A 143,110-nucleotide genomic window follows, 5' to 3' on the forward strand; every position below is an offset into this window, starting at 1 on the left:
ATGTTGATCAAGAATCAAAAAAATGATGGAAACAAAACTTGTCTGTTAGTAAAACTTACACAGTATTTGGGAAGAAGAACCTCATACCAACAGTCAGATCTGGTGATTGTGTCATGGTTGTGTGTTGCTTTGCTGCTTCAGGACCCGGACGACTTGCTGTGAATAATGAAACCATGAATTCTGCTCTCTACCAGGAAATCCCGAAGGAGAATATCTGGGCTTCAGTTCATGCCCTGAAGCTTAAGAGCAAGACAATGATTCAAAATTCAATTAAAAAAATAAATAAATGGAAAAAACCCTCAACAACAAATAAAATAAGTCTCTTTCCAGCAATTATGCCACTGATATATAAACAAGCCTCATCCACAGAAAAAAACCCCACTTTTGTACAGAAATGCGATTGCAGATGGACATGCAAGTATATGTAGGAAGGTAAACTCAAAAAGTTACTGTGGAGAAGCTGAATCTGTTAAAGGTTGTTAACCAGTAACGTCAGCTACAAACCACAGCAGTGAGCTTCCTGTTCCTACTGCAAACTCAGTTATTCATGCAGCGCTGTCATCTATGCACATTATATGTCTCTAATCCATAAAGAACTATTTTTATTCACTAGATCAAACCATCCATCGACAGGACTCTGAAACATCTCTTTTCTTTGAACCGCTCCCTCCTTATCACAGTCACCATAGTGGAAAAAAAGTGGTAAGAGTGCACAATGGTGGCAGGAGTGGACCAGTGGGAGCTAAAAATGCTACAGACATAAATACATTTAACACATTTTGAGCTATGCTATTCAAAAGATAACCAAACAACATATTATTCCAAATTCAGTGTTGTGGATGCTGGCAGATCCCCCAGAGAGGAAGAGGAAGAGTTGTTTGAAAACCTTCAGGTATTGGCAAAATTGGGCCTCGAGGCCCGGTGTCCTGCTGGATCCATCACAGCTGATTCAAATGGCTAAATTACCTCCTCAACATGTCTTGAACTAATGAACTAATCATTTGATTCAGGTGTGTAGATCCAGAGTACTATTTAAAACCTGCAGGACACCGGCACTCGAGTCCTGGAGTTGGCCAAGCCTGATCTAGAGTAATGTTGTTTAAAGCAGCACTGGAAACATCCAGCAGGTGGTGCCAAAGCATTTAAGCCTTTTATAAGCTGTTAAATGGCTTCAGAGATCAAGAGCCCCATTGCCCTACATCTGTGTATCACGTACTGCTGCCCACTGTGCTTCACGAGCGCTGTTTTCCACTGTAGCTTGCTTAAGAGCTGGAATCACTGTCCCGAAGTGAGTGTTTAATAGCAGATTTGTATTTACTTTAATAACTTAATAAGTTCCCCGTGATAACATCTGGTATGTGTATTAATCCACCCATCATCTTCTATTCATCCAGTTCAGGGTTGGGGGGACAGGAGCCTACCCCAGCTGTCACAGGGCATGAGGCAAGGTTGACCTTGGGAAGTTGCTAGCCCGTTGCATGCATGTCTTTGAGAAGAAGATAGATGGACATAACCTGGTAGACATGGGGGAAACAGACAAACTCCACAGAGAAAAGCCCCAGCCTGGATTTGAACCCAGAACCGTCCTGCTGAGTGCTAACCACCACACCAACATGCCACCCCACTGAATAAATAAATCAAAAACTGTCTGAACTTCACAAACTACAGGGCATGTGTATAGCCACTTCAGTTTCTGCTCAAATACAACCAAATATAAATCAAATATGTTTAATATATATCTATTAAATAAAATATATATCAATATGTTTGTTGTTTCTCTAGGCAGACGGCTGCCCCTCCCTAAACCTGGTCATGCTGAAGGTTCTTATAAAGTGTTTACTCACAGGACATCATCAGATTGTTGTTGGGGTGCTTTCTGTTTTAATTCAGTGTTCTTATATAAATGTATAAAGCACATTGAGATGAATGGTGCTGTGAATTGGAGCTATATAAATAAAACCAAATTGAACTGTGTATCCCAGCTATGCTGATTATATATAAGTATCGTGTTTAATGTGAATCATAAGATTACATTTTGTTGGACAACGATCATGAATGCAAGAAAGTAGAGCAGATTTTGAAGTCAAGAAAAGAGAGGCTTGTTCTGCTCTGTCATTCAGTAAGTGTGAGGTCTGTTCCGGGGTTTGGGTACTGGACTGTGTGTGTGTGTGTGTGTGTGTGTGCTTATTCTGACCTGTAATTTACTCCCTTTATGTCCTGTTGTTTTTGTGGACCAACAGTGCTGTGTTTATGCCTGATTTGCTGCATGTTTACACCTCTGAGGGAGGTTAATTGTCTAATTAAGTGAGGGGGTGGAACCTTAGAGATGATTGATTGAACTAGTAATTACAAGATTGTGTTTTAAATTTATGTGCATGTGTGTGGTGAGAGGTGGGCTGTTTCATACTGCTAAACCCTCAGTAAGTTTTCATCCTCTCTAGTATTTAAAGCAGTATTTAGGCATTTAAAGGGAAAAACTACTAAAAAGACCAGGGAAGAACAATAGTACCCTAAATAATAATGCCAGTTTAAGGCAAGCCTAAAACAGCAGTTTGACATTTGGTGGAGGAGTATTGACCTTCTCGTCAGTGGGCTGTGGTTGGCCTGATCTGGAGACCTCAAGCCCTCAGCTGTAAGGCTATAACTCTATGGGCTGACATAGACACTAAGTCAACCGCACTGTCACCACACCCTGAAAAACCACCCGTCCTCTAGACAAGGCAGCTCAGCAAAGGGCAGAGGTAGTACTGTAAATTGGTTAATTTACTTTAAAAGAAAATTGCAAAATCCCTGTGAAGGAAGTATGATTCGAAATGACATCTATCTATCTATCTATCTATCTATCTATCTATCTATCTATCTATCTATCTATCTATCTATCTATCTATCTATCTATCTATCTATCTATCGAGACTGTGTGTGTGGTTGTGGGTGGGTGAGTGGCTGGGTACATTTAACCAAAACAGCAATTTTACTATTAGTTTTTTTCTGCTAAAACTGGTCTGTAGAGTTGTTGCAGCCCCCAGGTCTCCAAAATGGTTGGACCCCGTGTTCCTGGGAAGCCAGAAGCATTCGGCTGAGGTACAATACCGAGCAGTTCAGTTTGGCTCATTTATTTTTAATTGACATAACATTAGTTCATCAACAGTCATCTCAAGATCAGCTATAAAGTAAGATAAAGAAAATGCCAATAACTAGACAAACTCTTATGAGGATGAAGTTCCTTTAACAGGAAGAAGACCTGTAAAGGGCTTTTCCACAATTGGTTGGACTTTGTGGACAGATAAAAAAGAAATGACAAATATAGAGACAAACAACTAGCAAGCGTGGCAACACAAAAGCACAGGGGAGAGCAGATCAAGACTATTAACACCTAAATGCACATAAATTCCTAAAGGGACAAAAATGCACGGGTGGTGAAAAGAGGGGAGTGGAGTAGGAAAACTAATAGTATGGTTTGAATGAACGCTTCAGAAACTGGCCCACGTACACTGGCCTTAGTGTGCTGGAGTCAAAGCTTCAAAGCTTGAGGGTCTGCTGACTCACCTGGTTACTTGGGTATTGGCCAAAGCTATGTCCATCTGACTCGATACACACGTCCTCTTTCTTATCAGGGTTGCAGCCCATCCCATCTATGATAGGGCGAGGGATGGGGTACACCCTGCTAACACAGAGAGGCAGACAACCTATGGTTATTTAGAATCACCAGTTAACCTAACCTCACCAACTGCATGTCTTTGGACTGTGGGAGGAAACCAGAGAACCTGGATAGCCTACACAAACACGGGGAGAACGTGCAAACTCCACAGCAAGGTGGTGGAGTCGAACGCAAGACTTTTTTGCTGTGAGGCACCAGATTCTTCCCGTGGTCCTGGCTTATAATTTTAACACGTTTTGTCATGCTGACAGAGGAGACTCAGAGCAGAATGGGCAGGTGTGAGTTTCCAGCACAACAATCATAACAGAAAACTCACATACTACAAAACAATAGAATCAGAGCAAATTTAGGAGCAATTATATAGTTGTGAATTCCCAAATATTTAGGGTATTAACAATCTCAGTATTCGCAGTATTAGTATCCACTTTTTCTTAAGCTTCTCAGAGTCACGTATCATCTTTTCTTCTCACCTTGAGTTTTATAATTTGATTGTGGAATAACTCGAAAGTGTCTCTTCCTAACATAAGAAAGATTTGAAATGATAGGACATTAGAGAACTTCACGTTTCCATGAACCACTGAAGAAGTTAGATTTGAGGATCCCTGTACCAGCCCGTGCTGCTGTGGGGGTGTTGGATAAAAAGAGAGCGAGCGAGTGAGAGACAGAGAAAGGTCAGTGCATTTTTTCAAAATGAGCACTGAGTCACAGTGGACATCTCGACCTAAAGGGTTTTTGGCTCATTTTTGTTTTATTTGCACATTAGTGTTTTTTAAAGCAACGTGTGTATGTTTTTGTACATGTATGTGATTAGACAGCTGGCAACAAGCATCTGATGTATGTGTGTACCCGCATGTGTGTCTACTAGTTCTTAATCCGCCTCTTCAAAGTGACAGCCCACTCAGTGGAATAAAGAAAGGGGGTGGCTGGCTTGTCGGTTTGGTTGTTGGCTGCTGTTTTTCCTCCACTTTAAAATTGTCAGAAAGAATGGAGCTTGATTGAACTTTTTTGAATGGGACTCTCTGTAGAGATACTGCTGAACTTGGACAGGTGCTGAAAGGACCTGGAAAAACAATACAGGAATATATTCAGTACTTACAAATAACTAATGCCTATTTATTTTGATTTTCCAAAATGAAGAGACTGTCAGGAGCCACATGAGGGAATGATCAGGGGAAGCATAACTGACAAGAGAACAATATCACGTTGAGTTTTGTTTGGAGTTCAAAGTTTGAGGTTTCCCTCGAGGCTGTGGGGGACAGAACGTGACAGGTAAGCAGCTCGGCTTTTGTATGAAGAAAGAAATGCAAGAAGCTGACGACTGGAAATGGACCATGGTGGAGTGGGACTTTTGAAATTCTCTGCCTGATAGTTTTTGGATTTAGTGGGAGTCCAGTGGGACAGAGAGGAGAAACGGTGCTGGATCAGGGTTCCTATATAGTTCAAGGCTGTTTTTTTGTGCTTTTATAATGTAGGCTTTATTTAAAACTGCACTAAATATAACTAACTTTTTGTTTTTCGGAGGCTTGACTGATTTGTTGAGCAGGGAGAATATATCAAACACAAGCAATACAAAGTGTCGACACATGTCAGAGGATTCTTGAATATGTCAAATGTACATTAATCTTCGTTGCACTGGAAACCAAACATCGAAGCCCTTCTTTTTAGATACTGGACGGTTTGGGCATTAGTTTGCCACTTGCTTCTTGCTCTGTTCTTCTCAGGAACTTTGTATAAAGACCCAGAGCTGAACTACAACAGCACAGGACTGCATCCGAAAAAGGCTGAGAAATACAGACAAAAGCACGGGAAGCGCAGCTCATCCCTTATCATCGAGTCCTCTGTTTTCCTCAAAAGCCATGAACTGATGGTTTGATTGCTCCCTTTCTGTTGTCATGGCAATGTCATCTGCACCAGGAGGATGCGGTGAAGCAGACAGCTCGGTGAAGTGGCAGTTGTGTTATGATGTCAGTGCCAAGACATGGTGGATGGTGAGTACAATAATAATGAGCACTATGGTGCTAATCTGTTTTTATTTTATTTGTCAGATTTATGAGTTTGGTATTTTAATTTTAATATAAAATAAAGTTGGAGTTTTTTTTCCCACAGAAAAAGCAACAACACTAACAGCTTGCACAGGATTCATTCCTCCTTAAACAAACTTTGAATCTTAATTATGAATTATGAGGGATGAACGTACAGCAGACTGCTGTTTTCGGCTCTGCCCTTCAGTGAGTGTGAGGTCTGCGCTGGAGTTTGGGTGCTGAACTCTGTGTGTGTGTGTGTGTGTGTGTGTGTGTGTGTGTGTGTGTGTGTGTGTGTGTGAGAAAGAGAGCGAGAGACAGAGGGCTTGTTGTTCTCTAATCCCTTTTCTGTTTCCACATTGTTTATGAGATGAGTCAGAATAAGAGCTCATGTTTTATGATGAATCACGTTATAATCATATGGCATTAAATTTGCGTGTCATTCTGCCCTCTTGTTTATATTCAGTCAAATGTGCTGAACACACCATATGTTATAAAAAATGACTAAGATCATTTTTGTCCATTATCTTGGTACTTTAATGTAACTTAATGTCACTTATTTTGATATGTTTTTGTAGTTTGAGGCTTTTTTAAAATAATGTTGAGCTTCATGTGCCTTTTGGATTTGTTCAGATTAGATCAGGAATTATTAAAGACATGGCTAGCATTCAGGGTTTCTACACTTTAATACTGCAGAGATGTGGATATTGTATTGTTTTTACTGTGTGACATGACAAAACAAAACAAAAGCATGATAATTGTAGTATTTACTCTGCTTCCAGTGTTTTCTTATACCGCCATCTTATTTGTATTTAAACAACTTACTGGGTGGCAAGTGGTGTGTAGGAGGTCAGCTGGCAGTAATAATCTTTGTAAGAAGGGAAGAAGAGGAGTGGTCGCGGAGCAAGGGCGATAGCATGAGAAGCCTCGAAAACAGACCCAGACAGACAGATGAAAACTATTAAAGTGTTCTTTCATGTCTGTCACATACTGCAACTTATATCGTACCAACAGTGTATAAAATAGTAAATGGAAGGAACAGATTTAAAAACATTTTTTTGTTTATCTGCCCAGAGATTTGCACATGCATTGAAGGTAACTGTGCTCTAAATGCAGAAATGCAACAAAACATAAATCCCACGCAAATATGTATCAATCGCATGGAGAGCAAGGTTCAAACCTGTTCTCGTTTACCTCTAAGCAGTGCTCTTGTCAGTTTATTGTAAGTTAAAGTTGTTTGCGCAGGATAGTCAGGCACAGTTATATCAAAGTGGAATTACAAGAACCCTGCTGAGTTGCACCCAAATGGGCCAACTTCAAATTTGGCTTAAGCTGTATAAAGAGAGACCTAGATACAGTGTGTCCATCAAATATATCATAAATAAGAGAGTCAGTTGTTTTCTGTTTCTATCATTCACATTACGGCAGTAGTTTTTCAGCTATGTCATGTTAATCTGGATTTTGCTTATTAACGAAATTTAAAAAGTTTGCTTCTTTCAGGTAAAATGTGAATAGATTAAAAGTTTACTGCTAACAGAATCTGTTGCAGTTGCTTTTGAAAAACTGAGAAATCTCAAGGTTGAGAAATTTCAAATTTCTTTTTGCCTACAACGGTCTGCTCCTGGGCTGAATTTGCTGAGCCAATCAGTTCTTGAAAGAACAGACGTTGTTTTAAATGTTCACAACTTGTAGATAATTGTAAGTTTTATTTCAATAATTTTTCAGTCCATTGGAGATTAATAAGCATCCAAAACCTTTTTCCTAATGTCTGAAAGAGGTTTTTTTTTACACCTTGTCATGTCAGTATAATAGGTTCCACTTTACACTGTCTAAGAAAATTCACCTAGTATCTTTGATCCTAACTTAATAGAACTGCTGATTCTATAAAATTCTGTTTATAAAAGTTACAAACCCAATTCAAAAAAAAGTTGAGTGCTCTATAAAAAAATTTAATGTTATATTAAATTTTATTATAATGTAATGTAATGTATTATAATTTATTTATTATAAATGTTTATATAATGTTAAGGCCCTCGGCAGCACTGCTATAAGGCCAGGTATGATTATGTAATGGAAATCAGTGCATGGTCTCAGAAATACTTCCAGAAATCACTGTGTGAACACAGCTCACTGTGCAGGTCAGAGCGCTGTCATGCTCTGAACACGATTCACCACTGAGTGCTGCATCATTCAGTGCTGAAAGGAATACACAACATGTGCTTCAAACAGAAAATATCTTTTTCAGGAAAGGCCTTGCATATTTAGAGACTCGGTCTTCACCAAAAACCAATTTAATAGAAGCATTCAATTCTGAAACATACACGTTAAAGCAGATAATCTGTAAGGTGGGGAGGAAATGAAATCTCACTAATTAAGAAGATCTTTATTTTGCCTGGAAAAATAGTTTATTGCTCTATTTTTTTTTAAGGGAAATTAAGAACAACCCTAGGTTTCTGTTAGCACTGCAGCCAGGCTGACAAAGAGTTAGAGCTCTGTTGAGCCAAGCATCCCTTTAACCTTAAATTGTCATGATTTCATAAATTTTTTCAAAAATGCAAAATAAACATTAGAGAAAAAATTACTTATAATATTATTACGTACAGCTACTTTCAGTAATATTGTTAATTTTTTTAGACTGTTTCTCTCTGATTGATTTTTCAGTGTTAACTTCAGTAATTACTTCCTCCAATTCATTAACGTGTCTTTTAGACCCCATTCCTACAAGACTGCTCAGAGAAGTCCTGCCATTAATTAATACTATAATTTTAAATATGATCAGTTTATTCCTATTACTGGGCTAAGTACCACATGCCTATAAGATGGCAGTGATTAAACCATTACTTAAAAACCCATCTGTAGTAGTTGTATGCAGTAGTATGGAAGGCAGAGCATTCAGCTTAAAAGTGAGTTTTTCCTTCCCACTGTTGCTAAAGTGCTTGCTCAGGACTGCTGAGCAACTAGAAGAAGAAGGTGAAGATGAAAACTGAGGCTTGGATGGAGCTATGACTGAGGTGACTGTGAGGTGGAGATGGGGAGGAGGTGGATTGTATGAATGAGTCTGAAAGGGAAAATGACAGAGAGCAAAGAATTATGCCATGCAAAGTGAAGGCTGATAGGCTCAAAGAAGGCAATTGATTGGACTAGAGTAACAATGGCAGTACTAGGATTGACAGCATGGCAAAGTGGTTGAACAGAAAGTGGCTGAAAAACTGAAAAGCAACCTAACAGAGGAAAGCAGGCAGATGAGGGATTATAGATCTTTCTTATTGAACTTACACAGAAGCTTTGCAATACTGAAAATAATAACATGGGATGTATCTTTGTTGACTTAAAATGCTGTGTGTGTGTGTGTGTGTGGGGGGGGGGGGGTTGTTACTGTTTTGTTAAATAAAAATTCTAAGCATTGAAAGTTTGAATTGAAATCAGTGATTTTGGAGACTCATAAAAGTCTAACAAATGTCTTGTACTTGTGTAGTTAAATTCTCTCACAGTGATCAAATTGAATGGAAGCCATTGGTGCTTAGCACTTAGAACATCCCCTCTTAATCCTCTGAGCTGCTCCCATTTCTGCAGGAAGTCTTTTTGCTTGCCAGAACTAATTTCTTTTCATTCTTTAAAAGAGCATTAGGAACGCACAGATCACTCAAATGGCATCTTAAAGCTTGGGTGAGCAATTCTGATTTTTCACCTACATTAAAGCAAAATTACAATGTAAATTATACACATAAAAAATGGATCTCTGGTTATATATATCTTTTATATTACTTTGTCAGATTGGTATTGCTAAAACATAGGGAATTAGTGTGTGTAAGGTTTAGTTAGAATTTTGCTATCCTTTAAAACTATATTGTTAATTAAAAAACAAACAAACCTCATATTGCTGGTTTATTTGCTCATCTTATGCGCTGCATCTCTGTTAACTAGCATGAGTGCATGTGTGTTTATGTATAATGCTCACTGATGTACAGATTAACAGAACAGTGAACTGATGATTCTAAACTGGCCATAGGTGTGAATGTGAGTGTGAATGGTTGTCTATGTGTTATCCCTGCTAAAAACTAGTGACCTGTGTACCTCGCCACTCGTAAGCCAAACCCTACTGGCCTAAAAGTCTTTGTTCTCCTTGTGTACCAAGGGGAAAATGCATTCAGGAAAAAAAGATTAGGAGTTGTCTTGCAATTGGTTAAATATGTTCAGACAGGAACTTGCATATTCTTTGCTTGATACTGCACAACAATTAATATCGCAGATACTTTGTTCGCAAAAGGTCTTCTAGCAATTGGAACTACATTGAAGAACCAAAGCCATGCTAGCTAAGAGGAGATAAGCAGCTACGAAAAGAGGGTCGGGGAGCATCTCTAATGATTGTCTGGAGGAGGCCTGAACCATCATTCACCAAATAGTTTGACGGCTTGCTCACAGCAAGCAAACTAGCTTATGATCGTAAAACATAAGACCATGAGGCCATAAGACAGACTGGACTGTCAGCCAATATCCTTGGGCAACCAAGTTGCTCTCCGATGCATCCTTCAGAGTTTGAATGCGTGTGAATGCTACATAGAAATGCTACATACACTTATGCTGGTGTATGTGTGTAAAAGTGCTTTGAGTGCTCAGATAGAGTAGAAAAGTGCTATACAAGAACCAGCCCATTTACCATTACACTATAACAGTACTGATGGCTTTGACTGTGTCTGGGAAAGCTCCAGAAGATATTTGTAGCAGAAGACTCATGTCCAGGTTTCCGTGTGACCGAATGCTGAACAAAAAAATGAATGATAGGTGTCATCAGTCATTTCATTGATGTTGCCATCACAAATGCTCGGATCCAATACAAGTCTGACAGTAAAGTGCTCCATTGACAAGCTAAGAACACCCAATAGTACCAGGGCTTCAAAACTTAACCTGCCTGAAGAGCAGTTGGATTGTCCTTTACTAGATGACAGCAGTGAAGAGGAGTATTAGCCACAAGTCAAAACAAGGCTAGTAGCCATGAAAAGGGAGGGAAAAAAAAGAACGCTTGGAAACTGCTAGCATAATGGACAGGTTTTTGACGGGGCGCCCACACAAACGCAAAGCAGGAGATGAAGCATCGCTGAATATGTTTCCAAACCAACTTCATTCTAAGCCAAAGACTAGAAAATATGGTGAAGCATGTCTGCCCTTTGGCTTCACCTGCACAAGTGCCACGGTAGGTCTCCCCTGCAGAACTGGTTTTCCCTGCGTCGGGAGCAGCGCTGGGCTCTCCAAATCATGGGCAAACAGTATCGCACATTCTTGATTTTTAGTTCACAAACACTTGTTGTAATGACTAACTACTCCTGACATTTTGGAGATGTTAGCTCGTTATACAGTAAAGTTACAGCTGGATACAAATAACATCAGGCTCATCCTGCCACGATTTGTTCCCCCTGTCTAAATCACAGACAAACAGTATCCCACAGCTGTTTATGTTTTTGAACCTATTTTGCACAGAGAGGCATTTTTTTGAAAAATGTATTGATAGCAATGTTGAAAATTATTACACAGGAAAAAAACAACTACACGCAAAATAATCACACCGTGACGCCTCTGCCTTTCTAAATAGAGGGACAGTAACTGCGTGTGTATATGTAAGGTGTAAAACCTGAAGATAGTCATATTAACAGTATTTTGTCTCTATCTGCCATTCTGCAATTCATCTCATGTAAACAATAACATGGCGCACTGCGTGACGTGAAAAAGGGCACATACCTTTGACGAACTCTGTATTTCTCGTCCACACGTAAACGCAAAAAGGAGTTTTAAAAAAATCTCAGTTTTCGGTGATTCGAAACACCGTTTACGTGTGGACGAAATGTCCAAACGCATAGAAACAGCTGCGTTTTCAAAAATACCCGTGCAGGTGTGGACATAGTGTAAAAGAGTTAGTAGTGTATTTTATTACTACCTGTAATTTATTGAAGATTACTTGTATTTGCTTAATTGTTTGCTAAATGTTTGAGGTGTGAAATAAACCGCAATGGAGTTTGAAAACCACTGGCCTATCCTGTGGAGGTCTTTTCGTCCATCCATTGGATATTTCCTCCCTAGACCATGACTGACTCATCACCAAATCACTCATACTCAACGATGTTACAGGCAACATAACATTCTCCACACATGCTCTATACCCCTTTCATATCTGTCACATGTATGCCTATGTCCCAGAATATCCTCCATGCTCTTGAGACTGTGCTGAAAGACACAGCAAACCTTCTGTCAGTGGTACATACTGCCAACCTGGAGGAGTTGGACAGGCAGTGCAACTTCTGTAGGGTCCTGGTATGATCTTATAGGTGGTGACAATGACCTTTAACCCTAAACCACCACTATCAACCAAGCTTGTTTGCTTAAAAGTTGATCTCTAACAACACTTGTCTTCTCATTGTTGCGGTTTGTACTTTGAGGGAGTCATCCAGGATTTCTACATGTTTATAGCTTACCTGACATTTACAGAAAAAAAGTGCTGATAGTAGCTGTCCAACATGCTGGACTAAAACTGAGGTTCTGGGCGCTGAAAGTCCAGCTGAGCGGTCTTAAAGCAGATAATGAATTCCCCAACATCTGTCCCCTGGATGCTAAGAGAGGCATTAGATAGCCTTCCTAAACACAGCTCCAGAAGGTTAGATGGAGAGTGTGCCCACTAAAAAGCACAGCTGCTTTGATTTACAGTGAAAAGGTAAACACTGCCCTCTAGCAGCAACACAAACACACAAAAAAGATAGGGGGGCATAAAAGACGTACAGCAAGAAAAGATACTGGGCATCAAGTGTGATACTGGGCAGACAATTAAGTCCAATCATACCCATTTGCAATTCTGTGCCTGCTCACTCTGCAGTCATGCAGATCCAGCCTGCGGCCAAAACATCTCATTTTGTCTGCTGACTCCATGAAATTATAAACTGCTAGGGATTATGCAAAGATTACCTTTCCTCTCTGCTTTATGTTACTACTATTCATATTTCAGCACTATGACCAACTTTTAAGTTGCGCATGTAAAAAGACCTTCAGGCAGAGAGTTTATGCATCTGTGTGAGTGAACATGTATGCCTCCAGCAGGGGGCACTATGCAGATTGCAGTAAGCTGAGTCAGCAACTACTCTTTTTTTTTTTTTTTCTAGGACACACTCATGTATAATGATACCTGTTTGGTCCAATAGGGAAGATCAGTTATTTAAACACAAAGCAGATCCTAACGTGGATGCTGTTTGAAGCTTACAGAGTCTCTACTGACAACTGAAGACAATTCTAAAAGGAATTTGTCTTCGACTGTTGGCGCATATCAATCATAATTTCCTTGGAGATTAATAAAATATTCTGTTTCTGATTCTGAATAATAAGGCAAAAAACATGAAAAATAGGAAAGTGAGAGCAAACATTGTCAAAGAACATATTAGAAAAAGATTATAGTAAAGCTACAAGAGAAAAGAATATAAAATCTGCAAAGAATATTTTAAATATGCTTTAAATTATGTAGTTCAACAGTTTGTAAAGTGATGACGAAAATAAGAACCATGAAATATGCATAAGATGTGCAAAGACAACACTTCACAAAAATATGTGTTATTGTGATGTACTAAAATGTATGAATACATTTCAGCAGTACAGGGTATTATGAGTATAGGAGTATAAGATGCTATAGATCGGCATAATATTGTTGCAGTTTTACAGTTTACAAAGTGATGTCTCACCATGTGTTACCATAGATGAGACTCAGTAGACTCAAAGAGGATCAAAATGCATGTATCCATTATAGACAGCTGCATAGAACTCTGAGTCCTATACATAAGCTGTCTGTTTCCTTCTTGTAATGTACACAACAGTCTGGCCATTAGAGTAGCCAGTAATTACTGGTCATATACCCCATGTAATAAATATATATATATCTACAAGTCTGCACGGTTTAAAATGTTACGACATTTTAACCTTCATTCCTCAGCCTTACTCTAACCCATGTATGCATGAAGTGTGGGAGAAAACCAGAGAACACACATAGGCATGGGGAGAACATACAAACTCCACACAGAAAGGCCTCAGTCAGCCAGAGGATTCAAATCCAACACACTGGCTTCTTCAAAAATTTGCCCTGCTGTTGATTCAAATGATTGCTTGGGATTATCTTTAGTTGCCACTATCTGAGCTCACCTTGTGTCATATGGTTTGGAGATGGAACTAATGCTGTTTCACTCTCTCTGAGTGATGGGTTTCATGGTGTTCATTTGTGCTGGGTTATGATGATGATGGATACGTTTCGCATCTGACCCTGGGTCCCTGTATTTAACTTCTGTTCATACCTAAACTTGTTAGTTGCATTTTGTTTTAACAACTTATTTGCCTCACTTCACTTCCTCTCCATCTCCTTTCTTTCTTTTCTTTACTGATAACACAGTTTGCTTCCCTGACGAGTCACATTGTCAGTCACCTAGATAAAATATATTAGTTGTGTTGTAAAAGGTCAGCCTAAACAGTTTTCTCTCATTTGTAAGGAGCAAAAATATTATCAGAGAGCCAGTCACCCAGCCAATTTGTGTTGGGCAATTTATTTATGATACCACTTACTCAAATAAAAAACTGCAAACCACAAACCAACTTTTCATTGCAGGCTTCCAAGGTCACCTCCCAGCCCACGTTTTGTGCTTAGAGGTAGCTTCATAAAGATAAAACCTTTAGAGATCCAAGTTTTAAGGGTTACGTTGTAACAGGGAACCTGGAAGAAGAACCCGAATGCTGACGAAACAGGCAAACCACATGATGTGGCATGATGTGCATGACACATTTCTAATTTTCCTGACCATTTAGAGCACCTTACACAAGAAGCCAGACTAATTGGTAACAAATTAACCTAACATGCATTCCTTTGGACTGTGGGAGGAAACCAGAGGAAACTGGAGAAAACCCATGCGGACACAGGAAGAGCCTAAGAGGGCTAGGATCCACAACTGTTCTGCAAACCAGCAAAATGTCTCTTTAAAGGCAGTTACATGCCTCTAAGTTTATTTATGTAAATTCATGTATCCATCACATAATACATATTTGGATAATTATTAAAGAATGTAAAAGAAACATTAATTCATGTGTGCAACAAATGTGTTGTAAACTTGAGAAATATGCATGTTAGTGGAAGTTTAGCATTAGTGCTTTCTATGATAAATTGCATTCATGACTGAATGAATGAGCTGAAATCATTATGCATTCTTTAAAAAAAAATACATGAAAGATGCTTTGAATTAATAATAAAGATAAAAGGAATACTTTATTCATCCCACTTTGGGAAATGCTTTGGTTTTGCTGTTAGTGGTTATTCAGTTCACACAGACTGCTTAATGTGAAGTTATAGATTGATTATTAATGACTGGTCCGTATTGTTGCTCATCCAGAAAGGCACACTGTCGGGACCCAGATGGGAAATCTGACATCTGGTGACCAGCAGCAGATCTATCAGTACTTTGATGCTTTCTATATGTATATCTCCTCAGTCTACATACAGATTCCACAAAGTAACACGTTACTATGTGCATTATTACTAATTTATTATTTTTAGTGAATGCTAAACAAAGCCAAACATTAACAGGAATAAAATATGGCACGTTGTACCAAAAGATTCCGATTTTTTTTTTGGGTTTTTTTTTTGCGTTTTTTAGTACCGGTGTTGTGCCAAAAAGTGATTGTCTGCCAAAAACTGATTTCCGGTATTTGCCAAAAACTGATTGCTCGTATTTAAACTGCTATAAGTAACTTGTTGGGCTATAATATGTGAAACATATGTCAAATGCATCCCTCATGGATGACATAAAGTCATCTTGAGCCACAAACAACATTCGTGTAACAAGGTAGAAGCCGCAATCAGTTTTTGGCAGTGACTTTTATATAACCTTTATTTAAACAGTTAAAAAAAATCTCATTAACATTAAAAATGTCTTTTGTAAGAGTAAGTTGGCCAAGAGGACAGCAGAAATGGCAGCAAATATTACAATATTTCTGTAAAAATATTTTAAGTGGGGATAAAGGACCGGATTGGTTATAATGTAAGTACAATAGCAGAGAGTTGTAAAGATACTTGAAAAACAGATATTGTTTTAATTCTCTATATAACCCCTTTGTAAACCCTGTTCACCGAAGTCTATTTACGAACATACGTAAAGATATTACACATAAAAAATACACAGAAACATTGGAAATCAGTTTTTGGCAGACAATCACTTTTTGGCACAACACCGGCAATAGATTGACTGAATCCATAGAGGTCAAAACATAAGATACCATGCCACAGACACGAGAGCCTTGTCTGATCACAGTTAAATCTTCACAAGCTTACATTGTTACCACTGTTTATGTAGTTTAATTGGAACTGTCGAACAGCAGGAACAGCAGATGGATTCATTAATTGTTCAGCTTTTAATTTAATAATAAAATCACAGCTCTGGTCTCAAAACACTGCATTTCACTTTATGGAGTGTATCCCAAGGAAAAAACTAAGACAAATGAAGCTCAAACCTTGGCAGAAAGTGAATATTTAGACTTTATAAAGCAAAGGATTTCTGACTACTGTAGATGAAGGCTCACCCTTAATTCTCTCTAAGGACTGAATCTGCTCATCTACGATCTTAGAAAAAGGGTGAAGAGACATGAACACAAAGCAGTCAAACAAAGTGAGAAAGGAAAAAGTGAAAAAAAAAAAACTAAAGGAAGGAATAAAACGTTTCACAGTATCAGGAAGAAGAGCTAATATGTAGCTAATATGAGGAAGACAGAAGCGAGGAGAACGCTGAACAGAAGACAGGTGGAAGGTTAATGTAACACTGGTCTGTTCTGCCGCAGCCTTCCAGGCGGTGTGTGTGTATGTGTATGTGTGCGTGCGCGCGCGCGCGTGTGGTGGGGGGTTATTGCCGTGGAGCCCGAAGCTTGACGCGGGACGTTTCTGGTCTCGAGCACCGCGGTTATACTCCAGCTGGCACGCGCACAATGGTAGACATGAATATGGAATGGTAACGAACGACAGCGCGAGATGGGCAGGCACTGATATCAGCTTTAACTTTCCCCGGTGGCGGCTCAGCTTCGACATGGTAGGACAAAACCTGTTCCGGTACAACAATGTAGCAGTGTGTCCCTTCCAACCCTTCCCACTGGTGTGCTGTTTCGTGTTTTCCGAAAAAGACGCAATGCGAGGAGTTGACTGAGTAACGCAGGCTACGCAGCTGAAAGTGGAGCAGAAAGCGGTGCGATAGTTCCGTCCTAATGTCAGCAAGCCTGCGTCTGTATTTCTCATTTTTTCTTTTAGTTTGTTTCAGCATTTGAACACGGTCCGATCCCTGGCGTTTTCCTGGAGAGATTCTGCCCGCTAAATCACATTCAAAATATGGCAAAATAAATTGTCCTGCGCATGACAACAAATATACACGCAGTCAAAACATAAGTGGGAACAAGGTTGAACTGTCAGGGCCCATCCTTAAATTCGGCACACATATGATACACGTTAAAGCCCACCCTTCAATAAAATCTTAACTTTGCCTGTCGGGTTGCCCTTTTATCCAGCTGACGTTTTCCATCAAACGCTGAGTGCAAGGCGGAAGCCAGCAGCAATTACGATTATGAAAGTGGAAATTTCGTTGCCGTAAAGCTCTTTCTGAGTATTTTATGCGCACCGAATTTGCCAAAAATGTATTTAGACACGAAATTATTTCATGTTACACACGGAATGTTAGTTAGGCCAGCGATAAAACAAAAACTATTTTAACTGTTGTAATTTTGAATGAAGTTTTGAACGTGGCGTATTAGCGTTACACAAGCTTCTTCCCACAGGCTATGGGTTCCGGGCCCTGACTTCGACCGATTAAGCGGAAAATATGCCCTGCTGTGTGCGTATCAGGTGTGGAGTAGGGGGTGAAAGTTGTTGAGCTAGGGGCTTTGTTGAAGCGCGTGCAGCAGCAGGCCCTCCGCCACCGCTCCACTCGTCACGCGGGACGGTGGAAGGCCAAGTTGAAGTTCAGCTCAAGCCTCCTCCTCCGCCTCCTCCTCTCGGCTGTGGATGTGTGGATGTTTCTGGGCATTTGTGTTAGTCAGCAGAAAATGGCCGCAGTTAGAGCCAGCGGGCTGAGTTAGAATGACAGGCCGACAGAGGGCCTCCTGCCCCGGCTTACAGCCCAGTCAGAGAGCTGCCTGAAAGAGGGAGAAAAAATACAGTTAGTGGAGGCAGTCCTCCTGAACCACATCAGTTGGAAACACTCAAAGAGTCATGTTCAACTTGCAAAGTGAGCAAACATCCGAGAATCCGCTCAAGAGTAGAAAAGAGTCAGATGCTGCCCCTCATCAGTCCCTCTAAATGCGGTACATGACCCAGAGGAATGTCTGCCTGAGGAAAAGCTTTAGCCTATTCAACCGACTGAGATGGCATGCCCCTGCTCACACAGTACACGACTCTTGTGTCTTGGGACTTTATGTGAAGGTATTCACATCTTGTAAATCCAGTGTTGAAAACGACTACTGTAAACTGTGTACCACACGAATAAAACCAGTCCTTATGAGCTAACTATATTTAAATATCAAAAGTAAGTATTCTGAGTAGAAAAGGAAGTACATGCGTGTTATACAAATATATCATGAAAGTACAAATGTATGATTATAGGCTATAAGTGGAACTTATTGTTGGTTGAATGTGTATATAAAACATTTGTAAATACCCTGACTTATAATTATGACTATCAATACAATTCAATATAAAGTACTTAGTAATTGCAGGAAATATGGGATACAGTTTAATTGTAGGCACAACAATGCTATCACATGCCATTCTCTTGCATGCCAGCTCTGCCACCATTATTGTGTCTCATTGTGGAAAAATGGACAATAACATTGTAATGTGCTTTGTTTAACCACTAAGGTTAAAAGGTGCTATGTGCAGACCAGTGCAACATTTAAAGCCGAATGGAACAGAAATAGGTTTATCTACCCTGAGAGTACTCAGTCTTGCTGCCACAGTTTGGAAAGTTTGGTCAACAGTCACCTTAGAGGGTCGAGTGAAGCCAAACAAACTTATTCTGAGTAATCACTTTTACTGTGATGAAATATTTCCAAGTGTCCACAGGACAGGATGACTCACATGGTTTGAGAAGCAGGAAAATACTGTGAAACACATGCTGTGCCTGTTGATGATATTGCTGAACACCTATTAAGGTGATGGGGTACGTTGCAGAAGGTTCTGGGTGCACGTGGTTGGATTACTAACACATTAATAGGACACTTATCGGTGTTGGTGTCTCTAATTGACCATTTGCCTGTATATCGCGGAACCATTGTGCCGATTTGTGGATGAGATATCCAATTATAATATAAACCTTGGTCAGGTTTTTAATGCTTCCCATTTCACTAGAATGCAGTCGGTCAGGACTTTGAACACCTTGAATCCATGATTTTTAAGACTGCAGGACGGAGGTGCAGCTGTTATTGAGATAAAGTGCTGTGCGCGTTATAGGGCAGCTGGGCAGTGAGAGCGCAGCTGCAGCTTTAAGCTCATAGTTTGGGATGGGCTGAATTCACAACGTCATTTCAGCGCTCTGTCTTTTATTCTTCGCCCCCTCATCTCCTTCCCTCTCTAAATGACACAACTCCCATGTTCCGTTAAACCTCTGGCCATATTTTCCGAACAACTTTCTTTTTTCCCCCCCGCGGGACATTTTTCCGGGGCCGAAACTTTTCTGGCGTGTGATCGTTTCTGGAGTTGACACAGCAGTCGTTCGCTCTCATATGTGGATTCTTTGGAAAAGCCCATTTTAACAGCCCAGGAAATGCAGCGTTTTCTCCCGCCCAGAGGGATCGCTGCTTAACTGAATCCCGACATGGAAGAACATACAGATATCTCCAAAAACAAATAAGTACGCTATGAGGATTTAAATGTTTATGTTAACGCACAGCCTGCTGTGATTCAGCTCCATCTCGTCAAAATGATGTTTTCGTCCCTCTCGCTGTCTCAGGTAAAACTACACCACAGTTGTTACACTTCAGCTGTTAAAGGAAAGCTTTCCCACTTTGAAAGGAAGCTTTAGTCTAGACAGCCTTTGTTGATTTGACAGTCCTGGTTATATGTGCCCTAACTCTGTTTGGTGACTGACATCTTCAATCAAACAGTGTCGCAATATAAATTCGTGCTTGATCAAAAGCAGGCACATATGCGAAGGCTGAAACAAATCCTGCAGACTGCAGCAAACCTGCTGATCAGGGGCTGGAATTAACATGGAGTTTGTAGCTGGAATGCATTGAAGTTACTGGTTAACAGACTTCAGTTTCTCTACAGTAACTTTTTGAGATTTGTCTGCCTACATGTACTTGTGTGTGCATCTGCAAGTGTGTATCTGTGTTCAAGTGTTTTCCCAGTATCTGTGGACAAGAGTAGTTTACATATCAGTGGTGTCATTTCTGGAAAAAACCCCTTTTTAACAACAAAGTTAAAAAATTGTATTTTAATTGCTGCTTCCTGATTCTTAGTGTTTTCCATATTTTTCACATTTGCATCTTCCAGATTATCAAAGATAACTTGAGTAAATACACAATGCATTTTTTAAACAAGGATTTCATTTATTAAACAAACAGAGTTATCCTAATCTATCTGGGTTTGTGTGAAAGACAAATTGTGTCTTAAATCTAATAACTGGTTGTGGCACCTTTTGAAGCAATGAGTGCGAAGGTTTTTCAGTATGAACGTCCTGTTTAAACTCCCAAAGCATCGTAATCAGGTTTGATTCTGGACTTTGACTAGACAACTTCAAAACCTTCATTTTTTTCATCTTTTTTGAGCTGTTCACAGGTGGGCTTGTTGATGTGTTTTGGATTATTCTCCTGCTGCAAAACCCAAACACAGTTGAGCTTCAGCGCACAAACCTACACCATGTCTGACCACGGTATGATGTTGATTTTATGAAATGCCGTGTTAGTTTTATGGCAGATGTAATAGGAATCAAACTTTCCCTGAAGTTCAGCATTTGTCCCATCAGTCCACAGAATATTTACCCAAAGGTCTTGGAGATCAGCAGGATGTTTTTTGTGGTTTTTTTCCATGTTCAATCTTTAGAAATGGCTTTGCAACTCTTTCTAGACTATTAGATGTCAAGGACTTCGTTTCCCATCTGTTTGTTTAGATTGTGCCATGATGTGTTGGTATTTGAGCTCTTTTAGCCTACTACACTTTTTCAGAAAGGTTCTATTTAAGTGACTTATTGATTCAGCAGGTCTGGAAGAATCAGCCCTGAGTGTGGTTAGTGAAATTGAACTTAGCTTTCCGAAAAAAGAAAAAAAAAATTAAAAGATTAATCACAGATAACCTCAGTTAAGGTCAGGTTTCGTGATAAGAAATGTAAGTAAGAAAGAGACTTGACAAAAATGGCATGGAAGAGTTTCAAGGGGAAATCCACTGCTGACCAAAAAGAGCACAAAGACTCATCTCACATTTGACAAAAACCTTGATGATCCCCAAGACCTTTGGAAAACTATTTGACATAAAACTAACAGCCTTTCATAAAAAGAACCTCATATCAGCACAAGCCTGTTGGTATGGTGATGGTAGTATTATGGCCTTTGGTTGCTTTGCTGCTTGCTGCAGTTGATGAAACCGCAAATTCTGCTCTCTACCAGAAATCCATGAAGGAGAATGTCTGGCCAGTAGTTCAAGCCTTAAAACTCAGGCTAGTTCACTTCTGAATGCTGCCACAACCACTTACTAGGTTTAGGGGGCAATTACTTTTTTGTATAGCACAGGTTTGGATAACTTTTTTGTTTAATAAATGAAAATTTTATTTACTCAGGTTATCTTTGTCTAATATTCAAATTTGTTTGATGATGTGAAATATGTGACTGTGACAAATATGCAAAAACAAAAGGAATCAGGAAGGATTGTGATACTTTTTTACATAGCATCTTTCTAGTTTTACTGACCAGTCAATGCACTCTACAAACGCAGGAGGTTTTTTTAACTCTTCAAAAATGCTATATTTCCATAAAGCTGCACTGTCTAATGCTGCCTGCTATGTGTGGAAATCAGACAGAGATTCAGTTTTATTTTATTTACATAGCACTAAAAACAGTGCTATGTACTAAAGGTACTTAGTATTGCCAGGTAAAGATCCTACAAAAGTAAAGAGAAAACACCAACAGTAACACAACCCCCTATGAACAAGCACTTAGTGAAAGTGGGAAGAAAAATCTCCCTTTTAAGAGTAAGAAACTACTGCCAGAACCCTGCTCAGGGAAGAGCAGCCAACTGCCATGGCCGGTTGGAAGGGGAAGAAGACAGGACAAAAGATACAGTGTGGAAGAGATCCAGAGATTAATAATAACTAATGATTAAATACAAAGTGGCTTAAAAACGAATAGTGCGTGTCAAAAGAAGAAGAAACACTCAGTGCATCATGGCAACACACCCAGTATCCCTAACTATATGCTTTAACAAAAAGGAAAGTTTTAAGCCTAATCTTACAAGTATAGAGGTTATCTGAGGGTCCTCGAAGCTGAAGGCTCTGCCTCCCATTCTACTTTTAAATACTCTAGGAACCACAAGTAAGCCTGCAGTCCGAGAGTGAAGTGCTCTCATGGGGTGATATGGTACTATGACGTCGTTAAGATGAGATACAATCTAATTATTCAAGACCTTGTATATGAGGAGAATGATTTCAAATTTAATTTCAGATTTAACAGTAAAACTATGGAACAATGCAACTATTGGAGAAATATGAAGAAATACACAACTTTTCCAGCCTTATAATAACTAATTCCAATAATCCAGCCTCGGTAAGCATGTTTTTCAGTTTTATAGATAGTTTCAAGAATTTCTGAGATGACAGGAAGGTAGGAGATTAGCCTAGAGTTTGCCAAGGCAGCTGGGTTAAGTGATGGATTAAGTTTTTATAATTTTTTTAACTCATAATATGAATTCATTTTTATTTCTTGCAAACAGCCAACATTAAGTTAAATTATTACAATACATCATAAGCTGTTCAGTAGGGCTTACAACAAAATCATTTAGAAAACTGCAAATTCGTCATTCTAGGTTGTAGACAGCATAGTAGTGATGTCATCAATCATGCTACACATAAAATGGAAATTGTTAATTAAGCTCAGAGTATCCAACCCTGAAGGTAAAACATCCAAGGAAACTAACCCCATTTTTGTTTAGTCAACTAACTGCATCCAACTAACACAGTACATTTACATAAGAACATCATACCAACAGTCAAAGATGGTGGTGGTAGTGTGTCGGTCTGGGGTTGCTTTGCTTCTTCACGACTTAAACGACTTGCTGTACTTGATGAAACCGTAAATTCTGCTCTCTACAAGGAAATCTTGAAGGAACAGCCATTAGTTCAGGCCCTGATCGTCAAGCACAATTATGCAGCAGAACAATGATCCAAAACACACACACCAGCAAGTTCACTTCTAAGTTGCTCAAAAAGCAAAATGAAATGGAGTGAAAATAAAGTGGCCTAGTCAAAGTCCAGGCTTAAATCAGATTGAGATGGTATTAGCCTAAGCGGGCCTTTCGTACTGGAAAACCGTCTAATGTGCCTGAATTAAAACACTTGACCCACTCGTCTTTGCAGAAGAAGAGTGGGTCAAATTCTTCCATAGTGATGTGGAAGAGTTATTGCGAGTAATTGCAATGCTTATTTGCAGTTTTTGTTATCAAGGGTGACATAGCTAGTTATTAGGTTTAGTGGGTAATTATTATTATTTTGCATGGGGCCATGTAGGTTTACATAACTTTTGTTTTGTTTGTCAATTCAATAATAATTTTAAAACTGCCTTTCAAATTTAATATCCATCACATCAGAAACTCTGACTTCACCAACAAGGTCCAGAAACTTACACTGGATCTGGATGAAACCATAGTGTCCTTTGATGTGGTCTCACTCTTTACTTGCATACCTACAACTGAGGTAGTGGAAACTGTCAGGAAATGACTACAGCAAGACAGCTCCTTAGAAAACAGAACCGGCTTTACCCCCAAACAAATGTGCAAACTGTTAGATCTCGGCCTTACCACAGCATATTTTAAATACAACAAGGGTTTATACAGACAAAAACATGGATGTGTCATGGGCTTCCCACTGTCATCCATTGTAGTCAACCTTCACATGGAGGAAGTAGAAAGTAAAGCTCTTGGTTCTTTCAAAAGGACAGCACCAAGCCACTGCCCAAGAAGTTGAATCCTTCACTGCTCGCATCAACTCAGTGGATAAAAACATAAAGTTCACCAGGGAAGAGACAAAGGTCATAGTTTGCCATTTCTGGACTGTGCTGTGCGCAGAAGGGAAAGAAAAGAACACACATGTAAAGAAAGCTCTTAAAACATTTGGTTATCCTAAATGGACTTTCATCAAATCAGCAAAGATGAACTGGGAAGAAGGTCGCACACCAACTAGGGAGAATCAGAAGGACAAACAGAACAACATGGTCATCCCTTATGTAGCAGGTTTATCAGAGAAACTCAGGAGAATTTTCTACAAGCATGACCTCCTAAGCTACTTCATACAAAAACTGGTTCATCCTGAGGACAAAACTGCAGTACAGTGAGGAGAAACCAAACAGCCACTCCATACACGCATGGCAAAACATAGAAGAGCCACCTTGGCAGGACAAGACTGAGCTTTACACCTGCATCTAAAGGTTAAAGGTCACTTATTCGAGGATGCCAATGTTCACATTTTGGATAGAGGAGACAGTCGGTTTGAAAGAGGAGTGAAAGAAGCCATCTCTGTCCACTGTGAACGACCATCCTTGAACAGAGGGGGTGGCTAAGGACACAAACTGTCTGCCACCTACAATCCAGTTTTGAGATCCCTTCTCAGGCGCCACTCACATCTCACAAGTTCTCACAATGGTTTCACCTGAAACCTCTGCTAATAATAACCCACACCCTTTTTGACACCTTGACTCATGTGATGAGGGACATGATCAATAGTTGGTCTAATGACCCTCTTAAGGGAAACTCCCACTAGGTTTTAAATACCTGTGACTCGGCACCATTTGGTTTTAGAACTGAAGAAGCTTCTTAGATGGGAGGTGAAACGTCTTCAAGAAACTTAAAGTCCAGTCGCCATTCTTTCCAAACTCCTTAGATTACCATGACCTGGATGATTGAGAACTTACATGGACATGGAATAATGTAACTTTTGTCAAATTAATGTGAGCTTGAATGTGTCCAAAATCCCATGGACCTAACAATAAATTAGAATTTAATAATAGCAATAACTTTGCAACTTTGTGTTGTCTTTGAGCAAACTGGATTAACTACAGCAAACCATTTGGCTCGCTAGAAGACCATGTGAACCAACTGTGGTAGGAATGTAGGAAAGCCTTGGTATCAAGGTATCACTGAGAACTTTCACAGACATGATACCTTGGTATCAAGTCACTTTGCTATACAAAAAAGGCAAAAAAAGGATAAAATGATTTATACAAACTACAGTCAAGGTGAAATGTAGACTCAGTTATAAAAGTGCAAAAATATCTGCCTTATAGGCAAAGCAGGAGGCAGACAACAAAGACATTTTCTCTAAGTACTGAAGTAAATCAATTAAATCACAACACAGCTCTTTGTGAGCGCACAAAATCCTCAACATATTCCCTTTTTAAAAAAAATGTTTTGATTGGTGTCATGCTTTGAAATGAGCCGCACCAGATTAAATGACCTCTTTTTAGTTTCAAAGAGACATGCTGGTACTGTGCAAACTGTGCACATTAGGGTCAACTGCTTAGTGTTCTCCTCAGTCATGCTGGTTACTACGATTGGTGCAGAAGGACTAAACTACTGTGAATTAGACAATTAAACTGAGCTTGCACTGCAGTAACTTATTGGCAGTGGTGGTGTTTAAGTCTTTTATGATCAAATTGTAGGAATTAATGTATCAGCAGAATTCAGCTGGGTGGACGCAGTGACCTTGCTGCCAGCCCTGGACCCCCAAGATCTGACCATATTGTTGATGCTGTATAGTTATAAAGGCCTAATACTCACTGAGTACTTGGTTGAGACGTTGCTGGCAAAGACACCAGTACGAAGTTTCTTGTAATTGGTCACCAGGTTTACAGACATCCTAGGAGGGATTTTAACTGACTCCACTTTATAGAATCTCTCTAAATCTTTCAGGTTTCTTGGCTGCTGCTTGGAAATTTGAAACTTCAGCTTCCTCCACAGATTTTCTATAGGACTGAGGTGTAGAGACAGGCTATGCCTGGCCGAGGTATGACTTTAGATATGGGGCGATCGTGGCTCAAGAGGTGGGAGTTCGCCTTGTAATCGGAAGGTTGCCAGTTCGAGCCCCGGCTTGGACAGTCTCGGTCGTTGTGTCCTTGGGCAAGACACTTCACCCGTTGCCTACTGGTGGTGGTCAGAGGGCCCGGTGGCGCCAGTGTCCGGCAGCCTCGCCTCTGTCAGTGCGCCCCAGGGTGGCTGTGGCTACATTGTAGCTTGCCATCACCAGTGTGTGAATGTGTGTGTGAATGGGTGGATGACAGGTTGTGTAAAGCGCTTTGGGGTCCTTAGGGACTAGAAAAAGCGCTATACAAAATACAGGCCATTTACCATTTAGTGTGCTTCATCTTTAGCCTTTTGTGTGTTTTTGGTCATTGTCAAGACTGGTCCATGACCTTAACTGTTCTGGCTGAGGGAAGAAGGTTCTCGTCCGAAAATCTATAGTACATGGTCCTGTTCAAAGGTCTCTCCCGCTGGTCTTCTCGTACTCTTAGCACAAAAATGGTTAGTGTTCCTCGGGTCATGCTTAGCATTTCTCTTCCTCTAAAAGTGGCGGGTCACGTTAAGGTCAGAAAGTTCGATTTTGGTTTTATCTGACTGCAGTGCTTTCTTCCATGCCTGATGATCATCCTCACCCATGAGGCCAGATCTTCCATGAAACTCCAAATTGAGTGATTTGATATTTTTTCAATTTTCAAAGAATTGCACCAGCAGCTGTCATCTTTTCACCACGTTTCTTGTAGCTCATTCCAGCCTTGTGCACATCAACAGTTTTCTTCCTGATGTCCTTTGACAGCCCTTGTCTTGCTCATAGTGGTGGATCGTTTGGAATGGAAGAAATTGATTCTGTGGACACGTGTGCTTTATTCACATAATGAGTTGAAACTAGGACTGTCTGTTATTGATACAAGGTCTTGAATAATCAGGCCTTATCTTATCTTAAAAACCTTATAGTACCGTATCACCCCTTTAGAGCACTTCTCTCATAGACTGAAGGCTTACTTGTTCCTAGAGTATTTAAAAGTAGAATGGGAGGCAGAGCCTTCAGCTTTCAGGCACCTCTTCTTTGGAACCAGCTCCCAGTTTGGATTTGGGAGACAGACACTATCTCTACTTTTAAGATCAGGCTTCAAACTTTCCTTTTTGCTAAATGATATAGTTCAGGTGACTCTTGAGTCCTCCCGTAGTTATGCTGCAATAGATGTAGGCTGCTGAGGGCTTCCATGAATAATTGAGTTTTTCTTCTTCAGTCACCTTTTTTTCACTCACTGTGTGTTCATACACCTCTCTGCATTTAATTATTAGTTATTAGTAATATCTGGCTCTCTTTCATCGCATGTTTTTGTCCTGTCTTCATCTGCTCACTGTCAGATCCCTGAGGCTGTTTCTGCTGAAGGTTTCTTCCTGTTTAAAGGGAGTTTTTCTTTCCCACAAGGAGCTTGTTGGGGGTTTTCTCTCTTTTTCTTGTATTATTGTAGGGTCGTTATCTTACAGTATAAAGCACTTTGAGGCAAGTGTTGTTGTTATTTGGCGCTATATAAGTAAAATTTAATTGACTGAATGTGGCACACAGACAATCTTTGTCTGGCTAGGTTGTAAGGGAAAAAAATGCTTTTTTCACTCAATGATCTGAAACTCAATTTATAATTTTTATTTAACCTCCTAGGACCTGGCGTCCACATATGTGGACATTTGGGTTATTTAGACCAAAATACTCAATTTAGCTCTACAAGGGCCTGGTATCCACTTACGAGGACATTATACTGCTACTGTTCTATTGAAATTTTAAATGAATATCCTCATATGTGGCTCTCATTTCTCTTAGAAACAAAAATCAGGTAAAAAAAAAAATCTGGTAATTCTTTGTTTTTACATTCATCGGGCCCCAGTCAGCCCAAATATCAAAGAGAAATTTGGAATGAATGGCCACTTTTACCATTGTGTGCCTTCCAAGAGTTACATGGTTACCCCTACAAGTCTGTATTAGTTTAGAGTGAATCGCTTTGAAATGTGTAGATATGGAAAACATTGTTTTTCTAAGTATTTAAATTGAAGTGGAGCTATTATGCTTTTTCCTAAATTGCCATAAATACACTGTTACAATGACACACGGTGTCCCATTATTTTTATTCATTTTTATTTTTGTTAATTATTTTTATTCTGATTACATTCAAAACAGTGGAGCTGTTTCACACAAGTCTCATGCATGCTCTTTTTTGACCCTGTTTTTCCACTGTATCAAGATTTGGAACAGCTACATTGTTCCTGAAAACATCTATTTTTTTACCTTTAAAAAAACATAATTACTGCTCTCTGATACATTGAAAAGAAAGCAGTAAGGCTATTAAAGAAGAATCAGACCTATAGGCTTGGTCATCTGGTACTGGTACTGACATGACTTGAAGAGTGCAGTCTTCTACTGTGAAGTGTGCTGCTTGTGCTCTGGGATATTGCTGTAGGCTGACTGTTGCAATGTACCCAAATGCTACATTCTGTTAATGTGAAAGAGGATCTCTAAACGTTTTAATAGCACGTTTTATATGTCTGGATCTGATACACTTAATTTCTCAGAAAACCATATTCCTTATTTTTTCATATAAAATTAGCTTATATATCATAGAGACTGTTAGTATGTGCGTCTTATCCAGATGTGTAAAATGTCAGTGTTCTGTCTTGCTGCTGATGCACAAGTCAAATCTAAACAATGTAGGCAAAATATTCAAGAAGCAGATTCATTGTTAAGGGTTTCGTTACCAGTATATCGTTAGTATCCAAAGCTACATGTCCTACTCTTTGTGTTTGAGTTTTAGTGGTTTAGTTACTGATTGCTGAGTCTGTACTGTGTGTCTCTATCATCCAGGATGAGTTCCATCCGTTCATTGAGGCTCTGCTACCCCAGGTTCGTGCCTTTGCCTACACGTGGTTTAACCTCCAGGCCAGGAAAAGGAAGTACTTCAAAAAACATGAGAAGAGGATGACTAAAGAAGAAGAGAGAGCTGTCAAAGATGAACTACTTGGGGAGAAGGCAGAGGTGGTATAAGTATATTGGATAACTGAAATAAGCACTACTTTTTTTTATTTTAAAAAGTTTTTTTTTAACTTTTTAAATTCTAATAATTTTAATTCCAAATCACACAACAGTTGCCTCAAGGTGCTTTATATTGTAAGGTAAAGACCCTGCAATAACACAAAGAAAACAGAAAACAAAAATCACAACAATCAGACGACCCCCTATGAGCAAGCACTTACTGGTGACAGTGGGGAGTTTGGGGAGTTTTTAGGACACCCTGATAATAATGAATTACAGTAGTCTGATTTTTATATTTAGCAATCAATGTTTTATATCATACCCATATTATATTGCATCTTCCCCAATTACACTAAGAATATGCTAGAACAAAGCTGACTTATTCAGTTAGAGTTTCTGTTTCTTATTCTGTTCCTAGGTGAAACAGAAGTGGGCCAGTCGTCTTTTGGCTAAGCTAAGAAAGGATATTAGACCTGAATGCAGGGAAGACTTTGTCCTATCAATCACCGGGAAGAAAGCTGCATGTTGTGTCTTATCAAACCCTGACCAGAAAGGCAAAATGAGACGCATAGACTGTCTCCGACAAGCTGACAAGGTAAATTAAAAAGTTGGTTTGTATTTTCTTTTGGCTGGAGAGATAGAAATGCAGATAGTTTTTCTAACCCCAGACTAAAATTGCTGTCAAAGATGTGAAATATCAAGCAGTTTTTAATTAATTAAACTAACTCAGTCTAACTCAGACTAGCAGTGACATCAACTTTGCCGTCGAAGGTAAGTTTATTTACCTACTGTTTGTACTTGTAGCCGGCTTGTTTCTGCCTGAACTGCACAATCGCTGCTGTGAGTGGGTTTAACAGCTGATTTTCCTTGTCTTATGAATGCTATTTTCCATGACTTTTTCATTAAAAAGGTTTTTGTGACAATGCAAGGTTGTATCAGGTTTTTGTTTTTCATGATTTTACATCAAACATGAGGCTAGCAAGAAAAATATATGAACTAACAAAAGTGACCTTCAGCAGAACCAGACTTAGACAGGGAGGTTTGTTTTATGTGTCTCTGTAAAGCACTTTGAATCACCTTGCTGTTGAATTGTGCTATATAAATAAACTTGCCTTGCCTAATTAAAGGAGGTCAAACAACTCACAGCAGCTGAAAATTGGTGGTTAAATATTATAACCTTTCTACTTTTTAAAGATTTCTGATTTTTAGTTAAGAAACTGTCTTATAAATATACCATCACCATACTGTCCGTGCCCCTGAACCCTCTGTTCCACCTCTCCCCGTACGTCCTTAAATTTAGTTACAGCTTTTTCTGTTTATTTTTATATTGTAATGAATTGTATCGCCCGTGTGTACACATTTATCTTTGTGATAGAATAGAATAGAATAGAATAGCATAGAATTCAACTTTATTGTCATTGCACATGCACAGGTACAGGGCAACGAAATGCAGTTTGCATCCATCCAGAAGTGCTTTAGTGATATAGATATATTACAATATATATTAGCAATAATATAGATATGTGAGTATATTACAGAAATGGGTCTATTATGGTATGTTATAATGTACACGGTATGAAGTATGTTGTGAATATTCTATAACTATAGGTATGTACAGGCTGTAGTGAGTACAAGCTATGAACAGGCTATGAACAGGATATAAATATGAAAAACTATACAGAATATGAAATAAATAACTTTACAGAAATCTGAGATATACAGCTATACAGAAATGGGAACTATGCAAGTTGTAAACAGTTGTAGGATTAAAAATTATCGAATGTACAGAATGATTATTTACACAGAGCTATACAGTAGTGCAGTTAAGATAAGTGAGATATAATTCCTACAGAGGCTATATAAAGTGCTAGTGGTTGTGAGTGGTGGTTCAGTCCATGTTATTATTGTGTGTTTGAGGGTACAGTTGTCCATTGTGATCATACAAAAGAGGGTTTTCAGGGAATACTGTTAAATGTACAGTTTTTATACCATATATCAGAACAAGATGTTTAGTGGGATTAAAGTGGTGGGTGGGTTCATTTCCATTTTCAAAGAAGCCAGTTGAGTCTAATAACAGATGAAGTCAGAGCAAGTCAATGTGTTAAAAAGTTAGATTGCCAGTTGTTGATCATCATTATTTTAATGGTTGGAAAAGCTAGTGAATTTTTTAGGCTCTGATCTTTAATTGTATTTGTGATCTTCCTGTTCAAACATTGCCTCAAAAAAAGGCCTGAAAGTGGGTTGATGGACCATTTTATATCTTGAAAAGTATTTGATATATGACGCTAAAATCAGAGACAGTCAAGCAAAATAGCGAATCAAAATCATAGCCTTTATGAAACTTGTAATACAATTTTAGTTAACCCTGAAGTTGGCTTAATAAAATTAGGAAATGCTAAATTTATAGCTAACTGTTTGCTTCATTGCCTGTGCCTGTATTGGTTCTCTCTGGGTATTATGGCTTCCTTACACAATCCAAAGACATGCTTGCAAGGTTAATTAGTGAATCTAAATTGGTTACAATTCTGAATCTGTTCGCCCTGTGATAAAATGGGGCTCTGTATGTACCCTGCCTGTCAGTCTCTGATAGTCCGTAACTCTGTGTCTTAAGCGGTCAAGGAAAAGGATGGATGCTTGGCCCATTCAGGGGACCAGTTTCACACTAAACATAGCAAAAGTGAGACTCATGTTTTTAGTCAGACATAAGTGGGGTTTTTTTGCTTTGTTTTTCCAAGGTGTGGAGATTAGACCTGGTGATGGTTATCCTTTTTAAAGGAATCCCACTGGAAAGCACAGATGGTGAACGGCTGGTGAAAGGAGGCCAGTGCTCCAATCCAGTCCTCTGTGTCCAGCCTCGACACATCTCTGTCTCTGTCAAGGAGCTCGACCTCTACCTTGCTTACTATGTGCAAGAGAGAGGTATGCACTACATACTACATACTTCAACATTGCTGTTCATGCTGACTTTCATGTATACATTTAAATATAGTAGACCTCTGGTAATATTAGATAAAATATGAGATTGCTACATGGTGACGATGCATCGTGCATCTTGTTGTAAAGAAGAAAAAAAACCTTCTTTCTTTCAAGATTCTCTGTTCTACATTTCTATTATATCAAAATTTGTTCTTATGATTTCAGGATATCCTGGAAAGTTTAACTTTCCTCACTTTAAAATGCCGTTCTGTATTCTCTATGTGTTAGTTTGGTATTAGTGTCAGAACAGTGTTCATCTGTTAGCCACAGATGTCGAATAATTTGTGTTAAATGCAAACACACGTTAATCATTGTCAGAACCTGTACTGGTGTGAAATTTAACATTAGTCCCCAAATGGGAAAAAAAACCCTTAAATTAACATTTAACATTAAATAGATATGTTCTGCAAGTCTTAAGAGACTTTTTTATGTTGTACTATAATTTAGGACAAATGCTGCACTTTCTAATGTTAAGAAAATAATTATGATAATTGAGTTAGAATAAATTAAAGATTTAATGTATGAATAACAATGCAAAATGGTGACTTTCATTAATAAACAGGTTATAAAAGGTGGATGGTGATCACATGCCTGTTTGCCTGGTGTATTTGAATAAAACTGTTGTGTTGCTAAATAGAAAATGAACATGAGTGATCTTATTTAACACATTGAACAAATCAAGAAAATCTGCCATGAAAATGGTTTTCAGTCACAAAATATGCAGTTAGTATGTTAAAATATGCCCTCTGCTGGTTTTGGATGAGCATGTCAGTTAAGAACAAACAAACAAACAACAAAAAACAATATGCAATACATATCCATTCTGTGTTTTTACCGCATCTTTAAACTTTTTTGAGGATGGAGCTAACAATATTTAAATATGCTTGTTCTTATATTTTCCTATAAGAAAGAATATATTGGCTGACCTACTTTGCTTGTTGAAATTGCTGAAATCTTGTTCTGTTCTCTGCCTCATCCACAAACACTGTCTCACTCTCGCTCTCTCCTTTCAGAGGCCGAGCAGAGCAGCAGTCCCAGTCGCACTGGTGTGGGTTCTGATCAGGAGGACAGTCGAACTGCCACCATGGGTAATGTAAAGTATATTTCTTTATTTTTCTTTAATCTGTTTACATATCTCTATATGTCTCTATCAGGTAATATGATCAGATAAAATAAATATCTTGTACATAAACAGTCTAATTTGCTAGAGCATGGGTTGACTTCTTAGACACAAAGTAACAACAAAGACTGCAGTATTCTGAGCTGTGCCTTGTATTTACAAGTTTTAAATGCTGTTATTAATATTTATTACAAGCGGAAACATGGACCTGTATAAATTAAGAAAACTACCCAATCTATCAGTTATATTTTTGCTTTGGACTGCAAAGACCAAATAAGCTATTTAGGCAATTAAACATCAAGATCCAAAGTGTAATTATATAAATACTACCTTAGTTTATCTATTTTCTTAGTGTGTAACTGCTGCTGTTTTATTTTTGCAGATGGTCCAGAGTTCCAGGAGAGTTTTGTAACATCAGGAGTTTTTAGTGTTACTGAGCTTGTTCAGGTCTCGAGAAGTAAGCCTGCTTTACCATTATGTTTACCTTTACACAGCTACGCTACCTTTGGCAGTGTTCTTACAGAGGCTAGTATTGTCATTGTAACACCAACCCTTCTTTAGCTCTGTCTTGACAGATTTGGTTTAAATATTTGAATTTGAAAAATGTTGAAGGGCATATTATTGTTGGACTAGTTTGAGAATATAAGAACAAAATGCAAGTGCAATTTCAAGTTGTTTTTATGATGTCAATTGAGGCAGCAGTGCAGTTTATTAATCAGAAGGTTGGTGGTTTGAACCCTGACTGCTCCAGTCTGTATACCAAATGTCCTTGGGCAAGGTACTGAACCCCAGGTTGCTTTCTGATGCATTCCTCAGAGTGTGAATGTTCAATAGGAAGCACTTATATGTAGAAGGGTGAGTGAGATATGCTGTATGAAGTGCTTTGAGTGCTCAAGTAAAGTAGAAAAGCACAGCATTTCTAATTTGTTGGCCTTATTTTTTGGTAAGATATGGTAACAACAGGATATCCATATCCGATTTTCACCCTCATTTAGCTGTTTATAGCGCCTTTGTCTCCTGGGGGTGGAGAACATGTCATGGTGGAGTACATCAATCCTATCAGGATAGTTTGATCTCAGGATAAAAGTGGACCCACAGAACAACTCAAGTCATTTCCTCTAAATTGAATTTCTAAACATATGGAATCAAACCACACTGTCTCTTTTATTAACCATGTAAAATATTCAAACAGAAAACATTTACAGCCTTTTGTTTTGTTTTGTTTTTATTCGTGACCTTTAAAAGTAAACTGATCTGGTATGACTGGTGATCTGAACTAAGTGGGGGAGGCCATAGCAAAATCTTAAGTGTTGACTGTGAAAGTCAGTGAATTACATGTACATGATTAACAAAGCTTTCCTTGCTGCTTTGTGAGTAGATATAATGAAATCTAGATAGGAAATTAAAGACTAGTCAATTAGCACAGTATTGGGCTTTGCCACACACTTTGTGTACCTGATATTCTGTTTTAAGTGCGTAACTCATAATCTGTCTTTTTCCCATGTAGCTCCCGTTGTAACAGGAGTAGGGCCTGGTTTCTCTGTGGGGGAGCTCCAGGGTCATCTGGCCTATGATCTCAACCAGTCTGTTAACCAGCCAGTCAGTCTCAGACGATCACTGGCCAGCACCTCATCCAGCGGGTATTTTTACACACACACACACACACACACACACACACACACACACACACACACACACACACACACACACACACACACACACACACACACACACACACACACTAGTTTTCATGTCTTACTGAGCACATCTAATTGACATAATGCTTTCCCTAGCCGCTTGCCCTAACCATGAAAAATGAATGCCTAAACATAATTGTAACACTGATACTTAAACCACATTTTGAGCCTCAAAAATGTCTTCAAACCTGCGGGTTTGCATTTTGTCCCCATAAGGGACTGTACAATTTTCTGTCCTCACAAAGATGCCTAAACATGCACACACAAACAGGGTTGTAAATGGAGACTTCAATTTCTGGTGAATGTTCAAGCACATAAAAGGCAAAATGCAAGTGCACATTAAAATATAGGAGAACGAAAACAAATACATAGAAAGATAATAAAGGGACAACCAGGAGGCATGTACTCTGAGAGCATAAGATGGGTCTATGCCTAAAGCTGCTCAGTCAGATTTTTTGACATATAAAGGATGATGCCTATATACTGCACATATACTGTACTGTACTGTACATTTATGTATGCCTGCAGGTAAGGCTGGGCACTGAAAGCCGACTGAAAATTTTCAGAAATATTATCAAAAAGATTGGACCGACTTGCTGAAATATAAGTCTTTTCAACTTTAAAAACTTTTGAATAGAAGGTGGCTGATAAATATTTAGAGCAATTGCACTTCTGCAAGGTAGAGGTTTACACTTACACTGTAAAAGGGTAAGTGATGACAAGTGATGTGTGAGAGTTGTAGGTTTTTGAGGTTTACCTTTTTAATTCTTTGGAAAAAAGATGGAAGTAGGGAATCCATTTGTCCAATAATCCTGTCTATTTTAAAACGGATTCACTGGGAAGGATGAGCAGCCAAGAAATGGTACAGAGACTCATCCCCTGACTGCAGTTACTGTAGGCTCTGATGTCTGTTTGCAGTAAGATTCATGTAAACAGTGCTGTGAGGTATGGCAGGATACCCCTGAGAAAAATACCTCAGTGATCATCTTGTTTAGCCCACTGCTGCTTTAGTTTCCCTGTCCTTGTTTAACCTTTCTAACACTTCAGCCTTTGTTTTATTGGAGAGCAGTTTTCTGAATTGCTCATTTAAATCACATTTAATAGGATAAAGTAGCTTTAAGAATTTATTCAAGCAAAAGTCTCTTTCTTTAAGGTCGTGTTTTGCTCTTTGCTCTCTTACTATTTTCTTACTTTTTTCACTGTAGGTACAGAAACACCTTTAGTCATTGACCCCAATACAAAAATAAACTTTCTATAGTACATTTGTGCCAAAAATAAGATAAAGCTCAGACAAGCCTGTATCTGTGCTGAAGGGTTAATGTTAGGCAGTAATAAATGAGCAACTACCACAGGAAAGACTGGCAGAATTTCTTCTTTGTCACAGTGAAGAATTAGTCAGCTTTTCATTCAGTCGGCCTGGTAAACACACGTCTGTGGCAAACTTTTGATTTCCCCGGCCATATCACACACACATATCTGCACAATTTGCAAGTTTGCTCACTTACAAAGAAGGATTGGAAGAAAATGCTGCAGTCAGATGAAACCAGATTTGACCTCTTTGACATCAGCTCCGCCCGCCATGTTTGGAGGCAGAAAAAGGTTGAATGTGACTCAAAGAACATCATCCGCACAATCAAACACAGAGTTGGAAACATCATAGTTTGGCCTGTTTTTCTGCTAAAGATGATTTCACAATAAAATCTTGGATGAGAACCTCCTTCTCTCAGCCAGGATGTTGATGAGATGAAGCACATTAAGGTGGTGAAAGCTAAAGCTTCCAGTTTCTAAGCAACAGCCAAGAAACCTAAAGGATTTAGAGAGAGTGTGTGAAGAGGAGTAGGCCGAAATCCCTCCTGAGATGTGTGTAAACCTGGTAACCAAATACAAGAAACTTCTTCCTGCATGTAGCAGTAAGAAGTAGCTCAGGAGGTATCTCCTGATAAGACAGTTGGTGCTTCGATCCCTGACTCACCCCAGTGGGCATGCCAAATGTCCTTGGACAAAGTTGCTCTTGCATCCATCGGAGCATGAATGTGTGTGAACGTTAGTTAGTAAGCACTTAAAAGCATAGAAGAAAGTGCTTGTACGATTGGGTGAATGTAGCATTTTGTATAAAGCGCTCTGAGTGCTCTGGAAGAGTAGACACGTGCTATATAAGAATCAGACAATTTACCATTCTTGCTGGTTTACTCATCCACTAAGTACTAAGTCATGTTGTTCTTGAGAATCAAATACTTTTTTCACAATGACGTGAAAATCCGTTCAGAACTTTTATTTAATGTGTTTTCCTGTTTGACGTTCTGTCGCTCTCCATCAGAACAAAACTGTCATAAAAACGAGAAACCGTTCATTTCTTTCTAAGTGGGCAGACTTGCAAATTCAGCAGGAGATGAAAGAATGTGTCCAGTTGAATGTTTTTATTCACTAGGCATCTTAAGTTTGCAACAAGTATTCATTGGAAAATCAATTGCACTTAGGAGGAACATTAAGTGTGCAGTGTGTTATTGTGCGGACTAAAATCAGTATATGGTTGGAAAAGTAAGAAACACCACTTATTCTTTACAGAATTTATCTGACATGATAACAGTACACAATAGTTTACAGAAATGTTTTTTTGATTCTTGCCCTTTTTTGGCTTTATTTAATAATATTAATAATATTTAATAGTGACAGTTGAGACTGACAGGAAAGCAGAGAGAGGGGGGGGGGACATGCAGCAAAGGCCAGAAAGGCCCAGAAATGGTTAAATGAAAATGGGCTGCCGGGGTTGGATTGTAAATGATTTGGGTCTCTGAATGAAACGGGAAACAGTAATGCTGCTAAAAAGCAAGTTGACTTCAGCCCACACACAGGTCCTTATGGCCTCACAGTAATCTTACCTTATGCATTTTAACACTGGACTATGCTTGATCTCCTCACATGGTGCTCAGTGAAACCAGGATCCTAAATGTGTGAGCATCTCTCTATGTGTCTTCAGGAGTAAACGTCATAAGTCTGGCTCTATAGAGGAAGAGGCTGATAGTCCAGGTGGGGAGTATTACCATTCACCTTCCTCACCAGCCAGCAGCTCCAGGAACTGGACTGATGACATGGAAGGAGGTAAGACTACCATATCGACTTTCCTATTTACAGTCATGCTGTTGAACAGATTAGGGCCAGGTTTACTAATACATTGCACCATCACAAACGGGTTTTTGGCATTTAAAAAAATATTGTTGGTAATTATGAAGAGAGCACAGTGACATAATTGAATGCAAGAGGCGGGATTTTTATGCGACTGACTATGTTGTATATCTATTTCTGTGAGGAGAATATTTAAATCAAGTATGTAAACTAATGTACTAACATTTGTGTTAGTACATTTGTGCAATTTACTGCTAATTCATCAAAACTAACAACTAAATCTATTAACTAAAACTAACCTATTTGGGTATTGTGCTCAGATGCTAATTTGCCCTGTTTATTAAATCTGGCCCTAAAGCTTGTGATGCACTTATTTGGATTATTATATTTAAGATTAGCATGTAGGAAAATCCTGTTATTCACCAAAACGATACTAGCTAGTCAGTAGTATAATTAAATAATAATGAATTCATATATTTTATCAGTATTTTTATCAAGAGGCAGGGTCATGAACAGATTCTGGACAGTTGTTATGCATAAGAATAGGATTTGCTCAGGCAGCCTGTATCAGCTGCTGGCTCAGCAGATACCTTCTATACATTGCAATGAAGGGCGCGCTGCATCACTGACTACAAGAAGGACAACACAGTCAGTGTTCAGCCCACTGCATCTCTTGCAGACGAGCTTAACAACTTCTATGCTCGTTTTGACGCAGACAACAGATCTGTTGTCTGCGTCAGAATCCTCTACCCTCAGGAGGACAGTGAGGCTGCAACTTTAACTCTGAAAACAGAAGCTGTGAGATGGACCTTTAAAAAGGTCAATCCTTACAAAGCTCCGGGACCGGACGGCATCCCAGGCCGGCTACTCAGAGTGTGTGCAGACGAGCTGGCAGAGGTGTTCACCAACATCTTCAACCTCTCCCTGAGGCAGTCAGTGGTCCCCACGTCCCTCAAAGCATCCACCATCATTGCCGTTCCCAAAAAATCAGTGGTCTCCCGTCTGAATGACTACCGTCCTGTTGCACTGACATCCGTCATCATGAAGTGCCTGGAGCGGCTGGTCAAAAGTCACATCTGCTCCTTCCTCCCTGACACACTGGACCCTCTTCAGTTTGCCTATCAGACAAACAGAGCCACAGAGGATGCCATCGCCCTGGCAACGCACACCACCCTCACTCACCTGGAGAAAGGGAATACATATGCAAGGATGCTCTTCATCGACTACAGCTCGGCATTTCACACCATCATCCCCTCAAAACTTGCCATGAAGCTCGTCGACCTTGGGCTGGAAACACCAATCTGCAGATGGATTCTAAGCTTCCTCACAAACAGGCCCCAGGTGGTGAAAGTTGGTAAGCACACCTCCTCATCACTCATCCTAAACACAGGTACGCCACAGGGTTGTGTGCTTAGCCCCCTCCTATATTTCCTGTTCACACACGACTGTGTTGCTAAACACGACTCCAACATCATCATCAAGTTTGCGGATGACACAACCATCATCGGCCTCATCACAGACAATGATGAGACGGCCTATAGAGAGGAGGTGATGGCACTGTACAAGTGGTGTCTGGAAAATAACCTGACTCTCAACATCAGCAAAACTAGAGAGATGATAGTGGACTACCGGAAACAACCAGTCAGAGAACACCAGCCCAGCCACATCAACGGTGTCAAGGTCGAAAGGGTCAGAAGCTTCAAGTTCCTTGGAGTCAACATCACAGAGGACTTCTCCTGGACCCTTCACACAGACACTGCTATCAGGAAAGCTCGCCAGCGGCTTTATTTCCTGAGGAGGCTGAGGAAGTTTGGCATGAACGCCAACATCACCTCAAATTTTTACAGGTGTGCAATTGAGAGCTTGCTGACGAGCTGCATCACAGTTTGGTACGGAAGCTGCTCTGCCAGCAGCCGTAAATCACTACAGAGGGTTGTGAAGGCAGCAGAGCACATCACTGGCACGAGGCTTCCTGCCATTCAGGACATTTATCTCCAGCGATGCCTCCGTAAAGCACACAGCATCATCAAGGACCACAGCCACCCAGCACATCAGCTGTTCTCCTTGTTACCATCTGGCAGACGTTACAGGAGTCTGTCTGCTCGGACTACAAGACTTAAAAACAGTTTTTACCACCAAGCCATACGACACCTCAACCACAACACTCAAACACATACAACACAGTGCACAGGACGCACTCAGAAGCTACTTGCAGCTTCACAAGTACTCTGTTTAATCTGCACTGGTCACTCCACTTTATTGTTATTGCTATTTATATTTAAAAAGTACAATACTGTAATTTTCTGCTGCTCATTCCTGTACAATATCCCATCTGCCCTCCCGTCATATTTCTTTTCAAGATTTTCTTATTTAATCACTAGTGTACATATATTTATATTTATAGATACATATATATTCAGTCATCTTTTCTCTTTTACCACGTCTCTCTAATATTTTGCTCCTTACTATTTTTCTATTTTTTTAATTACTTTATTTTATTTTATTTATTTTATTATATTTTATTATATATTCTTCTACTGTATCATGCTGCTGAGTGACTGCTGCTCGTCAAACACATTTCATTGCAATGTTGACCCTGTGCTAACTTGCATATGACGAATAAAACTGAAAACTGAAACTGAAAACTGTGCATTTTAATCTGCTTTAGCTTTTGCATCCCACCACATTTATGCTATGTGACTCAGTCAGTCCATATTCTGTGACCGTTGTCTACTCTGGGGGGCTCTGGGAGGGGCTCTTACTGTTATTCTCATTTCCAGCTTCCCACGTATGCACATGGAAGGGCACCAATGCTTGCACTCTTTGCCTTATACTTTCCAAATACCAAAGAAGAACGGCAGACCACATCTGACATTTAAGAATGACAGGTTCCTCACGCCACTCTAACAAAGTTCTAATCACCGGCGCCTAACCTGGAAATTCTGATTCTAATTTGATGGAGCTGAGTATCACTTACATACAATGTCTTACTTTTTTGGTTAGGTGCCACAAAACGTTTTAAAATGCAACATCAGCACAAAGGGAAACAGTTGGAAAACCTTTCCATTATAAGCCATACAAATACCTGTGGTCTAGTACACAACTGGTTTCTGCTGAGTCAGGATCGTGTGCTTCATGATTATATATTATATTATTTTAAGACCAATTTCTAGAGAAACTAACATAAGTACAAATGACAGAAAATTTTGGGTGCTTTTGTGTGTGTGCGTGCGTGTCTGTGTGTGTGTCTGTGTGTTGTGGGATTCATTTAGGGCTGTCTCCCCCGGTGAAGAAGGCAGAACTGGACAGTCCTTCTCCCCAGGAAGACTCACCAAGAATGGGTTCCTTTACTCAGCACCACCGGCCTGTTATAGCTGTTCACAGTGGTCAGTAGCGCACACACACACACACACACACACACACACACACACACACACACACACACACACACATATATGTGTGTGTGTGTGTTAATGTTAATGTTATATGTTAATTTGTTATTTACTTAAAGGATGCACAGAACAACATGTCATTTTTTTTCTCAGGTCTGTCCCGGAGTCCACATCCCTCCTCATCTCTTCATTTCCCATCTTCCTCCTACTTCCCCCATGGAGCGATCCGTTATCCTCCTCATCTTGCCCAAGACCCTCTAAAGGATCTGGTTTCATTAGCCTGTGACCCTGCCAATCAAACCCCTAGCTCAGTGAGTACATCTAGTCAACACAAGCCAACACACTATTCCCTTTCTCCATTGCACCTCAAGCTAGTATTACATGTATGCTGCAAAAATAAGTACAAATGTTTTTGAAGACAGATATTTCTTGTGCAACCAATTCAATCACCATATTAGCAGTTCCTCCAGACCTGCAGCACTTTGTAACTATAGACAGGGTTGCACATAAGTGGTCCGCAGATGCACATGTGCTGTCAAAATAAAAGACGTGCGCCAGATAAGAAGTTGCAACGCGCGTTTGCGTACATAAGATTTTCTGGAGGAGGACAGACGTTTGTTTAGAACTCTTAAAGATGTCGAAGAAGCAAGCTCCTTTAAGCAATTACTTTGGTGTTCCTCCACCTCCAAAGAAATGTCAGAAGGAGTCCGAACCGCAAAAGAAGCGTGTATTCTCGGAAAAGTGGTTGCAGGAGGTGAGCTGGCATTTGTTTGAAGCCAGAAAATCTTATGTACACAAATGCGCATTGCAACTTCTCATCTGGTGTGCATCTTTTATTTTGACAGCGCATGCGCACCTGCGGACCACTTATGCGCACCCCTGTCTATAGATGGAGAGTGACAATATCTCCACATGTATAAACATAAAAGTAAAAAAAGACACAAAGAGAAGAACTTTGATGCAGCAAGTACTTTTTTTTACATAAAAAAACCCCCTGAATGTGGAGCGGTGAAGGTAGAAGCAAGTCAGGATATGTGTGCGTGAATTAGAGGGAGACAGGAGGAAAGGTGAACATGCAAGGTGTAGAAATATAGAAGGTTAGAAATGAGGACATCAGAAGGACAGCCAGAGAGGCTGAGATAGTTTGGACATGTGCAGGAGAGCGAGTGCGGATATATCAGACAGAGGATGATGATGAAGATGGAGCTGAGAGGCAGGAGGAAAAGAGGAAGACCTCAGAAGATGTAATAAAGGAGCACATGTAGAGGGCTTGTGTGACCAAGGAGGATGCTGGGATAGGGTGAGATGGACGCAGATGATCTGTTGTAGCCCCTCAGGGGCACATGACATCACCTCTGTCCATAACACTAGCATATTTCATATTACTGTGGGTTTAATGCTTCTTTAATGAATAAAATTCATATTTCCAAAATATTCCAGCTGAATGGAAGTAACCAGGTCAAAGTGCCCAGTCACTACATCTCGTCACAAATGTTGGCACCCCCTGGACCTGCACCCTCTCTGGCGAGTCCCCCATCCTCCCTTTCTAGGCCGACCCTTCCTACAGAGTCAAAAGCTACTACCACGTCCTCTGATGCAGGAGCAAACTCCCCCACATCACCCAGTAAGTGGTCATAAATAATCTACTATATATACAGATAATATATACATATATATACAGTTTGTACAAAACATTTCAGTGAATACCGGTGAAAATGAGGCTTAGAGCATCAGTGACAAGTAGAGCAACTAATGATCTGTTCCATAAAATCAAATAACTTCCAGTATATCTTCAGTATCAAGCTGGTCAAATAAAAGTTATTAGTAAACGCTGCAAATTTGATTTTCCAAAGTATAAGCAAATATTAATATGCTGCCCAGAATAAAACAGTTCAGTGGAAGCTGCTGTGTACACTTCCATGTTCAATGCACGATATTAGAATTTTCTCATATTTTGTCAAGTTTGTGATTTCTGACAGAAATCTGATGCCATACTGTTATTCAGATCAACTACATACATTAAAAGTGGAAAATGTTTTTCAAAAACGACACTGTTAGGAGATGGTCATTATCATTCAAACACAATATGAAAAGAATTAACTCTGCCTTTTGAGATACTGCTTTCTGCACTCACTTGGTTGAGCAGGTGACCCATTTGCACTTTCTTGTAAAAAGAGGTATGAGAATAGACTGGCAGGTCCAGATGCAGGAGGTGGACTGATGTTAATACCTGATAAAGACAGTGTTGTTACAATGTCGTTGTTAGTTAGCAGTTAATTGAATATTTTGTTTACATTGCTGTTACCTTTCTGCTCATTTCTGTGTAAACATTTAAATGTGTGTCAGTTGTATTTCATATACAGTGGACACTTAAAGCCCAGATCTAAGCTGGGCGACATTTGTGGAGTTTGGGGTTTTATTCCAACTTCCAACCTGCAATACAGACAGAATAAATATAATATATTTATAGAATATAGAGTAAAGAGGAGATGGGCAATACTCTGCCCAGTTCACATCAATTTCTCAGATAATTCTGAAGGGAAAGACGAACAATAAGCAAACTTAATTCAGCCAAATATTCTACAGTGAGCAGAGTTGTTGTTGTTAACCCTCAGCATACTCTGCCCCGGGGACCCCTCCAGCTAATCGATCATCCTTCGTGGGAGTCACCCCTCGAGACCCAGGTGGACTCTACCAAGCGCAGGTCAGTATGGTTTACTTCATTGTAAAAGTCGTTTCAGGAAGGATTAGATGACCCCAAACACCAGAAATTTAGAGATTTCACTGTTCAATATCTGGAAAATTCTGGTATTTTTAGTTCTGTGTCGTGTATTCCCAAATGGAAGTTTCAAAGGTTGAGTTGTAGCTGCTGCTGGCAAACGTCTCCCTAATACTGCACATAAATATTTTCAGTAGCAGTGTTTAGTTCAACATGATCAAGAAAGTCCTGGATTATACTTGTGTGTGAGAGGAACTCTGACTTTGTACATTTCTAAGCTGAGTCGTTGTATTTGTGTTTTAATTGTGTGTCTGTCTCCTTTCCAGTCTTGGTATTTGGGCAACTGAGGGAACTTTGGAGGAAACGTGATTGTCATGACAGTAAACTTCTGGGGGGGAAAAATCATGTTGTGAAGACATTTCCAGAGGAAAAATGTATTAACCTCTGGTCATACATATATATAAATATACGTTGCAATATATTTATATATGTGTAAAGAGACGTCCTGGATGGAAGAAGGATGCTGGGCTCTCTCAGCCGTTTTATATCCCCAGAATGAACTATGCTTTATGACATTACATGTTTGTCACAAATGGCATATTTTCAAAGAAAAGTAACGACTTAATGCAGAGGTTTCATTGGTCCAAATGAACTACAGACCAGAACCAGGCATCAACACATCAGATTCTCAGAAGCCTGAAACTTAACTGTGTCCCCAGGATGAGTCCTGTTTCCCTGGGATGGATGTCAGCCTTGACCCCTGTACCCTGGATCTCGACACTAAGTCAACTACAAGGCCTATATAGACCTCATCCCTCCCTCAACACTTAAAATGCCCCACTCTCCGCTGCAGGTGCTGCTTATAATATATGCAAATAAGCCTCCTTTAATTTCTGAACCGACCAGAAGAGGTTGTTAATATTTAATGTTTATTTGCACTTTTTAAGTATGTCATTGATACGTCTGAAGAAAATTACAAGCTGAATAGCGCAGTTTCTTTCACTCTTCCCAACAAAACACAGAGGCTTCATCTTTTTTATTGACAATCATCCACCTGAAATTATTTAGTTGCTTTGCAAGGCTCATGTTTGTAAGACTGTTTGATTGTGCTCTTTGGTAGAAAACAACGAGTAATAGTGGAATATAAGAGCTATATTCATGCCTCCTCCTCCACAGCACACAATGCTACAGCTGAAAGCAAGTGTGGAGCAAGGCCCAGTTTTACTATGCCATGTTAGAGTGCATGAGTGGGCCATGACCTCAGTTCCAAACGTACAGTGTTTGACATTGACGTGACTTCCTCAGTAGAATTATCAAAAGGCAAACACATACCTGGATGATGTGGCAGCACAGCCAGCAGTACATTGGCTGCTGAATGTGGCTGAACTGTAGCCTGGTTGTGTAATGTAGTGTGCGTGTGTGTCTGTAGATGATTGTGTATGAGAATGTGATGGTTCCTGCATTTCCACACTCATTCCTGCTTTGAAGAGATGTCCTGTAGTTTCTGTTTGTCTCAAAATGACAGGATCTGTGTTTGTGTGTGGGTGGGTTAGAAAGAGATAAAGCAGGTGCTGCACTATGATTACAGTAAAATACGTTTCTTTCAAAAGTTATGATGTGGTATGTTGCCAAGCTGGAGGTTTAGCAGACTGTTTTTTGTTTTTGATGAAGGTGTTGATGCTGATGAGCATGTTATGCATATATGACTTGAACTGTGGACAAAATCTGGGTGTGTCGTCTAGCTGTAGAATAAGTGGTGGTCCCTGACAAGTTCTGCTCTGTGTAGTTCAACCCCAACCCAATCTGAACAACGTGTGATGGAACAGCAGCAGTAGGGTTTGATTTGGGACTGGGCTGGGCGACACAGGTGAACAGAAGAACGGTGCTAGAGTTGTTTTCCAGTTTGAAGTGCCAACATCAACAAATTAAGCATTTTAAGGTAGGTCGAGCCCTTGGTTTTCTGTGTAAATGTTGATATAGAGTTTGCATTATTGCTTGCGAGGCAAAGCAGTGTTCTGTTATCGCTGACGTTTCACAGCTTCAGTTATCAAATACATTTCTATAGTGGTCTACTGAGGCTTGCAAGCTACATTTTAACATTGACTGAAATCTTCAGAAACATTTAAAAAGGTGAAAAAACATAACGATGAAAGAAGGAATAAAATGAGGATCAGATTCTTGAATGCACCTTAAACATCATCAGTTCTGGCAAATAAAATTCATTGTAAACTCTAAAAGAAACTGTAGTAGACATGTGCACCATGGCCCTTTGGTAAATCTTACACAATGTCATTTGTGTAAGATAATGTTACATGTTGACAATGTCAAGATTTTTAAGAAGTAATACATTATAGTCTGTGCCATAATTTATTTCTAAGAACTGGTGAGTCTAAAGCAGTTTCCTAAACACTTGTTATTTTTCCGTGGATGTAACGATGTAAAAATGTGTTTTTGATAGTGCAATCTGATTGGATACCACACGAGAAGAGTTTCCGAGTAACCTGTATTATTCACAGGAAATTTTCTGCTGGATTGTTTCTGCAGTCCGTCAGTTTTTTCCACTTGCTTTCTGTGCACAGAGAGTAAGAGAAAACTCCAGACATTGTTCCTTGGTGTAGTTGTTGTAGGCTGTTTTCATGACCCACATTTGTCTCCATCTCCTTGGAAACAAATATTCTTATTGGAAGAAAGTTTTTTTTTAAAGTGTCCCCACTGCTGTGGTCTGACCAATGACAGTTTTCTTCAAGTCCTATGCTTCAGCACCTTCAATGCGAAATAATAAAATGGATATTGGTTCAGAGAGCCATATATTTTCAGCTTTAACTAGGAAACCCAATGCTCCCTAGGATGTAGGTCTGAACACTTTCTGTTCTCAGAAAAGAAAACAGAATCTTGCAGAGCTTTGTTTCCACGTTCTATGGAAAACTTACCTGAGGACATTTTATCATTCAGCAGGACAATGATTCAATTCTATAATATTCACATAGCACCAGTTTACGACAACAGTTTTGTCTTTATATGGTAAGGTAAACATTAGGATATAATACAGTGAAAAAAAGGGGAGGAGAAGTGCATGTGCCCCAGCAGCATTTAGCCATTTGAATTTGTCATGTGGCTCAACAGCACTAAAACTGGCTCAGTAGATAAAATAAATGTTTGCAGTGTGTTCTAATAATAGTCCGTAAAGGAAGCATATATAATGTAGGTACTGGTCCCAGTACAGAATCTAATGGAACTTCATGACTGACTTTTTTGCGTGAGGAAGCTTTGTTTACGTGATTAATTCTGAACCCCTAAGCTTGTGGCGCTGTGTATTTAAAAGGGTTTACACTCAGACCTGCTCAAGTTAAAGCAGAGGCTTTAAAGAGAATGTGCTGAAGTTCAACAGCTGAAGAAGATAGAAAATTGCTTCACTGGGCTTCCAGTGAACTGTTAGCAAAGCAGGTGGTATAGTCACTGGAAATATTGGACCCAGGATTTCCAGTGATATTTACAGTTTTGATCATGCAAGATATTACTTTGCACTGGAAGCAAACATCTGTGGGATCATGCAAACGCCTTGCACCAAAATGCACCAAGCAGCAGAAAAAGACAGCAGTTCACAGATATGGACAGGCTTCACGCGTGTGTTTGTACAGCAATTCGGACAAAAAACAGAAATTCCATTTTAACATTTTCCTTCTGTTTCTCCTGCCTCCTGTTGTCTTTACATTTATAAATGCTTGTGTGAGTTACTATGGGAATGGGCACGAATGATCAATTTCTAAGGAATCTTACTTGGACGTGTCCCCATATAATTTGAATCTTATATCTTGAAATTTGATTTGATCTTGTCTGTTTTCTGTCAGGCCACACCTAAAATGTACTTTACCTTGCATTAGAGCAGAGATGTCGGTGCATTTCCTTTTTCTTTCCCACGGTTTGGGGGCTATAGCTAAGTTAATTTAGTGCCTACAAGGGATCAATGACATGGACAGAAAGTGTTGATATGAACTGGATTTTAGTTTAAGGTTCAGTTAAAGTTGTCTTAAAGCTGATGTATATTGCATGGTGCTGTCCTGGTCGCTGTGCTGACCTAACCAATGCATGGCTCAACTTGATAATACCTCTCCATCTCTGTCTTGCTCTTCCTCATCCTTCTTTTCCTCCCTCTGTTCTGCAGACTACATCAGAGGGAAGTGGATGGAAGGCTATATGTTTCTTTGAATTTAATAATAGCTCTGTTGTTAAACTTTTGCACGATATTTCGTAAAACACATTATGTGCCTTGCCTTTAGTTAAAGAACAGTAATATTTTATGGAAACATGATCATATGTTTCACGGTACAAAAAAGCTGCATGTGTGATTACTCGACATTAACCAGTGTAGCAAGTGCACATTTTTTGGTTGTGGTGGTGCGCCACCTGAGATAGTAACTTACGGCTAAGCTCTATGAAAGCTTCCACTAGCTGTTTATCATCTACTCTGTTATCCTAAAGATAGAGCAATTTTTACAGTGTGAAAGGAAGTGTGTGAAACTTTGCGGAAATATGCTCTTTTTACTGTCGTATGAAGAAAACAACTTTGTTCCCTAAATAATATACATTTGGTTGCAATTAAGGTAGCTCAGCTGTTATATCATGACCTACTGAAAGTGTGAACTTGGTCTGTATGGCCCCAGTGACGCAGGCCTGGAGATCAGTTGACTACCATCTGGCAACTACACATGAGAAAAACGTGTCCTCGGCTACTCCGAGCGGTAGTGAAAAGTGCCACACAAACCGGAAATGGACAACCTGTGCCGTCCAACTAAAAGTTTTGCCTTTTACAGCTGGTTGGCTGAAGCAGTGAGGCTTGACTTTTACTTTGAAGGCTAATGTCCTGTCTTTTCACTTTGCATAGCAAGTTTTGCTCTTGCGGGTGTAGTGTTTAGAGACAACTTGGCATCTTCCATGCAAACTACTGTGGCAGTCTGCTAGCATCTAAAGCAATCACAAGGAAGTTTTTGATGCAGCACCATCTGTGTGAGCAATTTCACCCAGCAACCACTCGCCATCTGGTTGGGAAATATTCATTTTTCACTGGAAGGTTCCCAGAAGTTGACAGGTCTCTAGGCTGGTGTGACTGAGGCCTAAGTGTGAGAACTGTAGACTGTGATCCAGCCTCCAAGTATATACACCTGCTGTCATATATATCATTTAGGTCCCATGCTTGATTTATTGCAACAAAAACACGTGAACACATGGAAAAGACTGCAGTTCCCAGTATTTTCCCAGTTCCTTTAGACTCTGTGGATTTTTCTGGTGTTATCTGAGATACTCAGGTGTTGCCTGCACTCATATAGCTGATTGGATTCAGTGGCTGTGCTGTTTAAGGCTGGCGTGTAGGCTGAGGTGTCTGTGGGCTAATGTAAGTGAACATTATTGGTGTTGCTATGTGTAAAGTCACATGCACACATTGTTTGATATTTGCTTAGATATGTGTTATATGAAAATGTGGACACCGTTGTGTTGTAGTAAAATGTTTTTTCTGGGCGTGGTTAAATATGGATGGAAGCTTTGATTTGAAAATACACTTTGCAGAGGCTAAAACATGGGTTGAGAAAGTCAAGTCTGGTGGTAAGTCCTGCCTAAATGTTCGCAATACAAACAAAAGCCATTTTCAGAGGCACTGCTCAGCTCTATCTACTTAACGTTTTATTGTCCCATGTTAGATGCATATAGACACATTTAAAGGTTCTTATTGCAGGGAAAAATCTTGTTGGGCTTTAGCTAGTATGGCCACGTATGGTTGCCATGTAATGGAAGCATGTTAAACATGTACAGGTTTAGATTTCAGGGCTTTGCAGCTTTATGACTGGTGATGAGAACACCGTCCAATTGCCTATATGACGATCCTGTTACTCAGCATGTGATAAAAGGCCATAAATAACTTTGAGTTAACATTATTTTTACTCATCTTCGCTTTAGGTTATTTTTAGGTTTTCCTTGGGTTATTATTACTTTGCTTTAGAATTATAGTTTTAAACACATCAGTGTGTATAAAAATATATACAAAATGCACTTATTAGTTATCAAGATGTATAGAATGTTTAAATCATTTGTGGCTGTCTTATACAGTAAGTGGAAACCATGAAATGGGGAAAATTGTGTCTCTTAGAGAAAAATGTGGACAACAAAGCTGTTTGGTTTGGACGTCAACTGAAGTGAAATGACACAATGCACAACTGCTAAGACTTCACAATCTCCTAAATGTGTCATTGTGATAAAGAAATGTTGACAGTGATGTCACATGTAGCAATGTTTTTGTAATACATAAATTATGTCCTGAAATATTGAAACTTTTTTATAGGATCGAGCTGTTTGAAATTACTCATTGGGCTTGACTAATGAAATGCTTCTTCTTACTGTAGCACCACACTTATAAGAATATGGCCTTATTTTTGCAAGCGTCAATGAAGGTTGAGTCAACAGTTAAAAATATTTAGGTCAAGTACTTGTGTGCAGAAATGGTATACATAGAAAAACAAGGAATAATTTATCCAAATATTTTGGTGAAAATTAAACGAAATAGGGCTTAAAAAAGCATTCAGTCTTGGACTATACTGGTCCATCGCTGCTTCAAAAATAAAGGTCTTCACCACTGACACGTCATCCATAATAGGGCAAACACTGACAGAGAGAGAATGGCAGCACCGTGACGCTCTAGCAAGTTAGAAAAGAGCAATATCTGGTCATTTTATTGCACATCAGTTGCACAAACACTTTTACCCGCTGAGGATGGTGATGGTATGGGAGCTTATAGGGCGTGCCCTCAGGTATTAGTTTCTTCACACACAGACCTAAGACTTGTAGCAATACAGCAAGAACCCACCAATCCTGGTCAGGTGTACAACTTTAGCAAATCAGAGGATCCTCAGAGACCTCCTGATGGGAGTTCCATCAGAAATTATGAGCCAAAGTGGAAAGTGTAATGGTTGCTGCAAGATCATAGATCGAAGCTGAGTGGTAGAAGCTTTAATTCAGGGCTTTATATGGACTTTGATAGTGGCTGTGATTATAAACCTTAAATAACATGTATTTTGGCTTGAATGATATCTAGTAACCTGACTATGGTGATATATCCAAAACTGTATGAAGACAGACTGTGTTGCTTGTACGGTTACCAAATCTTTATGTACTTTACTTAATGTTAAAACGATGAAGCAGAGTATTAACCTATGATGGGTCTGATTGCGGTTAAGTTGTGATGAGGCCCACTATTTGCAAACATGTTTTTTCCTCACGCGTATAGGAAATATAGAACTTGCTTTTAGATTTAGTTGCTTTAAAAGTTTCAAATACATTTTTAACAAACATTACAGCCAAAAATGCCCATGCAAAATGTGCAAGTGGTTTACAAAAAACTGTACAAGCTTTGGAGTTGTTCCTTCTCCTCCAGCTGACGACCACGATAGAAACTCACGCAAACCTTCACCCGTGGAAAGAATGTACGCACAGTTTACTGGCACGTGACTTAAAATCCACATTTTGGATGCAATGCTGTCAGGAAACAGTGTGAACTGTTGATGTGCGTCTTCATTTCTGTTTCCCACCAAATGAAAACCTGACAACAGGATGCCTAAGTAACACACTCACTCTGCTGAGTGGAAGACACATGCCCAGTACTGTTAAGGTGATAGCGTTTCAAGCTTGTGCAGCATGTTTACACAATGTTTTAAATAGAGGTCTATCATAATCAAATCATCATATCATAAAATACTGAAATCAAGATCAAATTGATCAAGAATTACAGCTATTAATTAATCATAATTGGCATGTGATGTGTCTTGATATTATGATCTTTCTTTTTTTTTTGCTATAAAATTCAACTTTAAAGAAAGCGACACACCAGTTCAGGCTCTCATGCAGACACTGTCCTCTTACCGAAAGTGTACAGACATGCAAACTCATCAAGTTCCTCGCTCTATTCAAATAAACCAGCAGGGCAGCAGCAACTGAAAAGTTCTACCAAAAACAATGTCAATAAGCAGTGCCTATCACTTTACTGTTGGAGGTATTTTGTAAGCTGTAGGTGTTGTTTTCAGACCCTACATGGTTTGGTGACAAACAGCGTTGCCCTCACCGGTGCAGGTCCTGAAGTAACAAGCCATACAACAAACCAAAGAGTTGAAGGAAATCTAGAGATAACACTGAGTGTGCATTTTGGGGGACACTAAAGTTCAGAGGTTTTGCAGTTTATGGTACTTCATGTTATGCTGTACTACGTTCGGGGCCTACAGCTGTGTTCTATTTTCAGCTTTTATAGGTCACGCGTGAAAAACATTATAAATGCAGCACAAATGTGATGCCACATTACAAACGGAGCATCTGTATCAGTTGATTTATCCACTGTGCTGTCAGTGCATGGAGGTCTGTATTATCATTATTATGCAGTTATAATAATGTGTCAGTTGTAGTAATCAGCTCTGTGATTTGCTTTCACCCACTGTCTACTATTTCCCCCTGCAAGCTAGTTCGCTTCACCGTCTTTTGTAAGACCCCACCCCCGCGAACACGCACACAAACACACAGTGCAGTAAATACATGCATATTTATTTTGTGCCACAGATACAGACTGGCGTTAACTGAGCGTGGGGTTGACTTGGTTCCCTCTAGATTTTTTTGAAACTCTGTGGTTTAAAGACAAACAAGTGCTGTTTAGGCGGCCACTGTTATTATAGTTCAAATTCTGATAATCAATGTATGTGTCCATATATTTCATGTTACACTGCATCACACCATAGTCCAAACTGCTCGATGATTGTGATTAGCAGGTCATGTTCAGTATTGTGAACAGCTGTTTCTGAGCAAACAGTCGTACTGCAGGTGGTACTTCCTGTTTTTTAGTTTCACGGCTGCACATGATCAGATGTTGAACTGTTTGCTGTATGAGGAACAAAGGGACTGCAGAGGGCTCTTTTCTATGAACTATCAATGATATTCAATGCTCTACCCTACTGCTGCTGTTTCCTGGAACAACTCCATTGATTTGGTGACTCCAATATGTGTTTCTTTTTTTTGCTGTTACTTGAAATGCATGTTTGCTTTTTAATTTTTTTAATGGCCTTTGAAAACCTTTCCTGTAATTCAGACTTACAGCAGGAAACCACACTTGGTTACTAAAAATGGGATTGTAGAGCTGCAGGTTTTCCCCTGACAGTGATGCCATATTGATTTGTTTGTGTAACTGAAAGTACATTGCTACTGCACAGTTTACTCCATGTGCTCAAGATAGTATGTAATGAATGAAAGTTTTTTTTCTCAGAGAATATTTGAATGCATATTTGAACATTTTTTTCCATCATAACTTTTCCAGATATTATATTAAAAAACTGCTTGCTTGCTTCCAGACATATATCCCTTACATCAGAGAAGGCATAGGCATTAAAACATGTCATCAGTTATTGCATGACTGCAATTCACATAGACTGTCGTCCTTTTCACATTAACTCTATAGTTGGAATTGAGTTAGCCATGTGATAACAACAACAAAATCTTTTTATCACTTAAAATGGGCATGCATGATGCACACTGAGGTACGCTGGTACCTAAAAATAACAACGCTGCAGTGAAGCAGAGAGCGGTCCCCTGTTACAGCGATATGGGAACGCCTCTGTGTTCATTATTGTGTACTTTGGTCACAGTTTTAACATCTGGATAGAGCTGAGTCCATTCCATTCCATATTGGAAAGCTGAAGTTCTGACATTAATCCTGACCTCGAGATTTACTGTGGAAAGGGCTGCTGCTTCAAGCAGAAAGTAGTTTCTTGGCAGCTTTACCGAGCCTTTTAAGTACTTTTTACTATGTGGATTTTTTGTTTTTTTGTTTGTTTTTCAGCTGAAATTATTGTCAGTCATATATTTTTGCATGGCATAAACTAAAGTCTCGCACTTACCGGTCTGATCCCCTTTGAATGTATAATGTTTGCGTGAAAGCCGTCTGAACCAGTGTTTATGACCTTATGTTATTCATCTGTTGTGGGGGATATTCAACCTTTAGAACCACATTTAGACATTGCTATTGACAGATTCTAATGAAGTCATTTCTGGAAATGAGTATGTTTCCCTATGCAAAAATATACCATTAATAAACATGCTATTCTAAAACTCAGCCAGCAGGCTCTGTGTTTGTTCATTCATTCATATCTGCTGTTATTATAATGAGAATGATTTATTAGTGGACCTCCAACAGACCTCCAAATGTGAAGATCTCTTTTGAAGAGAAATTTGAAATGATCATCCCATTTCCAAAAAAGTGGTGACACTGTGTAAAGTGTAAATAAAACCATGCTATAAATTGCAGTTCTCGTAAACACACTCTGCATTTACAATAGACTCTCAGATTTAGCCATTCTTATATTTTGCTTGTTCTTATGTTATTGTATTTTTGCACACCTCTGTTGCTTGTGAAGCTTGCACACAAGAATTTCACTCACATGTACTGTACCAGGGTACCTCCACATGTGATGTGACAATAAAAGTGATTTGAGTTGATTTAGAGCATAAAACACACATCAAAGGAAGTAAAAAGGTTATTTTGGATGTCTGAGAACTGAGGAGAACCATTGGTTGTAAATGGACTGGTTCTTTTCTACTCTACAGGGAGTGCAGAATTATTAGGCAAATGAGTATTTTGTCCACATCACCTCTTCATGCATGTTGTCTTACTCCAAGCTGTATAGGCTCGAAAGCCTACTACCAATTAAGCATATTAGGTGATGTGCATCTCTGTAATGAGAAGGGGTGTGGTCTAATGACATCAACACCCTATATCAGGTGTGCATAATTATTAGGCAACGTCCTTTCCTTTGGCAAAATGGGTCAAAAGAAGGACTTGACAGGCTCAGAAAAGTCAAAAACAGTGAGATATCTTGCAGAGAGATGCAGCAGTCTCAAAATTGCAAAGCTTCTGAAGCGTGATCATCGAACAATCAAGCGTTTCATTCAAAATAGTCAACAGGGTCGCAAGAAGCGTGTGGAAAAACCAAGGCGCCAAATAACTGCCCATGAACTGAGAAAAGTCAAGCGTGCAGCTGCCAAGATGCCACTTGCCACCAGTTTGGCCATATTTCAGAGCTGCAACATCACTGGAGTGCCCAAAAGCACAAGGTGTGCAATACTCAGAGACATGGCCAAGGTAAGAAAGGCTGAAAGACGACCACCACTGAACAAGACACACAAGCTGAAACGTCAAGACTGGGCCAAGAAATATCTCAAGACTGATTTTTCTAAGGTTTTATGGACTGATGAAATGAGAGTGAGTCTTGATGGGCCAGATGGATGGGCCCGTGGCTGGATTGGTAAAGGGCAGAGAGCTCCAGTCCGACTCAGACGTCAGCAAGGTGGAGGTGGAGTACTGGTTTGGGCTGGTATCATCAAAGATGAGCTTGTGGGGCCTTTTCGGGTTGAGGATGGAGTCAAGCTCAACTCCCAGTCCTACTGCCAGTTTCTGGAAGACACCTTCTTCAAGCAGTGGTACAGGAAGAAGTCTGCATCCTTCAAGAAAAACATGATTTTCATGCAGGACAATGCTCCATCACACGCGTCCAAGTACTCCACAGCGTGGCTGGCAAGAAAGGGTATAAAAGAAGAAAAACTAATGACATGGCCACCTTGTTCACCTGATCTGAACCCCATTGAGAACCTGTGGTCCATCATCAAATGTGAGATTTACAAGGAGGGAAAACAGTACACCTCTCTGAACAGTGTCTGGGAGGCTGTGGTTGCTGCTGCACACAATGTTGATGGTGAACAGATCAAAACACTGACAGAATCCATGGATGGCAGGCTTTTGAGTGTCCTTGCAAAGAAAGGTGGCTATATTGGTCGCTGATTTGTTTTTGTTTTGTTTTTGAATGTCAGAAATGTATATTTGTGAATGTGGAGATGTTATATTGGTTTCACTGGTAAAATAATTGAAATGGGTATATATTTGTTTTTTGTTAAGTTGCCTAATAATTATGCACAGTAATAGACACCTGCACACACAGATATCCCCCTAAAATAGCTAAAACTAAAAACAAACTAAAAACTACTTCCAAAAACATTCAGCTTTGATATTAATGAGTTTTTTGGGTTCATTGAGAACATGGTTGTTGTTCAATAATAAAATTATTCCTCAAAAATAAAACTTGCCTAATAATTCTGCACTCCCTGTATATGCACAAAAGAGCGTTTTAAGCCTAATCTTAAAAGCAGATCGTGTCTGTCTCCTGAACGCAAACTGGGAGATGGTTCCATAGAAGAGGGCACTGAAAACTGAAGGCTCTCCCTCCCATTCTGCTTTTAAACACTCTTGGAATGACAAGTAAGTCTGAGAGCTGTATTGGAGTCCTTACCATACTATAAGGTCTTTAAGACAAAACGGGGCCTGATTATTCAAGATTCTTCAAGATTACTCAAGGTAGGACTTACCTACCTGAAAGCAATTTCTATCATTATAACTAAACTAAATTAAATGTATCACACTATCACCGTGTGGGTCGCTGTGTTCTGTTTCCACTGTGGCCAGCAGGTGGCGGTGTCGGTACCAGGCTTCATGTCTGCCGTCCACCATTAAAGCGTAGAACAAAAAAAGGACCATATGTTCCGTTTGTACGGTTGGCGCCTGAAAAGCGCCAAATTGAAAGATACCAAACACTACTGATCCAGCTGACTGATGAAAACCAGCATCACTCAGAAATACTCTGATATACGAACCTTTAACGTTGATCGATGTTCTGACTCGTCACAGCGGCACCGCAGGGAAAGACGGTTTTTGTCATGGAGGAGCTCTTCAACAAAGTGTTGCAGGTTAATGTCAGATGCAGGGACTGCGAGGAAAGGTAAGCCTGTGCACACGGACACGGACGCACTATTTAAACAGCTTGGTTTGAAGTTACACCTGACGAGAAGAATAATTACGGTTATTCTGTCGGCACACACGAAACCTCCCCATCCTGACTGCGGCAAACAGCTGTCGGTCCAATCCAACCGGGGAAAACAAACAAACGTGTTGCACAGACTAATGCAAAGCACGTTAATATTAATCAAATGAATGATAACGCAAAGCGTACTGCAAATCCAAGAGTTTCTCAAGGCAAAGAAATGGGATATTCTTGAATGGTAAAGTTAGTCGGCTGTTCTCAACCCAGCAGCATGTTTTTCAGTTACAGAAGACAACGCTGAGAGATTCAGAGACAAACAGCTGGAGGCCTGGCAGAGCATCTCAAGGCAACATGTAGTGGTGTCCGTGGGTTTGACTTTAGCTTGTCTAATTATGTTTGAGCCTCTGAAAACGGCAGTCTATGTATGCAAACTGCTGTGTGTCCTAAGCAGTTTCTGCAGGTAAACCCCTGAATTAAAACTAAATGTCTTCACTTTAGGTGCATCTGGATTGTTTGATTTAAAATCCACCCTGGTGGGTTACAGAGACAAAATCACAAAAATGTGTCTTTGTCAGAATACTTGTAATGTAAATATACACAATAATGGAAACAGAGTAGAACTTTTTTTTGTGCATTTTGGGTTTTGGTAACCATTCAAAATTCTTTTACTGTACAAGTGTGCAATTATGCTTCACATACACAAACAGTTGTGAGAGAACACATCTGTATATTGAACCAGATGGTGCTCTGACAGCAATGTTCACTGCAGCAGTACCAGCGAAGTTCTGATGGTAAATTAGACACAGGAAAAGATTACTGGCATAGATGAAAATGAAGGGCGGACACTTAGTGCTAACAGCACAGTGTTTTAATATTTTGGCATACTGAAAGGTAAAGGCAGGTGACATGCTAATGTTGTTAGCAGCCTTCATAAGTTACTTCACATAAGGGTAAGTGAGCCTTTGTGAATGCTGCATGGAAAGCATTGCAGAATCAGAAGCAAGTGTTAGTGTATTTTGCAAACATTTATGGGAAAATGAAACATTTTCATATTCCTGTCTTTATTCTGTTCGTGGATTTTTGAAATGAGGTGAACACTGAAATACAAGTTCACATAGGACTTATTGAGTCACCAAACATCATGTTTAATTGCTTCATTTTACAGAAAAGCAAATATTCGTGTCACAATTGAACTTCAGCTGACAACAAGTCCAGTGCACAAAAGAGTGAGTGGGACGTTTTATCGTTTTAAAATAAAGAGAGAACTATACTATATACTACACTACACTTACATTATATCATTTAACATTTCCTGTTCTTTACATATTACATTAGGATCTTCTAGTACGGATAACAGATGATATAGATCCATATTTTCTCTTCAACCTTGCAATATCAGAAGAGGATTTCCAAAGGTAAGTGTAAAAAGATTTGTATGAAGTAGTGTGTTGTGTTAGAGTTAAGGGACAAAGCATCTTCAATATTAACTAATGTCATTTGTGTTTGAATTGTTGTGTAGCTTGAAAGTCCAACAGGGTCTACTGATCGATTTTGCATCATTTCCTCAGAAGTTTATTGACCTGCTTAACCTGTGCATTTCCGAACAAACGTCAGACAGTCCAAGGTATGAAGAAAACCAACACATGACATCACACTGTTTGAATAAGCTAAGCAAATATATGCCATAAATATATTTTTGTTGTTGTTGTTGTTTTTTTGGGGGGGGGTTGTTTTGTTTTATTTTACTTATCTATATATAATTTTTTTTTCTGTAATAATATCTGAATGATCTACATGGGAGAGTATGTATAACTATATCTATGTGTTTCCCCAACACTGTTCATACACGATGTACATACACTACTATTATACACTCAATTTTAAAAAAAATTAATTTCCTCCTCTGTTTTATTTGAACTATCTCTTCCTATTGGTTAAAATGTTGTTGGAAAAGCAATAAATAAATATTTGAGAAAAAAATTAATGTATTTTATCAGCCAGTGTCATCCCTTCTCAAGTGACGCTGTGATAAAAGTAGACACGATTCTAAGATAAGATAAGATAGAACTTTATTAATCCCTCGGGTGGGTTCCTCTGGGAAATTCGGTTTCCAAAAAGCACAGCACCGACAGAAGTTACAGTTACAGAATGTTATATATATATACACACACACACACACACACACACACACACACACACACACACACACACACACACACACACACACACACACTTATATAAATACAGAGACAGATATAAATAAAATATATGAAGGGGATAAATAGGAATAAAAATACAAGTGAATTGCACATTTCAAGTATTGAGTCTATTGCACTGTTGACTATTTACAAAAGTATTGCACAAGGTATTGTACAGTGAGGTGAAGAGGCACTACAGCTTAGTTGTTCCCCCCTCCTTTGTCCTCCTGTTTCCCCTCCCTCTCCCCTCCAGAGAGGAGTTAAACAGTTTGATGGCGTGTGGGACAAAGGAGTTTTTAAGTCTGTTAGTTCTTGTCTTGGGGAGAAGCAACCTGTCACTGAACAGACTCTTCTGGTTGTTAATGGCCGTGTGCAGAGGATGCCTGGCATTGTCCATAATGTCCATCAGTTTCTTTAATGTCCTTTTCTCTGCCACTGTCACCAGAGTGTCCAGCTTCATGCCGACCACAGAGCTAGCCCTCCTGATCAGTTTCTCCAGCCTGGATGAGTCCCTCTTTGCTGTGCTGCTCCCCCAGCACACCACAGCATAGAAAAGTACTCCAGCAACCACCGACTGGTAAAACATCCTCAGGAGCTTCCTGCAGATGTTAAAAGACCTCAGCCTCCTGAGGAAGTACAGTCGGCTTTGGGCTTTTTTATACAGGTGCTCTGTGTTGCATGACCAGTCCAGTTTATTGTCCACCCACAGCCCGAGGTACTTGTACTTGTTGACCACCTCCACCTCCTCCCCCTCTATCTGAACCGGCAGTGGACCTGCTCTAGACCTCCCGAAGTCCACAACCAGTTCCTTAGTCTTTGAGGTGTTGAGTTGCAGGTGGTTTGTGTGACTCCATGCGACAAAGTTCCTCACCAGACTTCTGTACTCCTCTTCCTGATCATCCCAGATACACCCCATGATGGCTGTGTCGTCTGCAAACTTCTGAATGTGGCATAATTCAGAGTTGTAGCAGAAGTCAGAGGTGTACAGGGTGAAGAGAAGAGGGGACAGCACAGTTCCCTGTGGTGCTCCTGTGCTGCTGACCACAGTGTCAGACGTGATGTCCTTCAGCCTGACGTACTGTGGTCTGTCGGTGAGGTAGTCGGAGATCCAAGCCACCAGGCAGGGGTCCACCTCCATCCTGTTCAGTTTTTCTTGAAGCATACAGGGCCGGATGGTATTAAAGGCACTGGAAAAGTCAAGAAACAGGATCCTGACCGTGCCTTTTCCCCCATCCAGGTGTGAGTGGGCTCTGTGTAGGAGGTACAGGATGGCATCCTCCACTCCGACACCCGCCTTGTATGCAAACTGTAGTGGGTCCTGGGCATGTTGTACCTGTGGTCGGAGGAGGTTGAGGAAGAGCCGCTCTAGAGTCTTCATAAGATGTGACGTCAGTGCCACCGGTCGGAAGTCATTCAGCTCATTGGGCCGGTTCTTTTTGGGGACCGGGACGATGCAGGATGTCTTCCAGAGGGCGGGCACTCTCCCCAGTCGCAGACTGAGGTTGAAGACTCGTTGTAGCGGCTCCCCAAGTTCAGCAGCACACGCCTTTAGCATCCTAGGACACACCTTGTCTGGGCCTGCTGCCTTTCTGGAGCGAAGCTTCCTCAGTTGTCTCCTGACCTGGTCCACTGTGACACTGGGAGATGTTTGGGAGGAGGGGAGGGGGGGAGATGTCTTGCTGCTGAGAGAGGGATTGGAGGAGGGGGGTGTCATGGTGTCAGGAAGGGGGGGAAGCGAGGGAGGTAGTAGAGTGGGGAGAGGACTCTGTAGTAAAGGTGAGGGTGAGCCTTGGAATTTGAAATTGGTGAACGATAAAGTTGCTTGCTGCACGTCCCTATGCTCATCATTAAGTATCACTGGAATATTTAAAAACATTACAAATATGTCCTACTGACTTAGTAATTTGAAAGATATAAATTAAACCCTTTTGCACAGACTAACTGTTGTCCTTTCCACAGATTTCTTCTTCATTTGTCATGTCAGTCTCCAGTGCTAGAAGGTCCCGCCAACTTCAGTGTCATAGAGACAAACGCATTTAAGCACCTTAACCACTTGTCTTTACGACTTTCTCAAGCTTCTGACAAAGAGGTTAAAGATTACCTGGCAGTTTGTCTCTCCTCTCTGAAGGTTGGTTCCATTTAGCTTCTTCATACTTTATGCCACTCATCAAAAAAACAACCCTTTAAATAAATACCAAATTTTAATGTTAGTTCATGTAAGTAAAACGTTGTCATGTACATGTTAAGTGTAGTTGTTAATCCCAAAGATGGGAGCTTGTATTGTTTGGGTGGGCTTCATGTTTTCAAGCTTACTTGTATTTTAGCTTTAGTTTAGTTTGATCAGCTGAAGGCAACGTATATATATTATATAAAAACATTTGTTTGAATATAATTGTCTAGTCAAATAATTATTTTGTTTTTCAGAGCAAAACTGAGTTTTAACAGGTTTTGTCATGTTTGTGTCATTTTTTGTTGTTTCAGGCAGAGAAGCATGCCCTAGAAATGAAGCTTAAGACGACTGAAGATGATCTGACCAGGCAGCTGAATTATGCTCAACAGGTGTGCATTATTTTTATTTTTTAAGATATGATACAGCTTACTTACGTACTCAGTTTAGTAGTTCTTGCGTTACAGCAATTAATGTTAAGCGAAACTTTTGTGATTTTTCTTTAATAGAAATTTCAGTTTATTTATTAATAAACTGCCCATTTATTGATTTTTTTCATGTAATTTCTTTTTATTAAACAAAAGTTGAACAATTATTTTGTATGCGGTCAAATATAGCAAGGAAAACTGGAATCTGCAAAGTTGTAATTATCAGATCAACATTTAAAAAGAGTTCCACAAAGCGTTGTCCACGGTGTGTTCTATGTAACTATAACATGCAGCTGAACAAGTGATCATATGTGGATCATAGACGCTGTCTGAGAAGACCAAAGAGTTGGACAAACTGCGCTCAGAGTGGACGACTCAGACCAGCTCGCTGTCCAGCCTTCATTCTCAGGAGCTGCAGCTGGAGAGAGACAAGGCTCTGGAGGCAAGACTTCTCTTTTAATCAGCACAAATTCATCAGCTATGTTTTTAATATGGGTATTAATGTCAAAACAAGCTGTGCACAGCGCCGTGTCTAAGGAAGCTCGGCAGGATAGAAGTTATTTTACCTGACTTGGAGCAAAGAGCAGCTAAAAAAACATATTTGGAGAAAGAGCATCTCTCCACAGATTTGTGATCTGTTTAAAAAAAACATAGTCACACAAGTAAAATGTTATTTCCTAAAAAGTTACAAGGTTTTGTTTAGATTCCAGGTTTTCAATTTTGAGTTGTAGAGTACTATGGTGTGTACATTACTCAGTACTTTGTTGTACTTCTTTATGCCAACGTATCAAACGTAGAAAATGGAAAACAAATCTATTAAACTTTATTAGTTTAAATCATTATAATTCATGAAATTACTTAAAAATAATTGTTCAAAGCAAGTCTACGGAAGAGGATTAGGGCCACTGGAAAAAAAATCTGAGAAAAAAGTCAGAATTCTGACTTTAATCTCAGAATTCTGAGAAAAAAAAGTCAGAATTCTGACTTTTTCATCAATTTTTTTTTCAGAATTCTGAGATTAATCTCAGAATTCAGGAAAAGAAAAAAAAAAAAAAAAGAGAGACGTGCCCACTTTTTTTCCCCCAGTGGCCCTATTCCTCTTCCGTACAAGTCAGCTCATATTTTAGATGGCAAGTGCTTAAAAAGCATGCGATGTAAATATTTGTGTGGTTATTGTAGGGCTCGAGGTTGACCTAGTCAGGGTCAAATTACTGTGACATTAACATGGAACTTCAGATTAGCTCCCTTAGCTTATGCTACATTTTTGTTAGTTGTGTTTTGCATTTACTACCTTCTTGTATGTAAAGTGGGAGAAATGAACCTTTAAAAGTGATACAAACACGTACTATGTGATCCACGAGTTTAAACTAAGGTTTACAAGTGTGTGCAGTGATATGTTTGCATTGTTAATTTTGACAGCAAATTTTAAACTAGTTTTAATCGGTCTTTTGAATAAAGTGTCAATTAGTAGTAGTAGATTTAATCTGATGTTGATTCAGCGACTAAAATATAAAGTGTAGAAGTCGCTTTTTCATCGCTCTACACAGTTTTTTAAAAGCATCTTATATTCATTGACATCTTATGTTGTAAATTTGCCCTCTACAGTCTCTTATTCTTGTTCTTTATTTTATATACTTAGCTTTTTGTCTCAAGCTCTTTCTGCCTGCCACTTCCACGCTGCTGGAACACATGAATTTCCCCAATGAGGGACAATAAAGGATATTTCTGTTCTATTCTGCATGACAGTGTGAAATTTGTCTCAAAACCTCATGTGGGCATGCAGTGTGGTATCGGTGCGTTTCAGGCAATTCGTTCACATGCATTAAATTTTTTAATAGTGAGCGAGAGGGCTGTTACATGTATTTTCAGATTCGTAAGCACTGAAGGATTTATTCAGGTTTATGTGTGCACATTTATGTCGTTTTCCGTGTGATCAGATTTCTTTGTATCTGTTTGTGGATCGGAGCACACATTTGTGAGCCCTCAAAAGTAGAACACAAATCACTGCACACAGTTGTAAATCTTAGTCTATGCTTGTGGGTCGTACCATACAAATTACTAACACTATCCTCTGCATAGTTAACAACCCTGTCACACAATATTAACCACGTGTGGCTTTGTTCTTAGCTCAGTCTCGTGGAAGCAGTCATTTATTTGGAACCTTTGAAACTATAGGGATCAAAAGCAAAGCTAAAGATTGCCCTGCAGAAATGGTTGGAGATTGTTTGTCTGTCTTCCAGTTACAGAGCAGGTTTCAGCAGCAGACAGAGCAGCTTCGTCAGGAGCTGGAGACTGCTCATAAAAAGAGCAGCCATCAGCTTAATAGTCGACTGACAGAGTTGGAGGCCTCGTGCAGAGAACTGACTGAGAAGAAATACAAGAACGAGTCTGCCATCCGAGACCTGAAGATTAAACTAGTTGGTGCAGACGAGGTAAGTGAATGTTTAGGATGAGGAATTATTGCGTCCAGGTGACTTGCTCTTAATGTTTGAAACTTTATTATAATTTGTGTATTGGCAGCAGATATAAATTTCATCCGTCCATCTTCTGTAGATCATCCTATCATGGGGGCAGCGGAAGCCGTGCTGAAAGCTCCCCACAGCAAGAGAATGCTGTTGATTATTTTCTTTCTCTTTCATATAGGAATGCCAGCATTTAAAGCAGCAGGTCCTGTCTCTCAGGAGGGAAAACAGCACCCTGGACGCAGAGGTCCATGAAAAGGACCGTTTGGTGAGCCAGATGCAGATGAGAGTGGCTGTTCTGGAACAGGAGGTCAAAGATAAGGATCAGCTGATGAACCGCACCAAAGAAGTATTGGAAGCCACTCAGCAGCAGAAGGTAAGGAAGCCCTCGGGGACAGGGGGGCATTAAGGATTCAGAATGAGAGAAATGATATGACGTTATGAATAGGAAGTCACCAGGAGTCACCGTGTACAGACGAATGGTTAGACTCAGGATGTCAGTGTTGTGCAATTCAATTTCAATTCAGTTTAATTCATGAATCCTTCTGTCTTGATGCGCGCTCAACCATCCAGGTGTGTAAATCCCAAAAGGTTGATTCTGTTCGTCTGGACGTTGTGTTTTCAGTGGGAGAAATGTTTCATCGCTCATCCACTACCAACTCTGCTGCTAACTAACTGTTATGCAGAAAATAAACATCTGTGTCAGACTGGTCCAACTTTTATGTTGGAAGTCATAACTGGTGACAAGACTTGGTATACGGTCTCAAAGCCCCGAGAATGCCTCGGGGTTGTTTTGTTTTTTTACTATGAGAGTATAAGTGAGGTATTTGGTTGTGATGTCCGGAGGCATCTGAGGAAGAACATGTGACGCAGAGAACCTGAAATGAAGTGAACATGCAACAACTGCAACATACTAACAAACACAGCATGTTTGAAAGGTAGATGTGTTTTTGGAATCGCCTACAAAAACTTTGTTCATCAAAATAAAATTCAAGTTGACAAGCTGCTGTTTTTAGACTTACACACATGGCATTGCACGAGGGGTTGCCAGGGGTTTATCTAAAAATGAAGAGGTGCAGCAGAAGACTACCCTGATGGAGGCCAAATTTAAATCAGGATTGTTCATCAAGCCTTCAAGGTTTTTGTTTTTTGTTTGTTTGTTTAATAAAATTTTGCCCTTCTGATATTTTTAACCAGCTTGCTTTTTGTTATAGGAATCAGTGGAAGAAAATGCAGAAAGTAAGGAACTTCAGATTCGAAAACTTGAAGCTACGGTGAAATCACTTTCTGAGGAGCTGATAAAGGTTTGTCAGTTTGTGTGTTTGTGTTCAAAACTCACAGTTTTTATCCTTCAAGCTCGAGTCCTTGGGCCTTGGAGCACAGAATCTTTGCTATATCTTCTAGACAGAGATCTTTGATGTTGTTTAGGGATCTGCTGGAACCACTGGCACAGTTTGGGGTCACTGCCTCAAGTGCCTCCTCGGTTAGCACGGGGACCACTGCTGCCTTGACCTTCCACATATTGGGGTCTTGGCAGTGCATAGGTTCGTCAGTCTAGTCTTACATTCTCGAGTGACTTCTCTGTCTACCAGTCGCTGGTGTTTTTGCTCCTTGGTATTTGGTACTGGGACCGATCCATTCTTGGGGATCCTTGGGATCAAGATATTCCAGTCTTCGGGTAGCCATTCTGGGCGTCTCAGTCATTAGCCATTGTTTTGTATTTTATATTTCAAGCACTCAAGACTTTTATATAAAAGGTTTTGGAGAAGATTTCAGACATGCATCTGAATGGAGGTTTTAAGGTTGTTGTTTTTTTTTATTTCACATATGTAAATCTAAATAATGAAATATATTTTAAACAGAAAACGAAGTAGAAAAAAATCTAATTGCTACTAATATCTCTGATATATACGTGCTCAAAAAGGAGTAGGATGAAGTTTACACTTTCTTTTTAGTCCTTCCCCGCTCACATTCACTCCTGTGGGGAATTTAAAATCACAGATTGACCTGTGCATGTCTTTGGACTGTGGGAGGAAGCCGGAGTACCCGGAGAAAACCCATGCAGACATGAGGCAAACATGCAAACTCCACACAGTAAGGCAGTGGCCAGATGGTGGATTTAAACCCAGGAATGTGAGGCAGCAGTGCTAACCACTGCGCCACCGTGCTAGCCCTGCATCAGATTGGCACCTGTCCAGGGTGTACCCTACCTTTTACCCTATGGTAGCTGGGATAGAGAATGGATGATGGATAATTTTATATAATAATGCTGTTTAATAAATGATAACTCAGTCTTCCTTGATATAACATATAATCAGAAAATATAAATAACTATTTATGAGTCACAGTACAAAGTCAGAGAACCTCCCTTTGACTTTGACCTTTGGCTGTAATTGAGAGTATTTCTGTATTTTCCATGTAATTTTATGTGCCATATTAAATGTAATTAAAAATTAATTTTACATTTTTTGACAGATGAATGCAGTTAATCTTTAAAACACTGGTTTTCATTTTAGAAAGCACAATCAGCAGTTCAACTTAAAAGACCTGTTTTTTCTTTTTAAAATCTTTATTGTTGCTCATTAACAAGAAAAAAGTATTTTTTATCCAGTTAATCGATAGAATACTCGATTACTAAAATAAATGGTAGTTCCAGCCCTTGGCAGTGCTTTCGCAGCCTGTAGGGAGCAATGAATAGCCCATCTACCTGCAGTGAGCCAGTTGGAGGCGATGGTTGTAGCTGTGGGCGACTCTTGTTTGTGCTGTTGATGGTCTTCCAGCCAGCTGCATAGAAGAGCAAAGTTATAACAGATGAACAGATGCGCTGAAAAGAATGAAGACGTGTCCCCTGTAGCTGTTACGTGTGCTTTTCATTATCTCTTTTCTGGTCTTTGATGTTTTTCATGCTTCTTCCGTTCCCTGTAAGCTCCAGAACAAGAGACGTGCACCACTCCCTTTTCTGGTTCACTTCTCACCCAACAGCATTCAGCCTACTTAGTTTGGGGGGGACTACACAGGACCATGTTTTCAAAGCTTGAGAACTTTTCTCCCCATGCAAATGGGCACAACCACTGTAGTATAAAATGAGCAATATGCAGGAATGCCCTACACAGTGAACCACATCCTGTTTTATAGGGTGTTGCTTATACTGATATTGGTTGCTTTGGAAAGAAAGTGAACGGACTGCATCTCTGTTATAGGGAAAAAATAGAAGTTGTGAGTTTTGAAAATGATCAACTCCTCTTTTTGATCTATCCTTTTTTTCTTTTATACATACAGGCTAACGGTATCATTAAGAAGCTGCAAGGAGAAGTTCGAACCTTAGTAGGAAAAATAAAAGTCAAAAACACTGTGACAGTGTCGCAGGAAAAGATTCTCCAGGAAACTTCAGAGAAACTTCAGAGTGTTGAAAAGGATCTACAAAGCGCTCAGCAGCAGCTCAACACTAAGGAAGAACAGGTATGTCACAGACTGAAGCCTTTTCTTTTGGTAAAGCAGTAAAGGAGATCTCATCAGTCAAACCAGTAAATCAGTACAAGTACTTTAAAAAAATACAAAAAGAAAAAGTACAGTACTGTGTGAACTGTGTCCTTTTAAATGCAAGTGAGCATAAAATAAAATAACAACCTGAACTATCGATACTAGGCGAGATGGATCCGTCCTTTCATGTCATTCTGTCTCTGCCATCCAAATGTCAGAGCAGAAATTGAGACTTATTAGACCAGGCGTTGTTATTCCAATATTCTGCTGTCCAGATTTGGTGAGCCTGTGTGAAATGTAGCCTCAGGTTCCTGACAAGAATAACAACCAGTGCAAAATATTCTTTTTATTTTTCAGATTTTAAAATTAAATGAGCAGTTGGAGGCCACGGTACAGAAGCTAAATGAAACCAAAGAAGTGCTGAAAACTAATGAGAATGGTAAGGAAGCTAGTCCTGTTCAATGGACCCTCTGAAAACTGACTTTCATGTCTTCAAAATCGTTAAGGTTTACAAATCCAGCAAAGCTTCTCAATCCATCAGTGTTTATGGAGTCCACTTCCATATGGCGACGTACACTACAACTACATTTTATTTATATAGCGCTCGTTAACAACAACAGTTGTGATTTGGCAATATTAGAAACACCAACAATCACACAACCATTAGCAAGAAATTGATGACAGTGGGAAGGACCAGGCTCAGCCATCTGCAGAGAGATGGGGGGGGGGGAACTATAGATGAGTGAAGAAGAAACACTATGTCTTTGCTTAGCCAGATTAATTAAATAGCATCTTATTTCTTAGTGTAAACTTTGTGAGCTTTATCCAAAGCACAATCTGTTGATTCACCCGCTAATTGTATTCACAGTGATTTGCCTGCCTAGCCTAGCTTAGCTTGTAGCCAACTCGCTAGCAGCATGGCCTCTATACCTGTCCCTCCTGCAGTTTCCTGCTCAGTGTGTCAGATATTTAGTTACTCCTCTGCCTCCTTTTGTAATAACAATACTTGTAGTAAATGTAGCCTTTTTGCAGCTTAGGCTCACGTCACTTCAGACCCTTGAAAAGACATAGTTGTCTTCCAGGGGCCAGAGCAGGTGACATTCAGGGAAATTTTTAAACTGCTGGTTAAAGTTAAATGTACATTTTGTAAAATTATAATTCACGTCAACAGTAATGACACCTGGTTGCATCAATCGAAGGTAACTAAATGAATATTGAATTGGGGACTAACTTTACCAAAACAATCTTGGGCTTAGTCATTTTCTCTGGTACCCTCCTTAATCGGACCAGGAGTGACATTTTTAGGCACTTATTTCCCTTTGATTGCTGGCTGTCTGAGTAGTAAAAAATCAGTGGGCTCTAAAGATGATTGGGAAACTTTCAAGTCACCTTTATTTAAATAGCACATTTAAAAGACATCAAGTGTCGGCCAAAGGGCTGAACAGAGGGATGATATGATAAAAAAGAATTAAAAATGTACACAAGCACACATACGTGAACATAAAATACATGTATACGTATACTCATGCAAACATCATCCAATGAGAAGACCAGAATAGCTAAAACAGAATAAAAGTGGTGTCAGAGAGATCTGAAAGCCTTGGAAAATAGTATTCAGATTCTATTTGATGACTTCCAAGGACAAAGAGGATTCAGGGGAAATCTGGTCTTTTTAGACAGCATCCACCCCATTGTGGATGGAGGAGCTCTCATTTCTAGAAATCTGGACAAATTTATTAAAACCCCCAGAACATGATGGGTTGGGACAAAGCAACAGAGATTCATTTGTCTTACACGCCTCTCTGCAGCTTCTCTCCAAAACCCATCCCCTTAGATGCTGCGTCTGCCTCCTTCTGAGTCCCTGTTTATACATGAATCAACAAATTGATTTACATTTTGTCATTATGGAATATTGTCTGTAGAATTTTGAGGTGAAAAATGAATTAATTCCATTATTGAACAAGTCATAACATAAAAAACATTCTTTCCAGATGCACTGTGAGTATCTGCTCCTTGCCTTGGCTGCCTTGATAAATGTGTGAATGACAAATAATTTGTATTGTGAATAGCAATCTCATTCACATTATGAAAGTTGCTATTTAAGTGTAGCACATTTACTAGTGTGTTTATTTTCATTTTACCACAGTTATAAATTGGCTTAACAAGCAGCTAAATGAAAAGCAGCTGTCCAGAAAAGCACGGGGTCTGGAATCACTGGAGAATCCTGCAGTCTCAACCACAACAGCAGGACTTGGGGTAGGTGACAACATACTGATGGTGTTTATTCTTCATCCTTCCTCTTAGATATTACTACAAGCTTCATTCCTATTGTGCCATTCAGCTCAATATAAATATGTTTTGTGTCATTGAGTGAGAGATTATGGCAGTAAGAGACGGCAAAGCAAGAAAATTTCAATTTGGTCAGTTTCTTTCTTGAAGCAATGCTTGTTGGCAATAAATGTTATATTGTTGGAAAGCCTGTGTAATTGCTGTTACACTAAATGGTGTGTGAGAAAAATGCATTTGCAGGTTGAACAGCAGCACTGGGCATGTGGGTTGCGCCACATTTATTAGATTGGGTGATTGAAGTCTGAGACATATCGGCATTTAGCAATTTATTCATTCAACAAAAAGGGGCCTCAGTAGCATGTGGAAGGACCGTACACAGCCACAACAGCCTGGCACCACCTGCACCACCTCCTTATGCCGGTCACCTGCTCAGTCACACACCTATATGGGATGGCATCCCATTCTTTTTTGTACGTTACTTAATTACGCACAGAAGACAGTAATTTATTAACTATTCATTATATTAGATTCGAACTTCTCCATTAAATGACCTGAAACGAATTGTCATTTAACAATATACACATCAACATGAGCCTATGAACCTAATAATCCACCCTGGAAGTAATAAATGCAGAAAAGATTTGGTGGGTTTTTCGTGGGTTTGACCAACAAATGCATTATTCACAAGAAGCATTGTTACAATAAAGAAATAATCAATTCAAAACAATCACGTCTAGTTTAACATAAGCTTAGAGAACGACGGGATGCCTGAGAAAGAGAAGTAGCGTACTGGGACAAATGTTTAAGAAAGCAGGTGAAGAGCTGTAGTAACTACAGAGAGAGAAAGCTGCGCCAAGGGAAAGAGTTGTTGAAGCTAAGTTAATAAGAGGGGCGATGATCAGTGAGCAGCAGTATGTCATCACTGACGTGACGTTTGCTTTCAGAGTGCTGATGGAGAAGTAGGGAGAAGGTCTGAAGGGGCTTCACTGTGTCTTTGTGCAACAGTCTTATGTTTGCACATTATAGCAGATCAACAGCACTAACACCACCTGAAGATATCTCTGTATTTTTTCTGGCACTTCAGTTTTATCCTCAGACAGCCAAACCTGTTGTATCTCCCATGGCGGCTGCTGGGATCAATCTTACTGATGAGCATCTCGGGAAGTCATCAAACAGACAGATGTGAGTTTGTTGACTTAGTATGACTGAGTATACATTACACTCAAAGACAAATGAGCCAAAGTAAAACTGTGCAATTTATAAAATGTATTATCTTTGAGTAATGGAAGTATTTAGACACATTTATTGATATATGTTATTTTTTTATTGGTATTCATTTATTGTAATTAATCTCATATCAAATGTGAATATAAAGAAAAAAATGTTAGTATAACTGAATTTAGTGCACTTCTCAGACATGGGTTGGGTCTAGCTCAGGAGGCAGAGCAGGTCATGTACTAATTGGAAGCACTACACCGGTGAAAATCCAGGAAGTGGACATTGAGATAGTGGACTCTTACCTGGGTGTTCACCTGAATAATAAGCACTGTTTTATGCAGGTATAGGCACAAAATCTCACTAACTTTCCTGTAAAAGTTTGCTACAGATACTATCTGGTCCATTTCTGTCTGATATTGTACTTTTGTGTACAAATGAAATACACTTCCCTATCATTATAGCTGTCTCTCTTGCTTTAGCAGGGAAGGAAGAAGTTTAAGGTCTCTATCCAGGCTGATAAATGTGTTTCTTTATAGCAGTATGCAATTTACAGCAGTTATATATTTAAAATGATTTTGATTCCACGACAATACCAGTGGTAGAACAACAAACTCTTTTTGTTTGTTTGCTTTAAATGTTCATTGTGAATATGTCTCTTTGGTCAGGAATGCAAAGTGATTTTGTGTTCCTCAGGCTTGTGTTTTCTCTTTGTCCTTAGTGGAGACTCTGCTGGTCTGGATTCGAAGTACTTTGAGAAGAGAGATGATTGCATCTCGATCTATGGTCTTTCATCTAATCCACGTCAAAGAGGTAAAAGTGCTCATCTTTTAAAGATCAGCATCTACCACATATTAATTTCAGTGCGTCAAGTTTTTCATTTCATGGCTTAGTAGTGTAACTCTTTTTTTTGGGATGCAGCAGTAAATCTGTGGGGCAACAACGCTAATTTAGGTGCCTTTAAAAAAAAAATACGAAGAAAAAATTGTTTTTTTGATTGAGATGCTGAATGCGTGTGATAATAAGTAACAGTAATTTGATTCTGTTTGCTTGCTTTGTGTTCAGAGTTTCCTCAGAGTACAAAGCCATCTATAGCTTCAGCTTACTTCTCTGCATAAAACAGAAGTTTCAGGATCTGCAGAAAGATTACAATGGAAATGGACTTAAAACCATCAAGTCACGTCTTCGGCTCTTGTACAAAACTGCTACTGTTGCATTAAATAAATTTGTTTTAATGAGTGATTCTTATGGTTAATTCTAGTGATCACTGAGAATGTATTATTGTATGTGAAATAAAATTGTTCTGTTTTTCTTATGTTTTTGCCCCAAACTGTGCTTTACTGTATACAGTGTACTCTTGAATAAACAACTTTTCCAGTCTCACTTCATTTCTGGATATCTTAAAATTGATCCAATATCGCATTTAGTATAATGTCCAAAATAAAAATATGTGCTTTCTGCTGGGTTTTTTTGTGTTTAGTAATATTCTATCCTCAAATCAGTTTACCTTCAATTTACAAAATGTGAACCATACACCAACCATTGTACATATAGATTCGCATTTGATACCTTTGCCCATAGCTGAGTGCATCATTGCTGCTGCCAGCATCATAATGGAATTAAATAGATGCCAAATCAAACCAAACTTCAGAACTGCTGTTCTGAGTCTGCTGATTCTCAGAAATAACAATCATTGTGCTTACTCCAGCTTCAAGTAGTCAACACCTCGATGGTTTATTTTGTATGCACTATATTTTGGCACATTGCATGCAGAACAACCATGTTCTTTATTTGGCAATGTTCAGCTAATTCTGGATTAGTTGTGTGGGCGGTGAGGAAGAGGCCAGGGGCAAATAGGGTGGAGAGCTGGGTCAGGAGGGGGGCCACAACCATGGTCGTGAGCATGTGGAGGGGGGCCACAGACAGGCTCCTTCTCACCAGGCCCAAGGGCAGTGGTGTTCTGTTGAGAACAAAGACAACAAATGCAAGAGTTGTTTTTTTGTTGTCGTTTCTTAATAAGTTGCCATAAAAAAGGAAATTTATTGCAAAGCTGCTGTTGGTCTCACCTCTGCAGGATAGAAATCACACTCAGTGGACAGGAGTCCATTTTGACTGGAGTAAGATGAACGGCAGAAAGCATGACGCTTTAAAAAAGGAAGGATATATACAATGAGAGAACTAACAGGAATAAGCCATAAAAAAGGTATTTGTCATTTAGGGATTAGAAATGCTGGTTATCTGTATTGTTTGTATTTGATTTAATACTTCTTACAACTGTGCAGTAAATCGCTTGTTACTCTTTAACATTGTGATATAATTTTAATGGGATGTGGTACTCATGATCTCACTGAATACACACAGCTAAACACTTGACTAATTTTAGTACACAGCATATCAAAATGTGGCTCAGGATTTTCTGAAGTGTATGAGTTGTACTTACAGCTCTGTTAGGACAAAGTGGAATGCATGTCTCAATTGTGATTCTAGAGCCCATTGGGCAATGAGTCTCCACAAGTGCAAACTCAGGATAGTAGTTCATTCCTAATCCCATTATGTACTACAAGAAAAGAAAGTGTAAAGTTAAACAATGACTGATCTTATGAGTTCACAAAGAGGGGGAGGAAGAAAAGGATCCTCTGTACCCCAGTTGATATCCGCCCCACTTCCTTCAAGATGTAGTAATGCTGGTTACTGGTGTTCTTGTTGAATTCTGCTGTCGCTTCACGAACAGACTTGAGACCTTCAGAGTTGTTGAGAGGCAGCAGCACAGGACAGTCAGGGCAGATGCGTACCATCTCCAAGTTAGTTTTTTCTGCAAACACACAAAGAATTGTACTGAGTGTACGTTCAGAGGATTCCAAAAGTCACTCGCTGAGGCTCTTTAGCGTTTTCTGTCAAATATTCTCCCTCGCAGTCTTTCACAAGATAATGAACTTCTCCCCATGTTTACTTCCTAAAGACTCCTCTTCACTAGGATGCTTGTTTGAAATTATTTTTCAATCGTGAGTTTCTTCATTGTATTTTTTTAGCGTTACACACAAAGTATTTTGTCACCCTTGTCCCAACTTTTTTGAGACATGTTAAATGATTTAAATTCTAAATAAGCATTTTTTTTAAACTAAACTTAATGCCACAGTTTTAATATTTGCTATTAGTGTACTGCTTTTACAAATGCTGTTTTTTATCTGCAGTCAAACTTAAATGACAAATTATGAAAAATGAGGAAGTTTGGCCAAAGTCTGTCTTTGGCCACATCGAGTGTGTTTTTGAACAGGCAGACCAACAGCCTTGGAGTAACAAGTAATCAAAAATGATCGTATTTGATCATATCTGCAGTAGCATCTTCTCAGTGAAATGGTGAACAGCTATGATGCAGAGAGAGCCCACCTTGTCGTGTGTCACATTCATATTTGGTTATGTCGGCATCACCATCTTTTATAGTCATCAACACAGTGCAGTTGGCCTTCACTGCCTTCAGAGAAACACAGAGAATGCAGTTTTATTTCATAACATCACTGAAGTAACTTTGCATAATTTGGCCAGATTAGCACGTCCACCTTCTGACCAGAGGTGAATGTTGCATGAAGTCAGTGCAGGCAGGTGGATTAAGCAAACAGCTGCTTTGCATTTACCCGCTCTCCCATGCCACGTATTTCACAGTCCTCAAAGGGTTTCGGGTTGATAGTGTGGCATTTTGTTTCCCGAAGATCCAGCTGCAACTTTACGTTACATCCACCATCAACCTGGAAAGAGCAGAGAGTAAGACTGTCATTCATATTTACTGATGCAGTTTCCTACGTCACCACAGGAACACCATGACAGACTTTAAGGATTTTTTGTCATGAAAAGCTAATGTTTGTAAAACTACAATAAACATTAATAATTTTTTTTTTTTAAAAAGAAAAACATTTCAAAAGAATTGTGGACTTGGATTTGTCACTCACTATGCTTTTATAGAACTGCTACTGTTTTTTCTACTCTCTTCTATTGTTTAAGTTTTGTCCCGCTTGTTGTTTATTATCTCTTTGCTCCTCTTGCCAAAGTGGAAATACTCAAATGTGAACTGCAAATGCGCACATTTACTGCTACTATCATACCTGTTCCACACTGTTCCCTTGAACTTCATGCAGTCTGAACTTGTAGCCATGGTCGTTATGCTCATTGATGTGATGCACTGCCTTATCTGCTGCCGCCGGACCGTTACCTTCACTGCATGTTAGTGGCTCCAAACCTGGGGCAGCGCTGCAAAGCAGGACTGCTGCCGAAAGAAGTGTCAGGACTCGTAACGTCCTCATGGTACCGCAGAGAAGACTGGAGCAGGCCACTATTACGGGGCTGTTATATAGAGTGGATTGGTTAACATATGTCAGTGGGTTAGGAAATAAATGATAAATAAATAGAAGCGACCACAAGACAAACATGAACTTTAATCAGAGGAGCTCAGCATATTTTGAAATGTTTACCGAACCAGTCAGTTTCATCACACTTCGTACACAGTCGATATTTAAACTGAAGGATGTTATTGTAGGATTTTTAGCAGCTGCAGATCTTACATTTTGTTTTTTGCTCATCATTACAATCAAAATGTTTGAAAAGAGTTCAGATTTGGCCCAACTTTGTTCATTTGATTTGTGTTTGGAATAAACCAGGGTAGCTGTTTAAACATTACTTCTATCCTAAGTTTGGCACAAGGACATGGATCTTTATCCTTTTAAGGGGTTTCCACACCCTTAAAAGTACTTAATAAAACTTTTTTGTTTCTTTTCTTTTTGTTATTTATTTTGGTTGTAAGAGGTTAAGCATATTTTTATCATTTCATTCAAATGCCAGAACACCGAGAGAGTTTTTTGTTATTTTACACCCAATGACCCAAGAGAACTCTTTAGATCAAAATAGCTTCAGACAAACTTTTACCCAGCAATGCTACAGCATTTTTTCAAGTATAGGTGGATTACATCAAGCTGGAGGTGGTAAAAAAACATCCATGGCCAGATTTATTGCTTAATTTACTAAGAATAATAAAAAACAACAACAACAAAAAAACAAAAAAACTATTGTAATGAAGATTCAAGAAAGTGAAAAGTATAGAAGCACTTTGCATTCTCATCAGAAAAGCACCATTTAAGTGCCAGTCAGCATACTAATTACTGCAAACGTATTTGTGTGACTTTCACATTTAGAATGCAGAATTTGGTTATTTCAAAAAACCATACAAAGAAATTTGCTAAAGTTTGCGAAATGCAATTTACTGCTATTTACATCAACAGGCAAAGTGTTGATGTGTTGATTTACCACAGGACTAAAAGATTAACACTTTTCCACTTAACATGGCTGATAATTCTTATCAGCACAAGCATAATCATCAAAAGCGTACCAAATCTTTGAGTCGGGCCAGTTATTTAGTATTAATGGAATTTTGAAACCCATTGTGACCCATTGTGAACAAAGAAACTCAGGGACACAAGAGACAATATCAAAGACAGTAGCAACCTGTTAATCACATACAGGCTACAATGTTGCACAATCCGTTTTGAATCTAAAGGGACTATAACTTATCTTTTTTTTAAAAAAATTCTGAGTTTTAGAGTTTACAATGTTAGTTACAGGTATTGATTAACACAATTTGCAAAAAAAATAAACAAAAGAGAAACACTGAACAATCGGGAGTGACCAGTTGCCAGATTATTGATTTTAAAATTTGAGAATTAAATTCGGCTTATGTATATTAGTGTATTGGACCCATTTATCCAAGCATGACAAAAACCAACTTACTCTGTTAGTCACATAGGCTGTTAACTCCTCCATCCTATAAACTCAAGTGTTATTTCCCACCACAATTATAAAGTTGGTACATCTTGTAATAGCCATTTCTTTGTTATACATTTTTTACTTGCAACTAGCAAGGCACTTAGTAAACATTTTTCTTTTTTAGACCATTCCTGTGGCGTACATCCAAAAAAAATAGTTTTCATTCCACCCCTCCCTGAGCCTGGTTCTTCCGGAGGTTTCTTCCTGTTAAAAGGGAGTTTTTCCTTCCCACTTTGAGTGATAGAGTAGAAAAGCCCTATATAAGAGCCAGTCCATTAATTTAACTTTGAAACATTCAGTGTCTGACACTGTCACAGTAATCGTAAGGGTCCTGCAGATGTCACTTGGTAATCTCACTACATTTTAACTGCACAAGACTCTGGATATTGTAGCTCCTGTGAAAAAGAAAGCCTGAAATCAGAAGTATTTGACTCCCTGGTATAACTCTCAAATGGGCACCTAAAAGCAGATAACTGGAGCGAATGGATTCTCACTAATTTAGAAGATCTTTATTTAGACTGGATAAAAAGTTTGTTGCTCTATAAAAAAAAGCCTCCATAAAGCTAGAACATCTTACTATTCATCATTGATTGAAGAAGATAAGAACAACCCCAGGTTTCTCTTCAGCACTGTAACCAAGCTGATAAAAAGTCAGAGCACTGTTGAGCTAACTATTCCTTTAATGCTGACTAGAAATTAATTCATGAACTTTTAACCGTTTTAACCATTAGAGAAACAATTATTCATAACTTTCATTAAGTACAGCTACTGATATTTGTTTAGACAGTCTGTGAAGGTTCTCAGTCATGTAGGTCATTGTAGTCTATGGAGCTTGGAAAGGAAAGCATCTGGAGAGCACCATGAGCTGGATAACTGAGGACATACACAGACTTTTCTAACTGGATGATTACAAACGCATCAACAGAAGAAGAAGAAGGTGGTTTTAAATGGTAACAGGGAGGTACTGCTGGGATTTGAACCCAGGATCTCCTGTTTACTAGACAGGCGCTTTGACCAGCTAAGCCACAGCACCTCTGGATGTGTTTCTTTCCAAGCTCCTTAGATTTATTTGGACTATTTTTCCTCTAGCTGAACTAATTGAACTTTCTGAGTTAACTTCCTTCACCCATTGTGAAGGAAGAATCTCAGGGACACAAGAGACAATATCAAAGACAGTAGCAACCTGTTAATCACATACAGGCTACAATGTTGCACAATCCTTTTTGAATCTAAAGGGGACTATAACCATCATAACTATATGGTGCTGTCTGACTGGAAATGACTGACAACATAAAATAATCAGGAAAGTGTTTGCTGAGGTCAGAGATTATATGAGTCAGAAACTGGATTATATAGTGGTTGAACCACTAACTTGCCAAGTAGTAGATGCCCTGCTCTTTCTCCTGAGCTACAACCACACACAATACTGTTAAAATATAATTTATGGTATACATTTGCATGTTTATTTTGTTTATAAAATTTCTTAGGCCACTCTAGAGGTAGAGCAGGTCACCTACTAATCTTCTGTGGAACCAGCTTCCAGTTTGGATTCAGGAGACAGACACTATCTCTATGTTTAAGATTAGGCTTAAAACTTTCCTTTTTGCTAAAACATATAGATAGGGCTGGATCAGGTGACCATGAATCCTCCCTTAGTTATGCTGCAATAGGTGTAGGCTGCTGGGGGATTCCCATGATGCATTGAGTATTTCTTCTTCAGTCACCTTTCTCACTCACTATGTGTTAATAGACCTCTCTGCATTGAATCATATCTGTTATTAACCTCTGTCTCTCTTCCACAGCATGTCTTCTATCCTGTCTTCCTTCTCTCACCCCAACCAGTCGCAGCAGATGGCCCCGCTCCTCCCTGAGCCTGGTTCTGCCAGAGGTTTCTTCCTGTTAAAAGGGAGTTTTTCCTTCCCACTGTTGCCAAAGTGCTTGCTCATAGAGGAGCAGTTACTTAGAAAGAGCATAGAAAACAGTTCTTGGGTGAATGAGGCGAGTTGTGTAAAGCACTTTGAGTGATAGAGTAGAAAAGCCCTATATAAGAGCCAGTCCATTAATTTAACTTTGAAACAGACTTCCCAGAATTTCCTAACTGGATAATTACAAACGCATCAACAGAAGAAGAAGATAACAGCGAGGTACTGCTGGGATTTGAACCCAGGATCTCCTGTTTACTAGACAGGCGCTTTGACCAGCTAAGCCACAGCACCTCTGGATGTGTTTCTTTCCAAGCTCCTTAGATTCATTTGGACTATTTTTCCCCTAACTAAACTGAGTTAACTTCAGTAACTACTTCCTCCAAACCATCAACTTGTCTTAAAGACCCCAATCTTACAAGGCTTTTCAAGGAAGTTTAATGTTTTAATTTTAAAAATGATTAGCCTCTGTCAGTTATTAAGCTGTATGTACCACAGGCCTTCAAGCTGGCAGTAGTTAAACCATTACTTTAAAAGCCATCACTGGACCCAGCGGTCTTAGTTAATTATAGGCCAACCTCCAACCTTCCTTTATAAGGTTGTAGCTGTAAAATGCTTCTGTAAATGATCATCTGCAGAGGAATGGCTTATTTGAGGAGTTTCAGTCAGGTTTCAGAGCTCATCACAGAAACAGCTTTACAAATGATCTTCTTATGGCCTCTGACAGTGGACTCATGTCTGTGCCTGTCCTGCTGGACCTCAGACCTCATACTGTTGACCATAATATTTAATTATAGCTATTAGAGCATGCTGTAGGTGTTAAAGGTCTATCCAATAGATACCTATTTGTTCATGTAAGTGGACAAATCTAATTCTTTATGCACTAAGGTTACAAATATGTAAAAGTGCTTTCTGCTGTTTGTGCAGCATTAGAAATATCCTGTTTCAGAGTGCAGCTGAAAAACTAGTTCATGGATTTATTACTTTCAGACTACTGTAATTTGTTATTATCAGGATGTCCTACTGAACTCCCTGAAATGCCTTCAGTTGATCCAAAATGCTGCAGCAGTAGTACTGACAGGGACTAAAAAAGAGAGAGCATATTTCTCCTATACTGGCTTCCCTTCATCGACTCCATGTTAAATCCAGAATTGAATTTAAAATCCTCGTCAAGTACAAGGTCTTGAATAATCGGGCCCCATCTTATCTTAATGACCTAATAGTACCATATCACCCCATTAGAGCACTTCGCTCTCAGACTGCAGGCTGACTAAAGTACTTAAAAGTAAAATGAGACAGAGCCTTCAGTTTTCAACCCCTCTTCTGTGGAACAAGCTCCCAGTTTGAATTGGGGAGACAGGCACGCTCTCTACTTTTAAGATTAGGCTTAAAATTTTCCTTTTTGATGACTCAGCTCGTTAGGGCTGTAACAGGTGACCCTGGATCCAATAGGCCATGGCTGCTTGGGGCTTCTCATGAAGCTCTGACTGTTTCCTTCTTCACTCACCTTTTTTTATGCAGTCAGAGGTAACGAAGTACAAACACTTTGTATACTCTGCAGGTAGAATTTTGGCACAACACAGAAGGACTGCAGCTGTCCATCAGTTCGGGTTGCGTATTTCAGCATCTAGCTTGCTCTACAGAAGACCAGCGAGCGTAAAGGCAGTAATTTTTTTAAGCAGCAGGTAATTTTAAATGCAACTTTTCTATGAGCTCAACAAAACAAAACTGTGCAGTTTGTCACACAGTGTGTTGCTAGCTAAAGGACTAGCTGCTGTATTTCACAGGAAGAGAAAAGAAAGAGCTAACTCCACTCAGAGATGGAGAAAGATTAAAAAAAGAGGGCAGGAAAGGAAGAGAGCTTAGATTTAAAGGTAAGGACTGCTCAGTGGTGATAAACTGGACATTTTCAAGCTTACATCTAAGTCCTCGTGTTTAAATCAGATATTGGGTCTGTATATTTGACATAATGTTTTTCCATGTTGTCAAACATACTACAAAACAAACTGAGGTAGGCTAACTGTGTTATTATTTAAAGGTAGTCAAGTCAAGTCAAGTCAAGTTTATTTATAGAGCACATTTAAAAACAACCAAGGCTGACCAAAGTGCTGTACAGTAAATACAGATAAAAATACAATAGAACACAATTTCGTAAAACACCTCGCTGATCAAATAAAAATAAAATAAAAAATAAAATAAAATAAAATAAAATAAACAAATAAATTAAACCTTTCTAAAAGCCAATGAAAAGAGGTGAGTTTTAAGAGCAGTTTTAAAAGTTTCTAGGCTTTTGGAGAATCTGACGTGAGGAGGTAAACTGTAAGGTAAGAGGCAAAGTAACCCTCTATAATGTAGGCAATTTAAAAAAAATCCTTCTTTTTCTCTGTTCATGTTCTGCTTACCTGATTCAAGCTGAGTACCTTGATTAGAATCAAAACTTAGACTGAAATAAAGTTGGTATTTCTATCTACTAATATTATTTTATTGTCACATTAATATTGCACAAGGTTCAGTCAGCTTTGCATAAAAATAGATGGTAGAAATGTTCTTCAAGGAGCTACGTTTTCACTTTTACTTGCATAAAGAAGTTCAATCTGTACTTTAACTTTTACTGGAGTATTTTTCAACACTAGCATCTGTTCTTCGGGTGGCTGTAGCTCAGGTGGCAGAGCAGATCAGCCACTAACCAGAAGGTCGGTGGTTTGATCCCAGGCTGCTCCTTGTCTGCATGCCAAATATCCTCGGGCAAGATACTAACCTCATGTTGCTCTCTGATGCATCCATTGGAATGTGTATGACTGTTAGATACTCAGCACTTAAAATTAGAAGAAGTGCTTGTGTGAATGAATTAGTTGTATAAAGTGCTTTGAGTGCTCAGACAGAGTAGAAAAGCACTATATAAGAACCAGTCCATTTACTTCTGCTCAAGTACAGAATTACGGGACCTCCTCAGAGTGCAGAACATAAACTATGTTTAATGTTGTTAAATAAATATTTACTAAATATTTTAAAAGAACAAATCCCGTTTTTCTTGCTTTTTTTCTATTCTTCCTTAGTCTTGTCAAAGTGATTTGTTTATAGTAGTGAAAGCTAAAGTTAAACAGTCTCTTTAACTATGGTCTGCATACAGAATGAATGACTGGGCTCATGGAAACTTATTAACACTAACAAAGAACAGTTACATTTAAAATCTATTTTGGAAATGTTACTATAACACAAATGGCAGTGTGTGAATGTCATGCTTTCTGACAAAGTCAACAAAATCACGAGGCTGAGATTTTTGGCCATCATTTTGTAACCTCGAAAGGTTCAAGGTTAGTAATAACCCCCCCCCCCCTTTGGGTCCACTCTAACAAACACACCGGCGCACCCGCCGTGACAGCCATCTTACTATTCATGACCATCGCTTTTCATTATTCAGTAACTTGCAACATACTGTAAAGATACAGCTTGTAGTATTCATTAAGAAAATCTTTGGCAGCGGATGAGTGGTGTGATTTAAATGTCATACAGAAAACATATGACATTTTTTTAAGTTGTATTTTTCTTTTCTTTCTTTCTTTCTCTGATAGACTTGTTCCTTTGCTTTACAATGCCAGCTTTTGACCATTGCCAGGTTTTCAGGTTGAATGTCTGCTTTTGTTTGCCTACTCTAAAGTACAGTCTGTTAATGAACCATAATGTCACATGTTTTAACATTGACCTTTTAAAGCCAGTTGACCGCCCACACTACAAAACGGGTTCATTCACCAGCAGAAGTTAAATAAAAAAAAGGCTTTTTTCCACTTTTTTCTTTGTTCCTGTCCAGCAATGTAAGAATCAGAATTGTTGCCTGAAGGCCAAAAAATACCCCACACATTTACGTTCCCAAATGGACCATTTGCTGTAATAGTCTAGTTGATCGTCATATTTTACTAGAATTTTTGAGTCTATCACAGCAGACAAGTCACTCACAAACTCAAAGACAATCACTTCCAGGGAAGAACAGAGATGGGTGTAGGAGGTCTATTCATAAAGAGAACACAGATTAGACTGAAGGCAAACACAGATGGGTGAATCAGTTAGTTAGAGCCGGGGCTACACTGACACGAGTGGCACAACAATCCAGCGACGAGTAGCGTCGATCTATTGTCTTAAGTATTTGTATAGCGCTTTACTAGTCCCTAAGGACCCCAAAGCGCTTTACACACTCAGTCATCCACCCATTCACACACTGATGATGGCAAGCTACATTGTAGCCACAGCCACCCTGGGGTGCATTGACAGAGGCGAGGCTGCCGGTCACTGGCACCACCGGGCCCTCTGACCACCACCAGCAGGCAACGGGTAAAGTGTCTTGCCCAAGGACACAACGATTGAGACTGTGGGAGCCGGGGCTCGAACCAGCAATCTTTCGATTGCAAGGCAAACTTCCAATTCTTGAGCCACGATCGCCCCACAGTAGTGTCAGGAATGCTGAGATAATGAGCAGCAGGTGAGAGGATGTCTCGCAGGTGTTGGCCAAAAGCTGGAACCCATCATGAGTTCCGCACAGGCGGAATACATATATGTGTATATATTATTCTGAAATTTCAAGATTAAAGTTAAAAATCTATTTTGAGAAATTGTGGTGATTACAGTTGTTGTTTCAAGACAAATTGCCATGGTTGCTATACCCTCTGAGTTAGTGAAATTGTACTTTAAAAGAGGAAGGAAATGACTTTTCTTTTAGCACATGAGTGTAAGCACACTGAAAAGATCTGTTGAGACGGATAAACAGACAAACTTTGAAGAGTGGATTTGTAAAATAATGAAGTGGCTGGCAGTGGACTGCAAAGGATATAGATGCTTACACCCATTTACATGACATTTTGACTTTTTTTTTCTTAAAATAGTAATATGACTTTTTTCTCATGACTTTTGTGATTGGTTATTAAATGTTTGCTGTTTTTTTGTTTACTATTTGTATAATTAAATAATATTTATTTCATTAAATTGTGGATTCCAGTGTTTAAGTAATAGTCCATAGTCAATAGTCTGTATTGGTCTTCACGGTCCACAGTAATTATAATGAGAGATAAGATGTTTTCTTTTATACATGTGCGTGTAATAAATAGCAGTCATACTATCAAAAACATTAATTCAGTAAATGCAAACAACCCTGGTTCTTAAAATAGGAATCCTGCCACAAAGCACTGCCTAGAAGTAGCAGGTAAGACACCTGTCTAAATCTCGGATTTAGTCATGATCACGTGACCTGGGTTTTGAAACCCACTTCAAAGCAGTGTTTTGAAATATCTGTGCTTCAGAAACTCGGCACGGAATTGAAAAGTCAGTATCGAGCGTCCATCCCTACTGACCTGCTTCACAGCCAATTACAGGCTCAAAATGTCAATGATTCATACAGAGATTTCCCTAACTTGAGGAAACTTACCGTTATCTTGGTGTTTGTTTGTGCTTTTGTTTTTATTTTTCCCCCTCTCTTCTTTTTCTTTGCTACGGAAGAGGATTAGGGCCACCGGAAAAAAAGTGGGCATTTTTTTCTTCTTTTCCAGAATTCTGAGAAAAAAGTCAGAATTCTGACTTTAATGTCAGAATTCTGGAAAAGAAAAAAAAGATGTGCCCACTTTTCTTCCCCCAGTAGCCCCAATCCTCTTCCGTACTTTGTGCCTAGAGGATATATTCTTCTAACATTGTTTTGTTCTTCAGCCTGCTCGTTGGACATTACCAGCAGAGCTCAGAGCGGAGGGGCAGGACAAATCGCTACACAAACATTCCTCTGTTTGCATAATACTCCTTTTTTGTACACTGATACCTTTAACATATGAATTATCACTCACACGTGCAAAAATAAACCCTCTGTCCTCAGGGACCCTAAGCAGGCACTTCGTATTTGTAATGCCTTGGGCTGACTCTGCATTGCAACATAGTTACAGCATAAAGCACTTTGAAACAACCTTTTTGACACAATTGTGTGTCTTTTCAAAAAGATACTTGTGATCCAGTGCAGCTGGTTGTCACTGAACACAATTTCATTGTATATTTCTACAATGGCAGTTATCTAACTAATTTATTAAACCCCCCCCCCCCGCAAGATGTTAAAAGAGCTAAAAGATGCTGCTAAATGGGAATTTTGTCTTGTGTAAGCTTGATGCCAGTGACCAAATGCACTAAATGTTAAGCACTTGCTAAACAGACTTGCTCAGTGCTCAGCCAGGTAAAACACACCAAAAATAAATATTTTGATGAGCATACAGCTTTCCAAAAGGGCCATTTTAAAAACATAAAAAAGTAACCAGGGGTCCTTGCAGGTTAAAGAATCGGACACTGCTGTATTACCGTGATACATGTTAATATGATACAGTGGGCTTGGGGTAACTGGACTGGTACTTACATGGCATGTTTGTACTCTGCTTGAGCACTTGAACCACTGGCGAAATCGAAAAATGGTTCCTAAAACCAACTCTGTGCTTTTTCAGTGATATTAGGGTCATTGCGATAAATCTAGGTAGAGTGCCACATCCAAATCTCGCTGCTGCTGCAGCACTGCGCCTGGGGTTACTGTAATCACCCCAATACGCCTGAAAAGCGCGGAGTCACTGCTTTCTTGAACCTTTGGAATTCTTCCAGTTCAGTAAACGGTTCAGGTGTTACGGGAGTTACAGATGAAAAAAGTGAGCTCAGCGAAGATGTGAGCCCCAGAAACCTGAAGTCGGAGACACATTCCACTTGTTCTCCATATAAAGAGAGGGGAGGGGACCTGTCTGTGCCCATAGGAGTCTTTTGTTTTAAGGATGTTTGGCTTCAGGTTTTTTCTGAGCACCGGTGGGACAACGTCTACCTCCGCTCTGTACGCTGTCTTATCTTTATGGGTGAATGAATTAGTTGTGTAAAGCGCTTTGAGTGCTCAGATAGAGTAGAAAAGCGCTATATAAGAACCAGTCCATTTACTACAGTGTTGAACACTGAACTGTAGTCTGTGAGGCAGTGTAACACAAGTTAGGAAGGTGATAAGTAGACAGCATCAGCAGACTGGTCTGTTTCTTCTTGGTGTATTTTATTTTTCTGATATTCTGCCATCGTAAACCACTGGTTCCTAAAATCTTACTGGTTTTACACAGAATTTTACACACTTCTGAACCTCATTAGTCTCTACCATTAAGAAATCAGTAATTGGATTTTTCGAGTTTTCTTTGTATTATTGTGGGATCTTTACCTTACAATATAAAGCACCTTGTGGTTGTTGTGATCTGGTGCTAAATAAATACAATTTTATTGAATAAAATTAAATTGAAATTGAATCGCACTTTTCATAACTGTCCACATTTCTGTGGACTTACACAAGGGCCATGTATCATAAACCAAGACTGTGCGGATTGCTATAGTAACCAGGTGATTTACATTGTGCAGCTGGGTTTTCTACATTGCAAAGGTCTGTCTGTTCTTACTGGGATACATTGCCATGGTAGGTTTTTCTACAAACATATCACTCTTCCTGAGAGATCCCTTGGTTCTCAGTGTGCAGGTAGGAGGGTCCTAAAATGTTTCAGTAGTGTTTAAATCTGTCTATCCTTGATTATTCTGAGATGCAACTTTATTCCTTGACTGGACTGTTCCCTGTAAACTGCAAAAAATGTTCCCATTCTTCTAATAAGCATCAATATGTGATTCAGGACAGGACGCCAATCTGTTGATTATTTGTGGACTTTGTGGAATTTCCTGTGATCTGAAGGTGACAGTTTGGGCTTTTTTCCTCGCAAAGTGGTGACACATCTGAATAACTTCTACTTATGTACAAATGTTTGAAATGATGACCTTGGAATGTGTAGTTGTTCAAAAATGGGTCTAACTTGTGTAAATATAAATTCTCCTCAAATCTTCACTGAATTCCTCAGACTTCCCCATTGTTTTAAATACTGGTTCTTTTAAAAAAGAAACATTTTTATGATGGCAAAAAGAACTAGTTGTTGTTGTTCGTCATGATCACTAACGAAAATAGGCTTTGGCTTTGTTAAGTAAAAGACACATTAGAACTTCCAACACCGCTTACTACAAAATGTAAATGATTTCGGTTTTTAAAAGATGTGTGTTGTACAATCGTTCCACCACGCGCAACAAACCGCTCAAAGAATTCAAAGCCCCAAATGACCATGAAATCCATGTCACGGTGAGTGTATGTAATTTAACCCTAACTGTGAGTCAATTCAGATAACGAAAGCATGCCCCGAGTATGTGGTTAGTTTCAAAGTATACCACGAAAATAATGTGTAGCTGTGTTCTAATCATTGTAAAGAGCTAGACTACATGTTTAGAATAAAAACAGATCAAAGGAACAGGAGAAAAGAGACAAAAGATTCTCTCAGTTTATAAAGGCAACAATAATTCACACGTGATCATTTAAAAGCAAAAACATTCAGTCAGGTAGCTTCATTTCTTGTTTTTTCGAGCCTTGTCTCTTTCTGCTTTGAAAACTTTATTTCTCAATCACAGCAGCTCGTTCATTCAGAAGCAGTCAAATACGTATCGTATAGCTGATGTTTTTTGCTCAGCTAAGAACTCTGCCTCCGTGTGGACTGGAAAACTCAGCAGCAACTCAGATTCATTCCCAACCGCACATGCTAGTATCAATAAAGACGGATAAATCCAAAAGAGTTGGGGTAAACTGAGCTCAGTTCATACTACAGAGAGGAGAGATTCATTTTTTGTGTCTGTTAGGACACTAAGCAACACAGATGAGTAAAATGATGATGAGAGAGAATGAGAATAAAACTCAGACTGACCTTTTTCTACACAGTTATATAATTACAAAATGCACTGTATTTCTACCCTGGGATTAAATTAAAACTTCCAGACACTGACAGCAGTTAGGCTATATAACACAGATTTCCCACATATTCATGAACCGGAGGGGGCCATGATTTCTCTCTTTCCTGTACTCAGCCTCCCAGTGAGCTCTGAGGTCTTGACAGGGCAGATGTTAGCACACCAGTAATGCTAAAATGTGTGAAAGTTAAGCATGTGCAGGACAGTGAAGCTGTCTTGGTGGTCAGTCAGAGGTTCCTATACTCCGAGTCACTCACCTACTCGCTTTTTTGGCAAACAACATCACAGTATGTCTGTGTTTTAGAGGTCAGACAGAGTTTGAGCTCTGCTTTGTACTGGAATTGACTCCGTTAACATTTGTCAGTGTAGTTTTGCAGAAGGAAAATCCTTTCACACAGAAAAGTACTTCTGTGCCTTTTTTGGTACATCCCAATAATGGCCTCCTGTTAGTCCATAAACAAGAAAGGCTGAGCTGTAAACCACTGGGTCACACACATATTTTGCTCTGTCTTCCAGGATTGCTTTCTTCCTTTAGCAGTGAATCTCATAAGCAATGGGAGAGTCTATGAAGAGGCCTGTGTGGTTGAGAAACATTCCTTCTGCCTCTAATGTGATCACGGGCTCTGCCTCCCCTCCTTCCCCTGCCATTCTCCTCATGGTCCGTATGTCACCATCCTGCTGCTGCTGCTTGTCAGGGGCCAGAGTGGGGCTCATGGTCTGGCCAGGGCCCGAGGAGAGGGTGTGGCTGGAGGTATCGGATGGTGCTGAACAGCCCAGGTTAGTGGTGGACACAGCTGTTGGCGGAGCAGGAGGAAGCACAGGCTTGGCCCTGTTGAGGACATACATTTCATGGCCACGCTCATCACGATACTCCTCCAGCTGGGCGAAGGTAGTGGGGCCATCAGAGTAGTCATTCACATACAAGATGCTCTCCTCCTGTGAATTCAAATTCACCTTCATTAATATGACAATGTAAACGACAAAAAAAAACACCTTACAATATAAAGCGCCTAGAGGTGACTTTAATTGAATTGAATTAAATTGAATTCAAACAGGCGTTACATGTAGGGACCGCAGCCTATCCCGTGCTCAGGTGACCACAGAGAGACAGACCATCATTCACACCAACAGGTAATTTAGAGCATTTGGACTGTGGAAGGAGTCTTCACATAGAGAGCCCACACTGGCAAAAGAAGGTGGTGCAAATCCAAGACCCTCAGTGATAAACACTGCAGCGCTGCCCCCATTTAATTGATTTCATTTTCTTTCCTTTTATTGGATTCTTACTGAATTCCCAGTGCCCTGCAAAAGTCTTGAGTCACCCCTCTTTTTATATATTTTACAAGAAAACTCAAAATTCTACAATACTTCTCTGTGCTAAAGATTTCATCAATTTTGACAAAATATCCAACACTAGTGGCTGAAATGCAGTCCCAAACCTTGACAGAGCCTCCACTGTGTTTTACAAATGGCTGTACACATCAAACTCCTGACCTCCTCGATATATATATTGATATTTGAATCAACAATTTGGATTCATCACTCCATCAGATTTGTTGCCAATGATTCTTAGTTCAGGTCTTGTGTAACACACCTCAGTCTTTCCTTCCTTAAAAATGGCTTCTTGACAACGACTAAGATTGTTTCTGATAAGGCTTTACAACAGAGGGTCTAGATACATTACTTAGGTCCTGTGTCAGGTCTTTGCTGGATTTTTCCCCTTTATCTTGAAGACATAAACTTTTAGATATTGTTCATCTTCATCTTACAGATAGTTTCTTCAGTTTTTTAAGGATAGACTGCAAACCACGCTGGGATATGCAAGATTTAGGCTAATAGCTCTTTAGAAGTTGCTAGCACAAAAATACTAATTTATACTTGTCAAATTGAGTTATGTGTGGCATTACTTGGTAGATTCAACTAAAGAGTGACAAAAATACATGTGTGTTTTTGCCACAGGCTGCTGGTAAGGGGTCTAAATATACATGTTAGGTTCCCTGTATGTTTGAGTGATTCACAGGTCAGTGGTAAGTAGTTTTGACTAATAACATTATCTGAAAATGATCACATACAAGAACTAGACTGAAAATTATCTGCCAGTGGCCGAAGAAAAACTTTAAACTACTTTCAGATGGTGAATGGTGAATGGCCTGTATTTATATAGTGCTTTACTAGTCCCTAAGGACCCCAAAGCACTTTACATATCCAATCATCCACCCATTCACACACACATTCACACACTGGTGATGGCAAGCTACATTGTAGCCACAGCCACCCTGGGGTGCACTGACAGAGGCGAGGCTGCCGGACACTGGCGCCACCGGGCCCTCTGACGACCACCAGTAGACAACGGGTGAAGTGTCTTGCCCAAGGACACAACGACCGAGACTGTCCAAGCAGGGGCTTGAACCGGCAACCTTCCGATTACAAGGCGAACGCCCAACTCTTGAGCCACGATCTCCACGATGGATTGGAGAACTATTGCTCAAGACCTCTTTAAAAAATTACAAGTCTTACTCCTCCATCCATCTATTTTCTTCCACTAGTCCTGGGCCAGGTCATTGGTGGAGTAGCTTAAACAAGGATGCCCAGACCTCCCTCTCTCAGCCAACTTCTCATGCTTATCTGGGAGAACACTGAGACAATCCCAGGCCACCCAAAAGATCTAATCTCTCTAGCATGTCCTGGGTTTGCTCCAGGGCTGCCTTCTGGTAGGACATGCCTAAAACACCTCATGCAGGAGGTGCCCAGGAGGCATGTCCGAATCACCTCATCTGGCTCCTTTCAATGTGAGTAGTAGCTGTAAACTGAGCCAGTCTTAGATAACTGAACTCCTCACTAAATCTCTAAGTGAGATAGCCACCCAGTGGGGAAAGCTCATTTCTGCCACTAGCCTCTATGATCTCATTCTTTCGGTCACTACCCAGAACTCATGATAACAGGAGAGAGTAGGGACATAAATCAAGAGCTTTTCTTTAATGCTCAGCTGTCTTTACCACAATGGACCAGTCCAGCATCTGCATCACTGCAACTGTAGCCCCAACCCATCTGTTAATCTCTCACTTTCTTCTCGCCTCATTCACTAACAAGATCCCAAGATACTTAAACTTGGTTGGTGGCACTCTCACCTGGTGTTTGCTCTTTCTGTGGTACACTATCACTTCTTGTGTTTTGTGTAGCTAGCCCATTTAATTTAAACTCTTGGAAAACATATTTTTTCATAGTGTAATATGAAGATGATTTTTGTAGTGCAGATGATTCATAATATCCATCTGCTTTATCCAAAGCAAACTCTGTTAAACCACCTGCTAATTATATTTACAGTATTTAGTCATTGTGTCTGTAGGGATTTGCTAGCTTAGCTTAGCTCATAGCTAACTTGCTATAAGCACAGCATCTTCACCTGTCCATCTTGCACCTTCTTGCTCCATGTGCAAGAGGTTTAGTTACTCCTCGGCCTCCCTTATTAATAATGGTTCTTGTAATAAATGTAGCCTATTTTCAGCTCTGTAGGCCAGGATTCCTGAATTGGAGTTGGGATCATGAAGCAGACTTGCTGTCTACATCTCTCTGCAGCCTGTCTCCTTCTGTCATCCCCTAAACTCCATCCCCTTAGAGACTGCAGTTGCTCCCAGACCACCAAAAACAAACCAAATTTTTTTTAGCAAAAATGATTTAAAAACATTAAAAAAAAAAAATCACAAAGAAAGAACAATATAGCACCAAAGAGTAAAACTGTGGATTCTTAAACTTTAGTCCCTGTTAGTAAAAGATTTAATAATTGATCAACACTGAAAATGGCATCTCACTAATTTAGAAGATTTTCATTTAGCCTGGAAAAAAAAGATTGTTGCTCTATTTAAAATAAAGCTCTCCATGAAGCTAGAAAGTCTTACTATTCATCCTTGTAGCCAGGCTGACAGAGAGTCTGTCGAGCCAAGCATTTCACCAGTCGTTACTTCACATTTCTTGACAAATAAAAATTTGACTATTTAGAGAAAAAATATTCATAACCATCTGACTGATGTATCATTATGTACTTCTTCCAATTCTATTGATAATTTAGCCTCTCTATCTATTAGCCTCTGAATTGATTTTTCTGAGTTAACTCCAGTAATTACTTCCTCCAAATCATAAACATGTCCATTAGGCCCCTACATCTTACAAGAGTGCTCAAAGAAGTCCTTTGAGAAGTCTATTAATGCTTCAATTTAAACTATGATCTATATATCCCTATTACTGGGCTATGTACCGAGCCATGTATCAGAAGCCTTTAAACTGGCAGTGATTAAGCCATTACTTAAAAAGCAATCACTTGCTGTTTTAGCTAATTATTTCAGGGGCACCACCAATGGCTGGCCAAAATTTGCAGGACCCCCAGTGGACCCCCTGGCATATGTTGGTAATAATTTTAATAAACATGAGTACAAGAGAAGACACTCTACAGTGAGTTGAAACATTAATGTGTTATTTATTCCTGCATATACAATTTTTGTCATTCGTATTGTATTCGTATTTCGTATTCTATGCAGATGACACCCAACTTTATCCATGAAGCCAGATGCATCAATTAACTAAACTACAGGACTGTCTTAAAGACATAAAGACCTGGATGACCTCCAATTTCCTGCTTCTAAATTCAGATGAAACTGGGGTTATTGAACTTGTAAAATTGTATTGTAAAATCTTAGAAATATGGTGTCTAACGTATGCTTACCCTGGACAGAGATGGCAGAAGCACAGGCTTTCTCTACTTAATGCAACTATCTATACTTCTACTTAAAAGCTACTTTTACTTTCGTACTTGAAGTACATTTTAAAGCCTGTACTTTTTCAGTTTTATTTGAGTAAGGAAGTTTCTTCAGTACTTCAACTTTTCTCTAAATCTAACCTTTCTCCTTCTCCTTTCCTGTCTGTCGTCCAACATCAAGTGAAGTTATCTGGCACCGTTTTCTCTCCTTTAGCTAGCAGACACAGTGCAACAAACTGCACACAGTTTGTGTGCTTGCTGATGTTTGTTGAGCTGATAGAAACATTGAACTTCAAATTACCCGTTTCTTAAAAATAGCACTCTTTTCATGCTTCCTCCTCTTGTGTAGAGATAGCTAGATTCTAAAGTACCGCAACCACAACTTACGGAAACCTGCACCTCTTCCGGCCCATTTTAACTCGGATTATAAATGCTATAGATGATACAGTTGAACCTAAAATAATGAGTTTGTTTTGAAAATGTAAGGAGTAAAAAGTACAGATATTTGTTTAAACATGAAGGGAGTAAAAGTAAAAAGTTATCAGAATACAGAGTAGTTGTACTTTCCTCAAGTAATGTGTGGAGGAGGTGTGATCCCTGGCTCAGCTGTGAGCCAGTCTTTATATAGTGATACCTGAAAATTCTAAGTACAGTAACAAAGTACTTGTACTTCATTACTTCCCATCTTTTAATCTAAATGGGATTACACTGGCCTCCAGTAACTGTGTGAGGAATCTTGGAGTCATTTTTGACCAGGATATTACACAAATATGTAGGACTGATTTCTTCCATTTGTGCAATGTCTTTAAAATTAGAAACATCCTTTGTTGAGTGATGCTGAACTTGTTGATGCATTTATTACTTCTAGACTGGATTATTGTAATTCGTTATTATCAGGATGTCCTAAAAACTCCCCAAAAAGCCTTCAGTTAAATGCTGCACTGAGAGCACTGGGACTATATTTCTCTCATATTGGCTTTTCTTCATTGTCTCCATGTAAAATCCAGAATCAAAGTTAAAATCCTTTTCCATACAAGGTCTTGAACACATAAGTTCAAGCCCTACACTTGACTCTTAGACTCCTTGGTTAATTGTGGGATATTTAAAAGTAGGATAGTAATTGGTGACAAAGGGCAGCCCTGGTGGAGTCCAGCATGCACCATGAACAAGTCAGACTTGCAATGTAAACCAAGCTACTGTAATAGCAATAGGACAGACACACCATGGTCCCAAAGCATACCCCAGAGGATACTCCGAGGGATGTGGAAAAGTTTCCTCCATAGTCCACAGAACACATGTAGACTGTTGAGCAAACCTAAATACATAAAACCGCATCTACATCATCAGGTTGTGTGTATCTCAATTGTTATATGACTGCTGCAGATTTGTTTGATCACACATAACAAATTTTAAAGTTATAACAAGAACAGTTATTTTTAACCAGATACACTGATCGTAACATAAGCTCATAAAACATATCTTGACACATGTGGTCATAAGGTACCATTTGTGCCAAAAATTTGTTAACATGAACGCTGTTTACATGGACAATACATTTGTCTGTATTTGCGACATCGCACTTTACTTCAGTTGTAACAAAACTCTTTCGACAAACAGATGGTCCATGTAAAATGCTCACCTGACAAAACATTTGTGTGTGTCAGTGCAGTTTTACTTCTGTCATCTTGTTGTGCTTCCTCTGATTTTGTTGTGTTACACTGACACAGACAAATAATTGAAAATTCATTCATAAATTCCTATCTACTATGAGGATAAATGCCTTTATTCTACTTTTAAATATGCCAATCACATTTGTAGTATTGAACATATATGCACCTTTTCAGCCCCATCAGCCTCTTTGTCCCGTTGGTGATGTCGACTGTAGATCATGGCGACTAGCAGCAGAGCAGTCAAAGTCAGCAGTGAGATGCCCACAGCAATGGCAGTCTGAGTGGCAGCTCCCAGAGCACTGAAGGCCATGCTGCCCAGAGCATACAGGGGTTCCCGGCTTACATCTGAGCCCAAAGCAGGACCGTGGCTCCTCAGTCGAGGCCAGGCAGGTGAGTACGGTAGAGACACCTGGGACCATGAAGCCCAGATGGAGGAAGAAGATGAGGAGGATGTTGATGAGTTGATGGCAAGTTGAAAGGTGACTCTAGCCACACCTCCTGCGTTCCATGCTTCACATTCATAGAAGCCTGCATGAGCCACAGTTACATTACTGAGAAACAACATGCCACTGCCAGTGTCGGGGTCAAAGAGTTCGCCATTAGTCTTCTGGAGACTGACTCTGCCTTCCTGCGAGGGCTCCTCTGCTCCTCCCATTCCACCTCCACCTGCATCCAACTCCTGAACCAGGCCTCTGGGAGAAAGGACTACTTTACCCTGGGAAGCTTTCCTCCAGGTCACCTGCAAAAGGTATTGACATTTCTTTCTTCAGTGGTCTTACAAAGGATAAACCATCACAGTACAAAAAGAAAAACAGATACTACTGTTACAGTACTGTCAACCTGAACTGGAGTATGTAACTGATGATTCATTCAAGATGTTTTAAATAAATGAAAAAAGGAGGAAAATTGAAGTAACCACTTTAGCTGACCACACTGATTGCATGCAGTGTATTTGGAACAGTCAAAGAAGACCAGTACAAACAAATTCACTCATTTGATAGGCAGGACTTATGGCAAATGGTGGGGAAAACAAAATAATTTAAAAGAATATTAAAACTTTAATTACCACTTTATTTCACTTTAATTATCATTACCTGTGGCCGAGGATAACCAGTGGCATGGCACGACACCCTGAGGCTCTCTCCCAGATGCACTGCAAGCCTCTTGGGCTCCAGCTGCACCAAGGGAGGGATACAGACCAAGCTGTTGAGAGGAACCTCCACCAAGCTCAGATGGGACAGGCGTGGTGGCTCGATGCAAACTAGTCGACGTTCTGCAGAGCTAAGCAGACGCTGACCCTCTTCATCAATCCAGGTCCTCAGCCAGTGCAACGCACAGTCACAGCGCCATGGATTATCTGCAGCATAGCACAAGACAGAAGCCACTTAATGTTCTGCCCTAAAGAGTCATGATGATTACCATATTACTAGGCTCTACATGAGTAGCTATCTGTAACTCAGTGAACAGATGTTATTATGCGTGAAACTGTATAAAAAACCCCAACAAAAAACCCAAAACACAACATGGGTTCCAATGTCATCAGTAAAGGAGCCTCACCTGTGATACGCAGGACCTGCAGGCTCACTAGAGGTCGCAGTGTTGCAGGGCCAATTGTGTGGAGGTTATTCCTACTCAGGTCCAGCAGAGCCAGAGAAGTCAAACCAACTAAAGCCTGGTCGGCTAACGTCTCTATACTATTATGCTGTAAGTGGAGCTCCTGCAGACGCTGAGACATCAAGAGAATGATGTACATTATCTATGAAGCTTCATATAGGGCTCAGCAAAGCTGCTGTGTTGAACAGGAAAGTGAGACTGTACCGGTAGGCCACGGAAGGTGTAGTCCAGCAGCCGTGTGATGTCGTTTCGTGCCAGGTACAGAATGCGTAGATGTTCGAGTCCCTGAAACATGTCAGCTGTCACCAAATGGATGCGGTTTCCATTCAGTGCTAGCTCCAATAACTGACCGAGGCTCTGGAAAGAGCCAGGCTCCACGGCTGAGATGGTGTTGTTCTAGAGGAAGAGGGACATGAAAAGAAAACTAGAAAAATGTCTGCTTCTGGTTAATCTCCTGGAACTACCACTACTATGATGTCATTTGGTTTTATGAAAATTTATGTTTTATTGTAAAATGTACCTATTTTGATTGTAAGCCCAACAAGGGACTATTGTTGAAAATTAGCAATAGCTATAAACTTATGTGCATTACATCAGTTTCATGTTTTGTACTTGAACTATGTTAAACTGCACTGTCCCTTTTAAATAAATAAATTTAAATTCCAAATACTTCTGATGATGCCTTTGAAACACATTTTCTGTCTTCTCTGTTGTGATCCTTTTATTTTGGAGCAGTCTAACATTTGACAGTGTTTTTGGCACAAGGAGGAGAGTGACTCAATTCACAATTTCACTGTTTCAAAAAATACGTACAATAGATTCATAAGAGGTAACGCCAGTGATTTTCTTAATGTCTGTTTGCTGGAGTAAGGAAAGTGTTACTATACATGTTCTCAGCTTTGGTTGGAGATGATGACCACAGAGTTGAAAATTAAACATTTCTGGCGGTGTGGAGTCAGAAAGAGGTAAGTTCATTAGATGTCTACAACTACTTATCTCTGCTGCAGGCTAGCAGCTCATGGTGACAGTAGTGCCCTCTAATATAATATACCTCAAACTCTGAAGTGGTTGCAGGTGCACTGCTGGGTTTTAAAAACAATGAAAACTGTAATGTAATTTGAGTATAAATAGAAGGCCATGTATTTGATAGACATCTGCCTTTGGAGCCAATTTTGGCCTATATGGGTTTTTGCCATGACTGGCAATGTATTTTGAAAAGTCTAGTTTTTATTTTTATTTCAGTTAACCAAAATTTCAACCCACTTTAATTTAGTTTTAGTTAGCAATAACAACCTTTTGCTACAGCCTTACAAGACATCGACCCTGCTGTATTCTTAAACCTGCTCAGTGAAATCCTTCCTCTGTTGCATTAAAACATTTTGGAGGGTAATACTTCGCTATAATTTGATACTACTGAGTGAAGTAAACACAGCGTATACCATTGCTAGAATGTATACAAATCCATACTTAGTATAAACTGTGATGTAGTCAACAGATTAAAACTGAAGGCTAAAGAGTCTTAGTGTAAGTGTTTAAGAGTGTATGTGCATTTATTACCTGCAGGTACAAATAGTGCAGGTGCTTCAGCATGGTGAGGTCCTGTCGACGGATCTGACCAATCACATTGTCCTGGAGAAAGATGGTCTGGATGGAGAGATGAGCAGGGACAAAAGAGGAGTTTTAGTCACTATTGTCTTAAAACATTTGATACATTGTGATTAATGCTCTGATCAATCTCTCTATTAATAGGCTCAAATCTTCATTTTATCTCAAAATTTCTTCAAAGAGTAGCTGTAAAGCAGCTAATTGGGCATGTGCAGAGATATTGTTTATTTGAAGAGCTCCATCTATTTAACAGTCTGCAGTTTGTTCATGTTTTCCACAGGGTTCTGTGCTAGGACCAATTTTATTTGGATTGGATCAACTGGTCCCTAAATGCAACTGACACCCCTTTCTCAACGAGAAGTCTGGGCTTGGGTGAGCCTGAGTGCTGAAGATATCTACCTATTCGGAACCATGGTAACAGGGTTCTGGCGGATCGGAGCTGGCTTGGCCCTGACTTATCGAAGAATTAAGGAAGCGGAACCGGCTGTTCAAACCCCCACAAGGCTGCCCGCTGGGATTGGAACGATGGGAGAGGCGTGAGTTTCTCAAAATGGGCCCATTGAGTCAGCATGGATAAGATCTTGGAAAGGCTACGGCTGCTGTGAATACTCAGAATAAGATCTCTGACTGCAGACTGGATACATCTCGGAAGGACTAGCTCGGAATAACATCTCTGGGCACAAATTGGATGACATCTCGAGGAGGCACACTGCCGTGAGTTCTCAGAAATCGGCTCCTTGAGCACAAGAAATGACAACATCACAGAACGCAAGTATGGCGAAGCTCGCAGCTCTCCAATGGGAGATTGAGAGACCAGTGTTGGACTGTAGAACTGCTTTGAAATTCATATGAGCTGATCGCACTAAAGTAAAAAGCACCATCACTTCATGCGGATATACTTATTCCTAACAATCTTAGAAACACTGTGTGTATCCATATTCTCACGCTGGATAGCATTACTTTGTCCTCCAGTAACACTGTGCGGAATCTTGGCGACTTTTAATGCTCACATTAAACAAATATATAGGACTACTTTCTTGCATTTGAATTAAATTGAATCTTCTTAGGGCATCGATCCTACCTGTATGGTTAAAGGGATGTATTTGGGGATGTCCCTCAGTCCTGTGGAGCCACACTCCACAGTGAGGCTGTAGCAGCGACAGCCCACAGGGCAGGAAGGAGAGGCTCGTAGAGGAGTGGAGTGTAGAGACAGGAGGAGCGTGGAGAGAAGAAGCACCAAAAACACAGCCATCACGTCAAGAGATAAAACTGAGAAAGGTGAGAACACAGAATGAGTCATGATCAGCATTCTTCTGACTTGTTTTGAGGCCGAACAAAAATATGTAAAATGGTCAGTGAGGAGGAATTCCCTCCTACACAAATTAGCCTGAAAATAATACTGTAACAACAAACAATTTTTCAAATCAGCTTGAGCCATACAATCCAATGGATACATCCTAGGATTCTGTCAAAGGTCTCATTGGCATATTGTTTTTGTGACATTTCAGACTCCGAACAATTCCTATTTATTAAAACTGAACAAGAACAAAGCCAAAATGCAAAAGCAGCATGTAGTATCCCATTTGATTTAGTGGTTTGTGGAACCACATTTTGTGGCAACTTGAAGTCTCTCACAGTATTGTGGATCAATTTTGGCTCACTGTTCTTTATAATGTTGCTCAGAAAGTTCCTGCCACTGCATTACAATCATGTTGATGTTTCTTTTCAGCACTGTAGCCAGGCTGACAGGCTAACTCAGCTGTCTTAACTAATTATAGGCCAATCACAAACCTTCTTTTTATCTAAAAAAAATTCTTGAAAGAGTAGTTGTAGAACAGCTAACTGATCATCTGTAGAGGAATTGTTTATTTTAAGATTTTCAGTCAGGTTTCAGAGCTCATCACAGTACAGCGACTGGCCTCTGACAGTGGACTCCTCTCTGTGCTTGTCCTGCTAGACCTCAGTGCAGTGTTTGATACCATTGACCATAATACTTTATAACAGCGATTAGAGCATGCTGTAGATATTAAATGGAGTGGAGTACCTTTAAGTCATTATGGAGAATCCAGTTTATTCATGCAGATGTAGAGTCCTCTTAACACACTAAGGTTAATTATGGAGTTCCACAGGGTTCAGTGCTAGGACAAATTTTGTTTACATTATGCATACTTCCCTTAGTGAGTATCATTAGAAGACATAGCATACATTTTCACTGCTACACAGATGGCACCCAACTTTATCTACCCATGAAGCCAGATAACACACACCAATTAGTTAAATTACAGAGATGTCTTAAAGACATAAAGACCTGGATTACCGCTCAATGCTTCTAAATTCAGATAAAAGGGAGGTTTTTGTACTTGGCCCTGAAAGTTTTAGAAATATGGTATCTAATCAGATGCTTACTCTGGATGGCATTACCTTGGCATCCAGCAACACTGTGAGGAATCTTGGAGTCATTTTTGACCAGGATATATCCTTCAATGTGCATATCAAACAAATGACTTCTTCCATTTGTGCAATATCTCAGCCTTCAGTTGATCCAAAATGCTGCAGGAAGAGTACTGACAGAGAGCGAGAGCATATTTCTGCTATACTGGCTTGTCTTCATTGGCTTCCTGTTAAATCCAGAATTGAATTCAAAATCCTGCTCCTCACATACAAGGTCCTACCTTAGTTATGCTGCAAAAGAAATAGACTGCTGGAGATTCCCATGATACACTGAGTGTTTCTTCTTCAGTCACCTTTTTACTCAATATGTAGTTGTACACAACTCTATATTTAATCATTAATTCTTATTAACTAACAACTGTGGCTCCCTTCCACAGCATGTCTACTCCTGTCTTCCTCGGGGCAGATGGCTGTCCCTCCCTGAGCCTGGTTTTTCTGCAGGTTTCTTCCTGTTAAAAGAGTTAAAAAAGTTTTTCCTGCTTTCTCATAGGCGATCATGACTGTTGGGGTTTTCTCTGTTTTCTTTGTATTACTGTAGGGCGTTTATGTTACATATAAAGTGCCTTCAGGCAACTGTCGCTGTGATTTGGTGCTATATAAAATAAATAAAACTGAATTGATTCTTCTAAAATCTGACAGTCAGGATTCAGAATTGCTTACAATAAGAAACAGCACTAGAGATAGTTCAGAATGATCTGACCTCTCTGACAATGAACTGATGTTCTCGTTTGTCCTGCTAGACTTCACTGCAGAATTAGATACTATTGACCACAATATTTTACTACATAGAGTAGAACAAGCGACAGGTATTAAAGGCACTGTGCTGCAGGGATTTGAATATCTTTTGTATCTAATAAACTCCAGTTTATTCATGTAAATAGGAAAGTGTTCTTGACAAGCTAAGGTTAATTATGAACTTCCTCTGGGTGTTGTGCTGAGACCAGTTGTATTTACATTATTTATAAACGATTCTCCTAGGCAGGAACATTAGGAAGCATTACCTTGACATCCAGTACTGTGAACAATCTCTGAGTCATATTTGACCAGGATATGTCCTTCAATATGCATATTAAACTTTTGACCAGTGGATAGTCTACTATCCACTATAGACTATTACTTATAAATATCTTATATATTTATATAAATATCTTATTTGAATGATTACCTCCATATCGATGAGAGAAAGCGAGAAAGACAGAGACTGAGCTCCATTCACTCAGTGATGAAGAAACTGACCTCACAGCTCACCGTTTATTCAGTGGGCTGGTTTCAGTCATTATGCAAATGTACTGTTTATAAAGTTGGGGAAACCTGCAGTCAGCTGAGACTGAAGAAGTCACTTCAATGAGTGACAAAATGTTTCTCCCATTGAAAACGCTACGTCCAGATGAATCAACTTTTTGGCATAAGGAATATATTTATATTGTAAAAATAAAAGCTAGAAAAACACATCCATGAATTACAAATTAAATTATTTCTTAAAAATTATTCTTTTTTTCCCTTTTGCTTTTATACATTGCAAATAAAGTTAAGGAAAGTTTCTTCATGGTTCAACGGTTGCTCATCAGAGGATGATTTAAAAATGTTCTGCCAACAATTTCTTTTTCATGCGTAGTTGCAGCGTCTATCTTTTAATACATATGCCTTTCAAGAGTCTTACTGAGATGATGCAAGAAATTCTCTGCATCTAATCTCCATTGTAGAGATATTTGCCATGTAGCCTCTCTGCCTTGCTTCCACTACATTTCACTACGCCGTAGTTTCTTCAACCCATTGGCTTCCTTTATGACATCTTCCCAGGGCACTGCGAACTTAATAAAGCAGGCAGCACAGTGTGAGTTCAACACACTACCACACAGTACAATGTCTGATCTTAAGTTAGCAAGATCAGACATTGTACTGTGTGGGGGTCCAGAACTGCAGCTTTGTTGCTTCTTTGTCAGAATACTCTCCCCTTATCATTTCAGTTGTACCAGTTAATATGATGTACTTCACACCGTCAGAGAGTTTTGTATGTTGATCTGATGATACAGCCAAACATTCTCTCTTTCATAACTCTTCTGAGGTGGTACTCCCATTTTCCCCACACCTAAACATTTCATCCACTACCTATGTTTCACCTGGGATACTGCCCAAGCACATCTTGATGTTTCCTCTTGTTAGTGGATTTCAGCCATGACTTTTTCTATACAGTCTGATGCAGATGCTTTCCCAAAGTGTTGTCGCATGCTTCTAAATCAGGGGTGGGGAACTCAAGACCTCAAGGGCCGCTGTCCTGCAGGTTTTAGATGTGTCCTTGATCCCAAGCAGCTGATTCAAATGGCTAAATTACCTGCTCAACGTGTCTTGAAGTTGTCCAGATGTCTGGTAATAAACTAATCATTTTATTCAGGTGTGTTGACCCAGGATGATATCTAAAACCTGCAGGACACCGGCCCTTGAAGCCTGGAGTTCCCCCACCTCTGTTCTAAGTCCTACGCCCAGGTGTATTCTCAAGAATGTCACTATGGAGAAAAGCAGATTTTGCTTCTTGATTTGCAATCCCAGCTTTCCAAATTCACCCTGTTTATAGATAAATGGTAAATGGCCTGTATCTGTATAGCACTTTACTTAGTCCCTAAGGACTCCAAAGAGCTTTACACATTCAGTCATCCACCCATTCACACACACATTCACACAAATGGCAGCAACTCTGATTGTTGTATTTGTAGATTCTAATAATCGTTTCATTTTGGTGCACTTAAAGGCCTACCTCTATCATGCTTGATGGAGAAAAAGTGCTTCCTGGCCAAACAACTCGATACTCCTCAAACATCTAGGGAGCCTCAACCTTTTCCTCTCGAAGAAACATATTACTCTCTGTCTTCTTATGGGTGCTGGATTAGGTGTTGGCTCAAACTAATTCTTGTCATTGTATACTTTTGTCAAAATGTGTGTCTAGTTCTTGCCTTGTCTTCAGGTATTCCCTTTTTTGCTATGGTGAAAAGTGATTTTAGAAACTTAAAGGGTTCCATAAAAATGTGATCGTACCCTCTCTTGCTTTTTTTGTACCTTTCACAAATTATCCACTTGTCTCAGGGCGAACAGCTGGTGTTTGATGTTTTCCTGGAGCTGGTTTAATCCAGAGTATTTTATAGTTGTGAATAATTTTTCTACTGTAAAAATATAGTCTTCAAATTGTTTGGAAATGGCACGTCCCAGATTATTGAACAACAACAACGGTTTCTGTGAGACCATTTCCGATGTCTTTCCTGCTTGGCATTGTGTTAACACAACTGAATACCCAAGAACAATAAAGTGGAAAAACCTCTTTTCTGATAGTGAAGGTCATAATTCCTGATGATCAAAAATATCTGATTAGCAGCACCTGGCTGCTACCTACCCTCTCAATTCTTATGAAAAAACAGCAAGGGCCTACTTCACACACTGCGTTTGCATTCGGTCTTACTTTTTGTTAAATAAATATAACACTATGACATGCTTTTGTAGTTTATCTGAGGTTATGTTTACTGCATTTTGAGACCTAAGCCTTAGAATTAAAGGTGAGTGTAATTTATTTTAAACCATGACTGTAAATGTAGTTTTATTCTGATTAACATCTCAATAAATGTAATCTTTTCCATATTCATATCAGTTGGTGAATCTCTGTCACCATAGAAACAGCTCATGCCAAGAGGATTTGACTTGCATAAAAGGATCTACCATCAAGGCCACTTCACTCTGCTGCTGCTGCTCGCCTGTAAACGTCCTCTACTGTGTAACTACAGGGCTGCTGCAGCATGAACTGGGTTTATCTGTATGTAAGATATGAAACACATAAAATATTTCCATTGACTGACAGCAGTGAAACCAGAAAAGCTGTCTTTAAGGGCAGCTAAACATGCACTCGAGCAGTCATATGCTGTGCTAAAGGCCACCTTAATAACACAGAAGCTACACAATAACAGTAACCAGTATCTGATGGCAGCGTGCATGCCAAAGGGTGATTAAATGGACTCTGCGAAGACAAACGCATATAAGATAAGAAGCACCATGATGGATGCGTGTGGAAGAATAAATACCTCGTTGGGGAAGGACGTGGGAGACCCAGAAAAGGACGTCCGACCTGCACGACGTCTTCTTATTCCTTCTTAGCAGATGGTTCTAATAATTTGCCTCAAATAAATGAAAGTAGAAGAGGGGAGGAAAAAATCGACAGTTTGCAGAGGACCGCGGGCCGTCGCACACACGCTTATGATGTCAACAAAAGACGGGAGCCAGCAGCGAAATATTATGGCAGGTTTGATAGTGTAGCACTAAGTGCAAATCAGTGCAGTGCGGTTCAGATCATGTCTTTGTTGAATGCCATCATCCAGCTGTTCATTCATTCGTCACTCCCAGTGAACCCTCCCATCCATTTACCCCACGCTGCTGCTCCTCAGGACGATCGTCGAGTCAGCAGTGCTCCGCAAGAAGCACAAAAGCGTCTCCTGCACACGTTAATCACAGCAAAGTCTTCGTGATAAATGTTGTGCATCAAACTCATCTGTGTAAGAATCTGTGGTCGTTCGCCTGCAGATTGCCATCTCACGCTAACGTAGTGCGTAAATCTGCATTCCGTGGAAACCGTGGACATTTTCATTACGCTCACCGTCACAGTGCCAACAAAATATTCTCAGGTGTCAGGAACGGAACAGAAATGGTTAATATAGATACAATCATTAGTCACGTGAACAAGGTAAGAAGGCGACATTTATCGCGTCTTCAAACGCATCAAAGACAACCAGGGTTTCAAGAACATCTCAGCCCAGCTGGAAAAGTGTGTGTTCAAAAAAGACTAAGTGTGGCGAGGTTTTAAAAGGATTTCTGATACATGCAAGCGATCATCTAATGACAACCGGGCTTTCAGGGCTGGTCAGCCCTGCAAATCGAGCCCAAGAGACTGTGTTTAATGAAATCCAAATGACATCAGAAGATCTGGTGGTAGGCAACTTCTTGTATCAAGTTACTGTAATCACAGAGACGGCAAAAAGTTCACCTTTATTTCAAGAAAAATTAGAACTCTACGTTCGGGTCCAGGTCTATGAGAGGATCCTCATCACTGATTAATCTTTGTACTGCTCTTCCCAAATACAAATGCGTGACAGTGATGCGAGGTCATCTGTTTGATGAACTGGAACAGTTCCTTTTAGGAAATGAATTCTGCACACACTAACAAAACCACTGAAGAATGACCCAAAGCAGACAGGTGCTTACAAAGTGGCTTAGTCAAAGCCCAGATTTTATTTGCCTTTACCTGTAGGCACAGTTTTAAGGACAAACATGTGTTTCCTTGTCCAGACAAAAAGGAAAAGGCAACAAGTTCTTAATTACTTTTATCCCAAGATTATCTACATTGAGCAAATCTGTAGTGTCTGACATATAACCACACACTTTAAAATACATAATGGATAATACATGTAACATACATAAGCTTCTACTTGTCAGGGTTGCTTGAGTAGCATCAGCAGCTTTTTATTTGACCAAACAGACGCCTGACAGGATGTTAAAGCTAATTTGAACCTGATCTCTTCCACAGAGTTTTCAGTGGGTTATCTTGTGGTGAACTGTTGTATTTGAGATGTACACTGACACTGTGCTAACTGTGTATGGGCTCAATTCAATTCCAATAATAGAATCACAATAGACCTTCGTAGCCACCTTTTTTGCTACAACACTGCATAGGTCTATGACAGTCATATAGCAGAAATTTAAAAAGAAAAAAAAGTTACTTTGAAACTTACTTTAAGTCATTATTTGATGGGTTTTTAACTTTATTAAAAATGCAAAAGAAGGAAGTAGCTTTGGTGCAGAAAAGCTGCGCGAGTTGAAAGTAGAACACTTCATTCTTTGGAATGCTCTGGCATCTATATAGCATTAATCTGAGTGATCAAAGTTTTTTGACACTCCGTTTATCTTTCTCATCATGTCTGATTCAAACTTGACTGTTTGCAACACTTTTGGATCATTTGTTGTCATTTTCATCTAATTACATACTTCCTTTTTTAAAATTATAAAGTTGAAACAAGCACTTTAATTGCTCACCAAGAGTACAAAAGTGGTTTATAAATTCCAGTCTATTTAACTTAATCAAACCATTAAAATGCCCTCACACAGTCAGAGGTGGGCTAGAACAGGCAACAGCATTCAGTTATGTCTGTTTATTGTTGATTTCAACATCATCATCCTGACATCTGGTATACTACAAATGCACAAAATCTATGAAAGAGTCCATCCACAGACCTGGATGAACAAGCTGCCTGGCAGCAAAGTCCTCAATCTGACTTCTGCTAATCAGTGACATGGTCACGTGTCACCGTCACCATTTGACTTTCCGTGTCCATATTTGGCACATTTCAGTTCAGTGTTGTTGTCTCCGTCACAGCTGTACCCACACAGTAAAGGCTTCTATGGTAACCAAAACAGGATCATGTGCGAGTGACCAACAAGGCTGCTGCTCCACTGTGATACTGCAACAGATGATGTAGTGCCAAGTCTCTATAACAGGACCTCAGAGTCCATTCAGTCAAAAAGTAACAAGTTGATTTCACCATGTACGACGAGAATGACACCGCTATTGCTGTTGGGTAATAAATAGGTACCGAGTTGTCAAGTGCCATCAATCTTGGTCAGGTGCTATAGTTGAAAACAGGCTAAGACTCGTTCTGTGGAAAGACGATGGGGTAGATTTGACTGTAGTGATCCACAAAGTGGACCTCCAAGCCCTGAGTGATGTAGTCTGGCAGGTCCGAGAAATCTTTCTTGTTCTCAACTGGAAGGATGATACAGGTCACACCAGCACGACGAGCCTGACAGAGGAGCCAACGACCAAAGTTAACTAAAAGTGATTCCAAGTGATTTCTCTGAAAGTAATCATAATTTTTTGTTCACATGACAGACAGCTAACACACACACACACACACACGCTTCTGGTGACTTGTCCTGGGCTAGTGTAAGCTACATTTCAACACTTATTCAACACAAATAATTGTGTTATTCTGTTAAATGAACACACTTTATTACAGTCTGGCAGAATGGATAAAACTTGTTGCTCAGCTGCCACAATAATGCAACTGTTTCATTATTGTTAGCCACAGACATGACCTGCTAGTATATGGCTAATGTAGCTATCGAGCAATAGCTACTCTTTAAACAGCTAACATTAATATGTGTGCTGGCCATGTTAACATTTATGATACCTCTTCAGAGTTGCTGAAATGGGAGCTGTACTGACCTCAAAATCCTTCATGAAGCTGTTTTGTGAGCATCAATTACTTTAGCTGTTAGTTAATGAACGATATCCATGTTAAAGAAATGAGCAAAGAATATTTGTTGTACATACAGCAATAGTCTTCTCTTTGATCCCTCCTACTGGTAGTATTTTGCCCATCAGAGACACCTCACCAGTCATGGCTACATTCTGACGCACGGGCTTGTTGATTGCCAGGGACAAGAGTGCCGTGACAATAGTGCAACCAGCGCTTGGTCCATCTTTTGGAGTTGCCCCCTAGAAACAAGTGAAAATAGACAGGAATGAGCACTGCCAGCCACAGTTCAGTTCTACCATTATCGCAAGAAGCATCAGCAGGATATTTCTGGTTCATGCATTCATTACATTATTATTGTAGGCTGTAGGCTAAAAAGTCCCTTATAGCTTTTATCTTTCTTGCTGCAGCAAGGCTTTTAACTGACACTAACAGAAGTTAGAACTAATTAATTAGTTGCTTTATATTATTATTTTATTTTAAATAATCAGGCCCCATCTTATCTTAATGACCTCATAGTACCATATCAGATAAGATAAGATATTTTATTTTATTCTATTCTGTACAGTTGTGTACTGTATTTATTCTTATTGTATTCTAATTTTTGCCTCATAACTTTTGCACTGTCCACTTCCTGCTGTGACAAAACAAATTTCCCACGTGTGGGACTAATAAAGGTTATCTTATCTTATATCACCCCATTAGAGCACATTACTCTCAGACTGCAGGCTTACTTGTTGTTCCTAGAGTATTTAAAAATAGAATTGGAGGCAGAGCCTTCAGCTTCAGCCCCCTCGAATAGAATAGAATAGAATAGAATAGAATAGAATAGAATAGCCCTTTATTGTCATCGTACATGTACAACGAAATTATGGGTGCTGCATGCCAACTGTGTGGGAATAAAATATAAATGGTAGACAGGAGGAATAAATAATAAGCAGGAGAAATGCATACAAACAATAGACGACCACAAATTGGAGAACAAAGTGCTTGGAAGCAGTGGAAAAGGACTTGGTCTGAGTATAGAGTCTGTGTGTGAGTGACCTTAGTGATGAAGGTTACTCAGACCATGATCAGATTGGTGAGGTGGGTGGGTAGGAGTGGAGTGTAGGGTGGGCAGTGTTTGTTAACAGTCCGAATGGCCCAGGGGAAGAAGTTGTTTGTGAGTCTGGAGGTCGCCTGTGCACCTGTTCTCTCTTCCCAGTCAGGATTCAGGAGACAGACACCATCTCTACTTTTAAGATTAGACTTCAGACTTTCCTTTTTGCTAAAGCATATAGTTAGGGCTGGATTAGGTGACCCTGAATCCTGCAATAGGTGTAGGCTGCTGCTGGATTCTCATGATGCACTCAGTCAGTCAGTCTAACCTAATTGGTTGTGGCAGACGGCCTCCCCCTCTGAGCCTGGCTCTGCTCAAGGTTTCTTCCCATTAAAAGGCTTTTCTTCCTCCCACTGTCATCAAAATACTTGGTCATACCGCACCACCTTATTGTTGGGGTTTTCTCTGCAGTGTTGTAGGGTCTTTACCTTACAATATAAAACCCCTTGAGACAACTGTTGTGATTTGGCGCTTTATAAAATTTAAAATAAAATGGAACTGAAATGAAATAAATGGTTACCTCAGGGACGTGCAGATGCAGGTGGGAGTTGATGAGGAAGTGATTCTCCGGTTCCTGAGTCATAAGGAATGCTCTGGCGAAGGTTGAAGCGATCTTCGCACTTTCCTTCATAACATCACCCAGCTGACCTGCAGGAGAGCCACATCTTTAGTATCAGTTTACCTGCATTTGTTAAGGATCATGTTTTTAAAACCTCTGAAATGGTTTGAAGACTTTCTAACTCTGTTTCTCCTATGACCAATACACAAAGCTCAGATTACGTTTGTAAAGGACTAACTGAGGGAAGAATGTTTTTTCCTACACCCACACACTGTTTTCAATGCGGTGGCGCAAGATGGGAAACTCCTGACAGACCTGTGACCTCCAATGAGCCCTCTCCTTTAGAGTCCGCTCCTCCTGGAGGCCGGCGGAGTGAAGTCTCGATGAACAGCGTCGATCCTCCTGCACAGGAGATAAATGCACACTCAGTACAGGTAACTTTTGCTGGTGCTGTGTGTGCGTGTGTCTCTCTCTTTCTCACCCATTGCGGTCCAAGCCAGCCCCATAACCACTCCCGGTGGAGTGACATCATACATCCGATCAACTGTGAAAATAGGTTTACCCACAAACTCCTGCAGGTTTTCAGGAGTGACCATCACTCCGGTTTGTTCACCATTCACAATACAGAACGCCACCTTACGGAAAACCTGTGGGCAATAAATGAAGAACAATAAGGAGATAAATAATAGATTAAAAAAAAGGATGACACAGAAAAAAAAAATCATTTTTGGCACAACTGCTATTAAAATGAAAAAGGATGTTTTTGTCACAAAGAACCAGCAACTACATACACACATTATATTCATACCACTACTCCCAGCAAAGAAGTCTTTAGCTTCTGTTACAAGCAGAATGTTGTTTTCTGAGTGCACTTTTACAATATTTTACCTTTTCAACTTGTTTCTGTAGGTTCCTGACTCCAGACTCCCTACAGTACTGCTTGATGAGCAGACAGAGAGCATCAGATGAGATTGAAGCCTTCTCCTCTGTCAGACCACAGAGTGAGCGCAGCTGTGGCACCAAGTAACGCTACACACAGAAATGAAAAAACAAACAAAAAAAAATACTCTGAGGTTGAGCCAAAAGAAAAGAAAACGCTAATATGCAATGCCCGCCCATCCATCCATCTCTTCCACTTATTAAAGGACGTGTCCACTACCCGCAGGAGGTGCTGTAGGGTCGGGTGCACTGTCTATGCTGGGCGGCGGCCAAGGGCAGAAACCTTGTGTCAAAATCATTATTTCAAGTTTACAATACATGGGATGCAAAGCCCAAATATTGAGATTTCCCCTAAATATTAAGCTACACTGGGCTAGCTCTTTAATTAATTCTGAGTGATCATATTTATCCTAAACATTTCTATTCTGATGGTAATTAAAATAGTTAAATTAAATCAAACTGAACTGAAGTAACTGGCACTACACTGGGAGCAAGAGCTTGTGGAATGGTTTAAAGAAGATTAAAAGTTCACATCATATTCTGTCACCTTCGCCGTTATTACACCACCACAATGAAAACACCCACTGTGGTAATATATTTAAACAAACTGTGTTCATCCCTTAACAGAGCTTTACAGACATTGTAACGTGTAACCCGCATTTGCAGATTTTACCTCAGCAATAGCCAGTTTCTCCTGAGCCACATATCCAGAAACGTTGATCATCTCCATTCTATCCCTGAGTGGGTCTGGGATGGTGTCTATCACATTGGCCGTGCAAATAAACAAAACCTTTACAGGAGGAGAGACGGTGCACATTAAAACCACATATTATGAGGAGCTGTGGAGCACTCGTTACACAGTACCTACCTTTGACAAATCGACAGGAACATCCAGGTAGTGATCAAGAAAGTTGGCATTCTGCTCAGGGTCCAGGAGCTCCAGCAGAGCAGAGGATGGATCGCCCTGGTAACCACGACCCATCTTATCAACCTGGTAATGACACGGTATGAACATCATCACATCATTTTATACCAGTTATATAACTATTGATGAAACTTGGAAACCAACAACTCCATGCCAACCGGTTAGATCACAAAATCAGTGCACAAGGTTCACTTGCAGACCTGGCCTGACAGTTTGGATCCATGAAAATAATCATTTGAAACATGCTGTATAACCAGATATTTGGATGGCAAGAGGAATTTGGAGTAAATTTTGACCAGGATATGTCCTATGTGCATATTAAATATTTTCTAAATATGTAGGACTGCTTTCTGTCTTTGGTGTAATATTGTTATAATTAGACAAATATTGTTTTAGAACAGTGCTGAAAAACTAGTTAATCCCTTTTTTACTTAATAGGATGTAATAATTAAAGAATTGCTCTAAAATCTCCTTGGAAAGCCTTTGGCTGAGCCAGAACAAGGACGCACTGTTGCCTCACAGCAAGATGGCCGGGGTTTGAACGCATCATCTGGGCAGGACACTTCTATGTGCATTATCCTAATGTCTGCGTGGGTTAAAAACAATCAGTTTTATTTCTATAGCACCAAATCACAACAACTGTCGCCTCAACGCACTTTACATTGTAAGGTAAAAAGGCTAGTTTAATACCGAAAAAAGAGAGAACCCCAACAATCAGATGACCTCCTATGTGAGATAAAACTTTATGATTGCACTATGAAACACCTGTCTAAAGTTACGTTAATTAAATGGGCTACACAGATAAACTATCCCTCAACGTGTGTTGTAGCAGGAACAGGACGTGATACTGTATCAGCTCAGCAAAGTGAAAAAAAAAAAAAGTAAAAAATATGACAGAGCAGAGCAGTATGAAGCCTGAGCTTCTACTTTACCCAGCCTATAAACTATCACACTGCTGTTTGACTTACTGATGGTCCCTGAACAGATCTCTCAAACTGCTGTCAGCAAAACAACTCAGTGGCTTTAAATTAATTTGACAGTTTCTCCTTTTACTGACTGGGCATTTTTTGATATAGAGTGCATGATTTTAGCACTGCCACGAACAATATACTACAGAACGTTATAGTTATAGATGTCATTCAGTGCCAGATTATATGAAGCAAAAATATCCGTTTATCAAAGTGAAGCTAAAACATCGTATCAGCACAAAAATCACACATGAACAGTTGGCCTTCATATTAATGTTGCTTTGGTTACGTTATGCTGAAATCAACAGACAACTACAAGAGCATCATCACAACACTCACCTCATCTATCAGCACCAGAGGATTTTCCGTTTTGGTTTTCTTCAGACACTGAATTATCTTTCCCGGCATTGCTCCAACATATGTCCGTCTGGATACACACACATGCAATTTTTACAGTGAGTGATTTGTATCGTCTTCCTCAAAATGAAAGTTGAATTGTTGCCATTTGGACACAGAGGAGAAGACCAGGACACACTGTGGATGTTTCCATTAATCCGTAAGAGATCTACAATTACAGAAGGTCTTAAACTGGTTCAGAGACACACAGAGAGGCAACCTGAAAGCGGCATCCAGCCAAATCTAATTCAGGGAAGATTTCACTTTTCCTTTATAAAGTCAAGCAGCCAATAAGTTATTACTCTACCATTCGTACCTGTTCATCAGTGCCATCCCTCATGTCAGCAGGAAAGCAGAGAACGTTAAAGTTAAAGTTACTAGCAAAGCGCCGCCCTATCATTTTTCATTCCATAGTTAGTAGTGACATAAAAAAATCCACCATGATTACAAATTTTGGTGAAGAATACACTAATACTGGCCAATTAAAACAACTAAACGACTCAATCCACAGCACTCCAAGTTTTTTGTTGCTTGGATGTGTGCACAGTTGCCTTTTTTGATCTTGATTTGCATCCCATCATAGTCCATCACATTTAATTCTACCATTATCTGCCCTTGTGCAGGATGCCACCTTCTCTGCACATGATACTGACAATGTAATCCAGGATAAGGTCTCTCAGAAATAACAGTAGCACAGATCATACCTGTGCCCCTTGATCTCAGCCACATCTGTCATGCCTCCCACGCTGAACCTGAAGTATTCTCTGTTGAGAGCTCTGGCTATCGAGCGGGCGATGGAGGTCTTTCCTACACCTGGAGGACCGTAGAAACACAAGATCTTCCCCTGGGTGGTGCCACGAAGCTGGCTCACTGCTATAAATTCCTGTAAAAAGAAAGATGTTCATTTCTATAAAAAAGGATCCACTGTTCTGTGGGTGTGGATATATCTGATGTATCAAATACAGAGTATTAGAGTGTGTGTGCGTACCAGTATGCGTTTCTTAACATCATCCATTCCATAATGGTCTTCTTCCAGGACTTCTTTCGCTCTGTCCAGTAACAAGTTCTCTTCACTGTTGGTACCCCAGGGCATGCTGGTCAGCCAGTCTAGATAGTTGCGGGTTACACTGAAACAAACAGTAGATTCCTGATTATTGCAAATAGTCAATAAAACAAGCAGATGGACAGCCAATGTTAAAACAGATGGAGCTTTGCTACACGGAGACGTAGTTATGAGCAGCATATGAATAAAACGTTTGACAACATTAAGCCCATTAAGTTATTTTTAACAGATGCCGTATGCAGCCAAACTTTAAAACATTGTAATACCTAAAATGGAAATAAACAGTTCATTCTGAAAGACCTGTGGTTTTTCTCTTTTGAATATTTATTGTTTTTATCTAATTACTCAATTGATCGATGGACTAATCGAGAGATTACTCAGTTACTAAAATAATCAATAGCTGCTGCCCTAACTGAGATTTCCTTTCTCATAAATGTTCTCGTTTCTTTATTTTGTTCTTCTCTCCTTTGTCTCTCTTTACGTAAGCTCGTCATACTGTCTCGACTCATTTACTTCATTTAAACTCAAAGCGAAAGAGGACCAAGGAGAAAGGAGGCTGCCAGGGGAGCTGTGACTGGAGACAAACGGGTGTTCGCTTTGTGACGTCTTTTATACACCAGTAATGTATAAGAGTGGTGTGACACACAGCTGGAGTGCACGAAATATGGTGGGAGCAGAACTACATCAAATAAAATGCAAAACACATCACACCTACCTGATGTTTCTATAAAACTGCAGCTAAAAAGCAAAGATGCCTCATTTTGTTAGAAAATGGAGCGATAAAAGGAAGTGAGGGTGCGCGACCCAAGTCTCCAAGGTAACGTGTTAGCCAGGAGACTGTTTTAGTGATTGGGTTCGTTAGATACTGCATAAGTGCAAATACCAATGCAATCGCGCACACGCACCATGGAGCAAAGAGGGGTTCAGATAACACGTGTTAAAGTATCCTTAGCCAAACTCTGCTTCCTCTTCCTCTGTTCTATTTTCCAATAGCATAACTACATAAACTACATTTCCCTCTATTCTGTTTAGTAGTTTTCAAGTTGACTCCTGTTTTTTTTTTAGTGTAAAGTGGTATTGTGGTTCAAAGGCCTTTGAAGACTAAAACAAGACGACTAACTTGAACTCTGATGAATGGTTGTCCAGAAGACCCAGCTTGTTGAGTTCTTCGTTGATCACATCCATTATATGCTGAGGGACCATCCTATCTTTCAGTCTTTCACGAAACTTCTCCTCAATAGCATCTTTGTCCTCCTTTTCCAGACCCAGCTCCTAATGACAAAAACACAGAATATTTTATGAGCCACATCTTCACACACCTGCATCCACGGCGCATGCTCCTACTGTACTCTGAGTGCAGCTCACATTTTCTTTGCCTATGATAAAGATAAAATTATGCATTTAAATCTGAAACTGTGTATGCACCTGCCAAGAGAACAATACCAAAAGCATATAAATGGAAAATATGGTTCAAAGTACACCAGACAGGTGATTTGATGTAGTATCCAGTCAGTTTTCAATTACGTCATGCTGTAGTACCTGGTACTTTTTTAGTACCTGCTCGCCCGGGGTTCCAAGCGATACGAGCAGGTGCTAAAATGTGACGTCAGACGACTACATGCCACTACATGGCTGATCATTTGATGAGTTCCCAAAAATCAAATCTGCCATTTTTGAAACCTGAAAACAAGAAATGGCTACAAAAACATCGCCATGATCCCAGAGAATTACAAAATGCCACAGACCGAGCTGCAGGTATATTCTTGCCTCAACGTCCACCTTTGTTGTAGCATTTGTGTCGCATACTAATTACCTCGCGGGACGCTCTGACGACATGTGTGTCAGATAGCACTGTTTGTAAAAGAAAACCGGTCGATCTAAGTTGAATCGTGGCGAGTCGATCGGAGTAGGTACTAACGGAAAAGGTGCTTTAGGTGTCAGCTGTGCCGGATTGAGACTATTGGCTTGTAAGACGTGTCTTAACAGTATGCTGACAGTTGACTGCTGAAAGTCCCCAGAGTTTTTGAGAGCCCAAGTGTTTCTCCTGAATGACTTTGGGTCTGTCAGGCAAAGGGAAGACAGAGGTGGTCTGTCACAGATTAGTCTGGTGTACCTTCTTAATGATCTTGAGCTGCTCCTGCAGCAGGTACTTCCTATGGGTCTGTTTGATCTTCTCTTCCACCTGAGAACATAGAAGAGACACGGATGAATGGCCAAGGGTAACAACCTAAGCAGAAGTTATTTAATACTTCAACATTATGATGACGTCTGACCTCACGACCCAAGCGCTGCTGTAGCTTACTCAGCTCGTACTCCTTCTTGAGTAAAGACAGAGCCTTGTAGAGACGTTTCGGGATCTGCATGGACACAGAAACAGGACTCAATGAACTGCACACAAAACTTTTAATGAACAGAACTCTGCAACACTGATTTCATGAAATAGAACAGCAGAGTTGGAGATGACGTTTCTGTAGTAATCTCTCAGTAACAAAAAAACAAAAAACGCTGCTTTCTTGATTTATTATTATTTTGTATGAGAAAAGCGTTTCTTAATAAGTCTGTACACACGCATAAACGAGGGTATTAGAATCAAATAAAGACACTCCACTCAGAGTTGAAAATCAACTGGACACTATTAGTGTATCAAAAAACAAGTTTTAGGATAAGAAAAGGAGTCACGAGTTAGCACATCACTGGTTGCTCTGGAAAATGCTCACACACTGAGTGTCATAAAGGTCTATAAGCAGGCAGACTGCTCACATTAGTCTCCTCCAGGACGTCTTGTAGTTCATGCGATTCAGCTCCCGTCAGAGCTGCTCCCATATCGCTGAGATAGATGGGGTTATCAACCACACGCTGACCAGCCTGCATCATCTGAAGGACCGACTCTCTGGTTCACACACAAACAAGCACATTTCAGAAAACGTCCCTTTCATCAATACTACAGTTGGATTTTGTTTTCATCCCGACAGCCTGGTACTAATATAAACATCTGACTTTAAAGTGTTTTCATTGGCAAATTAGAAAACAGCCTAATTCAGCATCAGCTGAAAAGGTGCACCGAGCACAGATTGCCTGGAAATTGCTTTAAGATGTTGAACACCCTTACTAGGTTTATAGAATGGAAACCTGAAACTACAAGCAGTATAAAGTAAAAAAGTAAAGTAAAATGAAAGTTTACAGATTGCATATGATAAAACTGAAATGGTAGAACTGACCTGTAGAGGGGGTTAAGTGCAATGATGTCTCTGATGGTCTTTACTATCTCTGCTGTCAGCGCCTGTAGAACACATGACATTACAGACGTGTGTGTTAAAGAATGACAAACAGTTTAATTTTTTTTTTTTTTTAATCACTTGATTGAAGATGATGTAATAACGCGCTACTTTGATGCGTTTTCTGTACCTTGACCTCCTCGGTGACGGTGAACTGTTCATGCTGAACATTGTCCACTTCGACCATCAGGATGTTGGAGGAGGGCAAAGGTTGAAGCTCTGGACTCAGGTCTGCCTCTGATATCTGAATAGAACAAAAATAATTACTATCAATGTGGAAAGAACTGTAAACTATAAATATTACTATACCCATCACTAATGACACATTATCAAAACCAAGATGCACAGCTTGGTGGACACTGACTGAGCCAAATAGTTTCAAACCATCCTTAACAAATGTAGGTCATGTTGAAAGCTTACACACTTCTATAAAAGGAACTTCTTCTTTTTTTTTTTTTATTTACTTAAGCTGCCAATGTACCCTCTGCTGTGGTTGCTTCATGCACCGCCGCATCATCATCACACAGATGCAGTGATTTATACCCCCAGTTAAGAAGCAAGAAGTCGCTGCAGTATTCTGTTAAACAATAGGTGTCGCCACTCAGATAAAACTGTCTAGCAGGACAAGCACAGACATGAGTCCACTGTCAGAGGACATAAGAAGATCATTTGTAACGTGACTAAAGCTGTTTCTGTGATGAGCTCTGAAACCTGACTGAAACTCTTCAAATAAGCCATTCCTCCACAGATGATCTGTTAGCTGTTCAGCAACTACTCTTTCAAGGACTTTTGAGATAAAAGGAAGATTGGCCTATAATTGGCTAAGACTGCTGGGTCAAGACATGGCTTTTTAAGTAAAGGTTTAACTACAGCCAGCTTGAAGGCCTGTGATACATAGCCGATTGTTAGAGATAGGTTGATCATATTTAAGATTGAAGCATTAATTAATGGCAGGACTTCTTTGAGCAGTTTTGTAGGAATGGGGTCTAAAAGACACGTTGATGGTTTGGAGGAAGTCATTAGTTAACTCAGAAAGAAGATCAATTGGAGAAAAAGAGTCTAAATACATACCAGTGGAACAGAAAGCAACTGTACATAATGTTATGTCTGTGAGATGATTAATATGAGTAATTTTTTCTCTAAAGGTTAATTTTTTTGTGAAGAAGTTCATGAAGTCATTACTAGTTAAGGTTAAAGGGATGTTTGGCTAAAACAGCACTCTGACTTTTTGTCAGCCTGGCTACAGTGCTGAAGAGAAACCTGGGGTTGTTCTTATTTTCCTCAATTAGTGAAGAATAGTAAGATGTTCTGGCTTTATGGAGGGCTTTCTTATAAAGCTGAAAACTATTTCCAAATGATGATCTTCTAAGTTTGCGATATGCCATTTCCTCTCCAGCTTACGAGCTACCTACTTTAAGGTGCGTGTATGAGAGTTATACCAGAGAGTCAAGTACGTCAGATTTGAGGCTCTATTGTTCACAGGAGCTACAGTATCCAGAGTCGTACGTAGTGAGGAGTTAAAATTATAAACAAGATAATCAACCTCTCTTGCAGTAGTGTTCAGGTAGCTGCTCTGCTCTGTGTTGTTCCAGGGCAAGATGATAACAGCGGGTGGATTATATCCTTAAACTTAGTTACAGCAGGTTCAGAAAGACATCTACTGTAATGAACTCTACTCCTCACTGCTGTGTGATCAATTATTTTAAATTGAAATGTTATTAGGAAATGATCAGACAAGAAAGGGGTTTTCAAGAAACTCTTACAATGTTCAGTTTCTATATCATATGTTACAACAAGATCTAGAGTGTGATTAAATCATAAGCACCGATTTCAAACTGCTCCAACATCTTCCTCTGTGTATGTCTCTGAGCTTCTGTTCAGGATTAATATTAAAATGGAGCTAAACCATAACCGTACAGTTGTATCTTCAACCCGGCTCAAGATGTGCACAACCGACCGACGGGACACAAAGATTGTGTCTCACGACGCAGGGTGTGTGAAAATCGTCAAGCGACACCTACGACACAAGCAACACGGCAATGTGAAAACGCCTTACACTGTGATTATATACATTTGGGGGAAATCTGATCAAACCTGCCATGCTTTTTTATAGCAGGTTTAGTGTGCTTGTGAACCCTGTGCTTAGAAACGATGCTGGTTTAGTCTATATGTGGTTACCTTGAAGTTTCCTGCAGTTAGGCATGTGCAAGGAAGCATTGCCTAAACAATGCGACTGTGTTGGTTTAACCTCAGGCGTTCCTGTTAATGACTTTTTCTTTGTACTGTTTTGCTTACACATAACTTTATGTAAAAGCACGCCCCCTTGGACCACCGCATACAGTTGATAGTGGTGCAACGGATCAAAAATCTCACAGGATCGCGGTTTTAAGTCACGGATCGGATCAATTTTCGGATCAGCAAAAACAAAAATTCGACTCGCCATTTACTTATTTAAGTATTTTTGCCTATTAAAAAACATTCAACTGAAGACTCATTCCACTCACTTATATAAAAACAAATTAAGGTGCAATATGGACATTATGGACCATGCTGGGCATCCTCTGCACACGGCCATAAACAACCAGAGGAGTCTGTTCAGTGACAGGTTGCTTCTCCCAAAGTTAAGGACCAGCAGACTTAAAAAGTGGAGTGGGATCCGTTCGGATTTCAGAAAACTTCAACCGTGATCCGTTGCACCACTGGCAGTTAATTTAAAGCCGAGACAACTTAAGAAGAGGTCCAAAAGAAAATGAACGCTGTGGTGAAATGAATCTTTGTGTCCTTCTCTCGACTGCGTGCATAGAAGGCATATGTGATATTAGGCTCCTGTTTCTCACCTTGTCCTCAAGCTGCTCTGGCAGAGAACTGAGATGGTCCTTGCGGCTGCGTTTGGTTTTGCGTCTTTGTGTAGGTTTCTGGTGGGACTCTGGCTCAGACTCCAACTCTGACACAGTTGAAGCTATTTCCTCTTCAGGCTCCACCTGCAGCTGTTTTGTGATCCGGATCCTTACAGCCCAGATGATATACAGAAGAAATAACATACATACTCATAAGTGAGAGCACTGTCTCCAGAGTTCTAATGAAACCAATCCCTATGCCCTTTAACCTAAAATTTCTCACCCACCAGTAATAGCAGTACATCTAACCTGCGGTGTCCCATGACAATCATCCTCAGCTTGTCTCCCAAGTCCTGCATCTCATGAATCTGAACAAAGGTTCCTGTGGTGTAGATGGCATCTATAGACTCCACTACATCCGACTCGTTACTGCAACAGACAGAAAGACGTGTTTACTATCAAAACACCAGACAGAGAGCAGGTCTCTTAAATGGACTTGTCCAGGAAAATGAAACAATGCTTTTATCAGGTGGATAAATTGGTCAGTCAGTCACCTAGACTGCAGAAACACAAAACAACCTGGTTGTTAAATCAAAGGTAAGGCAGACGCAGAGAAACGCAGCCGCAAACGCTGAAGCATCTACGATGGCAGAAGCACAAACCGAAATGGTCATCACACCAAAAATAACAATCTTGCAAAGACCAAAAAATGAGCTTGAAAAAGCCAGAAGACCAAATCCTGAAAAGTCTCCTGTGGCACAAGCTCAAAATGAAATGTTGGTGAAACCAAAGAAAACAAAAAAGCAAAAAGTGGCTGAAGAACCAAGAAGACCAATTACTCGGGCATATGCCTGCGCTCTTGTTGAAGCTCAAAACAACATAGGTGATGGAACAAACCCGAGAAATAAAGAAATGCAAGAAAACACTGAAGCCACTTCTGAAAGGGAAAAAGCTGAATCCCTCACTATCTCAAAAGCAAAGGAGGACATAAATATGGAGAGAGAGGGAAACGTGAATAACCCCAGCAGACCAAACCCTGGGCCTAATGGAGAGACTTGGCAATATCAGCCCAATCCCAGATTTAGACCCCATCAGGGCAGTGTCCAGTTTAAACCATGGCACGAGATGCTGCTCTCAGACAGCAACTGGAAGTCTCCCAGAGCCATCAGAACGCCCTTTATTGGAAAATGGTAGCTGCTAACAAGAGGGCTTCTTATCACCTGTTTCAGGTGAACAACCTTCATGCACAAATGCACGAGAACAAGAGAAATCCTGAGGAAACGATTAAAGACCTCATAGAGCAGCTGGAGGAGGCTTCTAGTAATAAGCCCAATAGCAACAGTGAAGCAATTGTCAAACTTGATGAGGTGATGGTTACCCTGCAGGAGGCTTCACACACACACACACACTCTGTAGGCCTGACGTCCTCTAAGGAGGCTGAATTTGAGGTCCAATGTAGGAATCAACAAGAGCAGATAGAGATGCTCCAGAAACAGCTCCTAGCAGCTGAAAATCAACTCAAAGAACAGGACATTAAACATAGGCAGGAGCAGGAGACAGTCAACACAGAAATCAGTGACCTCAAATCCCAGCTCTGCTCCAACAAGGCCCTTCGTGATTTGAAGGTAGAGACTCTTAAGTGGGAGCTGAAAGAAGCCAAAGCTTCCTCACTTAAAATCCCACAGCAGCAAAAAGAACAAAATTCCACCGATGCAAATGAAATGTCAAAATCTGAGCCTCTGAAAGAAAAAGACACTGGAGAACAGGAGAAGATGGAAAAAGAGGACTCACTGCCATCTACTGCAATGTCTCTGCAGGAGCCTCAGAAAGAAAAAGACACCACAGAACAACAGAAGATAGAAAAAGAAGAGTCAGCTGCATTGTCTGTACAGGAATCTTTGCAAAGACTATGAGACACACAGAAAATGCTCACTGTGAAGGTGGCTGAACTCGAGACTGAAGTTAAGAGCCTGCCAGAGATTCCGCCAAGTAAGAAGAAGAAGAAGAAGAAGCGGAACTGGCTGCGTCGCCTTTCCACCTAATTGGTCTCAACAACATGTCCTAAAAATCACATTTATATACAACTAAATTGTCAGTGAACATTTGGACCCCACTCGGTCGAGACAGAAGGCCACCCCTTCCTGAGCCCGGTTCTGTCAGAGGTTTCTCCCTATTAAGAGGGAGTTTTTCCTCTCCACTGTCGCCAAGTGCTTGCTCATAGGGGATTTGGGGGCTTTTTTTTTTTTTTTTTTTTAAACACCAACCACTGATAAGCTCACTGACATCAAATTTAGGACTCAGCAGATATGGAAATGGATGATTTGTCATCAAGTGAGGAATCATTCGTTTAAAACATATTTGCTGAGTCATATTTAGTTGTATATAAATAAGATTTCTGGGACACTAAAGCCAATCACAGACTAATTTGGAAAATTGGGAAAAAAATAGATGTGTCATTGTTTCATATAGATTTCAAATAACATACCATTTGATGTCAACATATCTTTGTTACATATGCAGTGCTTGTGGTCTTATATTCTTATGATTCTGTTCATTTTATGAGTATATCCTTCTGCCTTGCTTCACATATTTACTGCTGCTTGGCTAGCTCTAGTCATGCTAGCATCAGCACAGGTAGAAACAGATAAACATCAGAGACATCGCATAGCTTGTGTTTATGTTCAGAGTAGGGCTGGGCCATATCATACCGTTCACGGTAATACCGGTATAATGTTGGGCAACGATAAGAAGATGAAATATCACGATAGAATATGGGTAAAACGCGCATGAGCAGTGCCTTTGTTTTCATATGCACATGGCGGCGACAGAGAATGAGAAGGGCGAAAGTGGACTGCTGAATGAAACGGATGAACCAATCAATCAATCAAGGCTTTATTCGCCACGTGCAGGTTGCCCTGCAGTGAAATAGGACGACCCCCCCCCCCCGACCTTACACACACAACACAGACATCACATGGGGATACAGGTCGGAGATCGGTAGCGTTACAGAAAAAAACCCCACGGAGGACAGCATGAGAACAGGAAACAAAAAAACTCCTCTGCACAAAAAAGCACATAAATGTCCACAGCGTTTGGAAAGGGAGGGGGGATGAGTGTGTGCATATCAGTGTATATGTATGTGTGTGTGTGTGTGTCCAGAGTTCAGCTGAGACAGTTCCTTCGCCCTGCTAGGCTAAGTAAACAGTCTTCCAGCCAACCCAGGTGGCCTTGCATGGAATGGGAAGGAACAGACTAAACACAGTCGTTATCAGGGTGTTTTTGTTTGGCTCCAGCCTTGTGACCGCAGCTGGCGCCAAATGGGTATCCGCATGAACCAAAAGGGTATCCGCATGAATTTGTTTGTAAAAATGCTGCAACTTCAGTGGTGTGGAACTGGTTTAGCTTTCGTCCATCAGATACACAACAAAGCACTATTTTTGGTAGAGCATGCTCGCGGGCCGTCGTTATTACCGTGTTTTTTGGAAAATACGGCACACTTAAAATCAATCCTTTGATTTTTCTGAAAATCGACAGTGTCCCTTATAATCAGGGGTGCACATAAGTGGTCCGCAGGTGCGCATTCGCTGTCAAAATAAAAGACGTGCACTAGATAAGAAGGTGCAACGGCGGAGCCACGCGATGGTTTTACTGTTAAAAACAGTCGTTTGTCTGTCCGTAGTGTGGTTATATTAAATATAAGAGAAAGAGAGAACTTTAAGAAATTCTACAGTGACCACCAAAACAATAAAAAAATATTGTCGTAAACAGTTTATTTTGTGACACCACGAAACAAACGATAGCGTAAAATGAAACGATAGACGTTTTCATATCGACATCCGATATATATCGTTATATCGAACAGCCCTACAGCAGCCTACACCTATTGCAGCATAAGTGAGATGCACAGTCCTGTGCAAAAGTCTTGAGCCAGTCCAGTCTTCTGATGTGAATAAAGTTTAAAGCAAAACTTTTAACAGCTATGAAATCCCTTTCTATTTCACCTGCAATGCTGCATACAGTACAGGTACTGCCGCTTGGGAAACATAATTACCAGGGTTAACCATTTCCCAAAGCCTTTGGTCTCACTGTGAGTGTTGGATAAATGGAATGGAATAGTGTTAGCAATTGCAGTATGTCTTTGTGAGCTTAATGGATCCATCAGACGGACGTCTGAGTTGGCACTGGATGATTCACTTATTAATCACTGCACTATTTTTCTTGGCCCGCATTATACTGTAGCCTGAAGTCTGATGTTGCTCTACAGCGCTCTTTGCGTATTATTTGTCTATACCACAATGATGACGTCGTGAATCAATTAGCATTCAGTTTCCCCCCCAAGGCAAAGGAGAAGTGCTGACATCTGAAAGGATGGCAATTCTATGAAAATGCTTTAAGTAAACAGCTGCTTTAGTAACTTCTTCAGTCCGACCCCTCTGCTGTGATGCAGATGTCAAACTAAAAACGCCACTCAACTAGTATCCTATAGATTAATCCATCAACTAATTGAGTATAACAATAAATTATATTTGTAAAGTAAACTCAGACTGTATAACCACATGGAGCAAAAACACACCACTGAGATCAGTATTCATCTTGAGGCATGCAACAACCTGGTGATCAGTAATTCAACTGGAGAAGTGACTTCCAAACTTACGCATCATCTCTCTTCATGAAGACTCCAGCATATGGCTGAGCCAGACGCACCTTCCTCCTCAGCAGTTCCATCAGTGCTTTGTTTTTAACCTGACATGAAGAGAGAAACATCACACACTGGAATACAATAAACAGTAGTTTCCAGGGGTTGTCTGGAAAATGCCCTTATCGGTTGTGAGACATTTTACTTTATTGACTAAATAAAGAAGAGAAACTAAGTCTTAATTTAAAAAAAAAGAAAAAACAAACAGCAAAAAACAATGTGCTATGCAACAGCATTTCTACCCACTCCTCACACACCTTTGTGGCAGTCACATGGTGTTCTCTTCAAAATGTGTAGTTTTAAACAGACACTGAGATAATAATGGTAATGTGGCATTAAGTGAAATGAAGACACACTTCTACTTCCGAAGCACAATTTTAACAACCTTAATTAACCAGAGTTTACAGGTTATAAAACATATACACTATACATGACTGTAACTAAATGTTCCAAAGATTAGGAGCCACCACTAAAAAATAAAATAAAAGGCTCTATCGCCTCTTCAGTTTAAGACTGGACTTCCTCTGATAACCTAAGGTGTACTAAGTTTTACCGAAGACCGTTTAAATGTCAAATCACTCTCAGTTTGTTGCGTGATTGCGTCACCCTCCCTTCAACCAGACCAAGTAGCGGACAGAATGTGCAAGGTTACATCAGACTCACCTCGATTATCTTGATGAAGCGGGGGAACACCGGGTTCCTGCTAACGGCAACCAGAGGCACATTGGGAAACACCTCGGGGACCATCATGGGGGTGAGAGCCGTCATCTGAACCCCGTTGTAAGTTGCTCCGCCGTCTCCCCCAGGCTCTTCTCCCCCGGAGCTTGCTCCGTCCTCGCCATCCTGTCCAGAGAAGCCCGCACCTGCCCGGTTTCCATACATCCTACGTTGAAGCGTATACGGTCCACAGCTCCGGGTGAGGACACTGTCTTGGAAGTGTGGAACGGCCCCGACACGTATCCACCGGCGAGGTCTGCCGGTCAGCCTGCTGCCAGCTGTCAGTGCTGTGGTGGGGGACATGCATGTTTTCTGTGGGGTTCCGATGCTGGTGTAGAACCGCGCTGGCTGTTGCCGGCTCAGTGGTGATGTCTCGGTCAAGCGGGAGACAACGCCAGGCCAGTGTAGTTTAGCAACAAAAGCCGAATTTCTGTGCAGTTGTTTAGCAGCTCCTATCATTTTGACACAGGTGGCCATGTTTATCTGGAGCCTTCTACGGCTGCACGTGACGATCCGTCTTCCGTCCAATATTGATGACGTAGTGTTGCTCACGCAACGATTCTAGAACAGTGGTGTCAAACGTAAGGTCGGGGGCCAGAATCGACCGAGGAAAGACTCCTATCTAGTCTACCCTAAGGTTTCTGGGGGGGGAATGATGAAGTGCATAGGTTTTTAACTTTAGGTTTTACAGATTTTGTACTGACTGAAGACTTCACCAGCTGGCATTCATACTACTCCAAAATATTTAAGTAATAGTTAAAAAATTAAATGACACACAAACAAATTCCCGTTTTCCCACTATCTAGTACAGAAATTTCTGGGAGTCTTTTGTTTTGATTTTTTTTTTAAAGCAAATCAAAGTTTGTTGAAAGAAAGACAGAAAGCAAGAAGAGAGAGTTTTTGTTTTTATAGTAAAAAAAGAGAACAAAAACTTTATGTTTTATAAAGACAGGTCAGTCTGGGCAATGAGCTAGTAGAACTTTGTAATTTTACACATTTTTCATGAAGAAACACTGGAGACGTACTTTTGAAGCATCTTTTTCTAATACTTATAAGATATCCCAGGGATTATGTGAAGTTAAATGTGTTTACAACTGTGTTGTAAACACACTAAGATATTCTTAGTGTGTTTACAACACATTTAACTGACAGAAATAATTTTTTTATTTTGTTAGTAGATGCATTAATGACAATAATGCATTCATTTGTGTTATGTTTGATACTACTGCTACTACTATCAGTGATAGTTGAGCATTGCTGAACACATCCTATGCCCACTAGGTGGCGATGGAGAGTACCATTTGACCAAATGACCAACTGACGCATAACATGGTTGGAACCACCAGTTAAAATGTAATCTAGATCAATAATGATTATAACCTACTATGTCTTTCCTCTTCCCACTAGGAGGTGCTCTAACTATTGCAGCCAAATGGCACATCAATCTGTTCAGGGCTCGACTCTCATCATGCCCGTGAAGCTTGGGAGAGATTGGCGAATGGTCAAGCTCAACGTGCAGCCATGGCCACACCTTGTCACGAAACTTCAAAAGCTTTGTCATTTAACATCATCGAGGTGGGCCGTTCTATGTAAACTCACAATGTTCACACTGAATCGCCATGATGGTCTGACGGTTATTCTCACCACTTTTGAGGCGGATAGGTTGGCCACGCCCTATGATGATAACTCAAAAACTATGCCATTTGAAATGGTCCAGGGTCTGTAGTTGAGACTGGCCAACTGTCCCACAGCCCAATAAAGGAGATGTGGAAATAGCTTCAGTCTGTTGCAGACTAACGTGAAATTCAATTGATTGATTAACAAGATATTCTTAGTGTGTGTTCTTTCCAGAGGCGTAATAGAAAGTCAGCAGCAGGCCTGAATCAAGTATTACAACATTTTATACATTTTCTAAATCATCCAAATTAGTGCAATCCTGTGACAATGTGACACACAGTTTGTACTTCATTCCATGGTTTTGGTGAAGTACAGTTTAAAACAACTGCGCTTAAAACAACTCCAGCAGCTTTAAAGTTTTAGTTTTAAATCAGCGGGATTAGCCATGTTTTCACGGATTTCGATATTTACAGCATGTTTTCATTGTGATATTGTCAAAAAAGGCCATGAGGTTGATAACAAGAGTGAGCCTAAATGCTGAACCAACAAAGAAACTAATGTTTTAGAGTTTATTTTCACACAAAAGAGTTATGGTAAATACAGGGGAACACAGGGTTCTCTTCCAGATCTGGAGAGTGTGTTATGGTATACTGAGGGAAGAGAGGAGAAATTAGGTAAGTCCGGACTGACGGTACATGTTTGAGGCTGATCAGGAGGTTGTACTGACTCTAAGCAGTTTTGGTGACAGTGCATACTCCATGAAATTAAATGCTATTCATTGCAATATACTGGACATTCACTGATAAGATTCAACATACTGTTTTAGAGAGGTTGAGATTAGATGAACATGGTCCTTCATGAATATGAATGTGTGCTCTTGTGTTATTAAAACAAATGTACTTAAATTAATAGTGTCATCTCTACTCTTCGTCTTGCTCGATGCCAGTAATATAAGGGGTGACGGAAGTTACAGCTATCGTTGTAATCACCCTGTCTCTGGTCTTTTAACTCCAACTACCACAAGTTTAAAGGCTGTAGATTGTAGCCATTACTTTAACACTGTATATAAATGTAACAGGGCTCAGTGCTGGTTTTTACAGTTTGAGCTACTTCAAACTTTACTTGGGAATTTCACATTATCATACTAAAAATAGTAGCTAGGTAGTACTGCTGTAATATTTTCATATGCTATGATGATCTTAAAAGAGCAGAGTTAGGGATTAATACAGTGGGTGATCTTGTTCATGAGAACTCTCTTCTTACTTTTAATCAACTGAAAAGCAAGTTTGGTCTGACCAATAAGGATTTTTTGAAGTACTTTCAGGTAAAGCACGATATTACTTCTAAATTGAAGGATTTTAATGGAGGGTTTGGTCTTTCTCCTACAGAATCACTCATGGTAAAAACTACCCAACTAAAATGTATCACTAAAAAGATTTATAACATTCTCTCTGATCTTAGAATGGATAACTCTAACAAAGTCAAGGGCCAATGGGAATCAGATGTAGGCGTTATAGATGCTGAGGCTTGGGATGAGTTGTGTTGTCGTCCTTTCAAAGCCTTGGCATCTAATTCTATTTGGGAGAGGCAGTTTAAACTTATAAATAGGCTTTATATTACACCCGAGAAGAGGCACATTATGTTTCCAGCTTTGCCTAATCTCTGCAACAAATGTCAGTCTGCTGTTGGTTCCTTTTTTCATTGTCTGTGGAGCTGTGCTGTTATTCTACAGTTTTGGAGATCACTCATAGATAAGCTATGTGTTATATTTAATTGCCGACTGCATCTGGGTCCAAGGACTTGCTTGTTAGGACTAAATGATGAGCTACCTGCCGGCTTTCGCAGCAAAGATCTCCTTCACATACTGCTACACTACGCTCGAAAGTGCATTATGGTACTGTCGATTTCTGATAAGGCTCCATCTATCAACCATTGGCTAGTCTGTGATAAGTATTGTGCCAATGGAAGCCTTCTCTACGGCACTTAAGGACAAACCTTTCCTTTTCTACCGGGACCCTTTTTTGGCCTATCTGGACACTCCTTCTGCTCAGAGGTTGAATTCGGGCTTACGGGATTTAGCCTGGCAACAAAGGGACGATTGTTAACCTTTTTCATTGTTTATTACTATTGCTGTTGGGTTTTCTTTTCTACCTCCCACGTCCTGCCATACATGTAGATGCATCTTTGTCCTGTGTATGTATATGCTGGTGACTGCTGTTTTCCTGCTTTGCAATTAAAAGTTCAATTAATAAAAAAGAAAAAAAAAAGAAAAAAAAAGAGCGGGATTACATCTAGTCATGCTAGCATTAGCCATGTTAGCATATTACATTCAACTGGGGTTGCCAACTTTTTAACTATCAAATAAGAGACACTCTGGCATACCAGAAGCACAATGCACAGCCAGCTGGGCATAGTGTAAATATGTGCTGTATGTTCATAATCATTATCATATAATAAAAATACAATAAAATGTTGGTATATATTTTAATCAACATCTAATCTAAAACAACAAAGTAAATTATAGCAGAAATCACATGGGTATTTCCTTTGAAAAATAAGCAAAAAATATTCAAATAAAGTACTGTAAACAGGCTAAAGTTACCCAGTTTATTATACTACGCAGACCAAACAGCACCTTGTTTTTATTTATTACTCCTCTTATGACTGGACACAAGCACTGGTCTGAGTTTTTCCACAACATCTCATTTTGCATCTGCCCTCTAAATATTAAAATGCATTCTCCTAAACTACATTAAAGGTCCACAAGTAAACTAATTTATTTGACACTGGCTTGCATATCTTTTTTCTTTTTAATTTAATGTCAACTTTTTACTCAGTCATCCTCTTCTTCCTCCTCTTCTGTCGCCTCCATTTCCTCTCGGACAGCCTGTTGCTCCTCTAAAGCTTCTTTCAGGGTCTGTTCCTCCTCCAATGATGGGTCCAAGGCCTCTGTGATTTCGGGAACACTAGGATATTCTTTCTGTGGCAGTGGGAGGACAGGTGGGGTATACCCTCCTCCAGTATACTTTAAACCCCATCCAATATATATGTTGTCAAACTTCCTGTATTAAGAGACAGCACATGGTACTTTGTAATTACACCTTCAGGACATTATGATATCATATGTACAAACAAAGGCACTCTGATTTTCTCACTTACTTTCCACAGGCATACGCATATGCGCCTGGCCAGAGGTTAGAACGCAGCACTGCTACTGCATGCTGAGATGTTAGTGTGGAGGACAAACTAAGGCTCCAGGGAGGAGTGTTGAACATTTCTGAGAAAAAACAGACTCAATATAAATAAATAAATAAATAAATAAATAAATAAATAAATAAATATATATAAATATTTATAAATAAATAAATATATAAATAAGTATATATATATATATATACACACATATATATATATATATATATATATACACATATATATATACACATATATATATACACATATACATATATACATATACATATATACACTCATACATGTATGCTGAATGAAATTTTGGGCAACATTATGACCTTCTCATCAGTGTGAGAAACTAAACTACTGGTTTGCCTGAAAAGTGTCCAAAGTCAAAGACTGACCTGCATCTTGGGAGATAGGTGTAAACATAGGGGGTCCAACCTCTGGCTCTGGCTCATCAGGCTCTTCTTCCTTCTCATCAGCTTCTCCCTCCTCATTAGATTCCTCTCCTGGTTTTACTGCCAAGTTCACCCATGTACAGCGACCCTAAAATCATTTTTTTTTACACATTATTTAAAGGCAATAGAGGCTCCAGCATCACTGCAACCCTGAAGAAGATGGATGGACAAATCCAGACACACTCAATAGGTGAAAGAATGCCCACGAACCTTGTCTGATCAGACCCATACCTGCAGCAAGATGTGTTGAACATGATGCACCCAGTTAGACAAAGACTCAGCCATTTCAGCAGCTGGAATACCCTCAAAGTCTGGATTTGGTTCATAGTTGCTCTGGGATACTTCATCTTCCTCATCACCTTCTTCCTCTAGAACCTGGTAGAAGCCCTGAGGGCTTACTTGTGTGCCAGCAGAGATTCGGGCAATTTGTGCTCGTAAATAGTTAGCTTCATTCCCAGGAAAAGGTGGGTAGCTCACAATTGGGGTGTCCAGCTTCCCAGTGAAAATTTTGCGGATCTGTCGAGCAGCAGTGATCTGTGCAGGACTGACGGAAGGTAACTTTACCCAAGGAAGACCAGGCTCATTGCACACATAGTAAACAAACTTATTAGCACCTGTTCCTGTGGCTTCCTTTGGCACAACTGATGGGGGTTTATAGGTCGACTGAGGAAGTTGATCTATCTGAAAGCAAAAGCACATTTGGACTAAATTAATAATTCACCAATTAATTTTACTTCAATACTTTGTGAAATAATAGGGTGGGGGAGTAGATCCTACCCTTTTCCTCAGCTCCATAATTTCATTTTTACAACTGTTTTTGTATTTTTTTTGATTGTACCATTTTTTTTATCATTGTATTGTTTGTGATATTACAGTATATAGTATATATTGTATATCATAATAACACAGAGTACTGTGTTAATATGATTCACTGTTGTCTAGTACTGTTATCGTGATAGAGCTCCCCAATATTGAGGAGGTACTTTGTTGTGGAAAACAAAGTAGAGAAGTACCTGGTATCAAAAGTAAATGAAGTTTACGTTGCAATGGAGCAGATGACATGCAAAGGCAGAGGAGTGTAACATCAGTGTAAAAAGTAGGAATGTGTTTTTTTTTACTACTCTTTATTACAAGCATATCTAATTCATTTTCAATACCACACTTTTTACTTCCTCACCTCATTCTCCTGAGTATCAGCCTCTCGCTCCTCTTCTTCAGCTGGTTCATCGATGCTATGGTCGTCCCCTTCAACAACAGCTTCAGCAACAATATAGCTGTTCTCTGTTCCCAAAATTTTGCCCCATAGTCGGCATTGCAACAGCAGCTGTGACTCAACAAGCTGCTTGAGAGCAAGAAAAATTCTCTGCATCTCCTCTCTGCCCAAACCCACTCCAGCCTGCTCCAGGTAGAAGCTCAACTCACTCACATTAGGAAGAGGTGTTTCCACCTAAAAAGACCAATAAGCTGTGTTACACAATACAAATTCAGTTTTATATACTGAACAAGTAATACAAACATAAAGTTCCCAAGAAATTAAAAGAGTTATTAAAGATATAATATAAGAGTCATTGGATTAAATTCAGCTGGAGTACAAAATATCTTACAAATGTGTTAAGTAAAATACTACAGGCAGAAACTCCGTGCTCCACAAAGCCCATACACATACAAAAAAACTATTATTATGACCTATTACTGTCCACAAAGTCAATATCCTGCATAAAAACACTAGGAAGGAGTCTGATGATGTTCACTCTACAGTTTTAACCACCTTGATTAGCACTAGGATTAGCACTTTAGTTTAACACAACTTGTAGCAACTCCTTTCCCCCAATGAAGGATGACACTTTACTGATTAATTTTTAGGTGTAATGGCAATAAATCCTCATTTTCACCATAAGAGCTGGAAATCTGTACACAAAAACAGCATATAAGTTAAAATCCACATTCTTCAATCCCATTGACAGAGGTGTATAAAATCAATCACCTAATGAAGCAAATTCTCATGTATTGCAAAATGTCAATTAAAAAGTTATAACTACATATAATGAACTTTATGCATTGCAGGGTTGGAAGGATATTGCCGCTATAGAGAGAAGAGGCTATGTATTTTTTTCTCACCTTCATACAACCTGAGGATTTACTGCAGAAAACGATGTAGCTCAATATTAATATTTTCATTAACAATCTCTAATGGTCAGCATGTCACTGTTGTCTCTAAAAATATGACAAACTAATGCCTCGTTCTCTTCTTTCCTCTGTCTTCTGTCATACACTGACTAGTACTTGGAGTATCACCCATTTGACATCACCAGAACCATCCAACCCCTAGACCAGTGATGACTCTACTTTCTGGGATTTGGAGGCTAGTAAGGAGCTCAGTAAGAAAGGGTGAAGTGGGGCTTCTCCCTAGAGGAGGCCTTAAAAGATCCAGCAGGACAAGTTTCTAGAATCTGAGTTTAGCCCAGAAAAGCTCAGGCGCTGGCTGGTTGTACAGGGGTTAAAGAAGAGGCCTCAACAGGAAGTTGCACAGAGGCCGCAGGACATCTGGGCAGATGGAGTGCCCAGCTCTATCAACCTGGACTCCCACAGCTACAAATGCACCAGTCAAAACCTGAATGACCCGGGACATCACAGCTATGAAGAAGCATAGGATAGCACCACATCTTAAAGCTGATGAAAAGTGACAGTTATTGACAGTTATTTCTACAGTCCAACCTGTACCAAGAACTTCTGATGGTGAGGAAAAAACCTGAAACGGAGCAAGGCAAACACACTTCCCTGGTGAAGTTCAATCGCAGTGAATTATTAGTTATTAATAATCTCTGGCTCTGTTCCACCGCATGTCTTTGATTCCGTCTTCCTCACCTCATCCAAAACCAGTCATGACAGATGGCCATCCCTTCCTGAGCCTGTTTCTGCTCAAGGTTTCTTCCTGTTAAAACTGAGATTTTTCTTCTCACTGTCGCCAAGGCACTTACTCATAGGAGGTCATATGATTGTTGGGGTTTTCTCTTTTTTCTCTGAATTGGTGTAGGATCTACCTTACAATATAAAATGCCTTGAGGCAACTGTTGTTGTGATTTGACACTATAAATAAAACTGAATTGAACGGATCCACAACCTAACCTCATATCCATCACCTTAGCATTTAACAAAGGGACAGATTGCTGTATATAAAAGTTGTAGAACAAACAGTGTAGGTGTGTGTGGTCAATACCAGTTCCTCCTCGTGATCCACATCTTTTGGCCGAGTAAAGAGCAGGCGCTGTTGCTTAGCCAGCTCCACATCAGCTGTAGTCTCTGGAAGATCTTGCAGAGTGCTCTGCATCTCTTCTAACAAACCCCGTTTTACATCACTGCTTATATCCTCTATCACATCCACTGGATTTTGTGGCTGCTCATCCATCAACTTCGTCAGCAAGCGAGTGAGGTGGTCATAACTAGAACATCAGTTACACAGTTTGGTACATATCAACCTATAAATCTTAGTTGTACATATTAGCACACATATTAATACACAGATGCCATATGGTTCCACAAGACATTTTGTCAAAGGTTTTTCATGAGACTATTCTGTTGTATTGCTGTATTATTTCATCTAAACTGCCTTTTCTTTTTACTGCATCTTTAAATGCTGCAAAATTTGGTCTTGCAACAGTTTTGAAGTTCTCACCTCTAAAGGTGCATTTCCCCTGGCAACTCACATGGGCAGCACAATACTAGTTAACATGCAAAAATTTAGCCAGAATTTAATTAGAGTGAAAAAGAAGCTCTTGTGTCACTAAATAAGTCACAGACACCAGTTCCAGTGGTTGTGGCTCAGGATGCCGTGAGCGTACATCTACTAATCAGACCACCATCTATGGGGGTTTTATCCCGAGGGATCATCAGAGATCATCAGATGACGGAAAACTGAGACAATATATACACACAGTAAGTAATTAGGGAGGTGGTAAACATCAGGAAAGATAGCTGCAAACAACTCGGAATTAACGAGACAGGAAATAAAGAAATAATACATGAACTAACACACACACATACAGAAACCCAATATGCGTTCAAATAGCCAATTTTGCTTAGGAAGGTTCCTAACTAACAGACGTGATATGGAAGTATCTGCATGGAGGACATAATAGTATTCTTCAAATACTAAGCTTCAGTGCTTTAATGCTTGCATCCTCTGCATAGCATACTGGACCATCCTTTATGAAAGGGGAGGAGAAACTGAAGAATGCAGAACGTTATTGTATAATGGCATTACAAATCAAATGATAAAAGTGTGCTTAAGGTTCTTTATAACCAGTATTTATTAGTAATGTTCTTTGCTGTAGAGACAAGGAAAGCGACACTGAACATGATACACATAACACTAGAGACTATCAAAATAAAACTGCAAACAGACAGAGGCCAGACACAGGAAGACAAGGGAAACAAACAGAGACAAGACTGACTAAATAAAGGGAATGCAGGGAGGCGACACAGAGACAAGACTAGGAAGACAAACACAAAGAAAGTGAAGACAGAGAGAGAGCAAGAGAGAGAATGACAGGGAAAGAGGGAGAGAGACATGGAGACAAGACAGAGACAAAAACTTGACATTCGCAACCAGACATAACATGCTACACATAGGGGATTGCTGGGGAGGATCCACAGAGACCAAGTCAAACAGGACACGGAAGGAAACGAAACTCAGTGAAATCAGAATGAACTAGATCTAGGGGTTATACAGCTATGGATATCATTACAAAATCTTATCCATAGCCCGATAATGCCCTGGTGCCAATACAGCTTTAACATGTTTCAAACATTTTTGCATATATGTTATTAGTTACATTTGGATCACAGATCAAATGACATCGAATTAAGCAAAGGAGTTATAAAGAAAGGGAGAATGTTGAAATTCAGTGAATGTCTCTGTTTAGGAAAGTTTATTCATGCTTATTGCATTGTACAGCTAACTTTTCAAAAATGGAGGTACTGGTCTTGTAGTGTGGAGGCAAAGCTATGGAATCACAAAACATAATGATACGATTTGGTGTAAATATCATATTATATTATAAATGTGTTCATTATTATAACTTAGATTACATCAGCAAGGAAGCTGATTAAATATTGACCGATAACGTATTGCGAATGGGTGGGATTAAATAAGTGTGCACTTCTTCCCACTGCTTTCGATATGTAACTGAATCAGAACCGGTGAAGCAATGTTGAAATGTATTGGCTTTATTTTGTATAGCTTTTTTTTCTTTTCTAAATGAACTTGTGCACATTGTTTACATGATTGAAATAAATTAACAAACAGACAAGTAGGTCATGAGAGCATCAGATACTAACTAGTACTATAAAAAGGTAACTTACAGGTTCAGGTTGCTCTTTGTGCTGTTTTTCAACATATAAGACTTGAACGCGGCAGCTGACTGCACTCTCTCCTCTTTTCCGTCCATCGTTCGTCAACTACGTCTGAGGTATGGACAGAGTAACGGTTTATACAAGCGTGGAAAAGACTTCCAAAATTTCGTCTTACCGCTTTCTCAATGTACCGCCGTATACAGACTCCAAGGGTTGCTATAGTTACTGTAACGGTGGCGCTCGCTAACAGAGGGCTCTGGTTGCTAGGCTCGCGGATGCACCCTGGCGGTTAGTGATGTGCGACACCACTGCTTGCCTTTGCTATCCGATACCAGGATGTGTTTGGAAAATTAAAACTATACCGTCATAATGAATACAAGACATCATACTTCTTGTTATTATTGTTTAATTAATAAGAATTATTAAAAAGAATTTTTTTAAAAACCACTGAAAGATCAATACGTACATTTTAAAATATTTAACTAACAATCAAAAACAAATGTGCCCGACTGAATATAAAACATTATATAAACATTTTATAGATACATTATATTATCTATTTTATGTATAAAATATTTTGAGTTGTATTTTTATTTTTTAAAGCCTAAATGGCTGTTTTACTGCAAGTATGTGGTCTATTCTAATACACCTAGTCTATATAATCCACTTTAAATCTCGACAATTTGGACAAATTGGATTCTGTAGTTTTAAGGATGCAGGGAATTTCCATTAATTAAACATCAACACAAATCTACACCTAGACATAAATCACTTTCCAAAATTCAGCAACAGTGGTACAAGTTGCCAACAACTCACATTTGTCCTTTTGTACCTGGATAGTGTTCACCTGCAGCACCAAAGGGCTTTGTGAGAAATGCCTGCCTTGCAGTCTCTGCTCTTATTCATCCCAGGGATGTTCGATTGGGTTGAAATCGGGACTCTGTGCAGGTGAAGTTCTTACACACCAAACTCACTCATCCATGTCTTAATAGACCTACTCTGGACTACGCTGACAGGCGTGATAATAAGGATTCTTTATTTGGCATGAAGTCTGTACTTTATTGCTTACTTACTGATGCTTACAAATAAAGCTTTAATTATCTGATGTGCAAAACCACAAGCAGTTATGAGAATTTGAGTTGTAGGACTTGAGGGAAGAAGGTCTTCGTGAAACTCAGGAGAGACATTAGTATGTAAGATAATTTTAATTTTATACAGTTGACTGTAAATAACAAAAAAATTTACATTTAAACTGCAAGCTGTGCTCCATGGTAATTTAGGAGCAAAGTACCAAGAGAAGCACGACAAATCAAGGTCTACGTCACACCACGAATGCTTGTAGCAGACAGTTTAAAATGAGAAGTTTGCATCAAACTGTAGAAGCACAATGCAGGATGAATTCAGATTGAGCAGAGGGTCCTTACTCAATAAAATAGAGGGTCCGGAGGGTTCGCTCTCTCTTTGCCACGCTTTTCTGCCCCATTTTCTTGTTTTGCCTTCTCTTCTGTGTTGTTTTGTCTTTTGCACGTGAATATGTGGAAGGCTCTATAGCCTGGGGTTGCACTGCTTTGTGTTGTCCTGCTGTTCTGTTGGTTGTGACAGTCTGTTTTATCGTTTATATGACTCCATTCAATAAACAAACTCTGCTCTTTTCCAGATGATCTTTTTGAGTGGGCTGATTTTTAGTTGGACATAAAAAAAACTCAATATGCAAGCTGGATAGAGTTGATTACTTTGGCTTTAAAATTTAGGACCCAACAAACCACACTCATTCATCTCCTGATCACCAGTCTGTTTCTGGTGCCATACAACAGAGGCTGGCTGGTTGTTATAGCAGTCCTTCTTTACTCACTCCATTGCTTCTGTGCACGTCTCCCAATGTTGCTGTTGGCTGGGCAGCTTCTCCTCCATATTTGTACTTGGGGATGATTTGAAGGAGCAGCTGAATGATGGGGCAAGAGCAGCAGCTGGTCAAAGGCACAGGCTATTAGGGTGGATGACCCTATATTATCCATGTTCCACCCTTTGTTTTTTTAAATATATTTGGTTTTCAACTTAGCTATATTGAAGTAAAGAAAATATTACTGTTAGCAACAAATTGTGTTTAATTACCTTTAAACACAAGGTGACCTCAGTACTGACCTAAATAATTAAAAATTAACCCTGTAACCTGACCAATCCATCTGCATACTGGAACTGTCCACTGTTTTCATACTCCAGCATGTCAAGTGCAACCTCACAGCTCTCCTTGACAACACGCTCTTGGTCTTCACGGTAACGCTGCAGCACGGCCAGACACTCGTCTTTGCCAATTGAGCCTAGAGCCTCCGCTGCCTCGTGCCGGACCATGGGGTTCTCGTTGGAACGCTCCAAAGCTGCACGGAGGGCTGGGACTGCTGCTGGATGCTGCATCTGCCCCAGAACATAGCCAATCTCATGACGGAACAGAGCACTGGAGCATTGCAGGCCTGGAGGCAAACAGAATCGGATGCACATATTAATTTCCATCTGCGTAGTTCTACATACTTATTTTTATTCTTCACAAGGATTTACAGTTACTGACTTTCATATATGCATATATTTTATTAGGTGCTCAGTAACGACATCTTCAAGTTCCTTGAGTGTTCTAGAACCATAGTTTGCATGTAGTATTATCAGATTAACGATGACTGCTGAGTGAAATAAATGTTCACATAATTGTTTACCATAAAGTTGGACCTTACCGTCTCCTAGTGCCAACACAGCCTCCTCAGTGCCAAGGTTACGCAGGGCAAACATGGCACGGTAGCGGTCAAAGAGTGGCAGGCTTTCATCCAGCAGTGCGGAGCGCAGCTCTGGCACGCTCTTCCTTGCTGCTGGAGGGGCTGGGTCTACAGAGCAGTAGGGGTTTTTATCTGCGTGTCCGTCCTGCAACGTTTTCTCTCCTCCACTCTGAAGCCATTCTAGCCGTCGAACAGCCAGTTGACATGTCTCTGCAACCTGTATAGATTGTCAACTTTTATGTCATTTTCTGTATCAACCGAGTGTTAATAATTGAGAGTGCAAGCTGCAATTTTAGTTGTGGTTTCAAGTATCAAGAGTAACTGAAATTATCACCAAATGTAAACCTCAAAAAATAATAAATGGCATTTGTTTATAAATAAAAATATGTCCAATTATGAAGTTAAAACACTGAAATACTGAGGCAAATGAGATTATATACTGGGAAAGTCAGTGGTTCAGTCCAGGCCTATGAGATCATAGGTGTGAGTTAACTGTCAAGTGTGTGACTGTGCTAAATAAAGCACAGTTGTATGAAGCATGCTAAATGACATATCAGACTTGAATTCTTCCAAAAGTTGAAGTCATATTTACTTTGTCTCTGCTTAGCGTCTCTTAAAGTTCCTCTGACTTACATATTTAATGTTTCTGACAAACAAAGAAACAACATGAGATGATGAGTATATGAGGACCATTATGACTGTATTTTAACCAGTCAATTTCAAACTGCTGCTCTGCTCACATTCAGTTTTTATGACCGTAACATGGTATGTATACCCTCTGAAAATTAGCAAGATTTTGTTACCACTCACTTAGAACTCACCAAATCAAATGGTGGAGAGTCCCAGGTATTTAAACCCTAGTGGGGGTTGTGCCTTAATGTGGCCATTATGCTCACCATGTCTCACACTGACTTTCGTTGTGACAAAACCTGGCACATTGTGCTGCGGCCACCACAAGAAAGTTTTTCCTTCCCACTGTTGCCAAAGCGCTTTCTCATAGGAGGTGATATGATTGCTGGGGTTTTGAATTGAATTGATAAGACAGCTGCAGGGAGTTTATAGATACACCAAGAGTAAAAACCAGTAGACCAGAAAATTCACACTGAATGTTGAATGTTAGCAATTTGAAGGAGTGAAATAAACCAGGAGTAAATGGAACACAGTTTTAGTTACCCTTGTAAACTACTGCTATAACTCCAACACGGCTTGAGCACCTCTGGGAATTTAAGTATTGGGTGGACAAAGTTCCACAGTCCCACATTTTAAGGAAAGTTTCACCAATACAGGAAATGATTGATACAGGTGACAATATTGTTAAGTATATATGATTAATTAGATAAAGTTCTACTGGAAAAACTGGCAATAATTGAAGCAGAGAGCAATAATTTTAGTAAGCTTGCATGTGCAAAGATGATCGATGGGATTGTTCCCATCTGTGTCTTACAATCTGAGGAAATGGTAAAGTGGGGGTGGTTGACCTTGAAAATGGGTAAACAGACATGGGTATCACACTGGTATTGTTGTAAATGTTGCCTAGTAGCAATGGTACGAAAACAGCTGTCTCTGTAATAGAGTGGGAGTGAACAGGATTTATGCTGTAAAGACCACAAGAGTGAAGGGTTAGTTCAATGCCTGTGGACAGATTGTGTGAATCCCAGTGGTTTCGGTGAAGGCAATTTCGCTTGAAAAAGTTCAAAGCAGTTGAGGAATGACAGGTTGTAGTACACAAAGGGAATGTCTTTATTAATGCATTAGCTCTTAAACCAGATGTGCCATTGAACTCTAAACAGCTGAACTTTACATTACTAAATAAAAGGGGGTATGACAGCAAGTCAGAGGTGACAGATTGCTTTCCAGTGGCTGCCCACGAGGTGTATAAAGCCTTGCTTGAGGTTCTCTGACAATATATTAAGTCATTAGTGCCAAGACAGACAACTATTGCAGAGACTTTGTGGTCTTAATGTCCTTCATGTGGGCACCGCCATGTGTCAGACCATAGAGCGATCAACAACAAGCACCAGAATTAAAAGGACGCTCAAGGTGGTGGCAGATGGTGAGCAGTTAGGGGGCACAGTAGCATGTCATCAATCAGATGCAGCAGTAGGAGCAGTAACAGCAGCAGAAATAGAGGTGGCAGTGGCAGCAGCAGTACCCAACAAGACAAGCGCTGATCCCCAACTTACAAGACGGAGTCTTGGATATCATCTTGTAACACTGAGTATACCAGCAGACAATGTCAGAGCAGCAAGCAGTTAATAAACAGGCTAAAAAAATAAATAATAATAATAATGATAATATTTTAAAAAGGCTAGCAAGGAAAACCACACTTCAGGGATGGATTGGAATGCAGTGGTGACACTATAGAGTTGAAGATGTCAAAGTAGAGGGCATAGTTTCTGTACCACCAAAGATTTAATACACTTAGTAAAAGGTTTTAGGAAAAAACTTTAAAAGGCAGCAGGAAACATCAAGAGCAGCCTGAAAGATGGCCGTTAGGAGGTGATGTGACAATAAAGGCATGACAACAACCAGTCAATTCAAATACAACAGTCAATCAAGTTTTTCAGTTACTTTCAAAATTAATTAATATCCTGTTAAATTAGTCCAAGCCTAAATTGTAGGTCTGTTCTGTAGCAGGTAAAATGGAAATCAAGTTGAAAGTTGCAGGCAAGTTTTGTGATATGCTCTTACCTCAATGACAGGATCCTGACTGTACTCTTTCAGTAGGTTCAAAACCACAGAATCACCAATTGCCCCCAGAGCTTCCCCTACAAGTACACAGAGATAGCAGTCAGACTTCAAAACTGCACCGCTGTTTCCAGCTTTCATTTGTTTTTGCATCCTGCAAGTCTCAAAATATTTTCTGAAAAGCATCCATCATGCTTACGCCAGGAAAGTATTGTGAGTTTGCATACACATGTATGTAAACTTATACTTTTCTACACAAACTTATGTTTAGCAGAAAGAGAGTGGTTAAATATTAGCTCACTAACAGTCCCTCATGCCAAATGCACATTCTCAGTTTCTTTCAGTTCAACATGACCTTCTTTAGGGACAATTCTGTCAAAGTGTGGCCTTTTCGCAAGGCACCTAGTGCTCCTTACAAAGACCACTAAAGCATTTTAATGTGGGGGCAGTATATTTGGCTACTCATTTTAGTATTTATTGTTTTGGCAGTCCTTGATATCATTCAGATGCCATGATTGTGTACTGCAGTGGATGGAATTCCAGCTCCACTGTCTGCATAAATGGTCCTTGTGGTGCTCTAGAGACCAGAGCAAGCTAGGGAGAGGATTGCATCTCTCAAACCAGAACCTGCAGTACATGAAACTGGTCTACATGTCATTACTCCATCTCCACAAGGCTGCAGCACAAAAAAAACAACAACGTTGTAACCAGCCCAAAATGGCAAAGCTTCAGACTCAATTGACAAGCAGCTGATTATACGATTATACTGCTTTTTGTCACAAAGTACTTAGCAAAGATACGATTTGTGAAGGAGCAACTAAATTATATTATTTACCGTAATTGTCGGGCTATAAGCCGCTACTTTTTGCACAAGCTTTGAACCCTGCGGCTTTTAGTCAGGTGCGGCTTTTCTATAGATTGTCCATGATTTTTGTGATATCGTAAGACGATTTGTTTTGTTTGTTCCGCTGTTGTACGGCACTACGTTGCCAGGCGGAAGGATCGGGGTTCAAGAGTGGTATGTTGGTCACATGTCCATCCGCCAGGCAACATAGTGCCGTACAAGTAGCGCGAAAAACAAACTTCAAAGTAGCGCTACGCGTTCAGCGGGAGTCGTGGATGACGAGCGGCGATAAACTTGCGAAAAGCAAGTTGTGCTCAACTCCACCGGTGGAATCTGACAGCGTGGAAAAGTGTGCAAACATCCACGATCACCAACGGATTTCGAAGGGCTGGACTGCTGCATGATGAAGAGGAGGACACCGCCACGGCCCTTCAGAGGGTGTTCGACTCTGACACTGACAATGACAATGAGGATTATCTTTGGTTTTGAAAGTGACAACGAAGGAGAGAAGCGGAGAGTGGATGACGAAGCCATCCTGAGCCTGTTCGTTTCCGACACTGGAGAAGAGGACTTTGGTGGTTTTAGTGCGCAGGAAGATGGTGGTGAATGACTGACTTTTCTTCTTGTTAAAGCCGTGTCACTGCACCTGAGCCTAAAAGGTAGTCTGAATCTATTTTTCTGGTGTGCTGTAGGTTACTGTTATGTAATACATTTGTTACTCATTTATGAAGCACAGCACATGTGCAAATATGTACCCATAACTTGATTTTCAAAATATTAATAAAAGGGGTGTGTCTCCAAACAGCCATCTCTTTCCTGACAATTCGCTTTGTGCATATTCTCTTACATATGATAAGTCAATATTGAAACACCTGCGGCTTTTGGTCAGGTGCGGCTAATGTATGTACAAAACAGGATTTTCCCCTGATTTTAGCTTGTGCGGCTAATATTCAGGTGCGCTTTGTAGTCCGGGAAATACGGTAATTGTTTAATTATACCACCTTACCTAAATTACTGTTAGGAAAAAAAATTGATGACACAAGAGAGTAGCTCATTTTCTACTTTTCTGCTACTCTAGGTATTTTACACAGTGCACGTGCGTCTGTATTGCGCGTGTGTTGTAAATACAAAAAGCAGATTAATTGGGAACTTCTGTACTTAGTGCAGCAACAAATGAACACTTGGACACGCACCATCTGTGCAGAGCACAGAGCTTACATAAAACATACTCTGTCAAAATACTTGTGTTGGTAGTACACAGACTCCTCAACCTCATCAAGCATGCTTACCTGCTTCATGCCTAACCATTGGCTCCTGCTGTTTATCTTTGAGAACAGCAGTCAAAGTAGGAATGGCCCGTTTGTCCTGCATCTGTCCCAGGCAGTAAGCCAACTCATGCTTCAGCAGGGCTGATTCATCAGCGAAGGCTTTGCTGATCCATTCTATAGCTTCAGCACCTGACACACACAGATGACACCCTGAATTAGTTCACCCAAAAATCACTACAGGCATTCAGTCACAGCAAATATATTGCAACAATATGCAACAGCTGTGCTGTGATTTCAGTTTACATTAAAAAAAGATCTCTCAGAGAAAAAGAAAAAACTGAATGTCTTGTCTTTCAAACAGTACAGTGCTGCTTTCTGTGATTGAGCCAACCAGACGACGAGGAAAAGACTGGAGGCTGCAAGTCTGAGAACA

At 39.9% G+C, this 143,110-nt stretch overlaps 7 protein-coding genes, 1 long non-coding RNA gene and 2 other non-coding genes across 19 annotated transcripts in view; 3 read left to right on the forward strand and 7 right to left on the reverse strand.

Moving 5' to 3' along the window:
- The first annotated feature begins 16,597 nt into the window (after positions 1–16,597).
- nfic (nuclear factor I/C) lies at positions 16,598–54,120 on the forward strand. 2 transcript variants are annotated; one of them, XM_085435990.1, is made up of 13 exons: positions 16,598–16,763; positions 28,794–28,964; positions 29,380–29,556; positions 31,697–31,880; positions 32,951–33,025; positions 33,440–33,514; positions 34,565–34,697; positions 37,732–37,853; positions 41,150–41,263; positions 41,423–41,580; positions 42,710–42,893; positions 43,885–43,973; positions 44,315–54,120. In XM_085435990.1, the coding sequence occupies exons 1-13, from the start codon at positions 16,683–16,685 to the stop codon at positions 44,333–44,335; spliced, it is 1,584 nt and encodes a 527-aa protein (XP_085292116.1). In that variant the 5' UTR covers positions 16,598–16,682; the 3' UTR covers positions 44,336–54,120. The 2 variants fall into 2 exon arrangements, with proteins under 2 accessions (XP_085292116.1, XP_085292118.1); XM_085435992.1 differs by lacking the exon at positions 16,598–16,763 and adding an exon at positions 19,263–19,667.
- A 2,451-nt stretch (positions 54,121–56,571) lies between these two features.
- On the forward strand, positions 56,572–72,429 carry sass6 (SAS-6 centriolar assembly protein). 2 transcript variants are annotated; one of them, XM_085436290.1, is made up of 16 exons: positions 56,573–56,833; positions 58,041–58,101; positions 58,211–58,290; positions 58,395–58,499; positions 61,033–61,201; positions 61,555–61,632; positions 61,991–62,110; positions 63,909–64,100; positions 64,312–64,506; positions 65,345–65,434; positions 67,410–67,589; positions 67,968–68,049; positions 69,757–69,866; positions 70,984–71,081; positions 71,836–71,927; positions 72,180–72,429. In XM_085436290.1, the coding sequence occupies exons 1-16, from the start codon at positions 56,772–56,774 to the stop codon at positions 72,230–72,232; spliced, it is 1,767 nt and encodes a 588-aa protein (XP_085292416.1). In that variant the 5' UTR covers positions 56,573–56,771; the 3' UTR covers positions 72,233–72,429. The 2 variants fall into 2 exon arrangements, with proteins under 2 accessions (XP_085292415.1, XP_085292416.1); XM_085436289.1 differs by lacking the exon at positions 72,180–72,429 and having other exon boundaries at positions 56,572–56,833; positions 71,836–72,157.
- A 394-nt stretch (positions 72,430–72,823) lies between these two features.
- On the reverse strand, positions 72,824–75,446 carry LOC146689170 (alpha-2-HS-glycoprotein-like). The gene is made up of 7 exons (XM_085436291.1): positions 75,212–75,446; positions 74,747–74,857; positions 74,502–74,586; positions 73,757–73,926; positions 73,555–73,671; positions 73,181–73,258; positions 72,824–73,074 (listed from the first exon to the last, which is right to left on the reverse strand). Exons 1-7 carry the CDS (start codon positions 75,407–75,409, stop codon positions 72,931–72,933), a joined length of 903 nt encoding a protein of 300 aa, XP_085292417.1. The 5' UTR covers positions 75,410–75,446; the 3' UTR covers positions 72,824–72,930.
- A 2,435-nt stretch (positions 75,447–77,881) lies between these two features.
- Positions 77,882–77,955, reverse strand: trnat-agu (transfer RNA threonine (anticodon AGU)). The gene has a single exon. It is a non-coding gene; the product is annotated as a tRNA-Thr (tRNA).
- Positions 77,956–79,064: 1,109 nt separating this feature from the next.
- On the reverse strand, positions 79,065–79,138 carry trnat-agu (transfer RNA threonine (anticodon AGU)). The gene has a single exon. It is a non-coding gene; the product is annotated as a tRNA-Thr (tRNA).
- An 8,016-nt stretch (positions 79,139–87,154) lies between these two features.
- LOC146689173 (leucine-rich repeat-containing protein 24-like) lies at positions 87,155–104,404 on the reverse strand. Of its 3 annotated transcripts, XM_085437372.1 has the most exons (9): positions 103,798–104,404; positions 103,439–103,530; positions 98,367–98,554; positions 97,238–97,324; positions 95,885–96,076; positions 95,624–95,792; positions 95,161–95,423; positions 94,233–94,805; positions 87,155–88,582 (listed from the first exon to the last, which is right to left on the reverse strand). In XM_085437372.1, the coding sequence occupies exons 3-9, from the start codon at positions 98,535–98,537 to the stop codon at positions 88,178–88,180; spliced, it is 1,860 nt and encodes a 619-aa protein (XP_085293498.1). In that variant the 5' UTR covers positions 98,538–98,554; positions 103,439–103,530; positions 103,798–104,404; the 3' UTR covers positions 87,155–88,177. The 3 variants fall into 3 exon arrangements, with proteins under 3 accessions (XP_085293498.1, XP_085293497.1, XP_085293496.1); XM_085437371.1 differs by lacking the exon at positions 103,439–103,530; XM_085437370.1 differs by lacking the exons at positions 103,439–103,530; positions 103,798–104,404 and having other exon boundaries at positions 98,367–101,009.
- A 563-nt stretch (positions 104,405–104,967) lies between these two features.
- Positions 104,968–125,027, reverse strand: lonp1 (lon peptidase 1, mitochondrial). Its single transcript, XM_085437369.1, has 21 exons — positions 124,440–125,027; positions 123,735–123,823; positions 119,390–119,509; positions 119,081–119,249; positions 116,374–116,487; positions 116,187–116,248; positions 115,729–115,858; positions 115,242–115,325; positions 115,082–115,150; positions 114,089–114,240; positions 112,894–113,032; positions 112,610–112,788; positions 111,849–111,936; positions 110,485–110,607; positions 110,290–110,406; positions 109,566–109,706; positions 109,159–109,324; positions 108,993–109,079; positions 108,639–108,766; positions 107,097–107,261; positions 104,968–106,563 (listed from the first exon to the last, which is right to left on the reverse strand). The coding sequence occupies exons 1-21, from the start codon at positions 124,968–124,970 to the stop codon at positions 106,408–106,410; spliced, it is 3,009 nt and encodes a 1,002-aa protein (XP_085293495.1). The 5' UTR covers positions 124,971–125,027; the 3' UTR covers positions 104,968–106,407.
- LOC146689175 (uncharacterized) lies at positions 124,633–128,827 on the forward strand. The gene is made up of 2 exons (XR_014916136.1): positions 124,633–124,692; positions 125,901–128,827. It is a non-coding gene; the product is annotated as an uncharacterized LOC146689175 (long non-coding RNA).
- On the reverse strand, positions 128,581–135,354 carry rsph4a (radial spoke head component 4A). The gene is made up of 7 exons (XM_085437373.1): positions 135,125–135,354; positions 132,981–133,203; positions 130,941–131,210; positions 129,995–130,444; positions 129,707–129,851; positions 129,270–129,387; positions 128,581–129,172 (listed from the first exon to the last, which is right to left on the reverse strand). The coding sequence occupies exons 1-7, from the start codon at positions 135,208–135,210 to the stop codon at positions 128,944–128,946; spliced, it is 1,521 nt and encodes a 506-aa protein (XP_085293499.1). The 5' UTR covers positions 135,211–135,354; the 3' UTR covers positions 128,581–128,943.
- A 951-nt stretch (positions 135,355–136,305) lies between these two features.
- dohh (deoxyhypusine hydroxylase/monooxygenase) overlaps positions 136,306–143,110 on the reverse strand; it is a 7,799-nt gene continuing 994 nt past the window's right edge. For all 6 annotated transcript variants that reach the window (XM_085437057.1, XM_085437058.1, XM_085437056.1 and 3 more), the window contains exons 3-6: positions 142,699–142,866; positions 140,569–140,645; positions 137,839–138,094; positions 136,306–137,583 (exon numbers count right to left, since the gene is read on the reverse strand). In XM_085437057.1, coding sequence (XP_085293183.1) covers positions 137,273–137,583; positions 137,839–138,094; positions 140,569–140,645; positions 142,699–142,866 — 812 coding nt within the window. In that variant the 3' untranslated portion in view covers positions 136,306–137,272. The remainder of the gene's footprint in view (positions 137,584–137,838; positions 138,095–140,568; positions 140,646–142,698; positions 142,867–143,110) is intronic.

The sequence above is a fragment of the Copadichromis virginalis genome, linkage group LG17 (assembly GCF_057382275.1).
Source record: "Copadichromis virginalis isolate Kocher_CV1m ecotype Utaka linkage group LG17, C_Virginalis_male_GT1.1, whole genome shotgun sequence".
Classification (NCBI taxonomy): Eukaryota; Metazoa; Chordata; class Actinopteri; order Cichliformes; family Cichlidae; genus Copadichromis; species Copadichromis virginalis.

Excerpts from the sequence above, each read along its gene's own strand:
- nfic (XM_085435990.1), top strand. The coding sequence starts at position 16,683 with ATGGTAACGAACGACAGCGCGAGATGGGCAGGCACTGATATCAGCTTT. Across the intron at positions 31,881-32,950 it reads TTACTATGTGCAAGAGAGAG|AGGCCGAGCAGAGCAGCAGT; the intron begins GTATGCACTACA and ends CTCTCCTTTCAG. Across the intron at positions 41,581-42,709 it reads CCAATCAAACCCCTAGCTCA|CTGAATGGAAGTAACCAGGT; the intron begins GTGAGTACATCT and ends AAAATATTCCAG.
- sass6 (XM_085436289.1), top strand. The coding sequence starts at position 56,772 with ATGGAGGAGCTCTTCAACAAAGTGTTGCAGGTTAATGTCAGATGCAGG. Across the intron at positions 61,202-61,554 it reads TTTGTCTCTCCTCTCTGAAG|GCAGAGAAGCATGCCCTAGA; the intron begins GTTGGTTCCATT and ends TTGTTGTTTCAG. Across the intron at positions 62,111-63,908 it reads AGAGAGACAAGGCTCTGGAG|TTACAGAGCAGGTTTCAGCA; the intron begins GCAAGACTTCTC and ends TCTGTCTTCCAG.
- LOC146689170 (XM_085436291.1), bottom strand. The coding sequence starts at position 75,409 with ATGAGGACGTTACGAGTCCTGACACTTCTTTCGGCAGCAGTCCTGCTT. Across the intron at positions 74,587-74,746 it reads TACGTGGCATGGGAGAGCGG|GCAGTGAAGGCCAACTGCAC; the intron begins GTAAATGCAAAG and ends GTTTCTCTGAAG. Across the intron at positions 73,259-73,554 it reads CACTTTGTCCTAACAGAGCT|CGTCATGCTTTCTGCCGTTC; the intron begins GTAAGTACAACT and ends CCTTTTTTAAAG.
- LOC146689173 (XM_085437370.1), bottom strand. The coding sequence starts at position 98,741 with ATGTATCCATTGGATTGTATGGCTCAAGCTGATTTGAAAAATTGTTTG. Across the intron at positions 96,077-97,237 it reads TGCACTATTTGTACCTGCAG|AACAACACCATCTCAGCCGT; the intron begins GTAATAAATGCA and ends CTCTTCCTCTAG. Across the intron at positions 94,806-95,160 it reads CTGGTTATCCTCGGCCACAG|GTGACCTGGAGGAAAGCTTC; the intron begins GTAATGATAATT and ends TACCTTTTGCAG.
- lonp1 (XM_085437369.1), bottom strand. The coding sequence starts at position 124,970 with ATGGCCACCTGTGTCAAAATGATAGGAGCTGCTAAACAACTGCACAGA. Across the intron at positions 114,241-115,081 it reads AGCTCAAGATCATTAAGAAG|GAGCTGGGTCTGGAAAAGGA; the intron begins GTACACCAGACT and ends TTTTGTCATTAG. Across the intron at positions 109,325-109,565 it reads TACAGAAACAAGTTGAAAAG|GTTTTCCGTAAGGTGGCGTT; the intron begins GTAAAATATTGT and ends TATTGCCCACAG.
- rsph4a (XM_085437373.1), bottom strand. The coding sequence starts at position 135,210 with ATGGACGGAAAAGAGGAGAGAGTGCAGTCAGCTGCCGCGTTCAAGTCT. Across the intron at positions 131,211-132,980 it reads TGGATCACGAGGAGGAACTG|GTGGAAACACCTCTTCCTAA; the intron begins GTATTGACCACA and ends TGGTCTTTTTAG. Across the intron at positions 129,388-129,706 it reads ACCTATCTCCCAAGATGCAG|AAATGTTCAACACTCCTCCC; the intron begins GTCAGTCTTTGA and ends GTTTTTTCTCAG.